At 37.5% G+C, this 144,179-nt stretch overlaps 2 protein-coding genes across 7 annotated transcripts in view; one reads left to right on the top strand and one right to left on the bottom strand.

Annotated features, from left to right (window-relative positions):
* GJA1 (gap junction protein alpha 1) overlaps positions 1-2,277 on the bottom strand; it is a 9,333-nt gene extending 7,056 nt beyond the window's left edge. The window contains exon 1 of the mRNA XM_075087537.1: positions 2,040-2,277. The gene's annotated coding sequence lies outside the window, so the exon portion shown is untranslated. The remainder of the gene's footprint in view (positions 1-2,039) is intronic.
* Positions 2,278-47,995: 45,718 nt separating this feature from the next.
* Positions 47,996-141,269, top strand: TBC1D32 (TBC1 domain family member 32). 6 transcript variants are annotated; one of them, XM_075087530.1, is made up of 34 exons: positions 48,003-48,421; positions 50,612-50,766; positions 53,945-54,106; positions 56,952-57,129; positions 57,762-57,833; positions 59,003-59,128; positions 60,039-60,117; positions 60,258-60,358; positions 60,443-60,504; positions 60,985-61,129; positions 61,732-61,791; positions 63,211-63,307; positions 63,583-63,720; positions 65,047-65,139; positions 65,394-65,536; positions 69,768-69,895; positions 71,012-71,213; positions 74,685-74,767; positions 76,453-76,591; positions 77,296-77,383; positions 78,949-79,067; positions 79,691-79,807; positions 83,208-83,296; positions 95,815-95,937; positions 97,168-97,276; positions 98,089-98,206; positions 107,847-107,972; positions 116,538-116,621; positions 125,879-125,948; positions 126,748-126,863; positions 127,820-127,974; positions 129,664-129,804; positions 131,425-131,613; positions 134,860-141,268. In XM_075087530.1, the coding sequence occupies exons 1-34, from the start codon at positions 48,311-48,313 to the stop codon at positions 134,977-134,979; spliced, it is 4,038 nt and encodes a 1,345-aa protein (XP_074943631.1). In that variant the 5' UTR covers positions 48,003-48,310; the 3' UTR covers positions 134,980-141,268. The 6 variants fall into 6 exon arrangements, with proteins under 6 accessions (XP_074943636.1, XP_074943637.1, XP_074943631.1 ...); XM_075087531.1 differs by having other exon boundaries at positions 48,005-48,421; positions 98,089-98,182; XM_075087534.1 differs by lacking the exon at positions 48,003-48,421 and adding an exon at positions 48,456-48,670 and having other exon boundaries at positions 134,860-141,269.
* The last annotated feature ends 2,910 nt before the right edge of the window (positions 141,270-144,179 follow it).

The raw sequence follows: 144,179 nt of genomic DNA, 5'->3' as shown, positions 1-144,179 counted from the left end.
TAGCTGCAAAAGCAACCGTAAGCACTTTCTTAGACTTTCCCTACTACAAGTCAGGTGTACGCTCTGTGTTACAGCCCAGATTCATTCCCTTCCTGACTCACTTCGGAATCAAGAGAAGAAACGCTGAACTCCCTGAGGGGACCTTGGGCCTTCTGATCCTCCTGCTTACAGGTTTTGAAATCTGTGTTTCTAAAACATACGTGTGGCATAAACAACAGACCAGATGCCTCCACATGAGATAAATTCATTGGGGAACATGGGGAGGAGATACCGGAGACAGGGGAAAGACAGCAACGTATCTGATGAAACAGATATGTTGCTTAATTCCATCTAACCTTCCTCATGCCCAGAGGAATCCTTGGCCTAAACCAACATTCGTTTCAGAGACAAATAAAATTAATCTTTTGAGCTTGCATAATATGAGAGCTGAGATAACTTTACAGTGTTGAATCTGTTTGTACTCCTGAGTGTACAAGCATTCAGATTTATGTTGCAAATCAAATCCCTTGTGTCCTTCTCTTTCCTCTCCTGAACCCAGCCTGCTGCTCACCCTTCTCCCATTTGTATACTCGTTAGGTATCATGGGTGAGTGCCAGTGTTTGGCTTTGAAGTTTCTGAAGGAAACACTTCAGTAAACATCCCAAAGACTAGACGCTTCAATTCTGCAGTGTAGTGTGCTGTCCAGATGTTAAAAATGGCAAGAGGAAAGCTCCACGCAAGTCCTCCAACTTGCTCCCTGTGCGCGCACGCACACACACTTAGAAGTCGGGCACAAGGTGTCCGTAGCCTGTTTTTGCCCCCATTACCAGGGCTTTTCGTCATAAATCTCACACACAAAAGTCAAAAGGAACTCCTCAGACAAAATATGCAACTTCACGAGGCTCACTGGTTATCTCAAGGCAAAACGTGAGGACACACATAAGCACACAATATTCTTGTTTAGGAGGAGAACGCGTTACTCGATAAGATAGGCTCTGTGCTTCGTCTGTCTTTCAGCTGAAGGCTTTTTTCCCTGCCTCCTCGTGTTGCTCTGTAACCACTGGCAAGCAGCAGGCAACAATTGCTATAAGGAATCACTCCGAGCTTTACAACGTAAAAAGCTTTTTAGTTCTCCAAGAGATGCTGCTCAAGCATTTTTTTTCCTCTGCGTTTTGGTATTTAAGCCTTCAAGGTAACATAAAGGGAATGTGTCATAGTGGGATTATGACACATATTGTGGATATTCTTGCACAGTTCTTCCTAGTCAACTTTCATTTATATCTACCCAAGACTTTCACAGACATTGCCAACGTGGTAAGGCATATCATGATATCTCACATTCCTTCTCTAAAATCCCTCACCGAGGTTGCTAAAACAGAGTAACTATATACAAACCAGGTTAAAAATCCATAACCCACGCCTGGATTTTATCACATGTATTTTAAGAGAAAAAGGGAAGACTTATCAGGAAGACCACGTGAAAGTCACCACTTTAGTAGCTGCAGCTTTTAACAAAGCACCTAATTAAGAACCTTGCTCTGCACAAGCCATGAGCCATCAGTCAGCGTTTCCATATGGAAGGAAAACGTGTGGGGCAGAAGGGGGACGCACTGGGGACAAGGTCTCCCTGTTACTAACTTCTGATGCAATTTCGCTACAAGAGAGGAGACTAAAGCGCATCTCGTTTTTTTCTTTAAAGGAGCCGATTTAGTCCGAGACCAATACACAGAGGAGCGATTTCACCCAAACACTAGCAACAAGTCCGCAACTTAGCCCAGCAGTTACAACCTCACCGCAGTTTCTCTCTCAGTGAAACAAGGTTAAAAGTTGTAAAAGTGTAATATCTGAAGAAATGTATAGAAATACGACCAAAGAAAGCAAAGAATTCCTGCAAGTTTGAACTTGGCACTTTAAGAGAACTTACGCTTTTACAGATGTGTATTTTTAAACAAGTTCAACCACCAGCGCAACAACACAAAAGTCTTAGGGTGAAAAAAAAAAAAGTGTTTTCAGAAAAAGTGATACACAAAAAGATGAAAAAAGGAAAACTTTCAACTTACCCTTGCTGATCAGCAGTGAAACGGGATCAGAATACTTCTTTGGAGGGTTAAAGAAAAATGGAAGAGCACGTTCAGGCACTCAGACCTGTCTATTTAAACTTTAAAAGTCTACTGCTGGTTTGTATTTTTCATCCTTCCTTCCCCACTAATGAAAGAAAAGTGCTGATACCTCGTAAAAGTTTTTTCTAAGTTGGAACACTGGGAGAGCTTTTAACAAGTTTTCAAGCCTCCGACTGTGAAAGAGGAGGGGAAAAGGAGGGGTAGTAGCCCAGGAGGAGGGGCGCTCTGCAAATGGAGAGGAGGAAGGTGGGGGAGGAGGGAAAGAACTGAAGGCACAGCAAAAACCAGCCCGGGGAAAAGGAGAGAGCGAAGGCATGAAAGTCCACTCTTGCTGATGTAACAAAACAAATACAAGGGCAGTCAGCAGCAGCCCCGCACCCCACCCCCACCCCCTCCCCTCCCCCGGTCACTGAGGGCACCTGGGTGGCACTTCATCCAGATCTAGGCTTGCCCTGGACAGATGAAACAACTTAGCTCTCTGGTGTGCACTAGGAGTTTCGCTACAGGGACAGGGAAAAGTGTGTGAAATGGATTAATGGGTAACCAGCATCAACCTCCTGGATGCTGGGGCTGGACCGCACAGGTGCTGTCTCCATCCCCTCCTTGCCACTTCACAGGAGAGGAAGCCCTCTCAAGCCCTCTCTACTTTTTGTCCTGAACACAGCTTTGTTTACTGAGGTCTATTTCCTTTACGTGCACACATTAAAGTACACACCAGGAGCAGTGTGTTTGTTTCTACAGGAGATATCCATCACACATTTTTTTATTATTATTTGTGTGTGTGTTTGTGTGTGTGTGTGTTCATCCCATGGGAGAAATGAAGAAATGATCTCACATTCCAGGAAACTCTTTCCAGGGAACTTCAGAAATCAAAGCATAGTACAGCGAATCAGTCCTCAATAGTGAGAAGAAATGCTCCTGATGATTTTTGAGCACATTTTACAGAATAAAAGCATGCTCCAAAACAGAATGAAACTAGTTTGGCTTTGCTCCTGACCAGTCCCTGCTTAAATACTCCTTGAAAAATGCCTCCTCTGTAGAACAGAGGTTAATTTATTTCGCTGCCTGTGTTAAGCTCCTCACACATGGAGTCCAGACCGCATTAGGAATTGGTCTTGTACTTGTTCGTGTCATGGAGTATTAGCTCCTCTGTGGGACTCCTTAAGAGCTTCTTTAGAAGTGTTTGTGGTTAGATAGTTCTCAATGAAGTTTCACATTTTGGGTTGTACCAGACTCGTTTGGGTTTCAACCCATGTTATTCTCGTAGGCTATTTCTGGGCTTAGTAGCACGGACCAGCATTTTTTGCTCTTTAAAGGCTATAGAGAGGGGAAAAGTCCAGTAATGGCCATTGAGAGGTTCCCAAATAAAGGGCTTCTTTAAAGTTTCTTCTTGAAATAATGAATGTTACACTCTACAACACAACCTAGATATTGCTACTTAGTTTTCACAGCCTTTATCCACTGCTTTTCACCCAGAAGTCTCTGGAGAAGAGAACTAAGACTGTAGACTAAGACTGTAGAAAGATACTCAGCAGGGAGCTTTGAAGCTGGGAAAGAAACACACGCTCCTGGTTCTTGCTCTGGAGCTGTTTGTAGCAGACCACACTGCCTCCTGTTTGAGAAAAAGAGCTAGTACACTACATCCGAATACCTTCCATTCCTCTTCCTCTGGCTGTAGGCAGGGGTGGCTGGTTTCCCTAGCTTGCCCCCTTTTCTTTGATACTGCTGTTAATTTTGACAAGCTATTTTTAGAGTTGTCCAAGCCATGTGGCAAAAAGAAACCTTTTCTTCATATTCTCTGAGTGTTGTTTTAAGGTTGTTTTTTCTCTTTACAGTAAGGGAGAAATGAAGCTTTGTGCTAATGGGCTGTGGGCCCTTCTTCTTGAGAATTAAAAAGTTGTGATATATAAACCATACTGTTTCACTGCCCTCATGATACATGCTACAGATAGTGAGTGGAGTAGGCATAAAGTTCCTGGTGGTGCCCCATAAAACACTGGTTATTCTAGAGCAAAGTACAAAATACCAACAACATGGCTACATGCGTGCCAATGCTGAGAAAATAAAGAGATTTGGGATATCATATGTTTTGGTGCTGAAAAAGCTGCCCCTTAGGAAAGCAGCTTTATGCCAGGAAAAAAACCTTAAATTATAGCATGCTAGCATACAATGCTATCATTTGCTGTCAAAGCCAGCATGATCACAGGGTCCAGCTTGCCCGATCTTGCATTTTTCCATGCATCTCCCTGTATAGGCTTTGCAATTTTCCCAACATTCTGTTTTTAAAAGAAGGACTGAGAAATATTTCTCCACTCAAATAAACAAAGAGTATTTGTGAGGAGCCCAACACTCTTAGAATCCACTTTGGAAAACTAAAATGTGTCTGTTAGTAACAAGGGAAGAATAATTTTGCAGCAATAATAAGCATAACACTTGGTTTTGCTAGGGCATTATCCACACAAAAAGGGAAAATATTTCAAGTCTCCACCATGATACTGTGTAGAATTAGGAAGAATTATTATTAGTCCTGATAAAAATACCTTGGAAATGTCTCTTAGAGTTAGGAAATATGTCTCCACGATCACGTTTCACAGCCTATTACCAGAACATATTCAGCTTCAGATGATGCAATGATCTACCATTTCACAAGGTTACCAGAAAGTCTCACACACATTTGCATTGCAATGGAAATAAGCTTTTCAGATTGAACAAACGTCTTCATACACAACCTCTCTTTAGCTGAAGCTATCTTCAACAGGAAAGCACGGGGATGTCAGATCTGAGATATTTGCAAGTCCGTTCTTAATTATGGACTAAGAGATGGATAAGAAGATCACAGTTAGATTCGAAGCCTCTTTTAACACCATGGAATTGAAGGTTTTGGGGCCCAGAGCCCCCTGGGACCAATATTGCCATCCACTGACATTTTGCCTCGTGGAGCAGACTGTGCCGTATTGTGAAGCAATCTTTCAGCGTGGCAATGCTGGGACTGCAGAACCTGTTTGTCTTTGGTTTGGCTGGCTGCAGTGCGATCCGTAAGAGCACGTTCACACTGTGACCAGATGCAGGGCTGGAGCCCGGGCTCCATCAAGTGCATCTCTGGGACTGAACCTCAGGGTGACTTCTACAGGATTTCTGTCCACTCTCTACTGAATCCTTGGCTGAATCAATTAAATAATTCAGAGCCCATAGTACTGCTGCTGCTTTTCTACACAGACTTACCAAAGGGAACCATAAATTTGGATTACTTAGTATTTCCAGCCTTTGACACAGATTCATAGTTAATACAGAACTCAGTCCGCTGTTTTCTTCCTGTTTATTACCTGAACACAATTAGAGAATTCTATACAGAAACTTTTTCTTCATACCGCCTCCCAATATGTCCTCAAAAATATTTTAGTAACCTGATTCACCAGGAAAGCCCTAGTGGATGTTTCATTTGGAAGGCTCTCCAGTCCTTTGACTATTACAAAATTTCCCATTGACACAAGTGGGGTTCATGGGCTACTCCCAGTTAAGGATGTCTGTGATTTATGGAGCTCTTAAGACAAACAGCATGCCTTAACTTGTTTCCAATTTGTTTGCAAAATTCACTTTCCAGCACTCCCACGCACAGCACTGTCCTCGTCCTGTGCAATTTGGGAGAGGAGTCCATGGACCAAGTAAACTAAGCTGAGTAAACTGAGATGAATATACATATTCAATACAGATTTTCTTGGGTGCCTTTCAAGGCAGCTGTGCAGTCAGCCACGTCCCTGGATGGCACGTAAGCTTCGGCACGTTTTCACCGATACCTCTTCTCTCACGTTTGGCTTTAAAGACAGACTTGTGAATAATGCGTGGCCCTGTTTCATACCCTATTGAGGTAAAGCTTCTCAGAATGTCCAAGGAACAATAATGTGGTATTTCTTCATGACCTAAGCACATAAATGTGCAGACTAATGATTTTTTTTTTAAAGCAGCCAGTGGTTTTCGCTTGTTTAAGGAATTTACATCACATAGAAATATAACACAGCTTTGAAGTCGCTGGCCACAGCCCTTGTGCGTTCTGTCAGCCAGGGCTGACTGGGCTGGAGCCCACTGGAAGCTGCTGTGCCCAGCCTGGTCGGGTCTTCGAAACACAGCCTCCGCCACCCCTCAGTTTCAAAGCGTCATCACTTGTTCAAAGCAAAGGCAATTGTCGTCCCTCAAGGCGGTAGCTGTTCCCACTTGGGTGGCACAGCACATAGCATATAAGAGAACATTTTCTGATCACCATAAGGATAGTAATAAAAAAAAAAGTAGGAAAACCACAAGACTGTCTCTTAGTGAGCATGCTTCCTGCGCCGTGTTGAAACTGGTCTCAGATTCATTTGCTACAGGGCTATTAAAGCTAGATATTTCCCAGGGGAATAGGTGGCTTAGTCAGTGCAAGATAGATCTGCCTGCAAAAGAAAAAAGCTGATATTTAAAAAGAGACCCTGCTGGAAACACATCAAGACTGAAGCACCTCAGAGGAAAGTGTGGAGAAGTTCTCAGTGACAGATGCCATCGGTTCAGAGCAAATGGTCACTGTTCTCTGGAAATATTTTGCACTGTTGCACATTCATATGTCTAAAATCCCAGAGTGCTTTATAAATATTAACATAAAAAAAAGTTGCATTATATTAACCTGCTTTACAGAGACAGGAATTTTGTCATGGAGAATATCAGCAGCTCTTCTGAGTCATAGGCAGCTCATGACACAACCAGGATTAGGAACAAAATTTTTTAATATTTGGCTCTATCCTTTAAGCCAAAATTATGCTATCCTACTCCCTAATTGCTTTTTAAAATATCAGATAGCAGTGAAAACAGCTAAATGGATTATTCTCTTTTAAATTTTTGAGGATCGCAGAGAAGGGAAATATAGTGTTCAATGTTTGGGGTGATTTTCTCCTTTCCATTCTTTATGGTGGTCGGTGCCTACCACTTCATACCACTAAGATCTCACCACAGCTTCCTCATGGTGGTACTCAAATTGCTCACTTTCCCATGCAAAGTTTAGAAATATCGATTTGTTAGTGTTTCGCTAGTGGACAGAAAGGGAGACGTAACGCATGGAGGCTCAGATCCTCTTCAGCTGCACCAAGTACCTTCTAAAGCTCATTATAGATGGCTTAAACACCAGAAAAGTTGGTCTTAAAAGGACTTATCCCAACATTATAACTGATTCCAATCAGTATCTCCTCAGAGCAAGCTGTCCCTCCAGAAAGACATTAGAAAACCATTCAAAGAAAGAATGAAGTATGAGTTCAGAGATCCTTATGAATTTGGCTCCACCTTCTGTACACAGTGAAAATAAACATGAATTATATTGGACCTTGACTGTCAGTTAAGCTTTTTGTTTATTTTATTTTCCATTTCACTTTCAAAAGTCCTGCACTGAGATGGTCTGGTGGTGTTTTGTCAGCTTTTATTCCTCTGTATTGGTGGTGAGTTTTCCAGTCATTCTGCTCCAAAGGATAGGAGTTTTTTAAAACAAATATGGCCATTTCAGGTTTTCAAACCATAGAGTAACACAGTGTGAAAGTAACACACGCTTTCGCAAAACAGTCTCTAAATTTCTTCAGGAGGCCTGCAATGACCTAATACATTAGCACTGAAATAAAAGAAAATTTCGGAATGTGTATTGACACTGTCTGCTCCTTACTCTGAAGGGTAATCTCACTGAATCCAATAAAACTGCACACATTAAGTACTACACAGCAATGTAAATAAAGGCTATACAGGCAAACTACAAAACAGAAACCTACACAAATAAAAGGAAACCAGAGTAGGTAACTCCTCCCAATCCCTACCCAAGCAAAGACAATTTTGCACCTTTATTGATGGAAAACATTTTCCTTATTACCAAACAGAAAATCAGCTGTGCACTAATCATTGTGCTTTGGATGTTTAGAAAAAAATTAGTGGTTTTGACATAAATTCTAACACTTTTTAATCCAGGCTTTCCAAATTGCAACTGCCTTTCTGTGTTCTTTGAAATCTTGTAGAGATTGATGAGTTTTCCACATGTGGCTGAACTGAGGGACAGAAAGTTTGGCTACTTTGGCCATGTCAGAAGAGCAAAGGGGAAATGGGTGAGCTCCCTTCCCCTCAAGAAATCTCACCTTTTCCATCCTGTCCTCAGAATAGCCTCAGGCTTTATTTCATTTTGATTTTTGATCTTTTAATTTGAATAATTCTGGAGTTTCACTCGGCATTTGACTGAATTTGGTAATGGGAAGCACTGTGTTTTAGTCACAGATGAATGTATTTATGTTCAGTTAGGCAATATCATTGGTTATGGTGAATTAAATGGAGTTGTTTCAATACTTAAATACGAACTGAGGTCTAACCAAAAGTACTTCTTACCCAGAAGATCAAAATGAACATTTTATTTATGTTGTTCTACAGATTGTTTAATATTTGGAAATAAGTCCCTTTTTTCTAACACTTTCTACACAGGAACAGAACTAGAATAAATTATTTATTGGCTCTCATTTATTATTCCATACATTTGATAAGATTTGTTAAGCACATTATAAATTTATTTTTTTTTTATTCATCACACGATTAGAAAATGTTTGTGGGCAGCCTTTTTCCTGTAGATAGAATAATTTTTAGATTGACCAGTTCATTCACATTTAGCTGAGTGACTGTGTTCACTCACCTGCAGAAAGCCTATGCTGCTCATTTTAAAGTCTTCTCCCCTCAAAACTGCCACGGAAACAAAGAGGATCCACTGTCCTCTTACTTTAAGTTTTTTGGGCTGCAGACAGGAATAATTTAATGTTACCTAAGAGAATGGGCCTGAAATAAACTATTTCAAAAGATTTTGAAAACAATCTGAAAGGCAGAGGCAGGGTGCGTGAGATGTTCCTGGCTGAAAGGCAGAAGCATGCTCGCTGGGTTTCTTGATAGCATCACAGGGGTGTTGGAGGACATGAACATTTCAAGCTTCCCCCTCATTTTCCCTACACCACTGTTTTCATTTTCTGTACAGCTGCATATATGTTGGCCAGAACCATCTGAGAAGCATAACTGCGCCTTTCGTCTGGCAGTCTGCAGGATTAACTGTGTTGTAGACATTAAAAGGTCTGCAAAGAACTGAACATCAAGATGTTTTATATAAAAGCAAATAAAAATTATTAATAGGGTTGACTGCTGGTAAAAACACAAATTGATTTAAAATATACTACTAATTAAGGGGTTCCCATAAGAACAGTTTTGGAAAAAGAACTGGAAAATTAATCTACTGGAATTAGCAGTTTCTGTTGTAAGATTTTTCCAGAAAGGAATTTCCCAGTATAATGCATGAACCCTTTTCCCAGGCAGTAAAGAACATCAAATCCAGTAGTCTGCTTTGAATTTAAATGTATGTACATGCATTAATTTAATTTCTGAGAAATTTTAAAATTAACTGAACTAAAAAAAAAAAAAAAAAAGTATTTGAGTTACATAGTGTATCGGTAATTTAATGACAGGTACAAGCAAGGCATAAAGAACATAAAAATCCCTGACCCCACAATTCAGGCTGGGAACTCCTCGTTAGCTATTGTTAACACTGTTCAGCAAAGGTGAATGGTGCATAAGGGAGAATACCACATAAGAGATAACAATATATAAAATATATTGTATCTATTTGTAGATCTATATTGTATCTATATTGTATCTCTATATCTATACAATATATATAATATCAGCTATTAAAATTTAATACAAACTACTTTATATCAAGGGCATTCTAAAACCATACAACATAAAATCAATACAGTAAAGTGAGAAAAAATAATTGTAATGTATTGAGCATTAAAACCAAGGATTAACTTTTACATGTCAACTTTGAATAAGGAAACCTGGCAGCTTTAGAACTTTCTGAGGCTGCATTCAAAAGAAACAACTTTCCTGCCTTTCAAAAGAAAAAAATTACCAGTCCTTAAAACTAACATTGGCATATTATCCACAAGCATAGTTCTTGTAAGCTTAGAATCGCCAAATCATAAAATCATTTAGGTTGGAAAAGATGCTTAAGATCATCAAATCCAACAGTTAACCTACCATTGACAAGTCCACCACTAAACCATGCCCTGAAGTGCCACATCTACATGTCTTTTAAATACCTCCAGGGATGGTGACTCTACCACTTCCCTGATTAAATTTCACTTGATTACAATAAAAACCAAAACAGGTACCAATAATCTCAGACTATTCTGTATTTACAGAATATTTTCAGAAGATAGGAGTGTAAGAATTAATTCATTGTTCTCACAGTCAATCAAAGTTATAACTTGCAAATTATCCTGTCTAAAATCTAAGTAAAAATTTGTAGGCAAAGCCAGTACGGTGTTATCTCCTATGAAAAAAAAAAGTGTCCTTATGTGAGTGCTTTTTAAGAGTGATTTAGCATAAGCATTGAGGACGAGAATGAATACAGAATTTAGATCCTACTACAGACACGTGGAACTGAGGCACAGAGGTCCTAATTTCTGGCCCAGCAGCCTTCCCCCAGTGATTACCAAGCCTGGAAAAGATGAACTCCTGCAAAGCTTAGGCAGCACATGAGCTGCTGAACAGTGAATGCCACAGAGTTCAGCATGCCCAGAACCACCCCATGCTGTGCTGCCCAGAGACCACCTTCCATTCTTGCTCTGGCCAGAAACCCTGAGAAAACAGAGGTACCCTCATCTCTCTCCCTGCAGAAACCCTGTTTTGTCATGTTTTTTTCAGAAGCAGCCCAGGACAGGCGGCCACGTGGAGCTTCCCACTCGATGCACTTCTTCCCAGCTCAGGCCACTTGTCATTCTGCTCCTGCCACTGCTGATGTTTTTGCTAATTATTTAGTGATCAGAACACTTGCCCCCAAAGTGGCAAACTTGCTTGAAAGCCCTGTTGGGACAGTGAACTTCAAAATGGTATCTTTAACTTTCCAAACCACTGCTTTAACTATCAGGACAGAAGACAACTGAAGGAAAATGGATGCATCTTCTATTCCTGTTGAGGAAGCTGCATTATTTTGCAGAAATAATTGAAAACTTCATTAACCTGAGAAATAATTCAGAAAAAAAAAAAGTGATAATATTTACAGAATACTAACAGGCTTCTGTTTGAACCAGCACTAGAGCCCTATACGGTGTAGCTAAACCTCCCCATTTTATTCCAGTTTTCTTTGAGCATGCCCAGAAACTCCAGGAGCAGAATGACATCTCTCCTGGGACAACCTGAGCTCCCTCCTTCCTGCAGAGAATGACAAGCCAAAGAAACTCTGTCTAATGGCTGAGGGATGGTATTGTATTAGTGCTACTAGCAGTTTAATGCCACACATAGAAACAATGCCTCTGGAATAAACAAGATTCTGACTTCTTTTCATCCTGGCGACCGCTCAGACCACTAAGGCAGAAAGTGAGGTTTTCATTATGCAAGTGTCCTTTTTTCCCACTGTTTTCATTAAGTCTCAATTTCATTGCAGAAGCTTACACTTTCAGGAAGTAAAGATGATGTACATATATTTATATATAATCTTTGATACATATTTATATATCTTTGAGATATGTATATATACACCTATTGACACTCTATGTCAGGAATTGTGTCATCAATACAATATTCACATCCCCCAAAACTGCCAATGTAGTTTTATGATCCTGTGAAAATATTGATATTTTTGAATTTTATATTTTTTGTAACATATTAAAAAAAAAAAAGACTTGTGAAACAGAAAGTTTGGAAGAGAAGAGCTGACTGCCAATCCGTCCACTTATACAGAAGAACATAAAAATTTTCTAAACAGTAAGCAAGAAGTTGGAAGCAAGAACTGTCTGTCTTCATGTACTGAATTATCAAAAGGTCATTGTTTCCACTCAATTAAAAATAAAAATATTAATAATACTTCAAAAATGAAATTTGAGGAAATTTATATCATCAGTGTAGTATACCTTCTTTTTTTTTTTTTTTTTTTAATAAGTTTCACTAACTGCAAGATACAAGGCAGAAATCCAAAGACTTTCACAACATGCTTTGTGAGAAAGCTGCTTTCACATTTTTGGAAACTTAGAATCCAGAACACTGTTAACATGTGTTTCTTGACACCTTTTCCAAAAATACTCTTCAAGATGGGGTAAGTATTCATGCCATGGTGTTGAAGAAAGTATATTTATTTCTGACCGTTTCAGATGGGCACAGCACAAACTGATACAATCTACATGAGCCTGAAAACTCCTTTTGCCAACCATTGCGCACTGGTTTATGGAAATTGTGAGTGATTACTACATTTCGGCTTAAATTCTTTAGTCGCGGTTTATACTCCTCTCTGCAAATTCCTTTTCTGAACCCTGGAAAGTAGTCACAGGTACGAAGCCAGTTAAGCTGATAAGTGTAGAAGAAACTGCCGAAAATGTTTACTGATAAAGATAGATCATGGTGATTAGCCAAATGAGGCAGAAAATAAGGGCTAATCTTAGGTACAGGAAAGAGAAACACACACTATAAACTGCATGTAAAATGCTAAAACCAAGGTAAAATCTCTTTGGATTACTTCCTGAAACTGCTATATAAAGCCCAGATCATTTTACGAATTCACGTAGAATCAAGTGATACAGCTGCACCTGCAGCATTTTTTTTCCATGGCACATAAATAGATCTTTGTTACTTATTCAACTTTTGTTCCCTGCCTTCAATGCCATTTGATTTCAAGTAGGAATTCTACATCAAGAACAAACACAGTCTCTACCAGCCTTTGAAATGGAAATGTAGGAGTCTCAGTGTGAAATTGTAGAAGTCCTTCACGTGCAATCCGCTTGACCCGCAGACTACATCTGGAAAGTGCTGGCATATGTTTTGGAAGCCCTGGTGTTATCGTAAAACAGCTCACTCCTACCACTGGCCTCTGCTGTAAAACTCACCGTGAGTTTTTAAAAAAGCGGTTTGCTCTGGTGGTGGGTATGCGTAGACATATCCTCAATGTGGATTGAGTACATATTGCATATAATTATTCTGAATATTCATGAAATCTAGGGAAACACACTTAAGGCAATACTGCGCACTTAAAAGCGTGTGAAACTTCTTTTGGCTCCCTTGCAAACTCCCCAGTGCAGCACTGGTAGGCAAAAGCATATTGCTTCTTTTATTCTATAAATTGTCGTGAGGAAGGTTCATTCCCCTATACCTACAGTTGATTGCCAGTGTTTTCAACTTAGGGGTAACATCAAAAGCAATGAAAGAATGAACGAAAAATATAGCAACAATGCTTGTCTTATTCTTGAAGATACTAAAAATATCCAGGAAAGGATAACAACGAGCTTTGCGTATCAAATCCGCACAAGGATCCCAACACTGCAGTGCTGATGATCACCGCAAAAACAACCTATTCAAATTCCCGTCCTAGTTCGGAGAGATGCTTTCCTTACACAGACTCCACAGGCTGAGGCACCAAGCAGCTTCATGCTCTCAAGACCAGCATGCTCCTATGCAGTCACAGCAGGAAGCAATTAAGGGATTTCTCAGAAAATTAGGTGCCTCCAGACATGGCAATTGCTGACTTGGAGTTTCCAGGGTATTCCAGCAGTACAGAAAGACCTAAAACATAATTCAGCACCAGAAACACTGTGTGTCTTTAAGCCAAAATCTTTATCTTAATTCTAAATGTTATGCTGAAATGTAATCTTTCTGTCACTATTAATTACTGGTTTTACTACAAGCTCACATTTCTATGTAGCTCTGCAAACCAAGGTTGCGGATAGATATTAGACACACTTTTCAGATTGTGCCAAGAAGAATAACTGCTACTGGGCAAAATGCCTGATGGATTGTTTAACATCCCAATCCTAACCAGGGTTTGAAGTTTTGGTGGGTAGGAAAAAGCATCATCTGCAAAGATAGCAAATTAACCTGGAAGACACGACCTATGAATCTCCATATTGTCCTTATTCAGATTCGCACCACGTTTAAATATAAAAGCAGCTGTACACTGAGAAAAAAAAATACATAAGAGCACAACAAAACGTTAAAAAAATAATCCTTTTCATTTTAAACAAAAAGTTTTGTTGGTGGCTATGTTATTATTCTAAATAATTTAAGGATTACCGAACATAATTTTGATTTTATTCGAGGCTAAGGTTTAACAAGAAAAGCTTTGGCAGAAGCCAGGCGCTCGGAGAGGCCGGTGGGGACGCGGCGGGGGTGGGGGGATGTCAGGCAGGAGGTCCGCGTTTCGGCCACCTCCCACTAGGGGGGGATGTGAAATAGGGGAGCCCTTGGGCCACCGCGGCGCTGCTGCGGGGAGGCTTGCCGAGCCGCGGCGGGGGCGGAGGGCGCGGAGCCGTGCCCCCGCGGCGGCTGCGGCCGGGAGACCGCGGGGTGGGGGCGCGGCGCCCCGCAGCCCTTCCGTTCCTTTGGCGCCTCACGCCTCCATCGGCCTATACATACACGCACAAACACAAGTGAACGCTTTTTATAAGATCTATTAAAAACGATATACATTTTTGTATAAAAAAAGAAGGTCATGAATGTGAGAGCTAACTATAAATGTTTAAAAAAAGGTAACTTGCGCATCAAGATTTTTTGTTTGTTATGGCCATTCTTCTCTTACTTCAGAAAGGAATATCTGAGAATTTGAAACTAGTGACTTTTGAAGGGTTTCCACCTGAAACAGTAATGCTTCTTGAATTATATTTCAAGATCTTTTGTATCATCATCTGTAACATATACGTGCCATAACATTTTCAGAATTGACAAACTGATCAACAATTTTGGTTTGGTTTTAGTTTTCCGGTGAAAGCCAAGATAAGTTGCAGGAATGTTTACTTCACTACCTGTCAGCTTGGAACAGCTGCAAAATCCATCAGCTTTCACCAAAGGCAAGTACATCGCAGAAGGTCAGTCCTTATTTTTCATCCTGTACCAGGATTTCTGCATTACGTACGAGGTACAAAATGTACATAGCGTGGCAATTTGGCCAGGACCCCAGAGTTTTCAAGGTCTATTAGTATAGCTAGTTAATTGTCATTAATTGTCTTCCAGGTTCTTTACTATGATTCATATTACTCTACTAAAATGTGCCAGCTCTTCTGGGAGCAATATGTTGTATCCTTTTGTCAATATACCTAAAACAGAGACACTTTTCATTAAAGGTGCCAGTCAGCTGTATATGAAATGAGTGATTACTTATAATTGATTTGGTCAGCTCCTTCTGGGCAGTATGATAGAGCAATTATCTTAGCAACAATTTCCACTTCAGACAATGTATGTAAAGCCTTAATGTTTTCATCTGGAGATTGTGTTCACCTGCAGTAAAACCAGTTACTTAGATCACTTGAGTTCTAATTATCTCTGGAAGCATTGAAATGCCTTTACAATAAATTAATTTTTTAAAGTATCAATTAATAATGATACCTAAAGACATGCTGCCACTTGATGTCACTTTCAGAAAAGACACTGTATGTGTTTGGGACATAAAAAAAAATATTGTGTAAGGTAAGTAACCATAGGTAATTTGGAATCACTGGCAGATGCAAGTAGCAGGAATTTAAACCCTTTCTTATTCCTATTTATAATATAATCAAATCACAGGCATCTCTCCACTTGTACTGTAGGTACAAGGTAATGTTAAGGGAAACAAATTAGCAAAAAGTCAGGAGTATTAACACTTCCATCAGTCTTCAGTTGGAGCACTCATGCAATGTTGACTTCAATAGCCATAGTAAATAGTATATCTAATGAATTTAGACACTTTCCATCTTTACATTATATTTCCAGGCACAGCTTGATGATTACAAACATACTCGTTGTTCAAAATTATCCATTTAAATGTTTAAGTTAATGTATTTCAAGAATGCTCCTGATATTCATCATTCCAACCCTTGTTTCCAGCATGAGTTATTTGTAGGCTACAGTTTGTGCTGTTATTTTTACTACTGCTTGATTGATTTTATCCTAAACCCACAAGGGACCCACCAGAAGATCACATCCCATGTGTACTCCTCTAGTTCACCCCTAATAAAAAGACACATACAAAACCACATTAATTTGTTCCTAATATTTGATTTTCAGCAAAAATCCCTGACAAGGCTTATCCTGTACTTAAGGAAGTGTAGAGTACAGTGGATGTGTTCTACCAAAATCTTGAGTTATTTGGCTCAGTTCAAAGCTAAAGGATAAAAAAAAGCATAATAGGTACAGTATTCAGGAGGTCAAAATAATCTAATCTTCTCTCTTGGCCATAAGCTTTATGACTCCATTGATGATAATGAGGCAGATATGAATTTTAATTAGAAAACACAATTTCACAGAATTTGTCCTGCAGAAGGTTTTTGTGTCTATGACAAATCTTGCAATGCTGGCTGCATCTGAATTACATACAGACAAATCAAGGCAGTAGACAGAACAGTATAATTTATAATCCAAACCAGTAATGCAAATTCAAGCAAAGGAAAATGGCAAAGTTTGGGATATTCCTGTTTGTCTGATTTTTTGGTTTTCTGCAGGAAAGGTGAGAAAATACAAGAATTGAAATTAGGAGACAGACTACTAAAGATGCTCTCAAATGAAGGAAGGTCTTTTCCAACTATCAGGGAATTGAAACTAAAAATTCATTGCTTTTGTTCCCAGTCTTTGTAAGGCCTGAGTTGTTTATAACTAACTTGGACAAAAGCCCTGGAAAGACAGCAATTATGAAACGGCAAAACCATAGATGAGAGGACCAAATGAAAGCTATTTCCAGCTCTAAATCTTCTGATTTTGTGTTTCAGCAATTGAGGTCTACTCCGTCATTGTAGTCGGGAGGAGAGTGAAATATAGTCATAGGAAAATCGGAGGTGTCTGCTTCTTGTGTCCTCTCTGAAGGCTGTGGAGATTAATCTCCATGAGTTGAACAGTATAAAGATATTGCCAAAGTCGTGCATGATTTTTAAACATCAAATGAAAGAAGGTGAAACAATCGGAAAAAGAAATGTGTCACATAAAGATGAAAACCTCTTATTGAAAGCCACGCACTGATGATGACTGTGCACAAATTTATTCAAAGCACACTTTGCCATGGCTATTTCTAGTAAACTGTTATCTTTTTAGAAAAGACGCTGTGATATTTTAGAATTTCCAGTAGCCGGAAAGACCTGTCAACACAGAATTGCACTTAATAGTGGTGCATCCTACAGGAGTGTGAGAGATTTTCATGGAAGAAAAATGCATGTAGGTCTGCATGAAATATTAATGGCACAAAATAGACAGTGATATGATTAATGCTTCAATATGGATTATACTTCTGTAAATGTAATCTGATTTGTTCTCAAAACAACCAGATTGAAGTATTTGTTTCATTGTGAGCATCACACTGACTTAGATTTTCAGTTTGCCTTTTTGGTTTGGGTTTATTTTGTTTGTCTTTTTACCTTCTTCTCTAGTTGGTTTCATAATGAGCAGTGTTCCCTGCTCAGTATTAAGAACCTTGCTGGATTAACATAGTTCTCAAAATCAGATAGAGTATCCAAAAAATTTGGACTTTGAATCATGGCTCAGGGTAGAGCAGCAGATAAACATAGGAAACAGAAATTATCTCAGCTGTAAAGCCTTACTTTGAAAGATAATTCCTAAAAGTAACTTGTTAATGTAAGATTCAGTGGTTGGATGTAATCAGTACAAAGCGTAGCTCCATTACAAATTTTATACAAAGTCATGGAGTGTGTGTATGCAGTGCCGTGCCATTAATGGCTTGGGTAGATCTTGCTCTTGCTCATTTGGTTGCCTCTTTTATCCAGCTTTTGGAAATGATCTTTTTTTGTCAAGCATGGTTTTATTGTATGTGTACCACCTTTGGCAACATATGGAAGGAAGATACAGCTATGAAAATGGTTGGCTTAAATGACAGATTCTACTTTTTTCAACATAAAATTTCTGTGGCACCAATTGTATCTACTGTATCTGGGGCAGATAGCCTCCCTTAAAACTCACAACTAGAAAAACAGAATAATTAGTATCTGGTAAGCAGGTGCAAACTTTTATCTGGAGGTGAAAAGAGAAAAAGAAAACCATTTGGGAATTGTGATAACTAAACAGGGAAGGATATTCAGGTCTGTGGAGACCCTACAGATCTCGGTGTCTTCTTCCAAAGCTGAAAGTCCACCAGTCTTCCAGTTAACCCCTGATCTAATTTCTCCTGTAGATTAGACCTTCCCATGCTCCAGATTGTTACCCAGTAATTGCTTCCAAGGCTGTGCTTTTGCACAGGTGAATGCACTAATGTGATCTGCCAAATGCTCAACAGGTCCATATCTTAGTACCAATAGTTTTAAATAAAAACTTTTTCGCTTTCCGAGAGCAACTGCAAGTAAAATTCTATTTTCATGAAGATAGGGATTTTCCTAGCAGGGATTCTCTATGTGATTCTAGGAGCTGGTTGCCTTACTCCCAACTTTTCCTCCAGCTGTAAACAGAAATGGTGGCATATGAATTCATCTCATATGGTTTTCAAAATAACAGCTATTGAAGGATTAACCTTCAATTTCTGTTCCTTCATGTTCTTCTCTCCAAAGCATAATAAGACTGTTGAATTTTCTTTCTACCTTGAATTGGGGCATGAGAAAACAGCTCAGCTTGCTTAACCTTTGGAGTTTAATTACTAAAATTCTTAAGATTGCTATGTATTTGAATTTGCTGAATTATTAAATAATGCTGCAGGGTAATGCAGTTGTTCATAGTCTGCCCATTTAAAAATGTGATGGCAATTCTATCAACATTTTTAAAAGAAATTCATATTGAGACCCAAGTAGCTGGCTATTAATCTGAACAATTTCTGTCATACTGAGGCAAGAATATTGATGGCTGTGTATTTGTCAGAATGCAGAACACACAATATGAAACCACTTTAATAAAAGGCAGTTTCCCCTTCAGCAGGATTTTAGTTGACGTTTACTTCATGATTTATTTGAATCATTTAATAATCTGTTACAGTCCAATTAAAAAGACAGATTGGACTGAACCCATATTTGGAAGAACAGGGCATATCACTTCCTCCTGTTGTCAAAATTCTGTTTAATTGGCACTGAAATTTGCACATCTACCTTTCTACCTAAATTATTGTTGCCAGCTAAAATGCAACATGTTCCCATGCCTGTAAAATGCTCAAAATAATCGGAAAAAAAAGCAACCTGTGCCTTAGCTCAGAGTTTTCAGATTCTCCTACATACCTAGCTGAATGCACTCACAAAGAAAACCTTTACCAGTATCAAAGAAGCAGATCACAGACCTGGCAATACATTCAGATTTGTTCCAAGGCAATGAAGCTATTCAATAATTACGGTGAGTTGAATCCATACTATCTTGTTCTGAAAGCAAATCTATTATATGGATGATCAGTGTGTTCACTAGAGCCAGGCTGGGGTGCGTGTGTGTATACAAAAGAAAATGCAAGAGGAAGAATTGCTATCTACAGAAACATTAAGGCCCATATGTTCCCAACAGCTGCACAAGCTGGAAAACTATCAGAAGCCGGGCAGTGTCAGTCTAACACCACCACCTGCCTGCGCACGCAGGGTGCGTGGTTTTAATGTTGCAGTCAAACTGCTGCGTATGCTGCTGTCTCAATAATAGTTGTGGAGACATGGCCTATTCCACAAGTACCCTTCATCTTCTAGATGATTTTAGTGAAATGAATAGTATCTTTCTGCCCAGGAACTCCTCCTGAGTTTCAGTGGGACAACTTCCAGGACAAGAGACTGCTCTGCTGAGGAAGGTTGGCAGACTGTGGTATGGAGAATTAATCAGGAGCAAAAAAAGTGAGAAAAACTGAGGGATAAGATAATCTTACTTTACAAAGAATAGTTTGTCTTTTCGATAACTTGCCATCATGAGGAGTTAGAACTTCCATCTGGGCACCAGGAATTTTAGTAAGGGGGGCCTGCATTGAAGCAGTTTTCCACCTGAGCACTACAGGCTCATGTCAGAGACACCCGTCTCCTTGTCTGGTCCTTCTAGCCACCACTAACTCTCCCTGTTGCCCCTGCCTCTTCTGGGGTGGCAGCTGCAGGGCATGGGTTTCTTCTTACTGAACACCTCTTGTGGCCCACCCATGACACAGCTCAGGGACCTCAGTGGGAGCCGTACGGTGCCTAATCTTCAAGCACCAGTCACTGTACACTGTGAACACCATGTAAATTTAACTGTTACTGTGAACTGTTGTTCATCAGTACAAGATGGAACAAAATGAGTTCATAATTTGCTGCTAGAATATTGCCAAATTGTTTCCATTGATGCATCCTGAAGCTCTTGCCCAGGTTTGTCCTTGAGAAGATTCAACTAAGTTCTGTGTTTCTGCTATGAAATTCCCACCATTTTAATGCGCATTGAACCAGAGCTCTTCCTAGAGATGGGTAAAGAGTTCTTCAAGGTGAGTTGAACTGTGCTGCTTTGAAATACGTTTTGTATTAGGAGCCTGACAAGTATCACATTTCTACCTTTTTCATTCATTCTTTGAAATACATCTACAGTCAGCTTCTAATATGCCAAACACTTATGCCTCTTTTTCCTGTCATCTATGAAGGAGTATTTTCTTGATACAGAAAACTAGCTGTCTAATTTTTTCTTTATTTTGGCTTCCCTGGAAAACAAAAACTACGGATTCTAATCTGAGTGATGACATCACTTCAGAACCATGAATTGTCACTCCACCTGGGAAAATTCAAAACTGCTAAGAATAACAGACTCTAATAGGGATGTGACAGTAGGTTTTTTATGTGCTAGAAAGCACATTAAATAAGATATTGCTGAGGCTATATTGATCCTCCCATAAGAAATCATAATCTCTTGCATTTTATTTAACACACAAAGGAGGTGATTGTCTTTAATTTTAATTTGTTTAACTTCTGTGTTCACAGCTCTGCTCCCACACTGTAACTCATTTCCCCATGAAGTGCCTCAAAGTTAAGGGGCACGAGCGTATTAGTGAAAAGCAAATAGACTGAACTAACATGTTAGACTTAAATGACTGATACCACTTCATACGCAGGATGTAGGAGCCTAAACAGGAACTAAATAGATATTAAGGATGAAATTTAGTTGCATGAATTGCAGGCAGTGAAACTGCCTATATTTACAGGTGGCTAGTGCCATTTGGTGTACTTAGGATATCCAAGATATATCCATGGGACTGGGAGAAAATCATAGAAGTATATGAGACGCTCAGCTCTCTGGCAAGACTTTAAGTTCACCTTAAGTTAGTTCATCTTAAACCCACCTGCAGTTTAAACTCACCTGAAAGAAACACAGATGGACTAAAACAGGCATCTAGTGCCATTTGAGGTGCCCTAGGGCATTTGAGACACGCACATGTCTTTGGCAGATGTGATTCAGGACAAACAGGATGCCTGCACTGTTCTGGAGCAGCTGGATACCACACACTGTGGCCGAGGACATCTCAAATGACATTAAATGCCATTTTTAGACAACTGAATTTGCCACTTACTGCCCCCCAAAAACTTTCCAAACCATTAGCCACAATAATGTATTGTAATGTAGCAAAAGAAGGCCACACTTAACTGAGGAATTTTCAAGTGAATTGCTCCAGAATAAAAACTGGATTTTGTTAACAGATGGATTATTTTCCCATTGTTACCTTAATGTTGGTCCAAAGCATGTTCAGCACATCTGCAAAGTACTTTATAGTCCTCACGGCCAATGACAACTGACAAATACCAAGCAAGATGGTTTCGCATTGCCCAGTTCTGCACAGCAGTGTGTTTCACATAGCCAACAGATTAACACTTGCCCATACTCCATTGCTAAGAGCCCAGGTGGCACTGAAAACAATTTTATGAGATGCCTTTGAGTTGATGAAACAGAATGTTTTCATTAAATGTTAATTGTACTTTCATTCTCAGCACTGATGATGTGGAAATTAATGACCCAGATGTAGACAGAGATGAAGCAAAGGCTACTGATTCCTGCAAGAGCCTCTGAGAACCTGCACACTTCTGTCACTGACAGTCTGTCAGGGGAAAGGGCTAAGCAGTTACACACCAAAAGAGGTCTCGCAGAAAAGCTATTTAACATGAAGGCTATGAATCCATCTCTTAACATAGACCATACCCTAGGTGATTCAGTTTGTCTTTTCTTTTGGTTCCTGGTTATATAATTCATACTTATGGAGATTTTGAAAGTTTATTTCAGCCAGCTTCTCCCATCAGTTAAAATATAAATGAAGGCTGCAAATAATTTTAGATTGCATACATGCCTTCTATCCATTTACCAGTGTGCCAGCAACTCCTCAATTAAAGAATGTAATTTTGCCTGGTTTGTTGTTCTTAGACCCCTAGAATAATCTAAAAGAGCTGACTTCAGTATTTTATAAACTCGCTGGTTTATATTTCACTTCCACTGAGCAGTTTTCATTAATGTAAATACTTTATTTACTTAATGTAAATACTTAGTAAATAGAGGTTCTGCCTTTATCAGGTTTGAGATTTACAGTTCTAAATGCCTTCAGATTTGCCTAGCAGGATACTCAATAGTAATACAAGAAGGATGCAAATCAGTGAGTTTACAGAGTTAAAACAGGTAAATTAAAGTACCTTGAAGGTTGAGAAAGTAATGGCAAAATATTAAACTGAAAAAGCTCAATACAGGTCGTGTGATCCTTTTGAAGAGAGGTGCTAAGGGTATGCAAACATTTAAAGGCTAAAATATCTGCTATGGAGAAAGCTGTTTTATAGCAGTGCCAAGCTGAAAAGCACAGGACAAAGCCTGTGAGACTATGGGGACAAAGCATTCCTCATAGAAGGGATCCAGCTATGGTAAAGGAAAAAAAATCAGAAGAGATTACAATATGACTTTCTTTAGGAAGCACATCAAAACCTTAAACAGATGAGACTTTCTGCTCCATCTAAGAACCATCCTATATTGTAGTGAGAAATATTAATTCCCCCTGCCTCCAACCTGAATTGAAGGAATCTGAAAAAAAACCAGCAAACCAAAGTTGTAGAATCTCAAAAGTTTAAAATCACACAGCCCAAGCAAAGACCTACAACAGAAAAGGAACATGAAAAAAAAATATGCCAGGGACTCTTTGAATTCCTTTAGTAACTTCTTTGTTGTTATTGTTTAGTGTGAAAGATGATCAGATACTATGATCATGAATTTGAGTATAAACCTATATTGGGAGTTATTTTCAAGATAGGAGCAGTGAGACTAGCTAAACAAAATATAAATCTAATTATCTGGACTCTCCCAAAGGTTGTTGTTTCTGCCGCATCAAAAAGAAAACAAAACAAGACAAGCATACACTAGAAAAACCTCCTGGAGTATCTTGTAGGGGAAAAATCCCTGACAGACATGAAGACAGAGGATATGACCTTAAGGGCCAACTTTCAAAGGGCTTTCAGCTTTGGCTGTGAATTGAGTATGCTGCCTTCAGGCACAAACAGGATCTATGCTTGCACATAAGATTTTGCAATATTCTCAGATCACTGCTAGGTCAGTCACTTTGCTGCATGCAGCAGATGTGAGAGAGGCCGTTAAGGACCTTTGTAAAGTTCCTACGACAGGTCATTTCCTTCTCTAATTCAAGTGCTTCTGTGACAGCATATGCTAATCTATGACCAGTTTATAGCATGAACGTATTCAGGAAAGTTCCACGCTCTACATCCAGCACAACAGAGTTTCCATCAGCAAGTGCAGATGGCACAAAGCAATGAGTTTACTCCATCAGCAGGCTCACAGCTTTGCACTACCAGGAAAATTATGCAATTATTTATTTATAATGCCATCTTTAATCTCATTGTGGTCCTGTCTTCAACTTACCTCTTTCTTTGTAGCTCCCCCAAACCTTTTCCTCTTTTTCTCCTGGTCTTTCATGCTGGTCCTTCTCTCTCTTTCTGCCCTCCTACTCAAGCCAAAAGCATCTGTTCTGAGTCTGCAAGAGGCTGCAGGTTTTACTGTGCTTTCTGGCATCCCTAAACTGTGGCTTTACTTTCAAAAATAGTTAAACTGGAAGAATGCAAACTCTTTATTCAGCTTCCTTAAATAGAATTTTCAGCTTTCAATTTCCTGCTGTTATGGACAAGCACCACAGGATATACTGGCACACTCACAGAACAGATGCCATTAGTTGGAGCGGAGGGGTGTACGAACAGAAGTTGGAGCATTTTATTCACAAAACATGTTTTTTCATGTGATGCTGCAATGGCTCTTTTAATTAGTTAGTTTTGGGAGGCTTCCCTCGTCACCCAGAGCTGATGCCAGTATTAGTGAGAAACAGGACTGCAAGTAGGAGGCCTGAGATTTTCAGCAGTGGTTGGTGGCGATGTGTGCAAAGGAGACAGCCAGGGAGCTGCAGGGCATGGATATACAGTGCTTCTTAAAAAGCAGCCCCACCAAAGCTTCCTGAAAAATGCTAATGCACCCCAAAAGTCAACTATCTGTTTGGAAAACCCTGGTCTTAGCACTTTATTGTCCTCACACTGTGTCACACTGAAAGAGCACTCAGAAGGATCTCTGAAGGACTCTTTCCCTTCTCGTGCTAGTGGAACCTTCTCCCATACATGCCTCACTGAAGTTAGTCAAGTGATTAACTGTCCTCCTTGGCGGGAGAAGTGGGGGCTCTATGGCTGGCTCACATGCTCAGTCTCTCTGATCTGGCAGAGGTTCCTATAGCTCACTGTGTCCTGTACAGCTGCCTGCTTGTTTTCTTCGATGGACTATGGTTTTCTATTCTTTATACCAGTCAGGCACAAGCTGTTTCGTGGCAGGGAAGGTTATATTACTGTACATTAATGGCGTAAGCATTGTATCTGATACACATAATGGAAATTAAAATGTTTGCATTAAAATGTGACTAGAAATATGGGGCAGTATGGTGCCATAATGGAGGAAAATCCTAAAGCAATGGAAACACCTATTTCTTCCTAAGTATTTCTGCCACCATCACATCATTATACCACCAGATAGAGCAGCTGCTGTTGCCCTCAGTGCATACATAGTCAGTGTGGGTCTGATGAATACTGTCTGCACCCAGATCAGTGGCCACAGGCATTCGCATCAGTATAGATGACTGTATGATGTTTGCTGTACTGTGCCCGTTGTTAGGCAATGCTCACCACTACCAAAGGAGAAACCCTTCAGTCCTGCTGGGTATGCAGGGATCCTGCCCCAGTTTCCTGGGACCGCATTTCCATTGCAGGTACCTTGCGCCAAGAGAACACAGGATTTAGATTGTGAACAGCTTCATTTCTATGAATAACCTTCCTTATCCTTTGGGTAAAGTTTAGCAGCTTAAGATAGATTCACATTGCTGAATCCTTGGGTTTTTACCCACAGAAAAAAAAAAATAGCAAGGAAAGGAAGCCACTGTGTTCAGAGCTGTTGAATGTACTGAAATGCAGCTCAGCTATCACTGCAGCACCATCTCCCCAGGCCCATTAGACTTGCTAAGTTCTATCTGCAGGTCTACTCAGGACCACTGAGAGTGGAAGCTTTTATTGCTATGTGGTCCCACTGAAAATAACTGAAAAAGATTTAGCAACCTAGAAAAAGTTGTAGGAATATGAAGGAAATCAACTCTGTCTTGTATAGTAATCATTTAGTGATTTTTAAGAGTAAGATTTCTCTCAGGATTCTCCTCCACTGTCCTCTCAAAATCTGAATCAAATATTCATTAGCTAAATAACTGGTTTATATTTACTGTTTTGTCCTGAAGGTCTAGGCAAATTTAGGCTTTGTTGATTTTCATTTCCACACACACCCCCCCACTACTTTGTACAGCCAGATTCAGTTCATATGGGGACAATATGACCACCAACTCTACCTTCAAAATATATTAAATAACTGTTAATTCACCACACACTAAGTTGTATTTTCATGTAAAATTAGTTTCATTTTCTGAATTTTCCTTATTGTTAATAAAGCCATTTAAAGCATCCTTCAGTAACATAGTGAAAACAGGACTATAGAATGACTCCTCCCATAACACAAGTTATCTCTTGTCACACATGCGGAGAGGGAAAAAAAATGCAGTGGAGCAAAATGCTTCTTCAGGAGGAGTACATGTATGATTCAACAAGTAGGGTATCACTTTTACAAAGCACACCCATCATTCATTTTTTAAATTACTGTAAAGAATTAATAAACTTTTTTTTTCAGTGCAGTTTCAGCTTTTTAAGAAAGAGTTACAGTGAGTGTGGCGCCTTGCCACTACACTGCAATCCTCTTGCTGTTTGGTGCCTGCAGATACATCTGTCTGGCTGATTTCATGCTCCTCTCTTCTCCCTCACTTCAGCAGACCACCAGACCACAACCACAGGCACAGTGGGGAAATATTCCTGTAATGTGGTTTCTGAAATTTGGCTTAGTTTTCCTTCGCTTGGCAAAGGCTTATTCATTTCCGTGCTCTGAGCCAATCCTGTTCCCAGTCAATGATAGCTGTGTGAATGCATTCGAGTGCTGAATTTGGCTTTTTGTTTTCAGCTGGTTTCACAATGACTTTTTCTGACGCAGCGCTCATTCTGGCAAGTAAATACATTTTCTTAGTAAGTAGACTTGCCACTTAGCAGGTTTTCTATTTGTATATAGATCTATTGCTACTTCACTTTGATTTTGCCTACTTTTATTCTTAAACTAAAAAAATCAAAACCTCATATCTAAGAAGCATTCAAAGTCCCCACTAGATTCAATTTTTCAGGTGTAACTTGTTTAGCTTTAATAGATCTTGGTGATGTCTGGTGCCTTCTGTAAGTAGCTTAAAAGTTACTTACATGATAAGAACAGGCTCTCAAAAGCAAAAACCTAGCATAATTTCTAAACATATACTTTCCAGAATGCAGACATTGTCAGGCATACAAAAGCAGTACCATAAAAATGCTCTGGAGGTCCCTAGTCCAGCCCCGCCGCAGCAGGCTCAGCGCTGAGGTCAGACTGGGCTGCTCCACTGATGTTAAACAGAAAGGGTCCCAAGGCAAACCCCTGTGGTACTCCACTGTCATCAGTCTCCAGATAAGCACGATCCATTAATCACTGTCCTTTGAGCCCAACAATCCAACTGCTTTTTAAACAACTAGTTGTCCACCCATCCACACTGTAATGTCCCAACATAGCCACAAGAATATTGTAGGAGACAAAGTTGAAAGCCTTGCTAAAGTCAACGTAAATGACATCCACTGCTCTCCCCTGGTCCACAAAACTAGTCGTTTTAACATAGAAGTCAATCAGGTTGGTCAGGTGTAAGTATTCCCTGGAAAATCCTTTCTGGTTGTTACCAGTCACTTCCTTCTCTTTCACATGCTGAGAAATGTCTTTCAGAAGGACTTGCTCCATGGTTTTTCCAGGTATCAGAGTGTCCTGGAGACTACTCTGCTTGTAGAAATTGTTCCAACTTCCATGTAAAATGGAATCATCATAGAATCATAGAATGTCCTGAGTTGGAAGGGACCCACAAGGATCATCAAGCCAGACTCCTGGCCCTGCACAGGACAACCCCAAATTCACACCAAATCTCTGAGGGCGTTGTCCAAGTGCTTCTTGAATAGCATCAGGCTCGGTGCCACAGCTGCCTCCCGGGGGAGCCTGTTCCAGGGCTCCACCACCCTCTGGGTGAAGAACCTTTTCCTAATACCCAACCTAACCCCCCCGGCACATCTTCCTGCCATTCCCTCGGGTCCTGTCATCGGTCACCAGAGAGATGAGATCAGCGCCTGCCCCTCCTCTTCCCTTGTGAGGAAGACCACAATGAGATCTCCCCTCACTCTCCTCTTCTCCAGGCTGAATAAAACAAGTTACTTTAGCCTCTCCTCATACGGTTCCTCACCTAAACCCTTCACCAACTTCGTGGCCCTTCTCTGGACACTCTCTAGTAGCTTTATCCTTTTCTTCTATGCTACTAGATGGATTTGAAATCTTCAGAGTGGATACAACATTTGATTAATCACCCAGATTCATTTTAACTTGGTGTCTTCAGGAATCCCATTCATTAAATTCCATTTCTTTCACAAGATCTTTTGTCCATTGCTGGACAGTGGACTTTAAGGCTTGGGCTATAAAATCCCACCAAAGGTGCTGAAAACTGTGAATATAGCTGAGGGAAGCATTTTTTCCAGAAGACAATTGGTGACCATAATTAATTCATTTGAATTTATTATCAAAACAGTCCCTTTAGTTTCATTTATTATTAGAATTGTACATATACATTTATTTGCATACTTTTAACACTGTCTGTGTTAAAGAAACCTGAGTTATGGTTTGAAATGTTAAACATTAAAAAGTTAGGAAATGCTACCTTTAACACTGCTTTGTGTATTAAACCTGTGTTTGGGCTATATGCCAAATCCTACCTGAGTGCTTACTGAGATGTCTGAAAGCTGGTTTTGCAGAAGTTCACTTGACATTTCCAAACTTCAACTCAAAAAATACATGGTTTTTTTTAAGCATACGGCTTCTTGCTTGCTCCCGGTATTTTTATGCTGTGATTGTAAACTGTGTCAGGGACTGTTTTTTTCTGTTCTGCGTTTAGACAGCACCTGGGGCAATGCAGTCCTGGTGAATGACTGAGGCTCCTAGCAATAGTGAAGGGAAAGGATATGCAACAGAGAAACATAGCTGCTAGGTTTTGAGACACTTCTAGGTTATGTGTCACTGGCCAAACTGATTTTGCTATAACTTTCTTTTCTTTCTTCCCTTCTCCATACACATATAGCTTCATATGATGAAATGGGGGTTGTAATTACCTGGTCTGCCCATACATGGGCCTAGGAGATAGTTAAGAACTTGGATTTTACTCTCTTTTCCTCCCTGTCTGTATCATACTGCAGGGAAATACATGGATTTTGTTGGGGTCCTACAGCAGATTTAAAGATAGATCTCACTCCACTGTTTTAACAGTGGTTTTTGGCATCACACATGGATTGCATTAGAAAGAAAACTGTTTTCTGCTTTGGCTTCTGAATGAGCCCAGCCACATAGCTTTATGGTTTGTGAGTATTTCAGCTTGCTGTCATAGTTTTTTTCTTGTGGTGCATGGGTGAAAGAAGGGAAATGGCACTATCAAGCATTTATCAGCAGAAGCTCACCAGAATTTAACAGAACAAGGAAATATTTCATTAACTGTAAGTGCTCCTTCTCCTCAAAATCCTCCTGCAAATAGTATGAAAAGAAAAATGTCTTACAGAAAAAACTGCAAGAATATTAATAATGGAAAGAGTTAAAAAGCCAAGATACATCATCCCTGCTTCCCTGGGTCTCCTTCTAGTGATAAGGGTAGGCAGCATCCTAATACTTTGTAGTTAGGAAAATTTAGTTGAGTTTCAATAGAGTAAAAGGAGAGTAACTCTTAAATACCTCTCTGAAGGCTACCTGCAACTGTGCCATAAGTAAACACAAATAAGGATGTGCTTCAGCAATATTCAACATTGCATTCATTAAAGAACAGCCTTTATTTACAACAGGAATTTGATAAAAGATGGGTTATGAGCCAACAGATTAAATTCAATGCCTGGAATAATCTTACTGAATCAAATTCAATGGTGTGGTCTCCAAAGGTGAATTTGCTTAACAGCTTTTGAAACAAAATGGACAAAACTGCAAAAGATGCTGTTTTATAACATTTTGTTTAAAGTCAGTAGGGAATTCCATGAACACCAACAACCTCTGGAGCACCAAGTACAATCAGCAAACATCTCTGCAGAAAATATACTTTTTTAAAACTCCGGACAGTAACTTTTTATTTTCCATTCAGATCACACCTCCATGCCTCCATTTTTTTCCCCATGCAATCTGTTCATTTTTCAAGAAGATGGTTATAAACAGGACATAGACAAAAAAAAAAAAATCTTGCGTATCCCTTTACCTTCTGCCTATGGATAAACCACCTGGTCTGATAATTCAGGTTGTTTAGTTCTTGAAAATCTCCTGGCTTTCATAGCCTTGAAATAATTTTTTTTTGTTTCATCTGCCTTGCAAGTTTCAGTGGTGTCTCCTTTTCTCCTTTATAAAAACTGCTGCAGGCCACTCCACACATATTGTCAGAACACTTGGACACCAAGGAAAACATCAATTTTGCTTCCCAGTTTTAAAGCCTTATATTTAGTAGGGACCTTTCCTCCAAATGTTGGTTTTCAGAGCCATGTCCAAACCCAAGGCTAGTACTGAAAGGATATCCAGCAGGGATCTTGATGAGCAGATTAAATAAACAAACAAAACTCCTCATTAAAATAATGAGAGACTGCTATGTAGGCTCCTTACTCTCAAACAAATTTCATAAATTAAGTTACCCTAAATTAAGGAGGGCAAATTGCTGATGAGGAAAGGAAAGAAGGATCCTTCCTCTACCTTCATAAGGCAAGATCTAGCACTTCATGTTCTACCCACTATTCTTATGAAGTTATCACAGAAAACTAAGAGACACAGCAAAAAATATATCAAAGAAAAATCAGAGACCTAAAAAATTTTAAGCCAGTAATAGATGAGAATGACAAAGATTTTAGGGAATTTGTTCTTACTCCAATAATCTGATGATCAATGAATAATCTGGTGATCAATGGTTTTTACTCGGCTGGCAGCCTGCCACAAGTGGGATCTGCCAGGAATCAATACTGGGTCTCACACTGTTCAATACCTTCATAAATGGGATTGAAAACACCCTTATCAAGTTTGCTGATGACACTAAACTGGGTGGTGAGGTGGACATGCCAGAAGGGTGAGCCGTCTTATAGAGAGACCTGGACAGGCTGGAAGAGTGAACAAACAAGAACTGTACGGAGGTTAACAGAGACAAGTGCAAGGTCCTGCACCTGGGACAACATAACCAAAGAGCCCAGTACCGGCTAGGATCTGTGTGGCTGTGCAGCAGCCTTGCTGAAAGGGACCTGGTGGTCCTGGTGGACAACAAGCTGGACATGAGTCAGAAGTGCATTGCTGCAAGAAAGGGGAATCAGATCCTGGGCTGCATCCACAAGGACATTACTAGCAGAGATAGGGATGTGATCATCGCATTCAGCACCTGTCAGGCCACACCTGGCATACTGTGTCATTTTGGTCTCCACAATTCAATAAAGATACACACAGACTGGAGAGGGTCCAAAGGAGGGCCACAAAGATGAATCAAAGGCTGGAGAACCTGCCCTATGAGGAAAGGCTGAAGGAATTAGATCTTTCCTTCTTTGAGAAAAGGAGGCTCAGGGTAGACCTCATCACAGTTTTCCAGTACTTAAAGGGTGGCTACAAAGAGGATGGAGGCTCTCTTTTCACAGTGAGCCACATGGAGAGGACGAGGGGGAATGGACACAAGTTGTACCGTGAGAGGTTTCATCTTGGTATAAGAAAGACATTTTTTTCAGTAAGAACAATCATTCACTAGAACAACCTCCCCACGGAACTGGTGGGGTACCCACTACTGGAGGTTTTCAAGACATGACAGGAGAGGGTGCTAGATAATCCCATCTAGGCTCCCTTTGCTATGAAAGGTTGGACCAAATGATCTTTTGAGGTCTCTTCCAACATGGGCTGTTATATTATTCTATGATCCAAAAGACAAACTGTTGGTTTTTGCTAACATTTGCACGTGCATTTTTGATTAAGAAAATGTCCATGCAGTCTTGTTATTAACATCCAGCATCCTCCAGAGAGCATCACATTAGCAGCTGCTCCTCATGAGAATAAGAAAAGGCCAAGTTCATCCCCAGACAAACCTATATGGAAATAGTGGGCCAAGTGTTCTCCTTTCTATTAGGCTCCATAGTGTTGCTTTCTTACCCAGTGTAAGGCAACAATGGCAGAGGTTGGTTGTGTCATTTTTCAACTTCCAATGATATAGGTCTCAGTATGTCTTAAAGAAAGAGAGGTGGTGGGATTTTATTTCTTTGTTTCTTTCTCCTTCTAAAATACAAGACCCGCAGGAATCCCATCCAAGCCTGAAACTGAGAAGCAGATGGGACAGTTCACCATTTGCTTGCCTGAATGAGATAACATCACAGATCTCCCCAAAATGTTTATGTCCTTTGTGTCATCCTCTTTACAATTCTCTTGGAATCTAAATCAGATATGACAAATTATTTGAGGATTTGGTTTTGATATGAATGTGTCTTCTGTCCTGGTTCCAATTCATAGTCAGCACTGAACAAACAGCTTATCTGCCACACATTACCATCCTTTGACTGTGTGACTTCTGGCTGTCTAAAGTCACAAAATTATCGTTGTTGCAGCCACCCCTTTCTTCTTGATGAAGGATCATGCTGATTTCTTTCTAAACTAAATTACTTTGAACATATAAGCTGTCAGAGATACAGAAGGAAAATTCCATAGTTGAGAAATCATAATAAAATGGAAAGAAAGGATTATAAATAGTAACCAGCAAAACATAATTTGTGGGTCAACTTTCATAGATTTTGTACTATCTTTATTTGATATAGCTTTAAAGCATAGATCCAGCACAAGACACACAAATATTTAAAACCATATGAGATTCTAGTTATTAGGAAGAAATAAAAGACCCTAGAGGATATTCTGATTTAGTCTTAAAGGCTGGAAAAATTGCAAAATTGCATCTTGAGGTCAGAAGTAACTCCCAAAAAACATTTACAGAGGAAACATCTTGTTGTGAAAGTTAAGCCAAGAACTCATGAATACCCAGGTGTGCATAGTTAGGAAGTACATGCCAAGAAGAAAATTAGGAGCTCCAAGCTTTGCAAAGTAATTTCTTCAATAGTTCATTAAAAACATTAATGTAAGTTGTCCACCTCGTTGCACTGATTTACCAGTCAAATGTTGAAATTTGAATGGGACAACTTGGCTAATAGGTTGAGAGTTTTAAAATTAATTTCAATACACAGAAAAAAATTACTAAGTGAGAAGAGGTTCAGTGAAGAGTAACAGAAATGGTCGGAAGGCTGGAACTAATTATAAACTACAATTAAAAGTGCTAAATACATCAAACTTAGCAAAGGATTGACTGCAGGGTAATGCAACCATAGTCACAGGTATTTTAAAAAAAATGTTAGCCTCAATATGATATGGATAAAGTAATGCTGTAAAAATTTGGCTACATATCAGTAAAAAGTGAGAATGAGTTTTTTCTGGTTTTCTTTATGAAAAATAAAGGAAGTGGTATAGGCTGGGAATATTTGGTACATGACGCATCATTGTAAAAGTATAGATGGATCATATGAATCAGTTGGCCATCGCCTTTATGAAAAAAAGGAAAGTTGTGTTTGGTTTTGGTTTTTTTTTTTTTCATAAAAAGGGAGTGGAAACTCTTAGTATTACCATCACTGAAAGGCAATTACATTTCAAATAGCTCAAGACATGAGCTAAGAAAGAGCTCCTCACTGTTGCTGTAGTTACCACTGACTATAACAGCAAGCAAGTGTTCTGCGGAACTAGGGTGAGCCATGGCATTCCCCTGGCTTGCTGGATAGGGTTGCTACAGAAAGAATTTCTGACCAACACAACCCGTCCTGTGGTCTCACGGCCATTATCCAAACCTCTCCTAAACCATCAGGAGTCTTTCCACTGACTTAAATAGACTCTGACGTTCTGTCATAGTGAAATGAACTTTTGGTTACCACCCAAAGTTCAGGAAAGTTCAGAGGACAAGGTCCTCACCTTTCTGTGCCTAACAAAGGGAGGGGGGGGAAGAAAATAGTAAGGGAGGAGGCCAGGCAGGCCTTGTAAAGAAGAATAGCAACTTTGGGGCTTTCTTCCCTGAGGCGTGTCTAAGGTAATGATACATGCTGGGGCTTTGTTCCAAACTGACAGGGAAGGGAAGAGGGATTGTAGGGAGCTGGCTTAAGGAAAAGGGAGGAAAAAGAGCCTGGCACAGCAGAGGGGAATGAAGAATGCAGCTGGCAGCCCTTCTACAGGGCTCTGATAAGAGCTGCAGGGATTTAAGATCCTCCAAGTACCATATGAATGTCTCCCACTTCCTTTCCATTACAAATTCAAGCAAAACTGAAAGCAAAAGAAGTAGAGGAGAAAGAGAGGAAAGGTTTTGCTTTGGTGGCAAGAGGAAGGAAGTAGGCAAATTATGAGGGGGAAAAAATGCAAGTCACATAAAATGCAGTGTCTTGTATTCTGCTACTATAGCAGCATATACTACAATACTGTGAACTTCAAAGCTGTTAGTAACCCAAAGCTTCTCTGAACTACACAGAGACTGGAAAGACCAGGAAATGTGTATAACATAATAAGTGAGGGGGAAGAAAGATATGTTCTCATGTTTAATCTTTTTCAGTAGATAATGACATTTGATTCTTTTTCTCGTCCAAGCACTGAAAGCAGTAACCACTAGGTGTCAGAGAGAGATGTATTTCTGAATCTGGTATAATAAGATATAATACTGAATCAGAACACGGAGAATGAGAAATGGTGTGGTGGCAAGTGGCGTACACCAGGTGGGCGGTGAAAAGGAGGACAATCCCATCCCTTCCTTTGTCACTATCTTGGGTGACATGCTCAGCAGCTCACAACCAACCACCCAGGACTCAGACTGGCTTCAAGTGGTGGAAATGAAAATTTGGAGCATGTCACACATTCTGTCCTCCTATTCAGTTTTAGGGACTTTAATGTCACTCCCTGTCATGTGGCTTATGCCTCACAGAGGGGGAGATACAAGCCTGCAACTGATTGTGCCACTGAAAAATTGCATATGACACGCCTCAGGCCCTCAGACATATTGTACTACTGAAGGCTCAGAGCAGCCGCAGTCTATAAGCATTTCCAGTTATGTCAGTAATATTAATTCTTCCTCTTCAGTGCATTACAGAGTTTTAAGTTAAATTTCTTTTTCCCAGACATATCTAACTACCTACCTACCTTATTAGATGAGAGACACAGCTAAACAGAGGGACAATTTCTATCCCTAAACAAAGCAAATAAATCAAATGGAAAGTGAAAAGCAGAAAAGTAACCTGAATTATTAATGAAGGCCAATGTTGTTAATTTGATGAAATCAGGAAATATGTTAAAATTATGAATAGATATTCTACACAGGCATAGGTACACCTATATATATTGACAAATTAACACTAAAGAGAAGGTTTTTAACCGGAAAGTTTTTTCTGAGCAATGTGAAGGATCCATAATCAAAAAAAGAAGATTAAATATGGGCATGGAATAAATGGTCCTATTTTACTCAGGAGATTCCACCTGCATGGATGAAGCAGAGTGGATGGCCTTAGAAAGGGAATATGAGAAGAGATGGGAAGAAACAGAACACCCACATCAGAAAACTGGTGACATCCATGATAATAATATGCTTGCACTAACTATGTTTTAACCTAAGACTACACAGAAAGAGCCTTAAAATTTGTCTTCCTGGGAGGTGGTGAGCCTCAGCAGTCACAGATCAACTCTGTAACTACTGCTGAGGGGACAGTCCCTCAGCTGGGCATGTGCCATGTTCCATATGGCAGGTGCTGCTCAGGGCTTTCACCAGCAGTGACTTCAGTGGAAGGGGTTTGCCTCCCTCCCCCTGCCAGCCAGTCCAAGTGCAAATATTTATTCAAATGGTATAAACAGCAGAAACAATTTTTGGAAAAAAATAGAAATTCAGTTTATTGGGACTGTAGAAACACAGTGCCAGACATTTAAAAGTATAATCAAGCCGCTTAAGTCCAGCCATAACATTTAGATTCTATTTAATCCTAATGTATTTTTGTAACTGATTTCTGATGAGTCAGCCTTTTAAAGATCTTTACATAAACTGTTCTTTGGATTTATATGCAAATACAACCCTTTGTAAATCTAAATGTCGGCATATATTCCTACCACAGTTTACAAGTAGCCTAACTATTTACCTTTCAGATTATTCCTAGATCTTTTGATAGTAAATAGCATCCAAAGAAAGGAAAGTGCTACCTTTTGGTACATCATTAAAATAAACAGGCTTGGGGACCACAAGAGTCCCTCTGCTAACATGCTGGCAAGAAGGCTAATCTTAACAAGATAGGTTAGCTTGATTTTGTTCAGATTATTTACTTAGCATATACAGGAAGAACAGTTTGGGAAATTATCTTCATTATAAATGAGCAACTTCCAAGACTGCTAGAGAGTATCAAGAGTCATTTCACCTTTCAATGTTCCTAGTGGACCAAAATGGTACTCTTGACTGGATTGGGGGTGAGATCCCTCACTAGCACCAAATTCAGAACAAGCAACAAAGCAATCTTTTAAGGACCTGCTAAACTACCCTACAAGGTCAAGTACATTCAGGAAGAGGTAAGACTCGGAAGGTGACCATGGACATCCTTCTGCTTGCAAGAGAAGGATTTCCTATTCTCTTCTGTTCTACAAAAATGGAAAGAACCTTTCATTTTCTTATTAGCCATATGTTGCTCCTACAGTTATGGATGCTTCTTAAATTCTGGTCAATTTTGAGACCTGCTTCCATGTACTGTCATGGAAGTTTCCACACTTACATAATTTCTCTTGCACTACAGATATCTTCATCCCTGTCCAGTAGCCTGGAATGATCAAAAAAGTAACATTACAGAGAATAAGAGTCACAGTCTGAGTTAACAGAGTGAGCAATGAGAGAAAGATTGGGCATAGCTATAGCCTTACACACTGTAAAGGGCCCAGAGATGGCCAGTTAGCACAAGAAGCCCCTAACCTCGCCTTTTAAAAAGAGCAAAGATTCTAACTTCACCTTGTGTCACCTCAGATTTCTAGATCTTTCCACACCCTGCATTGCAGGTGACAATCAAAGCTGTAATTTCACTGAAATGTATGTAATACTCATACTGCGTTTTGGTGCAGTATATAATTAAGTGCTCATATGGAGGCTGTCAGGTACCATAAACTTCATCTATGTGTTTCTCATTGTAGAGATTCACAAAGCAGTCCCTCTGAGAAAAACCTTCTGCTTAACATACAGAAACATATAAAACCCCTCCAACAACACACAGCTACATTAAGCACAGTACTGCAGCCCTAATATCAACTCACACCATTTTCAGTTAATACATCCTATATAAACAGCCTCAAACAATAGATTTGAAGTGCAAACATGCAGTATAAGACATAATAAAATAATACACTATAATACACTACATATCTATATAGTACAATATAACACAAAGACAGAGCACTATTTTCTCTTTCTCATCAGCAAATTAAGTCTTGTTTAAATAGGCACTAAAAATATTTAGGATTTAAGGAGCCAGACATTTTTAAAAGTTAAGACAAATCTCTGTACGATACTAAAAAAGCTAGCAAACGTAATAAGGTTTACCTGGGGAGACTCTTAGCCTGTTCCCACATATGTTCTTTAAATCTACTTTGTCCCTTGGTGGTGCAGAAGCAAATTAGCAACATGGGAAAAGTACTAGGGAAAACAGAAAGTGTACGTTAATTTCACACCTAATTATTAATTAATTTGCTCAGGCTCTGCTGGATAATCAGCACTTGAACAGCTTCACTTGTTCCCAATGACCTGCTGCAGTGTCTCTGTTTAAAATTCCAGGGGGGTCACAGTTGCAGCAAGCTGAATAGTAATGATTGCAGAGAGCATGGGTCTGGGCCACGGCACCTGTGTCACCTGCTGTTACAGTACAAATCATGACTAGGTCACTAATATTAGGGCAGATAGGTGTAATGTCTTTCTTATAGATGAGTTATACTAGCATAAAACTGAAGAGAAGGAGGATTCAGGTGAAGTAGCTCAACGGATCTTGTGCTGCTGTAAAATTGTAAGACTGTTAAGACAAAGCCAGTGTTATTGACATTGGAAAAATTATCTAGGACAAATTAATCTGCATAATGTATCATGAACCAAGGCTTTGGTGCTCTGACAAAAGTAATATGTAGTGCTGTGAGATGGCAGGTTCTGCTAACTTATTAAATAACACACAAATAATCTTAGATAGATGATGGGAAAGGCTGGCTGAAATTTTCCTACATGCTGCCACTCTTTCAGATCAAACTTCTAAAATGTAGCATATAAGCATTTCCTTATACATTTGGTCCAGATTGCCTTTCACTCCCTTCTGTACCCCATGTAAGTTGTAGTTTGCTATAACATCTGTCTGATAAAAAGCCTTTTATTTATACAAAATAAGTGACAATTTTAAAAAGACCATTATGCTTATATAAAGATACCCCACATCTTCTACATCCTATCCTTATTATGTTACCCTAGGTATCAGAAATTGGTGTAAGAACTGTCATTGACCTAGACAGAATTGAGTAGAGAAAGAGGCACATGTGAAAAATGGAAAACATTTAGGACCAGATTCAGATGGAACTCTGGTGTAAACAGGACTTAGTAAACTTTATATCCCAAATTGAAAATTAGGATGCAGCCTCCTGTTCGGCTCTGAAGATCCCAAATGCTTGCATACCTCTTCCCACTTCAGTCTTGTAGTGCTCACTGATGCTATCCAGCTCACTGAGGAGCTAGGTATCTATAGATAGATATAGGTAATGAATCTCTTGTTCCTGAGAAACTGGGATTTCAACACAAACCCACTCCTAGGATAGTTTTATAGTTGGTGAGGAGTAGGCTAGGCTGAGCAGGACTTTTCTGCTGAGGATTTGCAAGGGAGGTCAGAATCTGCCAAGGAGGGAGGGAAAGCCAACGAGGGGGAGCTTGGCTTTGCAGAGCCACTAGGACGCTTGGGTAGGAGTGAGATGATGGGACCATCTTCACTGTCAGGCTTGATCATGCATTTTATATTAAACAGTTACTGGACTTAAGAGTAATAAAAGGAAAAGTACCAAGACTCCCACATCAGTACTTAACCACAATGCTACAGTTAGGCTCCATCCCTGTATGTGCTTTTCAGCTCCAGGAATTTAGCGTTGCTTTGGGAAACTTCCTTCCCCTCCCTGCAGCACTCACTTTACAGACTGCTGATACGGACTTTGCTGACAGAAGAAAGTTTGGGGTCCCTCAGGCTGGAGGATGCCTGATATGCAGGTCTACCACTGCTAATCTCTACTCAGTCAGAGCTAGGGCAAAATCTGAAAAGGCACCAGGAGCTTTGCCTAGCTTTTACAGGCAGTCTTGATGGGCACTTACTCTCAGGAAAGAATACAGACTCTGGATACCAAAAGTAGAGAGAGACACGGACCTGCAGCCCTGAATAAGGCACCTAAGCTCCAGAGCAGGATTTGAGGGACAGTCCCTCATTTTATATTTTCTACCTGCATCTTCCTTGGTCAGTATGTTGGGGAAAGGCAAAAAAACAAGGAGTAAGAATGAGCTGAGGGCCTTGGATCACTGAACCTTCCCATGCATTGCCTAAAAAATGCTATTTCAATGGTCCCCTTTAGATATCAGGTCCCATTCTGGAATCAAGTCCACAAAATGAGAGCCATGCAGTATATTTCTGTAAGTAATCACAGTCATCTGCAGAGGACAGCTCATCTCAGTAGGCTTAGCTAAGTATTTCAGTCTCTGATGGATATGAATTGGAGTGTCTGTTTAAAATGCAAAAAAATTCTACAGATGGGTAAATAAGAGAGAGAATAAATGGTTCTGGTCTGCAAAGTGAGATTCTTGGCATCCACTGCCTTCAGAAACAGCTGAGAATGTGCAGTAACCCTCAGGACTGATCTTCATGTAACCTCTGAGGCGAAGCATTACAAACATAAGCTAATTTTAAAAATCAGGTGTAAAACCCATAAAATTCTAGCAGAGCTTATTTACTGTTTTATACCAAGATCTATGTTTGTATAAAATTCCATGAAAATTGCACCTAATTTACCATGAGTTATTTCTTGAATAAAAAGTAGGAAGAAAGGGAATAATAATTTCCCTATATTTTTACATTATTTTCATCACAGTAGGTAACCTACCTGTAATAAAAAAAATGCAGCAACTCTGTTTTGTAATGCTATGTTTATTGTATTGAGTTATAAGCAATATAACACACATCAATACCATATGGTGCATAAGCAGTAAAATAGAGAGTATGAAACACAATGGCATTACACCTATTTAGTGCTATAAACACTATAAAGCATCAGTGTAGCTAGCAAAATTATGCTGAAAACTAAGCAGGAATGTATTTTTGAAGTTTTTTGAGAACTTTGCCAAGAACTACTCAGCCTTGAGCATGTCCTCCTTGGAACTGGGGCTGAATCCTCCGCTGGTGTAATGTAACATAGAGCCATCAGCATAAATCAAGTTAATCAACACACACCATCTTAAAGTCTGCATCCACATGAATTCTTCCCATCAGCTATCGTATTATTCTCCAGTGTGAGCCCAGGAACCCGAATCAAGCAGGAAGAGCGTACCAAAAGGGAAACAGACATTAAAATAGTAATTAACACATTGTTAGCATACTTTGCATTGCTACAGGAGCACTCCATGGATTCCAAGCAGAAAAATCACTCTTCAATCAAGTCATTACAGGTTCAGAAAATCAATTTTACTGATGAGATACTCATTACGTGAAAGGACTGGAGATTACGCTCCCAACCCCCACCATTAGCTGACTTCTCCCACCCCAGAAGCACAGCCCTTTTCCCCCTCAGCAGCACTGACTTGTACGCTGCAGGTCTGCTGCGGTAAACGAGACTGCTCCCAAGACTGGAAAAAAGGTACCTCCTGAATCAAGGGACCTGAGTCCCACCTTGTGGATTTAAATAAACTTCTGACTCAGGAGAACAGGGAGTCGGTGTATGTTTTTTCCGGTGGTTGCCCCAAACAGAGACGCATATGTACAATTGCCTGGATGGAGGAGGTGGTCCCCTTAAAAAGATTTGAAGAGATGAGTTCTGAACTGAAGAAGAGGGGGGATATTTTTTTTTTTGCAGGCTGTCAAATTTTCTTCTGAGTTTACAGATAGAGATAAAAAAAACAGGACATTTCATGTCAAACAGGCTGTAATATTAAAAGTCCTGGCTGGTGGGAGGAAAGACCTGTCCAGCTGAATGTAGCCTTGCACTTTTACATCCTAAAGCACTGGCAGAGAGCCCTAATAATTTCTTTTATGCCTTGCCTGCGGATAGATATCTTCATTTTGCTGCAAGCCATATGGCTTTCATGAAAATTACTTTTATTTCTCAAAATACTAAAATAAAGTAATATATGGCTAATATTTTATTTACTTGCCAGTGTCTTTTGAGGACAATGATTTAGTCTGGGATAAAATATGGATTACAAAAGTTGTAACATTTATCGTGGAGGTGTATCAAGATACAGAAATATTTGTCTTATTCCTTGCTGAAATGAGTTTGACTGATAAAACCATGACTCTATTGGAATTTCACTCACTCCAGGAGAGCACTAAAATAAATGTCAATGAAAATATTAAGTATTCTGTTTGTTACTTAGAGATTATTATTCATGTCAGAGAAATGTATTTGCAGACTTACGGAATTAAATTAATCCTTAACACTAAAATCACAGGAATTATACCAGAGATGAATGTGGCATATTGACTTCAATAATACAAAACTATAACACATACTTTTTTACTTCTCCAAAGAAATGAGATTCATTATCTTAAGGGATATCTGTGTGTTACCAGTGAGATTCCATTGCACAACAGATTCGGTTATACAATCATCTTAAAATCAGTTTTCTTTTTTTGTGTGTGTGAAGAATTTCAGGACTGGTGTTTTTCTTCACCCATCTTTCTTTACTCCAGACACAGTATGTGTTCAGAGAAGCTCCAAAAACTTTTCTCAGATGTAAAATTACGTTAGGATCCCAGACATTATCTAACTGAAATAGAAGAAAAAGTTTAAAAAGTGCTTTCTGGAATTTAAATGCACAGCGTTGTTACCGAGCAATGCTTTTACTATTTCTTTAAAACATCACTTTCGTGTTTGAGGAGGTCACAGTTTGCTAGGACACAAAATATTTGAAAAGCAAAGCACACATCTCATGTTGCCGAAAGTACACAGAGGAATAAAGCATGGCAAGGTACAGGCCAAGTTCTGTCCTCCAAGGCAAGTCTTACAAAAGAGTATAGCTTCAGATAAGTCACAAAGAACATGACTTGCTTACTTCTCAAGCATTTTACCACATTCCAAAACTGAAAGGAAAAAAGCTTTCTGTGCGTCATATCTGGCTAGAGTAATCTGTACTTCTAGAAGAAACCCTTAAAAACAAGACTATAACTTATATTAACAAAAGAATATAAAACAACAGCTTACATAGCAAATGTCTCAAGTATTTGACTTCCTGCAAATATTATGATTACAGAAAGCACTTGGTGTGACGGTACAGGGAGGAAATTGTATTGCGTTTGTCAGTGGTTTTCAGAACTAGAACAAGATAAATCGTTGGGTAAGGAGAGCTGTGGTTTATCAGGATGGATACAATTTTCAGAAGACAGATGGAAAACAGAGGATAGAGGAGATGTGGTAGCTCAACAGAAGACCACTTATGCAAGCTTTATAGTACAGATGGTATAATAAAGGAAGTGATAGCAATGACACATTTTAGGGAAATCAAAGACAGAAATCCAAAAAGGAACAGCAGCCGGTGTCTGCACCAGAATACCACATCAGCAGCTCAGAAGAGCTGGTAAATGAATTCTGAAACGTCAGTGTGACGGATACAGGAATTAATGCTATTCTTGGGAGGAAAGCTGATGGAAGTTACTTCAGCAATACTGCACAAAAGATGAGCATAAAATCAAGCAATTATAAAAATGTTCAACTTCAGGGTAACAAAATACAGTTTTGCAAGGTAGCACAGAGAGTAACTGGGGAGAACAAGGAGAAAGGCAATTCTAAGGCACAGCAATCCTCGTGTACAACTACAAAAAAGGCCTCCGGGTTTGCTGAGCAGACTTCTTAGGAAGCACAGTGTAATAAACTCTGTTAGCATAACTTAAAATTGTAGCTTTTGTGTTCCATGCACATTTAGGTGGGGAGATCACATTTAAAACAAATGCAGTTTCTTCCTTACTTTTCTTTCAGGACAAGACATCCAGCTCTCAAAGTGTAAGAGGATTTGGGGAAGTCTATTTGAACCGGTGAAGACTCACAGGGAAGCCTCTGCTTCCATTTTGCACCTCCTTTGGCGGCACGACCGTCGGCAGCTGTGCAATTCCTTTCCTCAAAAGTGGCCTTTCTGGGACAGCAGTACCAGAACTTGGGCTCCTGTCCTGGATGCATTGTGAGAGCAGACCTGGAGGTGACAGAAGACTTGCAGGCATAAGAATCCCCCAACATTATGCAGTCCTGGGGTGAAAGACAAAGGGTGGGAGAGCCCTGCTGCAGAGATGTGTTTGCTGGCTTCCATAATTCTCCACTCAGACTGCAGCTGGGATCTGCAAGTCCCTGACCAGGCAACTGCCAGCAAAATGGAAGCAGAGGAGAGTTCTCTAAATTGTTTCCTATTTCTAATGTCGATGTTACTTTCTGCCTCTCCTCAGTAGCAAAAACATTTCACAATAATGAAAAGCGTATTGAGTCTAAGGCAAAAGGAGAAGTGTTAAAGATTTTTTTTTTTAATTAAAACCCTCCGATGCTGGTGTGAGATAGAGTTGGCCTGAGTGACTCTAGCAGTGATTATAAATAATTAAGATCAAATGGAAGAATGGAACTGAAGGGAACCCTATGGACAGGCTATAATCTTCCCTCAGTAATCACATATAATATTTATACTGCTTTGAAGTGCTAATGTGGTGCACACAAATGAGCACTTCAAAAAACAGACATGATCTAGACTTCACTGAAGTCAATGAAAGGGATAACTTTAACTGCAAGCAACAGTAAAATGTTAAAGAAAAATATTTAATACTTTAGGAATAGTCTTTTAGCTTTTGAATTTTTACCAGACAAAAGAATGAGCAATCCCATTACCCCAGGTCAACATATTTTCTTCATATTCTGTGGTGATATTGTACACCGTATGCCCACAACTACAATATCTATGCCATTAAAGTTTGATTTGAGCATATTATAAATGGCCATAAATACAAATACATTTGCATTGAAAGAAATGCTGTATTCCAGGTCAATAGGTTCAAAAGTCAGACATCCATGCAACTCTTGAATATTGCTGCCACCTTCAGGAAACACGGGATAAAAAAAGAGACCAAAATATTAATTAGAAAAGAAATGGCAAATAAATCAGACATTTATTATGCCGTTTGGTTATTATATTGGACTTCTGTGAAATTAGTTTTCATAATGGCATATAAAGATAATTTTATTGTCCTCAATTTCCAATAAAGAAGTCCAATGTTAAGAGATTTGCCTAAGGCCAATCAGAGCCAGTGACACATATCCTTATCAGAGAGTCCTGAGCTCCTTGAAGTTTCACCAAGAAAGATTTGTAGATCAGAAAATCATTTTATTGGGATTTGGATATTTATGTTGTCATTAAAGCTTATTTTGTCTTTGATTCATTGAGGCAGTTACTTAGCGCTGCAGTGTAGATTTTACTGCCAGTACTAAACCTCAGTTCCAGTAGTTACTTTCGCAGCCACACGCAGAGTATCTATTGAAAACTGCGTCATAAAAACAGATGGAAAAATCAGAGTCTATATATTCACTAAGTTAAATTTTTAATCAATATCATTCCTGATTATTATCGAGCAGGATGGTTCCGAGTTGGTGCTTTCCAATGTTATGCGAGGGACCTATTGATTTCCTGACGGTTTCTCACTTGTTTTTCTCAGATGAAAGAGATCAGGAATAGCAGTGTAAGAATTTCAGACTTTATGAAATATTAGCATAGCTGAAGTGTAGTTACCAATTGAGTAAATGGACCCAATTTTATTTTTTGATTCTTCTAAGAGCTTACACATGGTTTATATCAGCTTAGCTCTCAGTAGTAAGATACAAACTCATCTGATGTAACTTTAGACTGAAGTCATGACAGTTTACTTCCTTTTATTTTTTTTTTCTTAATTGAACCAATGCAAATCCTGTATAGGTATGTTTTAACACTGGCCTTCCAAGTGGAGCTGATAGTATGAAGTGATCCAGCCCATGACCCTCGTGCTCATTTACCCACCGATTCCTTATTGTTTGCTTTAATGGAAACATCTAGGAACGGGTTAGTATTTCCCCAGAGTCCACAGGGAGGAAAGGACAGATGGTCTCCAAAATAGAAAATTTCCTTTGGAGATTGTTTAACAAGACTTTCCCATCAGCAGTAATATTTTAAGCAGTTTCCTTTTTTGTATTTATGATTAGATTATGATCTAATGAACTCTCAAAACACGCTCATTGTTCCTCCAAATTTGGAGAACTCCCATGAGTAGTGATGTGAGAGGGCAACCAAAGCCACAGTGGTCATAAAAGGGTTGATGAAGTGCCTTCATCTTTTATTTGGGGGCTCAAGAATGGCTTACGGGGTGTCAGAAAGGCAGGGTAGGCTTCCTGTGTTATCTCCAGAGCCAGATTTCACACTTATTTCTCCTTTCCTGACATGTCTCTTAGTCCTAGTCTGAGAAACTATAAAGTGGGGATATCCTGGCTCCTCCTGGTCTTGATTTAGCTCTGGAATGGAGTACAGAAACTTGGTTTTGTTCCATTTTTTATCAAGTGTTGTTTCCCCTCCCGTTTAGTTCTTTGGTATGTACTCCTTTGAAAACTGTACCAGACAAGGAAAAGCATGGAGTGAGATTTCAGTACATATAGGTATGGCAAGTTATTCTATCAGATACTAAAAACCAACTCCTTTAGTTTGCTAAAACAAAGGTCCTACCTACTGAGTTGTTGAAAGTCTTAGTTAAACATTCTTGGAAGCACTAATGCTGTGTATCAACTATGTAAAATCAAAATCCAGACCTTTCTGTGCCATCCACAGAAGGGTGGTCTTGTGGACAGTTACAATGAAGGCAGAGAAGAGAGCAGGGCAGAGCAGAGCAGAAATGGAAGAGTGAAATTATATCTCTTGTTGCCCATGGTTTCCTCCTTTCTGAACTGCCACTTTGGAGACACTGCAGGAACATTTTAAATTTACAGTAATATGGAATACACTAGAAATTCAAATTTTGGGACATGTCTAAGGTATGGGGAGAGAATCTTCTTAATCATCAGGATTGAAAATTAAACTTCTCTGTAATACTTAAATGATTCACATCTCTGTAATATTTCACAGTTTGAAACTTTGCTTGCCTCACATGCTGCACATTCTAAGAACTGGTGCATCTGCTCTTTCCTCTAAGTTTCTGAAATTATAGAAGTCAGCACTGTGTCTTTCTATGAGCACTGAAATCATAAAAAGACTTGTTTGTATCCCGTGTCTTCCTGATCTAGGGTTAGGAGCCAGGGGCTTTCCAGTTTGTACAACTGGGAGACAACATCTGGAATATTTTTGCTGTTGGAAAGGATGCCTTTGTCTAAGAGATAGTGGAATGTCACCAATGTGAAATCCGCATGAGCAATTTCACAGTGATTGCAACCTCTCTCATGTGACTGACATCCATCCATGTAAACAGAATGTGTTTCAGAATAGTGTTGCTCACTCCAGAGTATCACCGTCAGAAGGTATCTGCCTGGATGCACCCTAACGATCACGCCAAACGGCACCCGAGGTCTGCCAGCTTGGCTCAGAAGAGAGGACTCCGGGCTCCAATTGCTCCAAAACACACGGCAAAAGAAGCTGGATGAAACACAGAAGGTGAAAGAGAGTAGAAAGGAATGGTAGGATTTCAGAAGCACCAAAGGTACCATGAGAACATCTTCCTGCAATGCCACTACGAATGCAATTTGTCTTGTAAGGTGTTTTATAAGATAAAGAAAGGTATGCTAAAATGGAGTCTTTTTCAGTAAGGACTAGGAATGCTGAATGTTATGTATATTGGATTTCTTTATTTCATACCAGCCATGAAATTGAGGTGCTGACACTTGAATCAGCGCTTGTGAAGTCATGGAGGAGTTAGAAGTGTTGTACCACAGCACAACACTTCTCAGTTGGTATGGGGACAGAAAAGAAGCAAACCCCTCTACTGCCCGTGAAAGAGGAGCCTGGCTTGGATCAAGAAGTGCTGTCACTTGTAGCCCAATCCAAACAGTGCACTTAGAAGATGTGGAGAGTGCACAGCTGAGCTAACAGGACTCTAGTGAGCCTCCTCAGGATCCTTTGCAAGCAGCAACCAGCAGATTTTTCCAGCTTTTGTTTTGTGGGTACCTCAGGGCACTGGCCCCTTCATAGCATTGAAGAGAACCACATTGAATGTTCTACAGACTCCATTGCTACTAATCAAAATCTTGTTTCTGAGGAACCAACAGTAAGATGGATTTATTCGATTTTTCATTTTTCAATAGAAATACTGTATTTTATATGCTTGGCCCCAACATGCTAGTAGTTATACTGTGAGAGAGTGGATCCCCAGCCTTAGAGCTCTATTAACTGAAGAGGCTACAGATCCACTTACAGGAACATTTTGTCATGGAAGATTAGAATTACTGGCATTAAGGATAAAAACATACAATGGGCCACCTTACATTCCAGCACTGTCAGACATCATTAAGTGTTTATTATAACTAATTTCTGCTTGTTATATCTAAGCTAATGGAAAGTTTTCAAACCAAAATGTTTTCACTGATTTCTGTTATGCCTTTGTTGAAAAGAATCTTATTTGCTCTTTTTATAATATTTCCTCTATCCCAGGAGGGGATGGAGAGTTAAAAAACACTGGAAAATATCTTGCCATTCATATTTTAATTATTGAGACAATCTGTTCCCTTGTTGCTGATGTAAATTGGGAGTAATGGCATGAGCGTATCCCTTTGATTGAAGTGGAAACCCCACACCAGGCGGAAGGCTGGGTGCCACGGGGGGCCGGACAGCCGTGAGCCCTGACATGCCAACCTGAAGACTGGGAGAGCCAAGTCAGCTGCGGCTGAACGATTCATGAGTTTTGCTGGGGTCGATCCTCATTAATAAACCTGCCCCAGTCACCCAAGCCATGGGATTTCCCTTGCTGTCACCTGGGTGCAGGGTACTTCCGAAGAGCTGAAAAAGAGGGGAAAGATCAACCTTTTCCTAGGGCAGCGCTATTCCTCGGCACCTTCGTTTTACATAATTTTGCCGACGAAGCAGAGACCACCCAGACGCGCTCTAAAGAAGGGCCGCAACAGCCAGACAGCCTCCGGACGGCAAAGGAGGCCGCTTCACGCTTCAGACCGTCGCCCGAGCGCCCCCAGGGCCGCCGGCCTCCCGCCCGCCCTTCCCGCCTCCGCGGCCGCGGAAGCCTGGGGCCCGGAGCCAGCGGGGGCCCAGACCCCCACCTCGGAGCGGGCAGCGACAGCGGCTACCCCGGCGGGGCAGGGCTGGCCGGCGGCGGACTGCGGCGGCCCGGTCCCCCCGCCGGCCTCTCGCGATGTTGCTAAGGGCCCTGCGAGACTCGGCGGCGGGCGCCGGCGGTTGCTACGGGCCGCCGCCCGGCGAGACGCGCGGCCGCCGCAGCGGGGAGGGCAGCTGCCGCCTCAAGGTGATTCCCGCCGGCCCGGGGGGCGCGGGGCGGGGCGGGGCGGGGGAGCCGGCGGGGACCGCGGATGGCGACGCCTCTCCACGCAACCCTCGGGGCCCGGCCGGGGCTCCGGAGCCTGGTGCTGGGCGGAACTGGGGGTGCGGGGCCCCGGGGCCGGGCCGGGCCGGTGCCGGGGGCGAGCGCGTCCAAGGTCCCCTGGGAAAGCCCGTCTCTGCTCTTAGCGATGGCGTGAGACAAGGACCCAGCCAGGTTTAGCCTCTTGTCCTGACGCTTCTAAACATAATCTGCTTCCATACATGAGTTGTCATTAGAAATCTGGTTACTGCGAAAAACTGATACACGGTTGAATGACTGACGATAAAAGTGGAGAGGGGATAGGAATTCTCGTACTACACGTATTTCTGTTAACTGCTGTCGTTGGATTGTTGCTAAAATTATAACTTCTTCTTGTTGTTGTTCAAAGCCTTGTGTAAAGGATAAGTGCTGGCTACAGCAGGCCGCTTCGGCATCATCCCGCGGGTTTGGGGGCAGGCTGTGCAGCTGTGGGACGGTGCCGGGAAAATGAATTTGAACACAAAAAGACTGCACAAACTGGGCTGCGGGTAAAGTTGTTTAGAGAGAAAACGATCGTTTATAAATTTTGTCCAGAAACTGAATGGGGGGGTGTGCCTGCTGGGGGAAAAAACCCCAACACCAAGACAGCAAGCACAATAAACCATAAACATTTACAAATTAATTTTAAGATAAGTATCTCAGTGATTACATAAATCAAGTAAGACTTCTCAAGGCAAACGGGGGACGAAACAGGAATGTTCTCATGATTTATCTTTACAAATAATTTGCACTGATTGCTAAACAATATCCAGATACAGACACTTTAAAAAATGCCTAGTTATACCAAAATACTAAGTGAAGTTTTTTTGCAGGGGATTAGGATATTGTCCAATGTTAAAGTCAAAATAAAACGGTTATGAGAATGGTATTTAAGACTATTACAAGGGATTTGCATTTGTTGGGGTGGTTTTTTGTTTGTTTTATTTTAGTGTTATTTCTGGGAAGACAATTGAGTTAATGTCGACTTACGTTTGATCAAAATAAAACGTTCAGCAACTGCTATGTACTACAGAGAACTGCTAACTCAGGGAACTGTTACCTTTCATAAAGGGTAAACCCTCCAGCTGGTGCTACATGACTTATTTTTTCGTTAGTTAGTAGTGTTTAAGTCTGAAGAAGTGATTTATTATATTGTCTCTTCCAAGTGTGCATGCTGTTTATTCACAGGTGCTTAGAGAGTCTGTGATTGACTTTTTCTTTTGGTAATAAAAAAAAAGTCAAAGGTTTCTAAATCATTCTTCCTCAAATAGTGTAGAAATATACAAGCCAGAACTGCTGCAGGGGGGGTGCAAGTGTTCCTTAGCATGTAGAGAAGTTTAAGCCATGAGTTTAGGTTAATTAATTATTCAAGATAGAAATGGAGCTTTTGGGGGTTTTTTGCAACCCTTGAAAATTAAACTGATAAGATGTTGTCTTTTGGACCTGGCAGAAGCTTCCAGTTTGTCACTGCTGCTGCCTCTCCCAGTTTTTCCCAGTAGCTGTAGGGTCAAATTGACAGGACTCTGTCAGGTCACTGCAGTTGATTACTGCAGGGAAATTAAACAGTTCTGATAATTCCACCTGGTCCTTGCCAAAGCTGCCAGCACCTTTGATCATGGGCAGAGCAACAGCTCGGCATAGAGGGGTCCAAAAATCAGAACTGGGTAGTAATAGTGGATGAGAAGCAGCTGAGAGACTTGTAGAGGTTTCTCATCAAGCTACAGACATGACATCTGTAAACCCCCCTTTTTTAAAGTTACGGTGTAGTCTTGTGCCTATTAGATGGGCAAGTCCTCAAGAAACTACGAACAGGAATACTCACGGTTTTTCTTAATGCAATATGTTGTTTAAGAATATTGTACTAGGATAACAGGAGGTTTATTAAAACTGGATTGATTATTTTGTTTCCAGTTTGTCTGAAGATACGCTATATCAAATATGTCCTGTCTGTGGTCATGTCTTGGTAGAAAAATCTCATGTTGTGGGTAACAGGAAAAAAGTGGCAATTTAAGGGATATATGCTTTTCTTAGTTTTGGGGTTTTTCCTCCCCTCAAGATGCTATGAGAGCTTTTTATTCTTATATTTGCTTTGTACAGATGTCTCACTTTACAAGTGAAGATGAAGCTCACTTACAGTCTATGCTGAGGCAGTTGTTGCAGAGTGTGAAGGAAAAAATCACTGGAGCCCCATCAGTAGAATGTGCAGAAGAGATTCTCTTGCATTTGGAGGAAACAGATGAGAATTTTCACAAGTAAAAATATTTTTGCTATTATTAATATTTTGAAGGAGGTGAAATGTGTTGAACTATATTATTCCTGGGAAATGTTTACAGCTTATATTGCTATGTGAATGTGTGTGTATTTATAGATAGTCCTGTTACTAATCAACTCTCAAAAGATCCTAATTTGGAGAATAAAAATAATTTTGCCATTTTTCTGGTTTGGTATTTTTTCCTTTTTTTTTTTCTTCATTCTTGGTATTATATTTTTACTCTAGTAGTAATTGATGAGCTGTTTATGAGAGAGAAATTTACAAAAACTGCATAACTTATCCAACTATGATACACGTGTACATGTAATGTACTAAATGCACACATGCTCACTGAAGGCTGTCAGGCAGTATTATTGACACCTGCTAGACGATGTAATTTTGTTTTTCAAAATAAGGGAAGTTTTCAGAAGGCTGCTTGGCTTCCATATTTGATTGTTCTATCTGGCTTATACTACTGAACTCTTGTATATCTTATCAGGTAGTCATTCTTCTAATTCATGTTTTGGTTAAGGCAGAAATGTATGCCCATCACACTTCTGTTAAATCGGACTTGATGGTGTGACCTCACTTATATGTGATCTAGATTTCTGGAGCCCATGCTCCTCTTCCCTTTCCACTGTGTTCTAACTTGTATATATTTTCACTACATGGGAGATTTTTAGTATGCATGTATGATGCCAAGAGAATATCAAGCTGAAATGAATTTTGAGCCCCAGGTGACACACATGAGAGTAAAAAAGTTGTTTATAAACATATCAAAGTTGAAAATTACATATAATTTTGAAAGAAAAGCGTTTTTATTTAAAGGAAGATATATACATTAAAAAACCAAAACAACCAAAAACCTATGAAATTACTTCTGTCAATATTTCTTTTGAGGACTTATTAGGAGAATAAGCAGGCTGAGGGAATAAGGTCTACAACTGGTGGAAACATAACTTTCCCCTTTAAAACAGTCAAACCATGGCATCCAGTTCTCCTTCTGGTATCTTAAAAAACTGGTGATCCTGAAGATACTTTCTTTTCATAAGAAAAGTTTTAACTTAAATTTAATGGAAAAAGTGGTGCCTTAAATGCAGAATGTGAGCATTACTCTCTGGTGCTGCAGTGTTTCTGGAGGTATTCTAGTCTTGTTCATGACCCAAGTCAGTATAAGTTGTTTTTCATGGAGGGTCAGAGGGGTCATATGGTGATTAATTAGTGAGACCATTAAGAAACTGCCTCTTTGACCCTTACTCTATCCATCCAGTCGGCAAGCTCTGTGATGAGTAGTGGGTGCTTCTGGACTGTCCGACACGCTAGTTCAGCTCAGCATTTTGATCAGCACTGTTTCTGCCTCATGGTTATTTTGCCTCAGAAATTTGATCAGATTTTGAGGCCTTACTTTGTCCTTTGTACCCACATTGTTGTAGAGAAGACAGAAACACAGGATCGTCAGAAAGCTAATAAAAAGGAAAATTGAATCAAGTTCAATATTTATGTGCAGTATTAGAAATCAGGACTTTTAACTGTAGGAATAACATATTTTCTGTTGTATTTTTTCCTTCCATCTGTCCTAGAACGTCCTAGAGTTTTTTTATCACTTTTTTTTTCCCTGGTGCTTCCTTTGTAAGACCAATCAGATCAGTCTGACTTGATTCTGCTTGTGAAGAAGTAGTTCTGTCATTGCTGAAACGCTTACTTGTCACAAAACGTTTTTAAGGTGGAAGAATGATGCAGATGATCAAGGCGAGGACATCAAGCAGATATCAACTTAGAGTCATGAATAATGATGTGATTGCTGTGTATTTCAGAGCGAAGCAGACACTGCAAAAATGTGTACGCTGGGAACGTTACTGTCATAAAACAAATGGGAGAAAGTTTTATGAAAGCTTTCATTCAGTGGAGAGTTGTATGCAATTTTGTTATTGCAGAAGTAAAAAGCCAGCCTTGAAGACAAATGGAAATGCAAATAAATGCCTGCATCTTTCTTGAGATGTATTTCTTTTACTTTCATTGAGAACAGAAGTGATGTAGGAATGGAAATAAGGACTGTTATACCTGATGGAACTTGAGATAGGCAATCCAGTGAGGAAGCATGTATCATGATACAAGATGCAATTTTCTGTGCTTATTTTATGTATGTTAAATTACTTTTTTTTTTTTAAATATCCAAGAAGGGGAAAAGCTGCTGCCTGTTGTAACAGTTGCTTTTATTTATGTTTGCATTTTGTAGCCTCTGTACCTACATGGTGAACTGACTTTAATTTGAGTTTTTCTCACTCTGTATGTATCCAAATTAACACAAAGTAGTTGCAAATCTGCACTTGATATGATGAAAATGTAATGATGCACCTACTGTTTATGTATTTTTTCTTTTTTGTGTGTTTCTGTTTGCCTTGTCCTTTAAACAAATAAGAGCAACAAAAAAAAAGCTTATATATTCTGAGCACTACTTTTTAGCAATTTCTTTAGCTAATACAGAGTCTGAGGACACAGTGAGAGCCTTTCATTTGAAATCCCCCTCTGATTATTCTTTGGTTTAAACAAGTTTCTGTGAATATCTAATAAGAGTGCAAAGTGCCAATTTCCTTAGGTTTAACACATACATGTAATTGCAGGCACCTAGTTTGTGAGTTTGACTGAGATCTGCAGGCTGTCATGACACACAGACTTTCATAAGCCTTAGACGTGCTCATATGCTAGAGTTTATAAATTGTATTATCTGTGTTTCTTCTCATTTTGTATGTATATTGCATAAATAATAATACTAGATGAATATACTGTAAGACAGAGATATGTTCAGGATGCTCCAAGTAATGGTGCTTTTGGAATTTTAAATTTGAGATTTCTTGACATTCTGTGATTTTTGTCTACAAAACCCTAACTTTTTGTCTGAGTAGATTTTTACTTTTAGAAGAAGCATAAAAGGAAATTAGAAACAATTTGGTATTGTTTCTTCCTGGAATATGCTGATAATGAACATATTGGACAAAAATCAAACTTTATTGCGGTTTTTTTTACACCGTTGAAGTTTATTTCTCTGCAGGTCACAAAACCTCACCTTAAAGCAACAGTTCTGCTGGGAGAGAAGATAACAAATGTTAATATAATATTGAAAATGTTTGATGGTGCATTCAAGGCAATTATTACATTTTAATTTTGTGTATATGTTGCAGCTATGAGTTTGTGAAATACCTTAGGCAATATATAAACAATACTGTGGGATCTGTGATTGAAGAAGAAACAGAAAAGTGTACTTCTGCTCAAAATCAGGGTGAAGTATCTGGCTATGACACACTTGTCCAACATGTTACTAAGAAGACCCGTGAATCGAAAGAGTGAGTATACACGTAATTTTGGTTTTTTCTTGGTCTTTGTCTTCCTTTCTTCTTTCCAGAACTTGTTTTGTTAACATAAATTCTGAACCAATGGGTAACAGAAGTGATTCTTTGCTTTCAAAAATGAGTCTAAGCTATTCAGATATTCCCACCCTACATTGTAATTTGTCATGCTTCGTCTCACTCTGGTTTTAAGATTATGAACTATTGTATCAAAAGATCGGTAGCAGTTCTATGAAGGTTTTGAGATATCTAGGACCAGAGTTGGGCAGCAGACAGATTTGAGAGAAGAATCACTACTTCATGGTACTTCACTAGCTGCAAATTAAATTCGGTAGTGGTACAGAAGTTGGCCTAAAGGAAAAATTGGTTTTATTATTGGGTATTAAAGTTTGTTAATTTCCTTAGATATAAATGGAGAGTCTGCATGACAATGTTGTGTTTTTTTTTTTTTTTAAAAAAAGAAAAATTAGAATACATGTGTGTTTTTTCTAAGATTGCTTCCTTGGGCTCTAGCCAGGTGTCCTGTGAGAGTAGTATGTTCAGTCAGATCTGCTTTCACTGACTAGTTTAAAAACTGAAGTTCGAACCATCTTGCTTTGTATTTTAGTGTACATGCAGAGGTACTTCTGCAGTGCTGACCGTGTAATGTAGAACTGGTATGTAGACCAACTGTGTATAATTTTCCAAGATTTTTTGACTCAGACTGTCAGATGGCCAGAAAGCAGTAGGCATGCAAAACCATATATCAGAATATTACAAGGTCCATGGTCCAGATTAATTGCCTTTGAACAGCATATTTAGTGAAGAAACCTTAAATAGAATATGAGTACCAGTTAAATTATTTTCTTAGTCATCTCTTCCCTTCTGATTTTATTCATCTTCCTATGGGCATTAAAATAACTTTTCCTTGGAACACAGAGGCTGGTAGCTGTCTTACTGAATTTTCATGCTTTGGATTTCGAAGTTGCATAGGCAGGTAATTGCTGTGGCTCTTTAAAGCAGTGGTCAGTAGTACTTATAAAATGGATTTTTGTATATACAGCTGTTATTTCCAGAAAATATGTAAAACTTCAAAAGTTTAGTCTATGCATCACATTGGTTTGGGAATTCTTGTACAAAGTCTAACTATACCACAAAGCTTAAAGCAGATCTAAAAATAAAAATATTGTTTCTTTAATTAAAACAGACTGTATACTTTTGTCATCATAGTGAATCAGGTCCTTGCCTCCCTATTTTTAATTGTCACAGAGAGCCATGATGAGAGCTTCACTGAGGTTGAACCATTACAATGTGAAAACAATGAAATTAAATTGAGAAACAGAAATGGTGACTATTGAAAATGAAAAACAACCAACCAACTCCCCACTATTTTAGCATTCGTGGTCATTTTTGTGTGTTGCAGAAAGAAGAAAACAAAAAAGACAATTTTTGGTGCTCATATATTTTAGCCGCTAAAATGACTTTATTCACTATTTCAGCAGAACTATTTTTTCATTCATTTTTATTGCATAATCTTAATTTAATCTCCATTTCTCTTTTTAGTGGAACTAGGATTTTACTGTGATGCCTATTGTTTACTTTGTGTCCTCACTAAGAAAGGAATTAAAAAATAGTGTATCTTTCTGTTCTAGAAGATTTTATTTTCTGTTTGTTTCAGAAGGTTTCTCATCTAGAAGTACACAGAAATGTTTTATGACCGTGCTTTTATAGGGTCCTTTTCTTGACAGCTGTCTGCAGGCATTCTGAACTCTAGTGGTGCATTATTGGGTCTCACTGTGATGGTCTTTGTACCATTTCAGGATCATTCAAGGTTTCAGTTTTGTTCATTGCAATTACTCATTTTCTATGGTAGGTTGTATGCTTAAAGGTATTTATGGAGGAAAAACGTATTAAGGGATGTAACATCTCAGTGATACAGTCTGTATTTTCATAGTACAGTCATTTATGTTAGAAAGCAGTTCTTAGTCAACCACACTTGGCTTTTATTTTCACCTAGAAAATGGATGTTAGGGTGACTGTATTGCAAACAGTGTAAATTGAGTCTTTTTGTTTCAAGAATCAGGGCCTTAGGGTTCTTGTGCTTGTTAAAGAGGTAGAATAAGCTCCGATGAACTACACATGTCTGTATCTCAAAAATATGAGAGGTAGGAGGATATTGAACCACAGTATGGTAATTTATATGTTTGGTGACTGTAAAATAAGTAATAGTAGCCTTAAAGTAAAAAATAACTTGAAGTAAAATATCAGCATTTTACAATAGGGTATTTTTCTGAAGCAGCTTCTATTTTGGATTGCTTCTTTGTGGGTATTATTATTCAATTTATGTAACTTAGACCCTAGTTTTGTTAAAAGAAAATTATTTAGTGTGCATGACCTGTACTCAAGATCTTGAATCAGGATGATGTGTTCTCTTCTGTTGGTTCTGCTCGAGGCTTATAGCAGAAGAAAGATTGGATGCTGACCTTGAAGAAACATAAACAGTAACCAGGAGGAGAACTGGCCTGTTTTCTCAGGGACAGATTCTCCCTTTTGGGAGATTCACATTGTTCTTTCTTAAGAACCTCCCAGAACAGGATTATGTTAGTGGTATTTCGTTGAATGGTTTTAGGAGAGCAAAAAGGAATTTTATTATCATTTGAAAATATAGTTACCTGACACATTTAAGGTACATACATATTTTGTTGCTCATTTTACATTTGTGTTTGGTTTTCATTAATTTCTGTAAATTCAGTGAGTTCAAGTCTAAGTAGCGTTATGCCCTATTCAGTTATTAATGACTTCGCAATTTTATTAATTGGTGATTTTTATGCTCTTTAATATTAAAATCACCTTTACTTTGAAGGTACAGGGAAATGATGCTTGCCTTGAAGAATGTCATGATGGTTGTGGTAGAATCTTTGATAAACAAGTTTGAAGAAGATCAGATACATCATAAGGAGCTGGATAGTAAAACAAAGAGAGAACGTCAGAGCGGCTATTACACAGACAACTGTTCTGACAGTGACTCGTCGTTCAACCAAGTACAATGTATTTCCTCTCTATGTTATGAAATAAGCAAGAAACTGCAAAATTGTTAAGTTTCAGTCAGTGGAGACTGAGAAGCATTCCGGAGAAAAAGATTCCTGTGTTTGATATATTCTAAACCAAATTAATTAGCTTTCTTTTACTCCGAAGTACTAAGCTTATACTAGCTGTCTAACCTTAAGACAGTGTATGTTAGATGAGATGAATATGAGGCCCGTACGTAAATACCTATGCAGGTACTGCATAGAAAAAGATAAAATAATGGTAAAAGCAATCTAACTTATTTTGATTTTACTTTACGAGCTAAATAATGTGCAGTTCATTTCCAGACTACTGCACTATGCTATATTACTTACTGAATTAATTATTATAAGGGATTTAATGAAGATACAGGAAACTTTTAAGTAAAGCAAAGCAAAATATCAAATGAGAATTTTGTTGCTGTAAATTTACCTTTGGGCAAATGGCAGAAAACATTTAGAATGTTGACTTTAATATTAAATTAGTATAAATGTTGAAGTCCTAATTATTAAAAGTAAGTTAGATATCCGAAAGAGTGATGATTTTAATCTTCTGCTTTTCAGTTTAATAAGGTATTCTAATGATGGTTTTATAATGTGAATTACAGAGTTACACATTCATGAGTCAAGAACAGTTGCAGCTGCTTGTTGAAAGGCTTGACCCTATTCAGCCTAAGGAAGTAAGTTTCAAAGAAGAAATCAAATGTTAAAACAAATGAATGTTTATGGCTTACTGGAAAACAGACTATACGTATGTAAGAGTTCATATGTTCCTAAGTGGAATCTTGTCTTTGATGGTTCATCTATCTTGGCTTCAGTGCAGCAACTGCTCTGCAGTGCAGTATTTCATTGTTTGTAGCCATCTGGTTCAAAAACCGGTGTTGCAGCAAGTATCTTTTTTTTTGTTGTTGTTAGTTTATGTGCTATAGATGGGCATTTTGAGTTTGCAAAAAGTTTTTCTGTGAGAAATGAAGTTATTGAAGCTTATTTCCCTGTACACATGCCCCTTGCCCTTCTTGGTAACTTCCATGTTGTCCTTTGTGTTACCCCCATCAGAATAGAGAGATGCCTGCTGATTTGCCAACAAGTTGTGGCTAGATGGAATAGATAAAGTCCAAGTTAGGTTTGCCATCCTGTCAGTGGCAGTACTAATTTGGGTCTCTAACCACTAACCAGCAGCAGCTGCTGATATTTTTGAAGCTTGGAGAAACATAATTTTGAGAGTGCTGTCTCAGTAAGATTTGTTTAGGATTGTCTTGCAGTTAAAAAAGGCATGGTAGATGGGAACTGGTATAAACATTGTGATCAAGTTTTCTTAGAAAACCAGATAAAAAGTCTGATGCTATTAAATATTGTTAAAATTTCCTACAGTTTGTTTCATTAATATGAAATAAATTATTAGGGATCACAGTTGTCTACAAATAGAAAAAAAACATGAAATTGTTTAGCTTATAATGCTGATGAAAATTCAGCAGTAATACATAGTGTCTGGTAGCTCTGTTTCTACTTTTCCTTAGTGACTTTTTAGAGAGGAATATGGTTTCCTATATTCCCTGAAAAAAAAAAATTGATTACAAGAAGAAAGTAGAACATGATCCTTGCATCCAGTATTGAAAACCTATATTAAATGGTTTTGTTACTTCTTAAATATGTTTGGGTTTTTTTTCTCAGTGGTGTAGTGTTTTGTCCAAATCACCATAAAAGCAGAGCAGAAGATAAGTATTCGGGAATTCCTTATCTGTTCTACAGCCAGGTCCTGTTCCTTCCTTCCCCAGATTATATTGTAAATTATGTATTTGAGAGGTTGCTGTGAACAGATTTGTGGTGTTTATCTTCTTTACCACTGTAGGTTCGCCAAGAAGCTTTGCAGACACTGTGCTGTGCCCCTCCCTCTGATATCCTGAACTCTGAGAGTTGGCCAAATCTGCGTAAGCATCTCACGACGTCTCTGTCAGATCCTGATGCCACATTCAGTGTAAGCTAATGTACTGTATTTAGTTATCAGATGTGTAGCCTTAGTAAAGAGTACTGAAGAGGAATAAGAAGTTACATATGTATTATGAGTAGTCCAGCAGGATCCCAAGACGTTTTATTGTTTGTGTGTGTGTCAGATAAACTCTTTTTGAAGTAAAAGAGCTATGTGATACCAGTACATCTTGATTTAAAGGATTACAACAGGATTTCAATAGGATTTTTAGAAGCTGGAGTACTCATTTACGTGTCTTTTCATGGGAATGAAGAGGTTTGAATGTCTTTTAGCAAACACATAAAAAATTTGACAAAATTCTTCTTTAAAACATGTCACATTAATATTTCCTTTTGAAATCAGGTATGTGCTCCGTGATGATAAGATGATAATAGTAATATTACACAGGCACTGGTAAGGGGGGAAAAATGACAGCTGCCTAAACTGCTTTTAGATTATTTATTATGCCAATTAAGTCTTTTTTTTTTCTTTTAAATTAAAGTGATTATCAAATAAATGTGAAAGTTGCCCCAGCTGCTGTCATGTATTTTTCTCTTTCAGCTTGAAAGGTCTACAATTTCCTTTCAAACAGTGCTAGTTACAAGTCATTGGTACATTTAATAACATAAAAACATTAATGTTAATGGGAAAGTACAGTAATATTCCTTGATCTGCTTCCTTCTACCTCAGTGAGGCTTTGCATTGGTGCTGTCAGTTAAAGTATTTGAGTAAAATTTCCTTCAGACTGTAGGTTTCTGTGGTCCCAAACTGTGTATTTTTATAAAATATGCTTCACATCTGTAGAGATATCGGAGCAATAAGTAATATTAAGAATAATGCCACTACATATTGAGTATTGTGCAATAATAATACACAGTTACATGAATATTTAATACCTTGCTTGCTTTTCCTCCCTTAGGAGAAAATTCTTAGGTTCTATGCAAAAACCTTTTCTTCTTCTCCATTTAATATGACAAGAGAAGTTTATACAAGTTTAGGTATGTGCATTTAATTACTTTTAAGACTTCATGAGTCATGTACTCCCTGAAAATCAGTTAACTTTTATAATGAAGCTGTATAGTAGTCTGTTTTGCCACTGTTGTCATGGAGGTGAGGTTATTTTTTCCTTCTTTTTTAGCAAGACACTTGGAGTTGTACTTTCTTTCTGGAGAATATTCTCTTCGTATTTCAGCTGGTCTGGATGTATCTAACACAGACATAAATCGTTTACTTAAAAAGGTATAAATGAACTTTCCATATCTTCTTTGTCATTACTGAAACATCATGCATTACTTTTAAATGTTAATAATTTTATGTTTTCAGGTTCGCCTTTTAAATGAGTACCAAAAGGAAGCTCCCTCTTCCTGGATTCGTCATCCAGAAAAGTATGCCACCTCCCAAAAAAACTGCCACTGGTTCTTATTTAATGATTTTTGATGTATAATTAGATGCTTATAATTTTGGCAAAAGGTTGATTAGAAGATGCACAGATGACTGGTCAGTGATAAGGGGGAAATATAAATAGAGGGTGGAAAAAGTGAAATAGGGAAGTTGCATATCATGGGTCATTTTAAGCTGCTTACTTAGCTTTTGAAGTGTTCTAAGTGCTTTTTAACAAAAATAATTTGGATGTTTTATGAAGTAACAAATGTAATAAAGTAATCAGAAGAATATACATGTATGTTGTTATTAGATTTATTCAGAGTAATACAAAGAGTTAATGTACTTACAAGATCAAGTTAATATTGTTATTTATGATTTATCTGAACAATGAGGTTTTACCGGAAATTTGTTCCTGAGTATTACTGGTGAAAGTTCTAAGTGATTTTTGTTTTCTGTTAATTTTTTCCTATTTGTGTCATAAGGTACATGGAAGAAGTAGTGGAGAGTACCTTATCACTTTTGTCAGTAAAACATGAGCCTAATCATCCTGCCTCTCCAGATTTTTTGAGTCCAGTCTACTTCTTGGCTTTGTTAGATATCAAAGCAGTATGGTTTAAAAAGTGGACGGTAAGCAAAAAAAACGTAACCCAACAACCTGTAACTTGTTCATGTCTGACAGGTATTTTGAAAAGTGTGATTTATGACTGTTATTATCACAGACCTATTGTAACCTGATAACAACCTATAATGAGTACTGTAATTAAGGAAGTCTGGGATTTTTTTAGTCATTTATGTCATTTGCCCTTTAACACTACTCTCTCCCTCGATTCCTATTCAGTTACTAGTTTTCATTAAATTTCTGAGAACTTACTGCACTTCAGGGCTTTGTCATAACTGACTGACAGCCATCAGAAGATTTACATGGCAGTGTCAAAACACATAGTGTAACATTTCAGCATCGTTATTGTTTTTCTGTTTATTTCATATCCTGCTACACATTTTTCTAATGACATAACTTCTATTTTCATCTTAAATCTACTTCAAACAAAAGGCTTAGTTGAGTATAATACTGGTTTACACAAGCTTAAGTTCAATACATTGAATTTGTACTTATATCCCTAATATAATACTATTCCCTAATAGAACAGAATCAGATAATTTCTACTTTTTAATTAAAAAATAAAACTTACACCTTTGAAGTTGACATTAGGTCTTCTTTGTCATTTTAGCATGCATATTACAGCAGAGCAGTGGTATTTAGGCTTTTGGAAAAGAAATATAAATCTTTGGTAAGTATTTCCCAAGGCAAATTTATTTAGAACTTTTTCTTGCTTTGCACATTGTGGTTTGAGCATTTTTTTTCATTTTTTCCTTTTTGTCAGAGCTGTTATGTGTCATTTAGCTAGATGAGCCATTTTGATTTTATTTTTTTTTTTTTTACAATTTCACTTTGCTTAAATGAATAATTGGTAAATGCAAAGAAGGGAACGTGACCACTTCTGAGGAGGGGGAAATGTGGATGTTTTATAGCATGTATTTAATTAGGATTATTATTTATTAATTCCTTATGTTGCATTCATATTTAGAATTATTTCTGACAATGCATAAAAGTAGCAAATGGTGCATGAAAAAATACCATTAAAACTATGCCTAATTTGGAGTTTTGATGGAAAGAGACTAAAAAACCACTGTTGTGTTCTTCAAGTTGTGATACGAAGCATTAAGTATTCAAAATGCCAGCAAAATAAATCTGGGAAAACACCTTTAGTAATGTTTACTTCACTGGGGTGGAAGTTTAATTGTTTTCAGTAAGACCAATATGGGTATGCGATCCATTCATATAGACAGGCCTTTGGCTATGTTTTGTAAGATCTTGTAAGACAAATGAAATATAATGTAAAATATATGTGACTGATAAAATCTTAAGATGGGAGACAGGAATATAGACAACTAAAAAAGACATTTGTCTTGTTTATCTGTATGCACAGGACGGAGCACAGAATAAAGCATGTTCCATGCAACAAAAAGTTTATAATTGGAAGTCCATGAGCAGGATAGTCTAAACTAATTTACAAGCATGGAGTAAACATCTGATTAAGTATTCTTTTTATTCTGTATGTCCATATATTTTACTTACACTTGTGAAAAACTCTTAGCAGCTCAAACTGTAATAAATCTAAATATACTTCTTTGTTCATGTGCTGTATTTGTGATTCATTTCTAAATCCATGCTGGTAGTTTTTAAACTTTTATATACATTGATTAGATGATAATGCTGTGATAATGATACGACACTTCTGCAAAGAACAGTGATAGCACTGACAGTATCCAACAACCAAACTTAGAGTTTAGTAAGTGTATTCAAGGCAAAGCTTTTAACATGTGAAAAATTAAAATCTTCCATAGTAATGACAAGATGGCGATCACAGATTGACATTAACTTCTCAAAATACTTGCATGCTCTGATTGTCTTTGTGCTTATAGAGCTGGTAGTGTGATTCTATAATAATAATGGCAATGTATTTTAATAGCCCTGTAAAATTTTGCCTCCTCTTAATTAACCCATCCAAAGCACTGAAACATGAGGCAATTGCAGAGAAGTGGATATTTAGGTTGTTTTGTTAAATGACAGTACCTGGATACAAGAGAGAATGACTTTATTGTAAAATACCAGGTATCTTACTATTTTGTGCCTTTTTTTCCCACAGATTATTGCAGCTGTCCAGAAATGTCTTGATTATTTTGAATTTTGCAAGGCAGCAGTTAAAAATTCCAGAGTCAATGACTTCTCCCAGCAGCATTGTAGTGAGTATCTTTGCATGTCTTGCATTATATGCACATACATCCACGTGCTCTAGGTCTTTGGACATGCTACCTCAAGAGGAAGACATTCTGTCTGTTCTTTTTCTTCCCAAAATACTGTATGTGTATCTTTTGTGAGAACGCCAGTAGCAGTGGTTAGTTACTTAAGATGTCTGTCTTTATACAAAAAATGATCCACGTATGTTGCAGGTAGTAGCTAGGTACTGTAGAGTAAACTAAAAAAGTCAAGTTCTCATTTTTTGGTTTTATTGTTGAAGGTGATAAGCCGAACTTTTCTTACACTGGACCAGAATTGCAGTTCATCTATTTTGTTCATTCGCTATGCCTTTTAGGAAGATTGTTGATCTATAAGCAAGGCCGAAATCTCTTTCCAGTACAGCTGAAAAATAAAAAAGGTAAGGGGATGGCTGAGGAAAATGGAACCTGTTGAGCAACACTTTACCCATACCTGATATATGTTTCCTCTTTCTTAAAAGATGGTATAGGTAATTTTGAGTATCAACACAGTTTTTAATCTTTGATGGATGTGGTTGAAGAGATCACTTTTATTCTTACTTTTAATATAATAATTTCATGTTGAAGGAGAGTTGGATCAATGTGTAAGTCATTCGGTCTTTCTAGGTATCAGTAATACCTTTTGTCAAGGCAATTGATATAATCATCTGGAAGACACACATGTCCAAGGACCAAAACTCCTTTTCAGGTGTGAAACAAAACCAGTATTTCAACCTAATTGCAAATTGAAAACAATTGTTCTGAGCTTAACCTGTTAATGTAATTAAGGTAAGACAGTGGTAGAGGAAAAGGTTGGTACCCGTGGAGCAGAGGTGTGAATATGGATAGAAGATATGAGATGGAAAAGCCCTTGGGCATCCAGAGAAACCTGCATACAGTCATAGATTGTGCAGAGTTGGCAAATGCAAACGTGTGAGAACAATTGTAGTGTTACGTTAATTAATATCTTTATTAACTCAGTGTCGAATTCAAAATATTACTGGATACTCATTCTGAGACTTGCCTTTTGAAGGTATTTGGGCCCTCTGGTTTGAGGATCAGGGCTAAATAGATCCAAAGTAGAGCAGTTGTGAGGAAGGAACATCTACTAATCAAGTGCTTTTGTTGTTTATGAATTATCTGTGTAACGCCATTCAAGCAGTGATCCATTGGTGATGGTTGCTTTTTTCTCTCCCCTAAAAAAGTACCAATCTCACCATCTGTCTCCTTAATAGTGTTCTTCACAGCTTCATAGATAGCAACCCTTTCCCCAGAAATTGTCTGATTTATTAACATAATTACATAAAACTCGGAGCAATAGTTCCCAGCCTGCGTTAGCTACATGTTGGTTGTTTTTGTGTCAGACCTGAGGAAGAGTTGTCTTATAGCTTGTCTCTTTTCCCGTTGTTTCACTTAATCTAATAGCAAGGTAATGGTTTATCCTACAGCCATGTATATTCAGCTTTCTCAAACTTTGATTGCCATTTGTTTCAACTGAAGACATGGTAAAATTGCAATTGCCTAAATTGGGAGCAAGATCAAGCCTTAGAAGTTGATCATGAAATACCTTGGCAGAGTCCCAGGGATGTGCATGTCCTTTGCTTTATCAGTTGTACATACGTTGATTTCCTCAATAAAGCAAAGTGTTCATATATATTTAGTAAATCTGATTAATTTGTAAAATTAAAGTTGCACCTTAATTTGCAGAGTATTTTTTTTTTAAATAGGTAGTGTATCCATAACTGATCTGTTGGTATTATTTATTCGGCTTATTTATTACTCTCCAAGTTACCCAAAGACAGCTTTGGCAGCACATACAGGTAAATATTTGTTTTTGATATATGCTAATATAGGTAATTATAATTAGGCATGTGGTAACTTTTGCAATTTTTAATTTGGGTCTGTTATTTGTGCAGATTTTTCTCTTGCATTCCTCCTTTACCTTTCTGTCTTCCTTCAAACTTGTTACTTCAATCAGTGCTTAACAAAATTATAATTCAGAAGCATCTACATAAGCCATGTAGATATGTTTGTGTAAGCTAAAATATAAACAAATACTTCTTGTGTTCACTAGACAATTATTCTCCAGCAAGTCTTGTTATGGAGATTCTGCAAGTTTTTTGTGATCAAACAGGATGTGCTGCTGAATGTTTATATACGGATGCAGTGATAGATGCCCTGCTTCATCCTGTTCAAAGTTTACTGAGTGGCACAGAGGTTTGTAGTAATCTTACAAATAATTTTTAAATCTATAGAATATTATAATTTTTCTGTCTTTTCTTTAGAAGAAGATTTAGAAGAATCTTCTGTAGAAGATTTATTTAGTCACATGGTAACTTCTGTAGTATTTTCTGTATTAGCTATTATAGTATGCCTTTAATAGCATAGGCTGTCATTATGGTTGGTCTGATAAACTTGGTTTTCTTGAAATCTTGCAAATAGTAGAAAAATTGTGCCGCAGTGAGACTGTTCCCTTGGGAAGATCACATTACTTTTTTTTTTTCTTCTAATGTTTTTGTGTGTCTTTTGGATATTTCTTGGATGCTTATTTGTTCTACCTGCTGTTTAAAAGGCAACCTACTTTTATTCCTTTTTAAATTCAGCTGGCAACTTGGAGTTAAGTGTTCTCAAGAATTAGTATGGTAAAATATGTAATTCCTCATGGAAAATTATTATTTTCTGAACTGGTAAAAGGAAGTTTGCTTTTTTTTTTTAAACATTTCTGTAAGAATTTTAAAAACCTTGGGAAACATTATCTACCTCTAGGAACTGGAAAGTCTAGTTATAGTTTCAGCATGTCCTATTGGTTTTGTTTTGACCGAGATGGCTTAATTGGGCTGGGTGACTAAGTCTCAAGACAGAGAGGCTGAGGGCCTGAAATGCCCATGGAGGAGGCTGAGCTGTCTTACATAAAAAGTCTTTGAGAGAAACTAATGTCTGAGTAGTTTTGAATTTACTTTCTGAGGCTCATGCTTGCAAAGTCAGTCTAGGTTCCTAACTTAAATATGTCATCTAGGTTCTTAAAGTTGAATTTTGTCAGTATCCTTCTGATTATTTTTTCAGTTCAGTTTGTTTATTTTCCAGAAAAGACTCTTCATCTTCATGCCTGAAAAATTTTTACCTATACAAAAATATTCCAATGCTATTTCAAAAGTGTAAACAATCCGTTTCCAAGTAAATATTTTAAAGTATGTATTTCTGTACACCTTAAAACCATAGTCCTGCAAAAACTTGATCATGTCAATAACTTAGCTCTTCTGTGGGTATCTGTACTGAGTAAGGTAGCATTACTTATACTTTACATTATAAGGCTATCTATGGATGCTTTCGCAAGATTTAACACTTTGTCTTGTTTTTACTGTACGTTGCAAAAATTTAGTACAAATTTTTTCAAGTACAAAAAGTGACTGAGCCTGCATATGCTTTGAACACTGATAGTCAAATTTAAAAACAGTACTAAGGCAATACTTCATTGATTTGCTGTGATGGAGGCCTGTGTAATCCCCCAGGCAATCTCTATGGTCACAAGGTATTCTAAAGCACATACAACCATCTCTCTTATTATTATACATTAGTAGTTAAAAAAGTAATTATCTCAACATTTAACAGTTGTTCTCTTTCTTTTGTTTCTGCCATGCTCAGCTGTCTTTCATAGGTAGCTGAAATCTTAACAAATTGTAAGTTCTCTTGTGACTTAATAATTGGTCTGTTTGAAAAAACAGGTCATGTTCAGGAATACTTAATGCACAGTAGCTGTAGTATGTTGGTTATGTGTTGTGAATTTGGAATGTGTCATATTTGTCCTAACAAAGGTGCAAATTGTTTTGTATTGCATCTGGCAATCCAATAGCTAGAAAAGGTACACCGAGTCACGGTGACTCTCTTCCTCTTTTACAAGAATTTGGACTGGTTTTACTTCCCACGCAAATCACTGGGACTTCTTAGACACCCAGGAATCCTAATACTAGACCATGTCTATCTCAAACGGAAGGCTGTGGCCACACATGCATCTTTCTTCAGCTGGGGTTGGTGGGTGGGTAGCACTGGAGCTGCATATGGTGCTCCTTGGGTGTACAGCTGGCCTAATGAGCAAATACAATGCAGTTACTTTACATCTGAGCTCTGAATCCACTCAGATAAGTGCAAGCCTCACTTGCCTTTTAAGCAGAGCAGTATTGTGTATCCGTAGTAGAGGGGGAAGGAGGAACTCGGTGACTATAAGCAGGAGTTCTCAGAAGGATCAGTTTGTGGGGAGCAGTATTGGCCTTTTGTGCTCTGTAGCCTCTGAGTTCCTGCTGAAGCATAGCTAGTGCAGAACATTGCATTCACATTTTAAATAAACAAAATACCGTGTTTTGGGTTGGGTTTTTTTTTTGGTGTTGCACAGGGAAAGCAAAATATTGACGCTGTTGAAGAAACAGTGACAGCACAGCGTGTTCCTTTCTTAGAATCCTGAAAAATGATGCCCAGTAACCTAAAAATAACAAGTCAGAGAGATTTTTGACCCTCTGTATCACTGAAAATTTTAATTAAAAAAACAAAGTTGAAAAGGTATTTTTCTCTTGGGTTACTTTGACCACCAGCATTAATAGTAAATTCCTTAAATTTTAAAGAAGGAATACTATTTATTTCGAGCTACCTGTAAGAGAAGCAGGAGCTGTATTGCACAGCATTTTAAAAATAGTTTCTCTTGTGAATCCAGCTGTCCTTGATGAATAACAGAAGAGTAGAAAAGATTTAAGCAGTGGAACTTGGCTTTGGGAGAGTGGTGCTTTATTCCCTGTTGTGATATACTAGATATTTAACAAGTGTTACTGGGAACAGTAATTCCCCTTAGCTCATCTCACTGTTGAGTCCACTCTGTTGTCCTGGGTGTGGGTAGGGGGAAGCTACCAAAGAGGACTTCTGACTTTGAAGACTGTCCTTCTCTGTACATACATTTGTGTGTAAGTCCTAGGAATCTGAAGTGTTTCTCGGTCCCTGGGTGAGAAGGTCCACTCTGGTTATCTCATGACCAACTTATTGAGGCATATGGACAGGAGCAGAATTTTGGTGAGCACCTTTAGGACACTGCGTAAGTCCTGCAGAATTATACTTGCTGTCTACTGTCAGACCTTCGGCACATCTCCCCATTACTTCCTCTCCCCTGGGCTTGGCAGCCTGGGCTCAGGGCCAACACAGGTAATAGTGTGGGTGTCCAGCCTTGAATAGAGCTTGTTTGAGAAAGCTGTGCTAAAAGGCCTAAGCAGAGATCCCCCCAGCAATGACTCTGCTAATAAGCCTCAGTGTGGACTCACTCCACCTTCCGCTTAGGAGTGTTTTTTAAGCTAAGATTCCTGTCCTCATTCCCTGCTTGCACTGTATTGTAGCAGCATGGAAGACTAGTGTCCCACCGATCGGAACAGGCATGACTTCTTTGCTTGCTTTGCCTCATTGGGCTGTGTCTGACCCTGTTTACTGTGTCTGGAGCTGACCCTGACTCACTGACTCAGCTTCTTGCCTTAACCTCAGACCTCCCTCATCACTTGGCTGTTGGCTGAACGTGGTTACTATCGCTGGACCTGTCTGCTCACCTTGCTTGGGTATGGGGGTGGGTTTGCCCACCCATCCGATGGCAAGCCATTGCCGCTGCCTCTACCTGCCTTCTTATTATGCTTAGTTCCTGGTTTCTTATCCCTTGTAGAGCATCCTGCCTTTGCTGCTCCCTGACAGGTTCTTCATGGAGCACCCATGTTCTGCTTGTCTACTATTGGAATATTGACTTCACTTATTAATGAGCAATGGCCAGTTTAGCATTAATTTGGGTATTGCATTCATTAGTGATGGTACCAAACTGAACAGTCTGAATCCCAGTGTTAAATATTCATCTGCTTGATTACAGCCTAGTTGTGCCTATACAGTGCTCTGAAGTGAATAAGGAATTGGCAGATGACTTTTGCTTTGCTCCAGTGGGGAAAAGACCTTCATCATGATTCCAAAGCTGTTTGGGCCTACCACAGCCTAGAAGTGAGGTAGACACAGAAGACCATCTTGGGAGCTAGAATTCTATTTCTAGCCAAAGAGTTGCCAACGCATATGCAGCATTGAGGGAGTTAGCATGTTTCTCACCTTGATTCAGGTATTGCTCTTACACCCCTAGATGGCATATTAAGAGCCTTTCCATATTCATGGTGGGAACAGTGAAAAAGGAATTTAGAAATGTCTGTTCTCTATATCTGTGCAGTCACTGAACTTCTGCCATAGTAATTAAAAGAACAATTATTGCCATTTGTGGTGAAGATTTCTCTGTGACTGCATTTGAACATAAGCTGCTTACTTATTTTGTTTAAGCCATTAAGCAATCATCAGAAGGGTGACCTTCAGCTTCTGCATACATAAGCCAGACTGGAATAAACAGCTTTCACAAAAGCATTGAATTGAAAATTTTATTTTTTGTTCTTCCAAATAGGTGTATATAAATTGTCTTGAAACCACTTTAATTGATGTAGCTGATATTTTGGCAAGGATTGCTGCTGTAGATGATGGTCTTTCTCTTCTTCTTTATGGAGAAAATGAAAAAACTGCCAAAGATGATAGGTAAGAGTGCATTAATGAATAGCATTAGTGAGTACTTTAATGAATTACATTAGTCTTATGAGACTTATCTTCTCTTTTTTCATTTATCTAAATGTGATTTGTTTATGTTTGGAGTCAAATATCTGATTATCAAGTAAAATAGTAAGTGTTTTAGAAGATGTATTAGGGAGACATTTATGTGTAAAACCAGGTGAAATGACAATTTAAATAACTACTTTTATTAAGGAAGATTTCCACGGTTTACTTGTTTTTCTTATTCATGTGAGAGCTTTCATTTCTCTGAATGTAGTTCCATTATATTCATAGTGCTGCTGTTCAGGCCAAAGGCCTTTCTTCTCTGTTTTTTATTTGTTTGTTTTTAGAATAAGTATTAAAGATCAACCTAATTTATTCAAAGAATAGATTTAATGTAGCATTCACTTTTCAGTACATGTAGTAAGAGACAGATCTTGTATCAGAAGCTGACATTCATAACACTGTACCTAACTTAGGATCTGTGGGATCCTGTGGATAGTATATTGTTAGCTGGTGCTAGAACTTGAAACAGCGCAGTAAAACTGAGACTAGCCTTTAAAAATATCTAAGCTGCAGGTCATGAAAACATATGGAATATATGTCTTCTAAGTGGAGGAATCTTAGAAGTTGCATATGTTTTTAAGGGGGGTTGGAAGAAGAAGGTAGGACTTTGGAGTTGTCCTTTGCATTGCAAGCCTAGAAGATTTCAGAGGAGGTCTCATATAGGAAAAAGGAAAAAACAAGGACAAATTTTGCCTTGTAGTGATATCTTCACACTGATTAAGCAGAAGCTACAATGATTGTCGTATTACATTTCCCAGCTGGAGTCTTATAAAATACGTAGTCTGTGTAGTTCATGGCTATGTGGGCTGGATGCAAGACAATGAATGCATTTTCACTTTATGTAGACCTGTAGCCAAAGTAAAATCACTTGTACATTTCTTCTGACTGGTGTTACAAGTTACAATATAGTTGGCCCCCTGCATAATGGGTCATCGTTTCTTTTCCCCTAGAAAAATTTAAATAAGTTTAGTCAGAGGATTTGTTTCAAGGCTTAATGATGACAACAAAGCAACATTTTAAGTGTTGTTTTATTTCCAGTCCTACAGCTGTTCAAGTAATCATTCAGTTTACAAAGAAACTTCTTCATGACGACATTTCTCTTTTATCTGGATCCAAGATTTTTCCAGTTGTTAAAGGAGCTTTCATTTTTGTATGTCGTCAGATGTACAGAACTTGTGAAGGCCTGCAGATGCTAATTCCTTATGGCTTGCATGAATCTATCGGAGAGGCCTGGAAAAAGGTAAATCTAGTTTTTGATTGGGAAGATTGGGAAAAAATCTTACTGTAAAAGGTCCAGCTAGTGAAATAGTTGTTCTTTGCTTCAGGTTGCTTGTATTTAAGTAGTGAGATAATGCATGGAATTGTTCTAAAAGTGAAGTTCTACTTTTCAAATTTTTCTTCTGCAGGTGAACCTAGCAGAAGCTTAGTTTGAGACTTCTGTGCCTTAAGATTAAACCAGGACCTCTCAAGATGCATTGATAGACCTATCATTCATAGATCAACCCCTTCCTAACATTGTCCTTGATGCTAGAGGTCGCCTGATGTCATGATAACCAGTGTCCACCATAGATCTGGTGTTTGGGATATTTTGGAAGCAAGAGACTCCTGAGATGTGGTCTTAGTAATTTTTAGTTTAAACTAGTTAGTTTCAGTAGGAGATGTGGACAAGAAAAGGAAATTCCAAATATTTTGCTTAAATAGTTAGATGCCATTTAAATATTCTTAAGAGACCAAAATGAGAAATGCCAGGCAGGAGTTCTTGTCTTACCTGTGTACTTGGATACCTTATGAAGTGTAGAGTCTGTACTTCAGTTTGATTGCTAGGCTAATGCTTTTTCTGCAGGAAAGAGCTTGGGTCCAACAGTTCTGCATCTTTCTGTTTTAAATGTACTGAAAAATGTATATGGATCTCTGCTTTATTCACTAAACTTTTTTATTTTCATTGTTTGATAGCCATATGCAGTGTGAAAAATCTTATCTATTACTATAAAACTTCAGGTAAGATGGAAAAGTGACAGCAGAAGCTGTAAGAGCAGTTTTCAGAAAGTTCACAGTGAAGTAAAATTTAAACAAATATTGGAATAATTAAAAAAAAACATTGGCGGCGTTTAAGTAAGGGTAGTATACAAAGCTTCAACTTCGGCTTACAGCTAAACTGAAAGCATATTTAAACTATAGGTATTAGAACTCCTAGTGGAAAACCAAAATTTAGCTGGGTTGTTTCACTTTTTAGTGAAAAATGGAACCATCTTTTTTTTTTTTCCTCCGGTGATTGTAAAATATATTCTTAGAAAAGGGTCAGGCCAAGCTGGAAGGAAAAATTGGCTAAAAACCTAAAGATTCTTTTTGGAGGTGGGGAACCAGTAGAGAGATTGAATGCAAGGGGAAGAGAACAGAACAGCTATTCTTCCTGTCAGATGCTTTATGCTTTTATTATGATTAGAAAGAGAAGGAAAACACAGGCCCACCGTTAAACAGAAGAGGAGAGTCAGTCACCAACGATGCTGCAAAGGCAGAGGTCCTCAACACTTTCTTTACCTCTGTCTTTACCAACGCTGTCGGGTCCCAGGCTTTGGGAATGAAATTCCCGATTGATCCGAACACCGACCCACCATCAGTGAGGGAAGAGTTAGTTAAGAGTTAGGATGCTGGGTTGCATCAAAAAGGGCATCACCAGCAGAGATAAAGAAGTCATTATCCCACTCTTCTCAGCGCTGGTCAGGCCACACCTGGAGTACTGTGCACAGTTCTGGTCCCTGCTATACAAAAAGGATGTGGACAGGCTGGAAGGGGTCCAGAGAAGGGCCACCAAGATGCTCAGAGGACTGGGAAGCTGCCATATGAGGATAGGCTGGGAGAGCTGGGTTTGTTCAGCCTTGAGAAAAGGAGGCTCAGGGGGGATCTCATCACCATGTACCAGTACTTAAGGGGCAGCTACGAAGAAGATGGAGATTCCCTTTCTACAAGGAGTCCCATGGAGAGGACAAGGGGGAATGGACACAAGTTGCTCTTGGGGAGATTCCGATTGGACACCAGAGGGAAATTTTCCACAGTGAGGACAGTCAACTAGTATTTCTCACTGCTTTTATATATGAATATTATTATGAAAGCACACATTGTGATTGAAAATACAATGTATTGATTACAATCATAATTATATCACAGGAAACTCCGTTTCCCATCAAAGAATGTTGGTTTTGAAACATATGTTCTTCATTGCATTGAGAACTTTAGGATTTTATTGAATTAAAGGGTTTAGTTCACTTGAATTGTGCTGTAATTTACATAACAATCTGTCATTTTGTGCTTTCCTATTGTGTAACTAGTCAGTCTTGAACTAACCTGTTACTCTATTTATTTTTTGTCACAGGCAGACTGTTATATGCTTTTGATGGGCATTTCCAGTTATTTGCTCTAAAGCACCACAGCATTTGCTCATTGCACAAAAGACTTATTTGCACATTAAAATCCTTTATTATCATATAGAACATCATTTAGACAAATTGTTTTGACACATACAAGATAAGTAGGCTGAATGTGTCAAATTTAAAAGAATTCATGAAACATTTAGCTGACAAAATGCCATTTTTTCACATCACATTGGAGGTCAAATTGAGACTGAAGTGGAATCTACATGTTCAGGACTTCAGGAATCAACAAGTTAGTATAGGAGAGTCACATTTTCAACTCTGCCATCTTGATTACTTTTTAAATTGTTTTCTGTCATTCAATTTTCAAACATCTGCAGTTTAGAAAATATTCTACCATTTATAGTGTAGCAAAAATGGTGGAATCTGGTGGACTCTATCCAAGAAGTAGGGATAATTTTTTAATGGATAGACTTGTAATTTGTTTCCTCCTATTTTACAAGTCTGGAGTTTTAAGACTGATGGAGAAACAATTTTTTTTCTTGGCAAATTCTGCTGGAATTCTGGGACAGAATTTGTACAGGTGATAATAAAAGGGGAACCTAACAGATCCAGGAAAACTGACTAGTTTAACAGAGGAAGTGTTTTGTGGATTTATTAGATCACATTTATAAGAGAGTAAATTAATGACTGCTTACTTTCATTTGAATAGTGCAATATGTTTTTATCCCTAGAAACGTAAACCAGCTTAAATTATTCACTGTAAATATACCGTGGTTTTCACACCAATTATTTTCAAGTATCATTTAAGGTAGAAGCTCCATCAAATATAAAAATATGTATATGTATGTATCTATGTCTGTAGCCCTAATTATATCCACACTGAGATACATGCATTTATATAGTTTATAAGTAAATAAAATAAAATTCAGCAGAATTACTTAATAGATTTCATACTGAGTTGTTGACTCCAGAGGCTGTTTATTTCCATACCTGTGACAGAAGTAAAGAGTTACTTTCTGATTTTTTTTTTAAATGCCAATTTTTCGGTTTGGAAGTCTCCAGTTAAAAAGTAAAAATAAAGAGGTTTTTATTTTAAGGATTTTAATAAAAATTTTAAAAATATACTAGCTTTAAAATGCTAGTATTTTTCCCAACGGGGCGGGGGGGAAGCTTTTCTGGAATAAAAAAATATAGTGGTATAGTTTATTCTGTGCCAAAGACTAGATTACAGCCTGGTCACTGTTATTTTTTTAATATATAATAAGAGAATGAGCAAGATCTGGAGTTTAAAAATGGTGTAAATAAGCAGTAAGGAAGTATTTATTTTTTTTATTTCACAGGCAAGTTTGCTTTCAGAAAGAGTACCCACTCCTGTAACTGGTGCAGACTCAACTTCACGAATAAGTCTAGAGTCAAAAAACGTGTAAGTTGGTGTTTAATTTGTGCACATGCAAAAGTATGAACACACACTGCTACTTCATCCACAGTTGAGGTAGCTTACAGCCCTGTGCTTTTTTTGCCAAAAGCAAAGGGGTAGGAAGAGGGAGCAAAGTGGTCCTAGCATAGGTATCAGTAGAGTTACAAAGTTGCTTGTGACCTTTCAGGACTTTCTTGACTTACAGAGTTTTGTCTGATTTAGGGAAAATTGACTTAGAGCTGATTCTCTGTGACTACAGAAATTGGTTTGAGGAAAATGTGAATTAGAAAGCATGAAACAAAATAGCTGTCAAAGTTTATCTTATGGCTTTGATGTGGTGTTAATTTAAAATGCTGTTCTGCTGAATGGTATCCACACCTTCAAAATATTATGTAGCAGGATTGGCAGCATTCTGGCTGAAAGCCTGATTCATATTAAGTAAAGGCATCCTTCCTTTTATACTAAAACTTAACATCACTTTATAGATGTTTGTATGCATTAAGGTGAGAAATATACAATTATTTGTGAGCCTGAAAATTCAGGGTGATTTGGTGTTAGTGCCGAGCCTAGTTAATTAAGTAGATTGTTGTTTATACTTTACCGTAGATTTCACATATAATTTGCAAAGATACCACAACAGTTTCCTCTAGTCTCTAGTGATGGCATGTGAACTGGTTGTAACAATTCAAATCTAGTGTTAAAAAAGAAATCTGGGGATGCAGAGCTCTGACTGAGGCGGCTGTCACTAACCACTGCCATTGACATAAGCTACAGTTTCCTCCTAGCATTTAGATTTTTCATTTAACTATGGAACAAGGCAAGCTGATATTTTTCTGGGTGAAATTTTTGCTTCTGAACATGACACGGCAGGGGTTCTGCAGAAGTGATTAAAGATTGGGGTAATGGTTGACTGCTACGAGAACAGCTGCCTGCTGCTTCCTGGTGATAGGAGTCAGACATGGGAAATGAGGACTAGAGATGAGAATCCAGTAAGGAAATGCTTTTAGAGAAACAGAATCACAAGAGCCTAGTGATACCTGCAGGGATAGTATCTAGTCAAAGGTGATGTAATTGCTTCACTTTTCTTTTTAGGACGTGGAATATTTTGTAGGGAAGAGTGTATGATCATACTTTACCCTTGTAATTGCTGTTCTTCCTGCCATGTCTGTAGAAAATATTTTTCATTTACTGCTGTTAGTACATGAAGCTGGTATGTGTATATATAGCACCTTATTTTCATAATTCGGTACTGATTTCTAGCGGGAGCCTTAATCTCCTCAAACGTGAGTTTTTATTAGTTCCACATAGCGATTTTACATCGGTGACAAATTCTGTGCCTGCTTTGCCAATTTGTAACTGCCACTTTTATACCTTGGCTTGTCTAGGGTCAGATAGTAAGTTGTAAGAACATTTAAGGATTGCATGGGTCTTTTGGGTTCCCCATTACATCATCTTTATGTTATGTGTTCCTACCTAGCCTTAGTTTTGCCAGGATCAGTTTGAATGTTTGTACACAGTACAGTCTAATACAGTTTATAACTTTCCCAAATGCTTTTTTTAAACTATCATAGAGTAAACATAGAGTCCAGTGAATGAAGTGGTGGTGTTTTTGAGTTAGAAATTGCAGTTTTTCTTTTTTTCCCATGCTTTTGTACTTATCTTTTTAAATTACTATTTTGCTACTCTTGCAGTTTGTTATGGGAAGAGACTTTGTTAGATGCCTTGCTAAATTTTTCTGCCACACCCAAAGGACTATTTCTGCTTCATAGTACAGGTGCCATGAATGACTGTGTGAACTTTATGTTCAGCAGTTTATCAAAAAAGCTCCAGGTAAGCATTAAAGAATCTGTACGTTTGGTTTTTTTCTTTTCATGATTATGGTGAAACGAAGAAAGAAAATAGTAAGGAAATAAATCCAGAAACAATTTTGTCACTTAATTTTTGCAAAAATGAATTAAAAATGTAGCTTATCATCCTTGGTATTGGTGCCATGCTGATTTAAGTTTGTTGGATGTTACCCATCTTCACAATGTCAGACATGTATTTAGTTTTTTTTACTTTTTACTGTAAAGCTTGAAATGCTAAGCAAAATATCATTTCTTCTTCTCTTCTAAGTGCAAACTTTTGTAGTCCGAGTTGGTAGGTGGTGTTGAAGTCTAGATATGCAAGACAATAATTGCAATGTAACCAAAAATCAGCTAATGTCTGTTTTAGGAAAAAAAAAAAACCACGTTACTGACTTCCTACTGAATGTGTGCAAAAACCATTGTAATACTAACATTTTTATTCTTTGCTGATGTTGCAGGTCTCAACCATAGTATTTTGCATTTAAATTTTGATAAGATACTTGTTAAAGATGTTTGGTTTGAAATCTGACCCTGGCAAGCCTGTAGAGGATAATATCCACAAACTGTTCAAGTCTAACTGTACAGTGGATTAAATTCTGTAAACCGGTGTAGGAAAGATCAATATTCAAGAAATCACTTCAGATTTCTGAATAACTAACTCTGTGCTTTTGTATTTGTTACTAACAGACAAATGATTATGAAGAATTTGGTAATAGGGTGATTGTTACACAAATGGCAACAACACCAACAGGTGCAGTAGCTCTACAGAGTTCAGGTAAATTGAAGAATGATGTTATTACAAATAGTTACATGCTGTAGTCTTGCATATTAGAAAAAGAGAGTGAGAAAGGTGTTAAAAAGATTAACTGAGTGGAATAATTACACAGTACTAGCAAAGACTGGTTAAATGTCTATTGATTTCTTCTTGATGGAAATGTATTCTTTCCAGCTTTTAAGTAATTCACTTACCTTGATGCAGGGTTGTTTTTGTGGTGTTGGTTTGGTTGCCCCCCCCCCCCCCCCATTTTATGCAAAATCTTTACTTCATTGGTTTGGGTTTCCAGAAATTTCCTCTGTGTGCATGAAGACATTTATATCTGTTGAAAACTAAGTTGCTAACAATTTGCAAGTGCCTCTTATTGATCTACAGATCAGAATTAATAACTGTTGATTTCTGTAATTTGTATATAATTTTCCATGGTTACTGGCTGCTCAAAGAGTGAGAAACTGCAAAGACCTGAATGTCATTGGCACTCTTAAAGTGTGCTGAGATGGAATTGAGATTGTTTGAACTGATGATTCTTCTTATATGTCAACCCATACCACAAAGTCCCTTCAGATTCATTCTCAGATAACTCAACTGTTGCCATACCGCCCAGCAGTCTAGGTAGTCGTCATGCTAAAATTAGAATCTTATCAGTAAAGTAAAGCTACCGTCTTAAGTTGCTGAGGAAGTCCATGAGGTACAAAAGTTATGAATATTCTCTCTCTGAGTATCGTGAAGTAGCTGGTGTGTAATGAAAATTACTTGACTGGAAGACTGTCAGAAAGGCAGGCAAATTCTGCCAGTCAAGGAAACTGGTGGTTAGTTGCTTACTAATGCCTCTGGGATCTTTCAGAAAAGAGAGAGCAAATCTACTTGAGGAGAAACCCATCTGTCCTGTTTAAGGTTCTCAGCCAAGTTGCTTCTTATGGCCCTTGGCATCAAAGACAAATGGTAGAGCAAAAATAATCAGCATTGATTTTTCAACCCTGAGAGGAGGTTGCATAATGTATGTTAAGTTTGTAGTGAGCCTGTAACTTAAATTTGGAGATTTCAGAATTAGATGGCTGTCTTTCCTCTTCTATTTTAGTATGTAACATTTTATATTCAGCTAGTGGTGTTTCCATTAAAAGAGATTTTTTCAGTCCTTTACTTTTCATTGTGGTATGTTTTCATTTATTAATGAGTTATAGTAAATCTGTATTTTTAAAATTCCTGAACCAGTACTAGCTAAGCCTTGATCTGTAGCAGATAACTTGTTAAAGAAGGTCAGCAGCTCATTTACATGGAAGGTACATAAATATCCTTCTGCTCTAGTGTAATAGTCTTTGCAAATTGTTGCTGTAGATTTTAGATTGAATATAAGCAGACCGCTGTAGAAAGGTAGTTTAACTAAAGGATTGAGAATAGCAGGGAGAGTAACCCTCAGGTAGTCTGTCTTGTGAAATTTTAGTCCACGATGTAGAGAATTTCAAATATCTGAGTTAGAACTGTGGTGTAAAACTCTTTTTTAATATGAAGATTTTTTTTCTGGTATTCTTGCCGTTCTCATGATTAGAACAAAAAATTTGTTTTAGGTTTTATAAAGGCACTTGTAACTGAATTATGGGCTCTTCTGGAGTGTGGAAAAGATGATGTGAGGATAACCCAGCCCAAATGTACTCCAGTTGACCCTATTGACCAAAGCTGTCAGAAGGTGAGAAATTACTGAATCTTCTGTATTGGCATGGAAAACACAGTGCTGCATTTCAGATAGGATGATACATACATTTCTGTAAATTTTTATATACGACTATACCTGCTTCTTGTCATGTGGGGCAAAATTAGTATAATACACTAGTCAAATAATGACTGACTGAAAGGATTCTTGTGTTGCATGGCAGGTCACAATGCCAAGGATCCATTAAAGTCCATACAAAATAATAAATAACAATCATGACAAAAGTGAAAGTCTTAAAATGCTGGTCATCATTTCATGTCTCTGATTACTGCAGTAAGATCAGGGAGAGTGGCATGTTTTAGCATATGCTGTGTCTCTAGACTTTAGAATTATGTGATAACAAAGATATCTTTTTCAAAACTACTTGTACAATTTGATAGATAATACATATTTTGCAGACACTACTGCCCTTTTATATTATATAGACACCTGCCAGGGTTTGCAGTCTTATTTTGGGCATCTCTATTTATGTCAAGCTCAGCCTACAAAGAAGGATAAGAAAACACTTAAAGTAAATGTCAAATAGTTGTTAACTTTTAGTTGGTTGTACTTAAACGATTAACATTCCCTTTTGTCCCCTGCTTTTTTTCTTTCTCTAGTCTTTTCTGTCTCTGACAAACTTTCTCACATACCCTGCAGTTTTTGAGCTCCTGAGTAAACAAGACTTACCAAATAAACCAATTTATTCACTCCGTGAAGTACCTACAGATATTACTGTAAGTATAATTTTTATTTTGAAAGAAAAATGAATACTTCTGTGAAGACATTTTTCCTGAGAAGATATTACCGTACTAATTGAATAATTTTTTCCTTCTTACTGGAATATTTTTAAATTTTCTGCATTTTGTATTATATACAGCATGAGGGCAGTATATGCACATATCACTTCATGTTAACCTAAATTTTCATTTTTACATCCTAAAGATAATATAAAATTTGATGCCTAATTTAAAGATCAGCTTTCCTGGCTTGTGTTAGAATTGTGTTTTTTCATGAAAAAAGAAAGTGACATATAAACCTCTGTATGTGCATGCAGTTACATGCCGGAAAATACCTGTACTTGTATTCTATATAATATTGCTCTATCACACTATCTGTGGTTTAAACAAAAATGTAAAAAAAGGACAAAAAAAACCCCAACCCTCAGGCTTTCTTAATAGCACAGATGAATCACACACAGAAAAAATCACTAATTGGAAAGTTGCTGATTAGGGCATATTTCAGTCCTAAAATAGTATTATCAGTTCTGTATTTAGTATTTTGTATTAGTTCATCCAACTGTGATCCACTAGTTTTTTTTCTCATCTACAAAGCACAGGAAAATTTAATCTGTGACCTCGAGTGGCAGTCAAAGTCAGATTTTCTTCTAATGAGCTAGCACTTGGAATTGCTGTTAAAGTGTTTGTTTAGCACAGGCTCTGGATTGGTGGTACTTTACGTTGTTTAGACAGAGTATATCATAATAGTGTATGTTATGTTTGGAAGGGTTTTTTGTAGTTCCCTTTTGTAATACTGATTTGATTATTTCAGGAGGGAATGGGATGATAAACTTCATTTTTCCAATCTACTCATTGTTGGTGTGTGTCCACCAATGAACAGTTCTATTCAGTCATCAAGTTTTGTGAAGCACTGGGAGCTGGGGAGATAGATGTATGGAAGGTGATACATATTTGAGAGCTTTCAGGTTGGGGTAGATCTCAAGTAATGATTTTTGTGACTTTTGAAAGCCTATATTGGCTTTTGAGGGAATTCTCTAGGTTTCCAGAAATAACAATACTGATAAAATTGTTCAAAGTTCCCTGAACAGTTACAGGTGGTTTGGATGGGATTTGTCTCACTTAACTACTGTGCAAGAGTGCCTAAAGAGTGCCTAAACTAGACATCCAAGATTATGTAGTTAACAGAAGGGAAACAGTCAGTTCATCTAACATTTAATTTAACATATAATGGCTAAGTCTAAGTGTTCAGAAAACTTCTGGGATTAAGCAGACATACAGATTTGTTATTTTTGGGCAGTGATTGCAGAAAGCTAACGATAAAAGATTTGACCAGATCTAACTATGGTTAGAAAGAAATGTAAAAGCAGTTTTGATGCCACAAGAAGATTTGGTTAGAAGACCTAATTGCTTTGTGTGCTTCGTTTTTCTATATTTCTGAATCATGTCACATTGCCACAGAATCTCACTTAAAATATTTATGCTGAACTATATTTGATAATGCACCAAACTTAATCATCTTTTTATGACCTTTATTTCTTAAATACACAGGATTTAAACATTTTTTTCCTCCTTTGTATTTTTGGCTGACTGGTTGTGTCATTGACTGAACAGATTATCAGTTGGGCTTTTATTACTTTTAACTGCTGACTAATCAGGTTTTTATTTTGTGCCTGTAGGAAAACTTTTCTTCATACATGCCAGACTTTTTTTTAATCTGTTTGTCATGTAAAAATATTTTAGAAAATGGAGCAGATGAATCAAGGTCCTTCTGCCTGTCTCCACTTTTCCTTTGAGAGGTTCTACAGTACACACATGCAAGGGAATATAGCTTGGAAGGTAGCCTCCAGATCTGTAGCTTTGAAAGATATGTCAAAGCAGATTAATATTTTTTTCAGTGATTATGGAGAATCTTATATTTAGATGGTGTATCTTATGTATTCAGGGTAGATGTCATCCTACCTGTAATATTTAAGACATGCTCTGTAGTTGAGCTGTGCAGATCTATCTGTACATTTTTCTGATTGGATCTTGTGTTGGACCTTGTTCATTATTTTTCTTCCTAATATCCCAAATCAGACCTTGGTCCGCTTTCTCAATAGTGCTTTCTTTGTGCCTGCTCTTTCTGCTCTCTTGCAGGCTCCAAGCTTTGATGTTTAGATGAGAGGAGGAGGTTGTTGCCAGAGAAATATCCTGTGGCATTTAACTCTTTAGGTGTGCAAGTATCTAAAAAGCCTTAAACCCTGAACAAATCAATTGCTTGTGTTACTGATTTTATGAACAGCCTTGAGGTCTGAGTTGAATTATCTTATTGTGAATTTTACTGTGAACATACCATGTGGAAAAAGTGCATTCTTCACAGTCCTCTTCCCTACTGCCCCCAAAAATCTAATAGGGAAAATACGGTTTTACTGTATTTTAGATAAGAATGCATTTTATGAAGACAGTTTAATTTGACTAGTTCTAGATTTTTTTTGCTATTACTGGGAGTTTTACTTGTGGTGTTTGCTTCTCTCTCTGTTGAAAACCAGAGCTTTGGTTGATTTTATGAAGGCATGGATCTTAACTTTTCTCTGGTATCATGTTGAAATAACTCACTGTTCTAACCAGTTGAATAATAACTTTCTGCTGTCTCTGAGGCTATACTTCTTAAACATGGAGAAAATAAAAGTTTGGGTTTAATCCAGATTAAATAAAGCCTATAAGGACTTTGTAGTTTGTTTCTTCTGACCATAGTACAGCAGTCTGTCTCTGAGACGATAACATCAGTGGATATTTTTATGCATTTATTAGTCTTTTAATTAAATTCTTTCTTCAGAAGGAGTTTGGATATTCAGTGAACCAGAGGGGAAGATAATTAGGTTGGGTCTGTGGAAGAAGTGGGAAGCAGCCCACTAGCCCGTTTCCTAGTACATGAGATGCTGTAGGATGAAACATGTAAGCCTCAACATCCAAGCCAAGCCTTGCTACACTGAGAATAAATGGACGTGGATTGAAGCCTGTAGTACTAATAAGTATTAGAGTATTATACTAAAGGATTTGCTCTTCTTTTCATTAAAATAGGTGTATACACATTTCAAACATACAAAAAACTTAAACATTTTTGGTGTAGTTTAATACTAACTAAGAACTAGGATACTTGATACACTAGGATCTTGTATGTATACTGATTTTTTTATTTTTAACTGAATTCACACACCCCCCCCCCCCCCCCCCACCTTCTGTATGGTTTCTTTTTGCCATTGACTTTTATGGCAGAAGAAACCTCTTCTTACAGAAATAATTTCAATGTGTGTCTTAGTAATAGGTTTCATTTTATAGTAAACATCACTATGAAACTACTATGTGCATAAAATATAAAATCACACATGAGTTTTTTATATTTGTCTTCCTTTGGCAGGATATCATTGACAGGCTTATAATTTTGAATTCAGAAGCTAAAATTCATTCCTTATTCAGTTATGAACAATCACATATCTTTGGTCTGAGGTAAGATGTTCATTTTTTATTCTCTGGTCACATTAACTAAATAGGATATAACATGCTTGGATGTGTTGCTTCTGATAAGATAATATTGTTTATTTTTTATTATGCATGAAGGTGAAATTCCCCCTTTTTTCATATAGGAAGATTAAATGAAAAATGGCCTACAAAATGAGAATAGCAATGGATCTAATCTTATTACCTGTAAATGGATATATTGTAATAAGATAAGCAGTAATAGAAATTGCATGTTGTTATTTTGCCTAGTTGATTGAAAAGAACATGTGGTACATCCACTGTAGTGCATCAAACAAAAAACATACTGAAATACTAAAATAAACAAATATTTTTTGCCATGTTTGTATCAGTTTGGTTCATCTAGTCTCCTTGTACTTAAAATAATTTTTTTTAATGTATTGGTTTAATTATCACCCATCTCACCAAAACTAACTTTGAGAAGGGGAGTACCGTGTGATCTGAAATACTTCTAGAATCTGCAGGAATGCTTAAGATACAGGCACACTGTCATGCTCATGTTTTGTAACGTTAAGTGCTTTATAATATTTTAACATAGAAATTAGTTTCTGCATTTTTTTCTGTTTTCCAAAGATGAATATATAAATCCTTGAATTCACATTTTTGTTATGAACATATTTTGTGCAATTGTAATAAAAAATTTGCTGGATTGTACTTCACGGTATGGAAAACTTTGATAACCTTGCTTGGGCAAGGTATAGCCCAATTGATTAAGTACTGCAACATTAGCTTTCTGCACTTTTATTTGTACTTCGATATCACAGTAGAATTATTCATACTATGTTTGAATAACCATAAAATACAGTATAATTTGCTGATAAGGATGAGCATGGAGGAGGTGAACAGTGGCAGAATTTGGAGTTGGGAGATACATGATTTTGTTGTGTAAATCAGAAGTTAAGTGCTGTTTTGGAGGAAATCACTGGTTGGATAGGAAGGAGAAGTCCTAAAATGAAATTTGAAAAGTTAATATATTATTCTTCTTTTAGGATTATACTGACTTCATAAAAAATTTGACAGAACTCCCATTGATTTAATTAGGGTTAAGGGAAAGTGAGGTGTTTCACAGGTTAAAATAGTAGTTTGCTTTTGTATTGTGTTCTACCTTTATAAGGTAAAAACCCAGATTTCTCCTACAGTGATATTAGGAGGCCTTGTAAGGTATAGGCAGAAATGAACTATTCAGTCTGATTGCACAAGTAGTTGACTCCCATGCTGTAAGACTGAGGCTGGTATACAAATACATGGATCATGTGCTGAAGTTGTTAAAAATATTGTAAGCGTTCAACACAAGGCCTATATCCTGTGAAGCAGCAGAACTACCTGTAACTACATATATGAGCAGTGTAACAAGCTCATCTGTAATCACATAAAAGAAGCTGTATCATTGCACAGATAAGATGATCTTCAGAGTTCACTGTGGTAATGACATTTTCTGCTGGACACAAACAAAGTCAAAAAACAAGTGAAAATCCTGTCAAACTGCCAGATTTCAATAGATTAAATGGTGTTTTCAGTGCAGAAACCTACTCATAAAAGTGGTGGGTATCTTAATTATTAAGTAGTAATCAGGTAAAGGAAAAATTTTTAACACATTTAAATATAATTTTCAGTAGAGGCTTTGTGTTCTGCAGGGACTTTTGGAATCTCAGTGATACCTAGGACTTAAATTTTTAACAGATTTAATCTTTTTTGTTTATTTGTTTTTTTTTTTTTTATTGTTCAAAAGCCCTCTTCCCTTCTCCCCTGCCTTTCACTACCTTTTGTATAAAAGAAAGGAAGATACAACTCTAGGGATTTTAATATGGGCCTGTGTGTACCGCAGATAATGTACGACTGTGTTTTCTTATTGATTAAATGGCTTTTCATGAGCATGTGGGGCTTGCTGCACAAATGTTTTTTACAAATAATAGAGAATAGGCCCATATAAGCCTTTTATTATGACTAATTCAACTGCCTGCACAAAAAGAATTTTTATTATTGCATAGTTATTCAAAGTTTGCTATTAAAATGATACCAGAATTCTGGATCATTCTGGAATTTGTCATGCATACCCTATTGTTTACAGTATTAAGGCTTGCAAGAAACCATAGGCTATATTATCTGAATATGAGAGGTATACAGTTCATTTTAAATACCTTTTGAAACCAAGTTCCTTGAGCTTTTCTGTGAGAGCTGCTGGACATCTGTGTTACGTAAAGTGAACCTTGCCATGTGTAGCTGGTTTGCTCCTTACCAAATTCCATCAAGAATACCGAGCTCAGCAGCAGTTAGATCAAATAATACCAGATGCTTAACAGATCTGAAATTTTAGAAAGTTGAATAGAAAGAGCAAAAGATCTATATTTCTCTTTGCTGCTGTGTAGAAATAAAATATGCAACGTTTATGATAATTGCAACATTGAAACACCAAACAGTTGTGTGACCAAATGATTTTGGTGAGATGTTTGTCTATAAACATTTGTTTCTGCTAGACTTAATACCCATAGTAGAGCCAAACCCACATTCTTTAGTTGTTCACAGAGCTACCCAGCCATGTACTTTGTTATTTGGTCAGGTATTGTACACGTGGCTGACCCACAGCTGAGTGCTGAACTTCAGATCTGTTTAACATATAGGTTATACTCTGAGGTCCTGTAACCCACTCTTATTGTTCAGAAGAGTTACAAATTTGCTTACTTGAATGTTAAGCAGCTTCTGCAATTTAAAACATTTTTCTTCATGTGTATGCTGTGCTTCACTAACTTAAAATTATTTTGGTTACTAGCTGTGCAACTGTATAAGAAACTTAAAATATATAGGTATTTCTACAGTTTCTTTAATCCAGAAAGCACAGGTCTATCTGTTTGGTTTTAATGTTAATATTGCATTTTCTGGTGGATGATTATTTTCATTTTGAGTCTGAGCTATTATTTTGAAGGACAGACCTGCAGAGGCTCTGCTGTCAACTTTCCTTCTCGAGCTTGCCTGCTCTGAAAAGCAGTGTGCACGTGGTAGAAATCAAAGGGAAAACATAGGGAAGCTAGTTGTGGTTTTGCATAAACAATATTTCTCAGTCTATAAAGAATGCTCCCTAGAGTGCGCTCATACAGACTAGGTCCTGTGTGATCAAGGTAAAATACTCAGTTCCACAGCAAGCTATAGCCTAGTCCGAATCTGTTTTTTTGTAATTCTTAACTGGGAAATATCTTGGCATAGGATTCTTCTTTAGCAGTTTCACAGACACTGATCTTGTATTCCCTTAACTGCAGCTATTGCGTGTTTCTAGGACAAGATTTATTCACTTGAAGGTCCATTTCAACTCATTTTAAAAAAATTATTGTTATTAGGGAAACTTTAAGCAAGAAGTTGGAGATAAGACTAGAAAAGTGGACGTACGTAAACAGTTCCTAACTTGCATATAGGAAGATTTTTCAAACTGTCAGTTCGACTTTCAACTTCAAAGCAAATTTTTACTTATTTACAAGCAGGAAGTCTCTCAATTGGCGAATATTGGTTGATAAAAGAAGACTGGAGGCTGTCTCAGCCACTCTTTGTTACAGCCTGAAAATCTGGGTGCACAAGAACTAATGCAAAAATTCTCAATAGTCTTTCTATTTTAGAAGATTCTGAATTCAAATTGCTGTCAGAGCACAAATCCTAGAGAAAGGGAATTCACAGCAGTAATCAAAGTAATAAATTTTTAACATACTAAACACATAGAATTTCCTTATTTTAATGATCAGCTTTATTTCTGTTACAAGTGTACTCGATCTTATAAGCTATTGGATGTGAGAAAGACCAGTTTTCATAAAGGTGTGACACTGGGGATGTTAACCACCTGCCTTTCAAGGCCAAGCTCTTTGTATCTCTGTACCTTATATTAACAAAGGAATTAAGTAAACAGTGGTAACATACTTTTTTTATCTCAGACTGATGAATTATATGGCATCAAGGCAATTTCTCTAGTATTTCAGTACAGTGAATACATCTACAAGTTGTGAGTTTTTACAGCCTGCCAAGAAAATATATGCATAATATATATTTTTCAAAGCCTCTGCCTAAAGGGTTATTCAGGCTTTTACATATTGCTGTTCTCTCTATTCAGGAACTGAGTTTTCTGTGAATGTTAGTGACACTGTGTTGTTAGCTGGATTAAAGTGTGGCAAAATACCAAATTTTTACCTTCAGTAATGAAACCCTCATCCCTAAAAAGTATCAGTGCTCCAAAATAAATTCAAAGATACTCAGTCAGTGTTGTCTTCCATTAAAAAAAAAGAAAAAAAGGAGAAACTGTGTTACTGGGAATAGGCATGGGCTGTGGGCAGTGGGAGGTGATCAGATTTGGTCTAAAGGCAGCTTTGCAAAAATTACCCTCAATTTGACAGAGTTCAAGAGTTCATTTATAACATATACTGTTCCTGGAAACTTTTTTTCTTTTGTGTGTATGTATGATAATGTGGCAGTAATAAGCATCTGAATACTTCAAAGAGGAAGAAAAAACCCCTTTGTTTCTCTCACTATTCTATATAAATAGCCACTATTAGATTTTTATTTTCTTCCCCAGTGGCTTATTTTGGCCAAAAGTCAATAAAACTCCTAAATATTTTGAGGTCAAAAGATCTTTTGTATGTACATTCTCAGTCAGAAGAATCTTTGTTAGACCCACACTTGTTCACTGAAACGCTTCATGCTAGTGGGCATTAAGCAACAAGGACAGCACTCCGTTCAAGAGTTTGTCTTTTTGCAGAAAAATACCTGGAAAACTCTGAAAGTAAAATACTTTTCCTTCGGATATGTAAACTGGGACTGTTTAATTTTAAAGACAGAATGTGCTTGTTTAGCATTAGAGATATCTGAAGATAACCTGTTTTCTAGGATCTCCATTTGAACTACACTGAAAAATAGATTTATTTTAGGCCTGTGTAAAGTAAGGCTGAGAAAGGAGTATTTATGATAGTGCTCTCTGTGAATCCTCTAAATGCATTTATGTTTCTGTGGAGTTATAGAAAATTGTAAATACTAGTCTTAAGTCACATGTTCATCAATATCAGCCTCAGGATTGTAGAGCTACAGAGCCTGCTACAGGTAGAAAAAGAATATTGGCTTCTTATTTTCAGATTTGTATAATAAATATTTTGACATTGTGAAGTCACATTTTTTGTCATATAAAATATCATGGTGAATATAATTTTTATTATAATACCCATTTTCTTCCTTGCTGAATGGGTGCAAAAGATGTTAAAAAAGCATTGTATCTATTTCTGTTGGCCTACAAAACCAGTAAGAAAAAGATTTAGGAAAGATAATTTTAATGGCTTATATTATATTGACATCAAAAGTAATCAGCATCTCGAAATTTGCCTCGAAGCAATATGTGTTAGTCAAAATTTCATCTAGTGCACTCCAGTGAAATCCAGGTGAATTAATTAAATCCTACAGGAGCTGGGAGATGAACATGTCATAGACAAGAGACAACTTTGTGGATTTAAGAAATACAGATAATAAACACCCTGCATTCTTTTCCATTGTGTTTTCATCTGCATTGTAAATACAGTCTCTTATATATCATTGTATTTTAATAATGATGTAGCTTCAGCATATGAAATAATTTGTTCCCTTAATTGTACTTACATTATGTGTGTTGTTAAGAAAACATGTGATTTCAATGATCGCAACACAATGGAAGGAGCATTAATTATGTTGTTTTCTAAAGGTAGAAGATAGGAATCCTGATTATTCACAGAATCACAGAATGGTAGGGGTTCGAAGGGACCTCTGGAAATCATCCCATCCAACCCCCCTGCTTGAGTAGGTGTACCTAGAGCAGGGTACACAGGACCACATCCAGGCAGATTTTGAATATTTCCAGAGAAGAAGACTCCACAACTTTCAGGTATTTAGAAGCATTGCTAAGATCCCCCCTCAGTCTTTTCTTCTCCAGGCTAAACAAGCTCAGATCTCTCAGCCTTTCCTCATAAGGGAGATGCTCCAGTCCCCTGATCATCTTGGTAGTTCTCCACTGGACTCTGTCCAGTAGTTCCCTGTCTTTCTTAAACTGGGAGGCCCAAAACTGGACACAGTACTCCAGATGTGGCCTCACTAGGGCAGAGTAGAGGGGACCTGCTGGCCACACTCCTTTTTCTACAGCCCAGGATACCATTGGCCTTCTTGGCCACAAGGGCACAGTGCTGGCTCAGGGTCAGCTTGCTGCCCACCAGCACTCCCAGGTCCTTCTCAGTGGAGCTGCTTTCCAGCAGGTCAGCCCCCAGCCTGTACTGGTGCATGAGGTTGTTCCTCTCCAGGTGCAGGACCCTACACTTGCTTTTCTTGAAATTCATGAGGTTCTCCTCAGCCCAGCTCTCCAGCCTGTCCAGGTCTTGCTGAATGGCAGCACAGCCTTCTGGTGTATATTTTTCCTTAAGCCAACATCATGTTTAGATTTATCCCCTTTCTCCTTATTAAAAAGCATTATTAGTAGCAGAGGCTTCTTGAAAATGTTTGTATATAATTCTTTAAAATCTCATTCCTTATAAACTGAAGCAAGACTTTTTATTTAAAATGAGTTTTAAACAAATTCAATTTCCCCTTTAGAAGACGTGGCATTCTTTTACTAGTTTCATGTTTTCTTTTCCAGCTTCCTTGCAGAATGAGAAACAAGGCTGTACCTCTTGCTTTCCAGACATCTTTGTTTCAAATATACTGTCATAGCCCATGAACACTGTTGTCAAGTATTATTGATGAATGTTTTTGATCACTAACATTTGAATGACCAGCTGGTACATCTACTCTTACAACAATATTTATGGTCCTATTAGCTGGATGTACTGAAGAAATCCTTTTTGTGCCACATCCTGTGCATTCAGCAGCCTTATGTCTTTGTGAATGGAAGAAAGGCATGTTCATAGAGTTCCTCCTCTTGAGGGTAGGGAGGAGTACAGTGAGAAAGGGGAGGAATTGAGCCTGGCAGTATTTATTTTTCCCTCCAAATCCACCAGATTTGAATTCCTACGATGGAAGCATGAAGGACTATGTAGTCCTCCAGTTATTTCCAACCAAACCTTTTTCAGTTAAATAAGGAGAATTGATTGAGCTCGTAATGAACTAAAGACTAATTTTCTATTTTTTTAAGTGTGTTTTCTATTTAGTAAGTGATATACAGTTCTTTGGAAATGAACCTCTTCCTTCCAAGTGTGTATGCTGGATGTGTGTGAGAGACAGGACTTCTGCGGTAGAGATCACTGGCGAGTGCATGTGTCTTGCAAATCTTTGACCCGTGTTTAATAATCCAAGGGTAAAAGAGGACATAGTCTACATTAGTAGTGATCAGGATTTGAAACAGGATTATGTTGGCATGCTTCCACATCATGTAGTTGTACAGTTAATTCATTTTTTTGTTAGTTTATATGTTAATAGAAGCTTGTTATATTTATTTAAAAGAATTTATAATTAATAAAATAGGAAGCGCAGATTCTGTGATAGGATCTTGTCATTCATTTGTTGAATTTTTTTTTTCTTTACTTCACTGAGAGAAATTAAAGCACTTCACTTTCTACAATTTGAAATGTGCTTCACTTCTGAGTCCTTTAGGCTGGCAAGTGATCCTCATGAAAAGCGTTTTATTTAGCTAGGGAAACTCTTTTACCAGTAGCAATCACATTACATGTGATTTGTAAGTACATTGGGTAGCTAAAGTGCTGTAGGTGCTCTTTTGAAAATCTTTTCATGTGGAAGACATCGTAAGGAATACATCAGTCCCTGAGTTTTCTTGCTGGAAGAGGCATGACTGCCCTGAGGTAGTAGCTTCCAGTGCCCCAGGCATCGGGGGTGTGTAACTCGGGGTATTGATAAATTCTCTGTATCCAGAAGATCTTGTGTTTTTCAAAACCACTGAGCATTTCCTTCAGTCGGACAATTAAAAGCCTTGATTCTTTAGCAAGACCACAAGCAGGGGCATGTTCACTCTGTCTATTACTAATGCCCTTTGTTCAGTCTGCAAAGGCAGCATGCAAAGCTTTGCATGGCTGAAGCTTTCAAGTGCTCCTTGTGTTCTAACACAGACTAGGTAGCTTTTGGCTTTTTTTTTGTTTTGTTTTGTGTGGGGTGGTTTGGTTTTTTTGTTTTTGTTTGTTTGTTTTTTTGCTGGCCATTTTCTTTTGTCTACTGGTCTGACACACTTGATAGTAATTGCCACTCACTGTTCAGATCAGTGTTCTCACTGGAGCTCAGGCTGTTACTCAAAGCATATTAAAGAATAAATCAAATTGATAACGTAGGCTCTGCTGTTAAATGTTTTGAGGCTGTCCCCCATGATGACGACACTGGAATTATTTAATGAAAATTTTGCTTTGGGTTTCTCTGTTGGTATACATACTCACTTAACATGAAGGAGGTCCTGCTACTGCAAAGAGTTCCCAGTCCTCATTTTTTTCCCACTTATGCTTTTAATACTGATTCCTGGGAGAGAAGGAAAGACCTTACCTTGTCCCATAGCTGAGCTCTCTACAAATGTCATGCTGTATATTTGCACTGGTCTGAATCAGCCATGCCTATATCTATAGAAGGCAGTAATTGCAAGCCAAAAGAAAACCTTTTACTAAAGACCAGTTTAATCCACCATTTTGGGGTCACATCACTGGAATACCTTATAGACAGCATAGGCACAAGCGTTTTGGGTTTGGTTAGGCATTACATGCTGCCTGAACACATATGTTGCAGTATAGGTTACTTTGTATCTGCTGGTTTCTTTTTTTCTCTATGGTGGATAGGGTTCTGCTTATGGCATGAAATTTTTTGTGTTCCTAGGACACTGTGCTGGCTGGGATGGAGTTAATTTTCTTCCTAGCAGCCCACATGGTGCTGTGTTTTGAATTTGTGACTAAAACAGTATTGATAACACACCTATGTTTTGGCTGACACTGTGCAAGCACCACTCAGCATCAGCACTCTCTTCCCAGCAAGTAGGCTAGGGACGTGCAAGAAGCTGGGAATGGAGATGGGACAGCTGACCTGAATTGACCAGAGAGATGTTCCATACCATATAATGTCATGCTCAGCAATAAAAAGTGGGGAGGGGGTGGGGGTTGGTCGTGCAGGTAGCCACTGCTCAGAGACACGCTAGGCATTGGTGTGCTGGTGGGAGGTGGGGAGTGAGTGAGCAACTGGGTGAGTGCTTAGTTACTGGCTGGTGTCAGTGCGCCACGGACAGTTACAACTACTGTATCCAAGAAAGGTATCTTGTGTCTTTCCCTGCCAGTTGTGCATTTGCAGGCATCCCTGAAGCGAGGACAGAGCATCAGATTGGCTTTGGAAAGAACATATGTTATGAAAGTAAGGAAGACTAGTCTATGGGAGTGTAGTGGGAACTGCAGAAAACTAGAATTGGGTTTACACTTATAAAGGTGGTGTTTGAGAGAGGTGTGATTTGAAGTTGGGGAAAGAAAAAGACAACTGAGAAAATGGGAGTACAGGGAACATCATATTATTTTGTGTTCTTACAAGAAACTCAGAAAAAATACTGAGAAATAAGATGATAAGCTGTCCTCACAATAGGTGTTTTTAGCAACTTGGAGAAATTAATCGGTGGTTTAATTATATTATTTTCAGGTGAAACAATTTAGAGAGGCAATGTAAAAATAACAAGATTTTTTTTAGCAGCTGGAATAATTTACTAGCTGTTTTATATCCCATGAAGGACCTTCTGTTCTGCCGTAATTAAAGAAGTCATGATGATTCCACCTACCAAAACCAAGGAGGTAGTCAGTTCACATAGGTACACAAGTACTAGCTAGCATGCCTTCTTTCAGTCTAGAGATTTCTACAGGGGAGTATTAGTTGTTAAATTACAGTTGAAGGGGAGAATCCAGGGAGCACCCACCAAGAAACACAGGGATGACATAGGACAGGAAATATGGAATTCAGAAACAAAATTACTTACTAGTACCATATTTTCACAACTATGATATGTATTTTGATTTTTCTGAATTCTTTAAAATTACTGTTCTGTAAAAGACTGCCTTCAGATAACCTTTATTTTATCTGTATTGAAGTTTGTTCCTGGGAGTATGGTGTATCTTATTAGTAGTTTTCACAGAATTATTGAATTAGGATTGAAAGGGAGATTGAAGATTGTGTAGTCCAACTACTCTGCTCAAAGTGGGTTCGACTAGAGAGCATTGCTCAGGGCTGTGTCCAGTCTGGTTTAGAACGTCTCCAAGGCTGGCAAGCCTGCAACATCTCTGGGCAACCTGTTCCACTGATTCACCACTGTCACAGTATTTTAAAATGGAATTTCCTGTGTTTCAATTCATGCCCATTGCTGTTTGTCCTTTCACTGGGTACCACTAAGAAGAGATTGGCTTCATCTTCTTCAAACCCTCCTGCCAGGTATTTCTCATGGTGACAGGATCTCCCTTGAGCCTTCTTTTCTCCAGGCTAGGCAGTCCCAGCTCTCTCAGCTTCTTTCCCTGTGTCAGATGGCCCAAGATTTTAATCATCTTTGTGGCCTTTTGTTGAACCTGCTCCAGTGCATTCATGTCTGTCTTTTACTGGGGAGCCCAGAACTGGACCCAGCACTCCGGGTATGACCTCACCAGTACTGATAGAGTGGAAGGGTCACCTGCCTCACGTGACCTCCTGGCAGTGCTCTTCCTTACACAGCCCAGGATGCTGTGGCCTTCAAGGGCACGTTGCTGTCTAATGTTCAACCCACGGGTCATTGTCTGCAAAGCTGCTTTCTAACTTGTCAGTCCCCAGTCCGTACTGTCGCATAGGGTTATTCTTTCTCAGGTACAAGACCTTGCATCAAACTTATCTTCCAGTTTTCAGCAACATTTAGATTGAGAATTCTATCTTCTCCTTTAAAAAGAAAATTTTTAAATATATCTCAAAAAGATATGCTTTGATTTTATTGTATTATATCTGTCAGGTTTTTATACCTGTTCATAATTGTGCACTCCTTACAGGTAGGATATCGAGCTGGATGGTCTGTTCCAATTCTTATGTTCCAAACGCAATTAAAAGCAAACAAAAAAGAAAAACTCGACAGCCATATTCAAGCATGCTCACAAATATACACTACAAAATGTGATATTTTTTCTTTTAGTTTCAAACTTTATACATTTATGACTTTGGAAGGTAAAGCAATGGAATATTACCTTTAACCAAATATCTGTACTTCAGTGATGGTATTTTTAAGTGGATTTTTCCATGTAGATGAAAATTTTGCTTGAATCACGAAATCACAGAATGGTAGGGGTTGGAAGGGACCTCTGGAGGTCATCTTGTCCAGCGCCCCAGCAGAGGCTGCTCGTGTAAGATTTCATGTATTTTGTCATTTATCCTACCTAATTTTATTTGCTTATGGTTTGTTTTATTTTTTTGTTCTGCCTTGTGTACTAGAAGAGATGGTATAAGCATTCTCAGCCATCAGTCTTCTCCCAAGTGGCTATTAACTACTGGAAACAGGTTCTTTTGCCATTTAAAGTCATCACACTTCCAGAACAAATGCCCGTCTTCATAATGGTTTCACTGCTTTTTTTGTGGATTTTTCTTCTGTATAATAATAAAAAAATTTATAGTTCAACTGTCATTTCTTCTTCTGTGACTTAAAAAAGTACTGAGGACAAATCAATGTCAGGAAATATTTAACAGAAAATAGATAAAACTGGAACTGAACAGATGAAGTTATATTAAAAAAGCAACAGCAAAAAAATTTAAAAAAGAAAAAGACATGTTATCATCTTGACTATTTAATCCTTGGCCACAATTGTGTGAATTTGCAGGTGTTAAATTATCCAGAGAACTGCTTGCAGATTTTTGCTATTGTCAGTAGAAGTGTATTGGGAATTACATGGAAGAAAATAAGCATTGAATAACAGGCTACAAATTTCAAATAGTATTCTCTAGTTCATATCAGGTCTTAATTGAATGCAAAATACAATGCTGATCAGACTTAATTTGTTGGTTTTGTTACATGTTAAATCTTTTATTGCTTTTGAACTATGTTAAATTTGATTGTACAGAAGTGCTTAAAAACCTGTTTTCTAAAGGACAGATGTATTTTCATCTCCCTTCCTCCCCCCCACTTTTCGACAATCTGATTCTGAGTTGCCTTACCAGACAATTGTATAATTTCTTCACATTTCACATGGAAAGTCTTGTTAAGTGTGTGTCACTTTTGGTATTCTGTGATATAAACTCAAAAGCACACTGAGTTGACCAGTGAATATTTTCTCTGATTGTTCAGTCCACATGAAAAATCTATTGGGAACCATTCCCTGTTTGCTCAAGGCTGTGCCACTTGAGTGGCTAAAAAGAATATAAGAGAGTATTCCTGACCCAGTTCTGTCCAGGTATTTTTCAGACACTTCAAGTTTGGGTTTGGTAGGTTTGGTTTTGTTTTTTTTTTTAATTCCATTTGTGATCTCATAAACGTATTCACCTTTATCTTACTCTGCACTACTGCGTTCCTGACCGATGTGCTATCATTTCAATGTGTCCTTCTGCAGGTTGTTAAATGTGCTATGCTGTGAGCTGAATACCCTTTTACTCTTGGAGACTCAGTATAAGGTGTCACAAGTTTTACTAACTGCACAGGGGGAAAATGTCACGGAAACTCTAGAAGGACCAGGGTAAGAAGTGCCTGATGTAAATATCATTTTAACTATCAAACTTTTCTGCTGAGAACAAATGCATGAATACCTTAATGGCTTTAAATATACAAATGCTCTCACTCAAGTTGGCTTCTAATGTGCAGAAGTTTACTTACGTGCGGGTTTTTCATCAATCTTAAGTTACGAAAAGATACAACAGTCTTGTTCATTCTCCCATGTCCACCTCAGGAGTGTAAGAAATAATAAAGCAAATATTTTTCTCATTTTTATTTGTGTTAAGATCAAGTTATTTCTTTAAAAATAGAGTGCAAAATTTGTGGATGAAACTATGCCTTTTAATTTTTATTTTATATTATTCTTTGATGTTATGTATGTAATATAAAAGTAGGTTGTAGTTTTAACATTTATAATTAAAGGCATAATCAGTACTCTGGATTTTGGTTTGGTTTGGGTTTTTATTTAATGTATTTATAACTCAGTTGACTCTCCAACTTCTGTGACTTTCCATTATGACTTCTAAATAAAATTGCACAATGCATTCTTTCAAAAGGAGAAGTGTATTTTTGGGGACAGAGTGGACAGTCAATTAGTCACAGACATTTTGTCCTTTCTACCAGCATGCTGAATTTTGAGACCTTTCATCTTACTGTTTATTATATGGGACCAGTACAGAGGTGAAGTCTCAGCAGATATAGATGATTGTTTTATACAATTTGAGGATGAGACCTGCTATTCCTTTACTAAGGAAAAAGTTGTAAGATACTTGGTGTATAGAAACTGATTTTTATTCCTTTTAAAAAATTTTGTACCTTCAGACAGCAAGTTGGCTGTGTGTTAAGTTACGGATCGCTCTGCTGATTTATGACAGCAGAAATTTGCTGGTAGGCCAAATAAGGAGCAAATTTTGATGGTCCATTAACTGTCTCTGCCCTAATTACTGAGCATATGGGCATAACAAACCTTGCAAAGTTTTCTACTCTTTTGTGTCCAGTAATTGCTCAGATGTTTTCAATCAGCAGTAGGTAAGGAAGTATGAAGTTAGGATAATGCTTGCAGACATCTTAAAATACTTCATGTTTCTGTTTATTTCTTTGTGCCTATGTGTTCTCCTGGTTGTTTTAATTCCAGTATGTCTCTCAATGTATCCTTGCTCATTAAAGTTTTCTGAATTAAACAGTCGGTAAATCAAAGCGGTTCTGATTTTTGGATTTTTTTTGTTGTTTGTTTGTTTTGGGTTTTTTTTCCCAGAGATTTTATAATTGATGGTCTATCAGTGGAGAGAAACCATGTTCTTGTAAGGATAAACCTGATTGGAGGACCACAGGAAAGGATTTTGCCTTTGAGAGTACTAGATAAGGTTAGAATCTAACACTTAACAGTTTCTCTTTCCATAACTCCTGCCTTCATTAATTGAACATTTTTCTTGCTAATTCAGCATGTAAAAAATTATTTAATATTAAGAAATATCATTCCACCTTTAGCAATAAAAGGGCAAAAAATTTTAAGAAATGATACATTGGAAAAATACATTGTCCCCGGTATCTGGGGATTGGCATGTGCCTTGGATATGTCACATTCAGCTGAAATGTTTATATTGCTCCATTTTAATGTTACGTTTCCTACTATAACGGTGAATACAATCTGTATATTTTTCACTTGTATATTTCTGTGTTTTCTTTATTAGCTTACCATTTGTTATATCTTCCTTTTATTTGATATTTTTTCCATGCTTGGGTTTTCATCTGCAGTGTCTAATAGCTGGAGCTTTCATTGATGTTCTAACCATACAGTGTTTGTTAAGCAGCTCCTTTAAATGTTCTGCTTCTCACTGGCTGTCAGCACAGCAAAGACAGCTAGATCAATGTAGAAAACGGGAAACACAGTTTTGTGTTTTTTTTGTTTTTGCTTTTTCTTTCTATAAAAACTGCACTTTCCTTTTTGGTTAAAAAAAGAACTGTAAAATCAAAACTGTTAGTGGTATATACTGGAAAAAGTTCTGGCTCAAATATTTTAACTTCCTTTTTAAAGTTACAGAGTATGTCATAGCAAATTGTATTATTAAGCGTAATTTTGGTGCATAGGCAATAATTCTGCTAACTTTACCTGTGTGTTAATCGAGCAGATGCTATTAATTCTCCTGAATGAATTTATTTCTGGTCCTGTTCCTAGGGCAGTGATCCGTATCCTTGGCCAATGTTTTCATCGTTACCTTTGCCGAAGTGCTATATTGCAGAAATTCCTAGGAAAGCTGAATTCAGACAAGGTACATACAAAGCATGCAAACAGAGTAGGTGTCAAACAGGCATTTCTGTTGATTTTTAAAATATTTTTTCCTTCCTGCCCACCCTCCACCCCCCATCCTCCAGATTATAATCTCATAAGTAATTTATGAGGTTTTATTGTTGGCTGCATTTGTAGGTAAATAAGTTCATTTGGTTTTGCTTGTCTGGCTTTGTGCAACTGTCAATCTGCAAAGCTCTGTTTAGTAATCTAATTCCTATGCATACCCGAAGATTAACCTTTTGGCTTGTCTCAGGTGGGTGACTCGAGATGTATTTATAGCATCCCTCTAGTAACTGAAGCAAGACAGTATGGTTAAGCTACATGTTTTTTGTACACTACTTCCGTGATTCAGATCCCTGTGTTTACAAAGCTTGGTGGTGTGTGAAATAGACAGCGTTTAGGATAGTTGGTTTCCACACTGAACATCAATTTGGAATGTGGGCAGACTGAAGAATCCTTTGAAGAATTGTCTAGGCAAAGCAGTTTAATTCATACAGATAAACCATTTTAAGGTTTTAATTTGCATAGACAGTGCAAAAGGAACTGATGAATGGTATATAGTAAATAAATAATTCTTTGTATTTGTTCATGTTTACTGTATCCTTGAGAGGTACTTATTAGAAATTATTTGTGACTTTCCTTAACAGATACAGATTTTCAAAAGTGATAGAAATTCTACATTAACTGTAGAATACAAAATAGTCTGTTTATAAGTACCTAGAAAAACCTGAAAAAAAAAAAGTGATTCCCTTCTGACAAGAAGAAAGGCCGTGTCGTTATAAAAGGAGTTTTCTCTAAACTTTGGCAATACTGTTCCAGGCTTCCCAAGGAAATTTTCCTAAGACTACAATCAAAGCACCGTAAAGTGGGTGCCCAGTAGCTTTATATATGTCTTCAAGGAGGCTGGTGGTATTGCTCTTGGACAGAAAAGCATGTGTTATTGTATCCCACAGAACCTCTCGGTTCTCTTTTTCAGAGCAGTTCTGCCGCTCATCATTAACAAGTGTGATAATGGAATGGAGATTGTAGTTGTCACTTTTGTGGATGACAACCAGCTAGGAAAGCTAGGGTAAAACTTTTTGACTAGCAGTAAATTTGCTGAAATTAATATGTGCTGAAATGAAGATTTGCAGGCATGTTTGATGAAGTATTGGAATATTTTTATTTGAAATGGCATTTTTGACATTAGAGGTAACTGAAATAAAAGACTATATAACTGAAAAATAAACAGAATGTTTAGTTTCATTGCCAAACAAAATATTTTGTTTGCTGATTGAAAAAAGGGGAAAACAAAACATTGAAAGTGTTCAACTTCGCTTCTAATTAAAACAAACAAACAAAAAAAGATTCTTCCACCAAGCTGTGAATATCTGATTTGCCAGACTGAAGCTTGCAGGATGTGTAAGTCATTTTGAAAGAAAGTATCAGAGTAAATAGGTCAAAAAATGAAAGAATGAAATTCACAAATTACTGTTCCCAGTGCTTGGAAAAAATAAACCAAGAACATAAGTAGAAGATGGGGAGTATCTGAACCGTATTCGTCAGTAGCACGGTATGGCAGTGATAGGAATGCTCTTCACAAAGGAGGTTAGAAGTATGATTATGAAAAAGATCTACAAGTTACATTTATACAAGACAAAAGATGATCTTTTTCACTTGAAGGTGGCAAGTCCTTGGGCGGAGTACCTCTGGCACTGTCACTGCAGTCTAAGGAAAATAGATATATTTGAGAGATTCTAGAGCACAGCTATAGATCGTGACTTTGCAATGTGATACGTGAGTACAGACTGAAATAATTGGAACTGGCTGATGCTGAAAAGACAGAGGTCATGCAAGTATTTTAGTATGCTAAAAGCAGTTATAAGGAGGGCAGCTTGATCATTTCTATGTCCCTGTGCAGAAGAAGGAACAGTTGGCTTACTTGGCAACAAAGATCTTTTTACAAATTAAGTAAAAAATAAAAAATCTAGTCGGATACATCTGGAAGATGGGGGGGAATATTTTTAGTTTGGCTAGATCTTAGTGGTGTGGCTGTGTTTTATTCATATGGGGTGGGAATGTTTGTGGTGGCAGGGTGGGGTGGTTGTTGACTTTGTTGTCTTGTTGACTTTGTTGTCTTGTTGACTTTGTTGTCTTGGAGCTTGCAGTTTAGAGGGTTTGGGGGAGAAGTCAGAGAATAGTTTAATGTAAAATACCAGCTTTGGCGTTGGAGAGGGAGGGTTTTTGGAGATGGAAGGATGGTTCCAAACATCATGGGAGATTTTAAGAACATCTTCTCTGGTGTTGTGAATATTCAGAATTCATGTCATGTGTTACTTATGCAACTTGCTCAGAGGTTTTAAAAACAGTTTAGACTTGTTAAATTTTAATTTTGCTTCAGTGCAAGGAGATGGACAAGGTTCACACAGACTTCTGAGTGGCAAGAGTGAATTAAGACTACGAAATTCTTAGCCCTGTTAAAGAATGTATAGTTTCTTTGGCTGAAAAGGCTGTAACTGTAGGTTTTATTCTGTCTGTCCTGGCCTCTTATTTACCTCCTCTCTTCTGTCTTCCTGGACACCTGAAGAGGAACTTACTTTTTCTTTCTCCTTTGAAAATTGGTTCTGTCCCTGTCATGTAATTGTGATGTCAGCTGTAAAAACAAAGCCTGAGTTGATTTTTTGGTTGTTGTTGTTTTAAATATATCTATAGAACGGATACTGGAGATGGCTGGGGGAAGACAGGGGAGGCATTACAGATGTACACTCAGATATGACATTGCTGTCTCTGAACATGTTTTTTCCTTCTGACCCCACCCCTTTACATGGAGTTGAAGGACAGATGCAATAACAGAACCTTTGTCTCCCAGGGGTGTCTCTCAGCTAATAGAAGTTGCCTTTCTGAGTGCAAGCTGAAATCACAGACTGAATGTTTTGGAACTAGTGTGGCTGTTTTTCACCGAAAAGTATATGTACTACTGAGGTCAGGGAACAGGAAGCTTTGTTCCCACAGCCCTAGACCTGTGAGCCTATGAATGTATCTAGTGTAGTGGAAACCTTAGATAAAATATGGTATTTTATATGATACAATATGAGGGGTGGTCACTGAAAAGGACTTATTCACACTAAGTTTTCTATTAAGATAACCCAAGAAATAGTTTCGGGGTTTTTTTTCCTTCCTTCTCTCAATTTTTCTGAAGGACAATGGTAAACATGCAGCACTGGTATCTTTTTGGTTGTTCGGTTTGGCGGGGAAAGGGGAGAGGACTAATTAGCTGTAAGAAAAAGCAGAGCAGTGCTAACTCTGCAGAGTGTCTGGAACATGTGTTTCCCAGCACCAAGGCCTGAAGGCTGCATCTTAGAGAACTTTTTTAACACTCTTGCTGTTATTCTGTGCTAATGTAGCGCTCACAAACACTGGCAACTGCATATTTTGCATCACTGGGTTGAAAACGAAGCTATCATAATTTATGCTGGTAAAATTAGTAACTAAATTGGAGTAGTGGAGTAATTCCTCCATTTCATGATGACACTTTGAATGGGTGGATTCACCCAAAAAAGTATATTTGTATTTGAGGAAAATCTGTAGTGCATCACTCTTTATCAGCCCTGGTTTTGCAGATATAAGGCATTTGCCTGTGTGGAAAGGATATACAGAAGAAAAACTTGCTGGGTTGTGTATTAATGTGCATTAATTATTTCAGCCAGTATTTAGACTTGGAAAACTATCAGATAGCAGTATATTAGTGGTTCACTTCTGTCAATGATAATTTATAGCAAAGCTTCAAATGATTTAGGCGGATCATTATTTACATGTGTAACTTAATTATGCCATTTCCACCTGTTTACACTGCAGCAAGATACCCTGTGGCTTTTCTTTTGTCTTAATTATTCAATTATTTCAGTAAGATAATTCGAGGAAGAACTAATAAGTGATTTTCTAAGAGTGATATAGCACTTTGTATTCAGTATACAACTATTAAAAATAATGATTTTTTTTTTACTTGTAATGTTAAACTACACTATAGGTTATTAAAAGTTAAACTTTTTAGAACTGTATTAAACTGTAATATTCACTTGTCTGTTTGCACAGAATATTTGCCTTTTCATCTCCTAGCTCTGCAGTTGTGACAGTTGGTGATGAGCGTTACTGAAGAGTAGTATCCGTAATTGTCCTGCAACGACGCATTCACTGCTTAGCATTTCCATATACATAAGCACCCCATCACTCATTAATCTTACTCTCTTCCTGACTTCTACAGTCCAGAATTGCTACCAAAATCCTCTGTGATAATGTTCTTAAAGTTTTATGTTGTTTTATCTCAGCCACTGTTCTCTGAGTTCTTTACTTTATACTCTTAACTTGACTGGAGACATGCTGTCATTTTTCTGTTTTGTAGAGTGGTTTGTTTTGTTTTTATCAGATTTCTTTTCAGCTATGTATTTTTTATATCTGCCTAAAACTAGCAGTTTCTCTTTTTAATTTTTTTAAACTTTCTCTGTCAAAGAACTGACGGTATTAGCTTTCCTGTTATCCCTTACAATTTCAAGTAAATGTCTTCATCACCTGCACTTCTTTGACTTGTCCTCCTTTTCATTTGTAGCTCAGTATTCATGTATGAGCCTGTTGTCTTCCATTCTTTAAGAAGTTCACTCAATTAATGAAATATGAAAGAGAAATAAGTGTACAGGTCTATCAGAAATGTACCTGGGCTTTCCTAAAATACATAACCTTATATGGATTTGTTTTCATGCAGTAGTCGAATACAATGTAGTCAGGTTATTCATTATCTCTAAATTTAGATTTTGAATAAGATACACATGGATTTACAGATCTTAGTTTCTTAGTCACAGAAAAACACTTTTATCACAAAACACATCAGATGAGAAAGGGCATGTGGCATTTCTGACATTTTCTAAAATATTTATAAATTTTTCAAGCTTACTCACTTTAGACACAAAAGCTAGCTGAAGAATTCTTTGAAGAATTATAAAGCAGCATCTTTTGGGGAATCAGACCAGTTTAAACTTGCAGAAAGTTATGGTGTGGTGGTTCAGATTTTATACATGCAGGTAGCTGTAAGTTATTTATAGTGCAGTTCCATAGCTTCATAAGCTAGTAAGTGTGTTTGGGTTTTTTTGTTTGGTTGGTTGTTGGGTTTTTTTTGGCAAGGCTATAAAAAGCAACCAGTGCTAGCACAAAGGAAGGGATGGGCTGGCAAAATATAACCACATATAAGGAGGAAGACAGGACTGCAGCAGACTTTTTTTTTTTCTTCCTCTGTTCCCTCACCTTCCATCCTTCACCTTCTTCAGCAGAAAAGGTCGTCTTCCCTTCTGAAAGGAAAAAAAAAAGATTATTCCAGAAAAAAAACCAATTCAGGTCATTAATCTAGGATAACTAGTGAACCCATTTAGTAACATACCAGAAAAGAGAAGAAAGAAGAGCAGGACTTTTCTCTTTTGGCATTGGGGTGTGCTTAGAACACCTCTAGTGGTAGTGTGAAAGCCCACCCTCAGAAACAAGCAATATGCATAGCCCAGGACTGTGTGGTAGCTGGAGTTCCAGCTACATGGTAATACTGTTGGGCAAGTTGTAGTTGCCTACTAACTGGTGAAAGTAAGCTGCCATTTATTTGGTATCATGAGATTTTTGGAAGATATTTTGATTCAAACCCCGCCCCAAGTTCTCTTTTTTTTTTGTACTGTGATGACCTGCTGGAGAAACTGATAGTTTCTTCCAGCTAAACCATTTACTTCTCTGAACAGCTTGTCATTAAATATGGACTAAGAAACTGTGAGTTGCCACAATATGATACCAGTTACATTATGTAAGGGATATATTAAGTACTTGATTATGCTATAGTATCTTGGTTGCAAGAATCTTAAGCTTGTTTCTCTGTCATTTGAGTTTGAACATTCCTGTGAACTCTCTGAGGATCCTAAGTCTTGTATCCTCCTTGACTGGGGAAAAAAAAATAATCCACTGGTTATATAAAAACGACTTCTTGTTTTCAGTAGGTTTCTTGTCTGTCTCTAGTCTGATGACAGAAATGGAAATTAAGTGTTTACTTGCCAGTTGTGATAAGTAGGTAGTTCATATTTTACTGAGAATATTTATTCTTGGATTTTGTCTCTCTCTAGACTTTTTGCAGAGTTGCATACACATATCTGCATTTGTTATACTTGGTACATTTTTGAAGCTGCTTAGGTTCCTTTTTTTGTTAAAGACTACCTTCCCAGAGGAAACTTACGGCAAATACAATGGTCCATGGTCTTCAGCAAAATTTCAGAAAAGAATGTGGTACCATAATCTTTATTTCCTTGTCCTATTATTGGAGCATAAATTAACATTGTAAAAGATTACATGTTTAATCAGTACAAGTTTGGATGTATTGATGCTGCTTGATACTAACGTGCACATTTCAGCAATCACAGAATAAAAATTTAGTTTTGTAAAGCCTGCAGGAGAGGGAGAATATTAGAGAGACAAACTGCAAAGAAAAATAGAGGTGAAATCAAGAAGCCAGGAGGAGGCAGCAGAGATGGATGGGCCATCACCCTGAAGTCCTACTTTCTTGAAATTATTGGGGGATATTTTTTAGTAGTTTTATTTCCTTCAGAGGAATCAAAATTTCACCCTGGTCTCTGTTTGGTAAATTGACTGATTAAATCTCAGCTTGTAGTCTCTGATCCTTATCTGCCAAACTGAAATACTACGATCCTTTAGGAAAGTAATACAACTATTTAACTTGTATAGGAGAGTTGCTTTGCAATTCTAAGATTTTCTTCAACCTTCACCTGTTACAGAAATAGCAGAAAAGGGCAGAGAAAGAACTAGAAATCCTGCTGATAATACTATCAGTATTTACTAAGAGTAAATCCTTCTTCACATTAAATTTTCATACTCACGTAAGCTGTTCTAAGCATCAGTGCATGTTATTTGGAAAGATTCTAACTGAGGATTTAGTTATTTGAGGATGACAAAGGAATTTCATGCTAATTAATTTGGAATAATTATTAATTATAATGATTAAGTTACTATAATCAGCTCTTTTTTTTTTTTTAAATACTATGTATCATGTATTAAATTCCAGTGACGGGGATACAATTTACTGATTATAAATCATTAAGGTCTTTAGACCAGCTTAAAATAAATTATATGCAATATCGTAATTGTCTTGAAAATATTCTAATCATCTTAAAATAATAAGGTAATTTGAAAATAGTATTTTGTTTGTGGAAACAATTAAGTTTTATTGGAAAATGGAATGCTGAAATACTCTAAAGAAGTAAAAGTGACAGCAGTTATTCTAAATAGCTGTAGACTGGCTGAATCTGTAATCAGAAGTCTCATTTCATGAGATAATTCATTTCAATATTGGGGTTTTTTTGTGTTTTGTTTTTTTTTTTTTTCACAAAATGTAGAAAAACAACAAAGGAGAGTTTGCAAGGTATGAAGAACCTCCATCACCTTAGTGAATAGTTAGTGGTACTAGTATAGGCTACGATCCGTTCCTAATGATAGGAACTGCATAGTCCCATCGCAAAAGATTGCACACAGCTGTAGTGAGGGCACGTGCCTTTACCTTATCACAGATACCACCACTATTTTTCCCCTGAAGTTGACTAGAAAATATTTCATAGCAGCATCAAGTACTCTGGGAACCAAGTTGCCTGAGAAGAGGCAGTCTAACTGATTGTTTCCACTTTGTAGGGTCCATTTTCTGTTAGAAAACTGAGTTTGATCAGTTTCATCTTACATAACATTACTTTATAAAGTGTCTTGGCATTTGAACTTGAAGCTTGTTCTGCCTTCAGAAAAATAGAATTTGAACAGTCAGCCCTTCTCAATATGTTAGCACTTTTTAACTAACTTGCATATGGGAAGAAATTATTTCCTTTTTGGTTTGCCAAAGCATATGTACACATTCTTTTAATTGCTACCTTGCATATATTATTCCATGTGCTGTGTCATCATGTGTCATGGTAGCTTGCTAATATTCATTATTCAGTGTGAATTCCAAAATAGACATTTTGATTGCAGAAGATGTTTGATTTAAAGAAAAAAATTCTTAAGGCTTTAAGTACAGACATTATATTGTTGAAAGCAGCTTAATATTTTCATGTATGGTTCTACATTTGTCGCTATGGTGGTTCTGTCTTCAAACCTCTGTGAGACTCAGCTAATTGTGTTATTTACTGCCTCAGCCTGTGATATTTTACTCTAGAAAGTTGGTAAAGTATGTGTAATTTCCTCTAACTTAGTAGAAAACAGAGGAAAAAACAACCACTTCAGCCAAGAAGAGAACATACTTACTGTCCTTCTGTCACTGCATGAATGGCAATTTTAATTTTGAAGGCATGTCTCCCTATTGTAAAGAGAGAATGCGTGTTTAATAACAAGGTAAAAGTAACAATAAGGAGCAATCTTTGAAATTCTTTCTTTGCATTTAAATGGAATCTTTCATAAAGATCTTTTTGTAAACTGTTCTGCAAATTTGTTTTATAAGCAAGCTGAACATATAATAAAAAATGTTATCTGATACATTTGTGCTTCATGTATAATAATTGTACCAAAAGACTATGTTTTAATAGTGCTTGGGTAAAAAGTCAAGTATTCAGAAGTTAGTAAATGCCAGAATTATATTGTTGCAGCCTCTGACAGCACCAACAAAGAGCCTGTGGCCCTGGGCTGAAGCATGTTGGACGCACCTAGATTCTTCAGAAAACTCAATTTAGAACTCTAAGTTTCTCTAAATATTAATGCAAAACTTAGAAGGTGACATTTCAGTGACAGCAAAAGTATACTTTTAGTGTAACCTTTTGTCCCAATTGTAAGTCCTTGGGCTAAAGTTGGGAAATGCTGGAGATCATCAGCAAAACTATTATAAGAATCCTCAGAGCATGGGCATCCCAATGTATTTTCACAAAATTTACTTGATACCTAGCAACCGGAAGGCATACACATATGTACCGTAATATCTGTCCATAGTAGAAGCATCTGAAGGAAACCTGCTTACAGAAAGAAGGAGAAATTTTCTATGGAACAATGTTACAGTGCTGTCTTACCATCCTTTATTTTATGCTTTAAAAAAATAGTGCTGCCACCTTATGGTTTTATTATTAAACCAGTGATATTTGGTGGAGGATTTTTGCCTATCTTTTCTATTGTAGATTCTCCGAGTGGTGAAATTACATGGAAATGCCAAACTACTTTCTTTAAAATGTCTTTCCAATTCTTATAATTTCAGGACAGGGGAGTAATAACTTTAGGGGAGTTATAAAATGTGCTACAGTAATGTCTTAAATGTTCAAAACCCAGCAATAAGTAGATTGAATATTTCTGTTCTGCATAAATCAGAATGTCATCAGCTTTAGGACCGCTTTTCCAGTTTAATTGTCATACGATAAGGGATATTTATTTAGTCTTTTCTTCCTAAGGTATGATGTCTGCCAAAAATACCCGGCAATGAGCTCTCGGCTGGGTCTGACTTTCCTGTTCTTTGTTGAAATGGTTTCTAGTTCTGAATGCATCTACTTGTCTCTGTGGTAGTCTGTAGCTAATAGTTTCTTATTACTTACGCAGTAAGTTTAAAAGAAAGAAAGAAAAAAAAGAGCCAAGATTATAATTACAGAGTAAAACTAATTTTTATTTTCTTCTAGATAAAGATCTTGACAAGCTCTTGTCACTGTTAAAAAGTCCAGAGAAGCAAACTGGATGGATGGAAATTTGTAGAAAACAGTTCTGCAAAGTCATGAAAGCCAGACCGGATATCATCAGTGGAACAGGTGAGTATGACTTACTGAGTTAAACAAAGCAAGGAAACAGAAGGACACTAGTAAGCAACCGTTCTTTGAAATTTCATTGAGGATTACATTATCCATACAAGTAGTCAATAATTTTGTGTTGATTATGAAAACTATTTCACTAGGATTCTCCTGAGAAAACAAGGCTTATGCCTCATGTCCTGTTTTTGTCTTTATGGCCATCATCCCTCTGTGTTGGCTGTTTTCAGTGAAATTTGCACAGAAATAGGGCTTAAATGTAAGTCTTTGTTTCAGATCTCTAAAGGGTCCATTATTGAGATGCTGAGAAAATGGAAAAGAGAGCCTGAGAGAAAGCAGACATTTCCCAGATACCAGTGAATGACTTTAAGCTGGGTTGGGAAATTATATTAATAGCGAATGTCCGTAAAAATTTTCAGAATTAAGCCATACTAAACATCAAAGAATCCACTCATTCAGGTTTTAATTTGTTTTCATATGTGTTTTCTAGTGAAGAGTGTGCTGATGCAGAAGCATTGGTGTAATCAGTTAAAACAACAAACCAGCCAAAACAAAACCAGCAGTCACCCATATGACATAAGTCATCAGAAATCAGATGTAATAATTCACTTGTAGTATCATATAAACTTGAGTAGCTATAAAGAAGCTAGGTGTTTTCAGAAATTACTGGCTTTCATTTCATGTAAGAATTCTGATAATGGTCAGATGCTCAGTACATAGTCAAACGTTTTGTTTGCTGATGCCAAAGGTTTCCCCTTCAAATTCAAATTCCCTTAAACTACATAAGCAATTAATACAGCTGACAGTGAAGACAGATGAAATATCTTCTATATGGGGTCAGAGTAACCCAGCCTGTGTGTTTTACCTAAGAGATCTGAATTTCATGATAAAATGTATAGCGATATAAAAGTTATAGGGCGGTTTCAGAAGTCTTGAGGAAGTCATTTATACAGGAACTGATATAATACTAAATAGTTAATAAGGAATTTGTAGTTTGTATAATGTAGTTAAAGTCAATATTTATTGACTGTTTCTAAATTCTCAGAGCTTCCTGTTTTTATTGCTTGTTTGAAACAAGCTTGAGTCTATAGTCTTCACTGACTGTAAAGCAGTCAGAGCTTTCACCTTCTATTTGGAAGAATGTGTGTGTAGACAGAGTACATATGTATTTGTATATAAGACATATATGCACTTATACATTATATTTTACATATCCACAAATGCATGTATTCAGCTTTGTGAAACAGGTGAACAGAGATTAATAACCATTCAGAAACAACGGACTGTATTTTATATGAGCTTCTGCTAGTATAAAAAAAATAAATTTAAGAGCAGCAATTAAAAAAACTAGATTTTTTTTAGCAAAATGCTATGTTTACTTTTCTTGCATGACTCTGATGTAGTAGTTCAGTGAGGGTTTTTTTTTTGATACTATATATTGAGAAGCACAAATCATTTAGTGTTTGTAAAATAGATTTTATTTGAATGCAGCATATTTTCTAGACTGACCTCTTTGTGGATTATGTGAAATTTTTGTTGAAAACTGTTTGTCTTCCTGCATCTAAAAGGAATTAGTTGTTGAAAAAAACATATTTTCACAAAACCCAGAACATATAGTTAAATTAGGTGGCTTACAAAGAAAATGAAAAGTCTTTCCTTTTGTGCTTTCAAGTTATCCATACACACCCTCAAAACCTGTGTAGGTTTTTTTCCTTTGTTGGAGGTGCCAGAAGCTAGAATGAGGAATTACAGAGAGTCATTAAGATTTCTTAACCCAAAGCAAAAAATTATTCTTGCTTCTGGGTAACTGTTTCCAGCTGAAATTGAACTGGGAGTAGAAGTCAGCAAGAAAGTATCCATGGAACTGTTGTTAAGCCTCACAGTAGCTTCTGCAAGTGCTTTCATAAACCACCAAAAAAAAAGAGTATAAAAATAGAAACAGAATAGCATAATGAAACACTAAATAAATAAATAAAAACATCCTGCAAAAGAATAATAATATTGCAAACTAATTGTAGGTACTGGTAATTTAAGGTGGATGCAAAGCTGTTCAAATGATGCGTATCTGCTTGGAGATATTTCAGAAGCAGCAAAATATCTGCTATCTGCGTGGTTTAAGACAACATCATGTTCACTGAAACTGTTTTACAAGAGACAGCTGTGCTGCTATGTATCTTTTGCAGCGTGTGAAGCTCTCACAAATTTCAGAGGACTGAGAGGCTTCAGTCCAGATCCCAAGAAATCAAAACTTTCTCTTTAGTTACAGATGGAGCAAACTCCAAGGATTACAGAACAAAGATGCATACTTTTGCTTCTTGTACTGGGCCCTTTCTAAGGGCTGACATTAAAAGCCGTTGAACCAGAACATAATTGGCAAAGATGACATTGGATTTAATGACTGTATAGTGTAGCGTGTATTGATTTTTAAAGTAATTTGTGATCTGGTGTCAGGATTACCAGATGCTGATCTATAGATCCTGCTTGAACTCCATTAGAAAAATTTTTGAGCAAACTGTATAGTCTTAATATCTCTAATTCACTCTTCTGGGGTTGATTACCATCCCATTGACTTGGTCAATTTTTTTGTGCCAAATGCTATGGTATCACATTACTTTTGGGAATGTCCATCTTCATGCCTAGATTGGCATTTTGTCTACTGAAGCATCACCTCTGACTGTAGCTTTTAAGTCATTTCCGTGGTCGAACATCAAGATCAAGTTTTGAATGGCTTTATTAAACCACTAAAAGGAGATACAAACCTTCCTCAGGCTTGTATGTCTTTTAGTGTGTCAGGACTGAAAGTGTGGGATTTTTATTGGTCATCTAAAAGCAAATCATACTGTAGACAACCAGCTTCTACATTCTATTGTTCTAAGCACAATAAGCTAAGACAAATGTATTCTTCTAGTTATTCCTTCTGTAAAGGTGCCACAGAATTGTCGATGCTGGGGATATAGCTGCTTCTTGTTGAGCGTCTTTGTACATGTCTTTGGGTCACTTAGATCAGCTAGCGAACCACAGATAGAGCCCTTGGTCAGGTTAAGTCTTGGCCTCTTTTGGACTGCTCTTTGCAATTTTTATGGCATCCCTGAAGCATCTTTAGTATATCTAGATAAGAGCTTTCAGTGTTTTGGCATCTGGGCTTTGGCAGGAAGAGAAATGGGGAAATCAGCTCATCTGAGAAATAGCTTAGATTTGTATAGAAAGTTACTGGGCTTTGTGAATCCAGGCTCAGTATATTCCATGTTGAAATCATTCACATGATTGGGAGGTATTTTTTTGTTGAACCAGTGATCTTGGCCCATCTGTTTCAGTTCACCCTTTTCAGTTGTCTCTCCCTTCTTATCCTTCAGGTTTTACAGAAGGCATTTCTGTTGTTTTCAGCCCCAGCAACTCCTTTTTGTATCTGTTCCTAGTTAGTGTTGTCTCAGCAGCTTCTTTCTCTCCTGTCTGGGCAGATTCAATGTCTTTAATCCTCTCCTCTTTTAGGAGACTTTAAGTAACAGAAATTGAGGGTATTGCAGGGATCATATAATTATATGCTAACATTCTTCCCTTCTGAATGGAGAGGTAACCAGTCCCCAAATTCTAATCGTTCTCCTCAAGCTTGATATCCATGTGTGGATATGGACAGGGATATAGTAAACTCAGCTAAAGTGACTAGCTCCATGGAGTCATTCAGAGTTTTCATGGCATATCTCCCTCAGGAATCTGGACTTCGATTACCAATATTCTTTAGGGCCTATTAATTTACCTCCAAAATGTTCTCTCTTAAACAAACACACAAATACATGTCAGAGGCACATTTCTTTTTTAAGGTAATTTTCATCCTCAGGCAGTTATTCTTTGAGTCTTAGCAACTATTGATAACTTTAAAGATATGAAATACGTAGCAGCTCTTGAAATTGTGTGTGAGATCTTACTGGAAAACACAGGATTTTTCTTCATTTTTTTACAAGTGGAATGGTTGATGAAAGCAGCGTGGTTACAATCAACACTGTGTGTTCTGCAATCCATTAATTCCTTGTGAGCTTTGCATCATCTGAGGTAGCTCTGTCAAACATGCTGACAAAAAAAACCTATGATCATTCGAGGATCATTGTATTGTCATTGTTTGTGACATTTGGGTGCTACAGCCTTTAGCAATTGCTGCAAAAAGTTGAAAGCAGAACTTTTCCCATGGAATGAAGAAAAACAAAGATGGATATTTTGAGTAGGTATGACTGTTGTGTGTGGTAGTGGTTTTTTTTATTCAGGATAACAAAATGCTAAACTTTTGGCACTTTATCAAAATAGCCTAATCAGGCATTGTAAATGTAGCTTCTATGAAGGTATACTTCGCAGCTCCTAGAATCTCAACAAGGAGGGTATCTCAATTGTCACCACTCTGCCTTTATATAGAAGTAAAGATAAAGGGGACTTCAGTTTTTACTGATAAGGATCTTCTGGATTTAAAGACAACGACATACTGCATTTTTAGGGCTGTTACTGGCCTGTTGTTCCTTCTGTTAAGGAGAAAACTATTTAAATTTCAGTCTTCATTAGGTCCAGCTAAAGGAGATTTTGCTAACTTTAGTCTTGCATAGTAGTCTTCCATAGGCTCTGTTGTTAAGTGTGTGAGAGAGAATCCTCTAGGCTGTGATTTCAAAAAGACAAATCAGGGTAACTGCGTTAGTTTTTCATTCTGAATTGACCCCCAGAGGAGCCTGTTCTCTGCAAGAAGAACGTAGATTCTCTAAGCTCAATTTGATCTTTTTAAATATGGGCCAAATCTTCTGCCTCAAAGATCATTCAATTAGATGTAGATTCTGCATGTGGTCTGCTCTCATTTTTTAGTATGAGCAATTTTAAAATACTGCATTTGCAAAAGAGCTTTTTAGAATAATACAAAAAAAAAAAAGATGTTTACCTTTTTATGTCGTTGATTTTTCAAGGAGGCTTGTTTCAGGATTAGAGTGGAACAGTGTTTCTTTGATGTTACGCAGGAAGAACAATTGCAGATCAAAACTTCTTTATCTGTCCCCCAAACCAGTTTGGAGCAATTCCCAAAGGAATATTCTGTAAGCAGTGTGAGTATGTGAGAATGTGCATGCATGTGTGTGAAGGTTATGACATTTGATTAGGATTTGAAAGGCATTAATAAAAAAAGATACTTGTATATTGGTATAAGATACACATCCTTCATCTCCAATGGAAACACTGTCAGAATTTTCATTGCCTTGTTTTCTTCCGTTCAAAGAAAATGCAGGTTCTTCCATTGCCATTTCAATGTATGACAATTGAAAGTCTCTCCCATTATCTTAGGAATTCAAAAAAGTGCTCCTTAGTGCTGCCATTAAGAAGGGAATTGCCAACTGTGATTTTCATAGATTTATTAAACTGAAGTATGGTGGATGGAGTTGAAAATTTCTGACACTACTGTTACAAAGAAGTCAGCTGTCCAAGGTTTTCACTCTTGAATTTTTTAGCTTCTAACAGAAGTCAAGCAGGACTACTGTTAACTCTTAGGGAAGTTATTTTTCTTTTAAACTCCTCTGAAGCATCTGTGAGTTGGTATAGAATATGATCCAGTAACACTCGTTACTGCAATCGTTCAGGGAATTTTAAAACCCTTTCATTTATTTTGTGTATGATTACACACTCCTAAATTAAAATTATCTTTATTTTGGATGTGTGGATTAAATATGCATGAGGTAATTGCCAGTCTCTTAAAAACTTCAATGTTAATACAGCCAAGCTACCATAATTTAAGAAAAATCAATATTTTCACTGAGTTGGTAGGCCACAAACACTAATCTCTGTCTCTGAACATAACCTCTGCATGAGAATGTGGGCTTTTACAACAGTATCAGCTGTACTATGCAGTGAATTTTCCTAAATTCCTTTTGTCTGCTTTTCCAGTTAAATGAAAAATCACTGAGCCAATTTCCACCTTTACAAAGATTTTCAGGGAGTGTCCACATGACAGATAAATGATTTAGTATTAAAAGTCAAAAATTAAAATAATTACTTGTCATTTGACATGGACATTATTTTGGAAGAGAAAATGTGCTGTGAAAACCCCCTATTTGTGTATTGGCCAAATTTGTTTTGATAAACTCTTATGTGTGTCTTCCTCCCCGATCAAAAGCTTTTCAAAGTTTCTGATAGGCACTTAGATAAATACTTTCAAATGGTGGACATCAATTTAGTGCTTGAGTTTCAAAAAATTGTTTAGCAGTTGAGCTGTCACTTCTCCCATTACCTCAAGCACTGAACTGAAATATTTGACTGCTAGGTCAAGCGTGTGGGTGCCTTCCAAGAGAAAGGGAAGAAATATAGGATGTTATGACTTGCCTTTAAATTTTCTGAGTTATGTTGTATTTTAGTCTTTTTAACATAGTTCCTGTTTGTTATTATAGTATGGCATATTTCAGTAATCACAGTACTAATAGTCATACAGTATACATCTAGCTAGTTACACGATTTACGTTTAATTTCTGCTTTTTACTATCTATAGCTCCAGGTATAGACACCTTTTCTGATTTTAGACAAATATTTTTTATATTGTTTGTGGACCAAATTCCACTAAGCATATTAGTGAAGATTAGTGGGATTGTTTATTCTGTGTATTATCAGAAAATGCATAAACTGTTACTCTTCTATAAAATAAATTGCTTTTTGCTAGCCCCATGTGGTTTATTAACCATGATTAAAAATAGCTATATTACATTTAATTAGCAGTTTCTTCTCTCCATAAAAATGCATAAGAATATAAATTACACATGCAGTTTTTTTTTTTATTTAGTAGTCCTCTGCAATGCAAAATTAATTTTGTAACTGTTGGAGTTGGCTACTCTAACTGTAAATTTCTGTTTAGCTGTTGTAGTGAAACTTTTTTTGCCCTTTGCCCTACCCATCAACATAGTACTATCAAAGCTAAGCTTTTTAAAAACTTGTTCTGGACTCATTCAGTGTAAATGAATTCCTGTAAATGTTTTAGACAACTAATGAAGAAAAAAAAATCATGATTTAATGTCAGTATGTCAGCTTAAAATGGTTGGAAGAAGGGTTAATTGTCTTTATAACTTTTTCTTCATTATTTTTCTGGCATAACAAGCATCAGGTTTGGACGGAGGTTCTGTCGTCTTCCTACTCCTCACGCACGAAAGAGCTTGCACTGCCGTCTCCTGTGTTAGTTTTCCTGTGAGCAAGGCCAGTTCGAGTTCTCTAGCTTTCCCCATTGCCACCTCCACCGCAGATCGTTTTGCCTTACTTGTGCTGCTACAACTGTTTGTGCAGCTATCGGCTAAAATGGTGTAGTGGAATTCTTCAGTTTAAAACCAGCAAAACCACCTGCGGGTGCATGGAGTTCTGTGCAGAAATGGGGGACCAGGGCCTGAAGCTTCAGTGCTATTAAACTTAGGTGCTGCCAAGGAAATGGTAACCTACAGTCTTGAAACAGGAAATCCCACAAGTAGCAGCGCTTGTTACTCTCTAAATACACTTCCTTGCTTTGCATTATTGTGAAAAGAAGGTTATATTGCTATTCTTTAAATCCTGTACATCATGACAACAGCAGCTGTTTTAGCATAGCATTTACTTGCAAAAGTATTCATTGTTGCTGTCTTAAATTCTTAATGTGGCTTATCTCCATGCAGTATGCGTAAAGGCTTCCTTGCATCCTTTGTTTAATCCTCTAAGGTGGCTGTGTGCTCAGTTGCAGTAACCTCAAACCTGCAGAACTGAGGAATCAGGATCAGTTTTTGCTAATGATTTGTCATTGAGAGTTCTCGCTAACTTCCTGGCTAACATCCTGTTAAGGTGGGAGGTAATGATTTCCTACATAGTGACCAGGTGTCAGCATCTGCCTTACCTATACAGTGCCTGCAGACTCAAAGTTCCAAGGCAAAGAGCTGAAAAAGAACATTATGGTCATGATAAAATACAGTATTTCACAAAGGGGAAATGCTCCCAATCATAAAATACAGACAAAATTTCCCAAAGGAAATGATCCTGTTGCTTAATTTTTAGTGAACAGTTTTTATCTTGTGATGGTGAAATAAATGGTGCTTTGTTATTGGTTTTTCTTTTGGAAACAGTCCTTAAAACTTCATCTAGTTTTGCTAGCATCATGTTGGGTGGTGTGGGTTTTTTGTTGAGTGTGGGTTGTTGGGGGTTTTGGTTTGTCTGTTTGGTTGGCATTTTTTTTTCCCTTTCCTGTCTGCATACACAGACAAATGTGGTAAGATATTGTAGTTTAATTATAGTTAATTTTCATTTCATATTGAAACCGTGTAACAAATTCTGAAGTAATCCTTGGAAGATATAAAGATAATATGGGATTCTCTTTCCATTTACACTGAATATATTATCAGTAAAGCTATTAAAATTTAATTTAAGTTAGGAGTGGTGTTAGGAATGTAAAAGCTCAATGCATGCTTTGAATTGTTCCCCCATAAAAACATGAATAAGCATGCAGGAATTCAAATAGCTTTATATTCTCACATGTTGTCATTTTGGTAGGTAATGTAGTTCCACGTTTTGTTCATTGCTTCTAATGTTTTAATGGGTTTTTACTTTTTGCAGTTTTGGCAGAATTAATCGAAAAGTTTGTGTCACATCTTTCTGAGAGCCAATTGGATTGTTATTTCAGCACAGGAAACTATAAAGGTCAGTTTCCTAATACTTTATTGCCGTGCAGCCTCTTCATATTTAAATTACTTCCCTTTTAGTTGTGTCTGTAGCATTTTGGGGGTTGTTTAAATTGTTCTTTAACTGCTCAGAAATTCATTACTTAACTGGTGGGAAACACCTCACCTTGGAGCAAAAGATGATGTGCTTGAGTAAACAGCACAGATAATTATTAGTGGTGGGCTGTCACATTTATGTATGTGTAATGGAAGGATGGAGATACAGGACAGGTGAGGGTGTGATTCAAAGTATTTGTTGACACCTATTATAGAATGATTTGCAAAGTTGGTGGCATAAACATTTAAGATGGTGTAAGCAATCTGGCTCACATTTTGGAAGCCCCATAATATATGATCAACCCAAAGGCATGCAATTTATATTGCATTAAAAGGTATGTATTAAAGAACTGCTATTGTTGGCAGAGTAATCTGAATGTTAGTTTTGTGCAGATGTCGTGCTTACAGCCAAGAATAAAAGATGAATGATGAAGTGAATTTATTCCGAGTGTAAAGGAATAAATTTCAATATTTTAAAGCACTTGCAAAATTAGAAGATTTAGAAACATTGTTAATATCTGCCAGAAAATGCACTTTCATTCTTTACTATCTGTCCAGGACTTTTCTCTTAAGTTGTAGTTCAGTCATTTAGAGTACTTACTCTGCCACTAACTCTGGGAAACCAAGATTTTCCTTGCATTGGGGAGAGTCTGTTATTTATACTGCTATTTTATTCTCACATCCATAGGATGCAAATATACTGTCCTTGGAGACTAAAGACTTGCCTTTGAAGTTTCAAAGCATAAAACCCCTTTAGTAATTTAGAGGATCTCTTTCTTTTATGTAGTGGCCTTTACCTTCTGAAAGCTTGCTAACAGAATACTCTTAATTTTATTTGAGAATCTCTCCCTCTGCTTAATGAAGAGAGTTGCTGAAGTGACAGTTCTTTCTGTCACTATTTTTTTTCCTTAAAAGATCCTTAAAGGGTTTTTTGTTATCCTGCATTAGTTTGTCATTTACTTTTCAACTTCTCAGGAGGCAAAATGAGCAATAAAAATCTTTTCGTGGACTCATAGGACTTGCTCTTTACATATTTCTGGCACTTCTCAATTCAAATTATGATTCTGATATTTCCTTTAAAAGACTACATAATGCCTTCATGACATAAATGATTTATTTGACACCTAGACTGCCCCTCTCACTCCTCTCTGTACATCTCTCTTCTTAGGTCACAGTTCAAAGTTTCACACATTCTCCAGTGACGTGGGAGGCCCAGGTCCTATTAGAAAAACAGGAAAACCTGCTTGGTTTGAATAAGGCAAAAACTAAATAGAGGAGGAACAGACATCTAACTGTGCAACCTCTAACCTGTGGATGCCTTGCCCAGCAAAGACAGCATCCTGCTGTTTCTTAATCATAACAGCTAAGTGCTTCCATCCAGTGTGGAAGAACTCTAATAAAGGGGAAGCCATAGTCCATACTCGGTTCACTTAGATGTCGAGTACCTTAGTTTAAGTCCACTTTTTTCAACCTTTTGTTCAAAGCTAGGATTTAAAACACGTTCAGGAAGGCTGAACCTGGATATTCTACTGCTTTATTGATTTCACCATCAAACATTGATTAGGTGGAAGCGACAACAACACTACATTATTTATCTAAAATTTAATGCCAACTTTGAAGAAACACCAGGTTTGACAATCCTGTGACAATTGCATACATTAAATTAATTCTTTAGAATGGAAAATCCCAAAGAATAGGTAAAGAAACAAACCAAAGATAACATAGTAGAAGCCTCAATTCGTGGTTTTATTGAGCTTGACAGATTTACTTTCCATGATAAGCCAACCCAGTATGTATGACATTCCGTTTTGTATTTTCTGAATATTTTTTTCATACGATCTCATGCTGGCACCACTGGACATTAATTCTGGTTAAGTTAGCCTGTTCATTTCTCAAATAAAAGCTGCAAAATTTAAAATTTTCATTTGCAAAAGCTTTTGGTATTCCATGTGCTTTAATGAAGGCAAGCTTGGAAACGGGAGAGTGAGAAGCCTTCTCAAGGATAGTCAGTTGTCTGCTAGTAAGAAGCTGATGTGAAAGGTAGGCAAAGGGCTGGTGGTGTCTTAATGTTTTCTTTCCCTATCAGCAAAACCATTACCACAGACTCTTTTTGTGAAGAGCTCTCCAGTAGATAATTCTTTATTTTTATAAAAATATAGTTATAATATTATATATTCAGTATATACATGTTTAAATATAATATAAATATGTGATCATATTTTACAATTTGTATAATAAATATATTTATAATAATAATTCGTTTGTTAATAATAGTTTATAATTAATGTCTTTTATTAATATATAATTTTATAATAATTATAGCTAAATAATATCATTATTATATCGTATATTATATGATATAAAATGTAATAATATACATTTTAAAAGTTTCTCTTTTGCCTCCAGCAACAGAAAGACTGTTGCTCAGGCAAACAGCATATGTGTCATCAAGGGTTTCTTTTAGGTTTTATAGGCAAATAGTTACTAAAATTTCATAGCACCTTTTTCAGACAGGTGTCGCAATGAGTGTTGTCTGAGGAAACAAGTTTAGACCAATAAATTCATGCTGATTGACATGAAAGGGAAACAAAAATCTGGCTCTAAAATTGAATCCATGACCATATTCCACCCTGGAACAGTAAAAGGGCTTGATTGTAAGAATCAGTTGCATAGCTAAATTTACACTCGTTTCAGGTTCTTTTTTACATCATAAAACGTAGTGTGGCATTCCTGTGAAGACAGGGAATGAGCTTTGAGAACTCAAGTCTGTGTTACACTTCCTGTGTTTGTACAGAAAGAAAAAACAAAACATGCTTAAATCTTTATCAGACTCTATTTACTTAAAATTAGGTTTCTCAGTGACAGAATAATGATTGATCAGATTTGTATACATTTGGAGACATTTCCCAGGGTTTTCTGCTAATGTGTATTAACGGTTGGAATTTCTCCAAGGAGAAAAATTAATTATTGAATGCCATGTTATTTCACAGTATCTTTTCCATATACATGTGTGCAAGTGCTATCTAAGCTAAATCCGAGAACTGCTGTTACATTAGAGACAGTTTTCTGAATTAGGTAAAGCTAGTGAGTTGTTAACGTGAACTATGTTCCAGATGCGTCTTTCTAGCTGCACGTCTAAGTAAGCCAAACATGCACTTCTATTGCATACGTCCACCATTTTCTTGAATAAATTTGGGTCTGAGAAACTGAAAAGGAGTTTCTAATAGTTAATTTTAGTGAAGAGAAGCCACAATTTTAATGAAAGCAGATTCAGTGCAATTCATAGATATTCAGTGTTTATCATGTCTCTTGAAATGAGAAATTGATTATCTTAAAAAATTACAGCTTTCTAAACCCATAGGTAGTTGTATTTAGAATAATACAGTCATCCATCTGCTGCAGAATCCCTCAGGATTTCAGTCTATTACAAAATTTGCAAATATGGAAAAATCAAATTAGTTTGGGTTGTTATCATTTTCAAGATGAGAGAGAAGGCAAAGTATCTGCTAAACCACTATGCAGTTGCAATGTTTAATTATGAACAGTAACACAACTCTCACTTGAAGTTTACTTTCTGCTAGCAGCAATGATACTGCTGTGATGTGGATTCAGATGAGTAAAATAACATACGATATGTATGTTAAATGTTAATGAACTCTGTCTATCCCCTTTCCCAGAATTAATACTTTCTAGTTTGCTTTTTCTTTCTTCTCAAAAACCCCAAAACATTGAAAACCAAATCACTGATGTCTAGCTGTAACAGGCAATAGGATGGCAAGAAACTGAAATTTGCTGTAGTGGTAAAATAGGCATCACGCATTAGTGATATGAAGCGCCTAAAATGGCCACTTGCTCTTCCCGTTTGCAAATTTCAGTTCATTGCAACATAAATGCTTTGTGGAAATGTATTAGTTTTCTCAAGGTTCCAAAAATCCATTTCTTAAAGAATTCCACTTGCAGAGTCATCTAATATGTTGGTGTCTATACTTCTTAATTGATCTCTGCCGTGTGTCGCAGACTGCCCAAACTTAGGAATGCTACGACCTTTCAGGATCAACTGGTTTTTTTGGTAGCTCTGGTTGTACAAGTGACCTTGCAGTTCAGTTCTCCACTTCCACTGGACTTTGTCTCTGAAGCAGCTCTGCCACAGGGACAGAACCTCAGGGATTTCAGGTCTTGGCCGTAAAACACAAATGTGTTCCTTCTCTAGATGAGGCTTAGTTCTCTGGCTGAACAAAATCTCATAGGAACTTTCTACTATTTAATGAGCTCTTAATCTTCTAAGGGTCAGGTGGATTGGATAATGAACTGAGACATTTTAAAAACACCAATGGGTAGCTATCAGCATAGAGCTGATCAGAAGGAGTAGCAAATGAGAAATACAGGACTACAACCCCAAATTGGGCTGAAAGGGAAGGAGAAGGAAGGGCATTCTTCTCTTCTTGCTGCATCATTTGATGAGTGCAGTTCTTTAAAGATGGGTGCCCTCTTTAAAGATGCTGTTAGCAAATAGCATTTTGCCCTCTGCCAGTTTAGATGTAACTGGACTGAAAATGTGGTTCATTCTTAACGATGTTGCTGCCAAAAATAGCTTGACTATTTGTGATGACCAATACATAAAGAAGTTCTAGATATGAATATTTTGATCTTGGATTGTTACGACAAGTGTACTGATGACATAACAGATACTTTCAGTAGTCAAGGTGGAATTGCACATGGGATTACCTAGCTCTGATGTGAAGCCAACAACATTCTCCAGCATTTATTCTTGGATCTTGTTTACGTTGTCTCCATTCACAGCTCAAATCCAACAGTAGTAATACTTTTCTTTGAAATGGTTTTTTTTACAGACAATTCTAACAATGAATATGAGCTTCAGACTGTTGGAAGTGCTCTAGATGAATGGCCTGGTGGATGAGACAACACAATCAAAAAATGGTAGCAAAATGGCAGAAGAGAATATAGTGAGAAACGTATGACTTCTGCTTTGCCTCAGCCCCAAATGATGTTTTAAAATAGAAAACTTTCATTACGATATCAGAAGGAGAGAGGGTAGGTGCTGACAAATCATAAAGTTCTATACTTGACTGCTTGGGCACCTGCCCACTCACCATGTCAATGTTTAGATACCTCTTGATGAGTAAGTAAAAAACCCTGCTTTTTTCTTTAAAAAAACAAAATTAAAAATTTGTGAGTTCCACAATTTCCATTTGTATAGACAAAGCCAACGACTAGAGATCTGAAAGCGAACATAACTACATACTTTAAAGATTTTTGAGGGATCTGCAGGAATTATGCAAGTGGCTTTGACCATCATGGGGTTTTTCAGCTGTTTGCAGTATTGTTACTGACATGGTTACTTTGAATCAGAAGTATTTTCCATCCATACAACAAATACTAATCTTTCTTACCATCACTGATGTTAAAATTCACCATTCCTTAACGTTTTGCAAAGATTATTTATATAGCCATAAAAACATTTGGCTAAGTCAGTAACGTGGGCAACAGTTTTAATAATTTTCTTCACTTAACACGAAAGGAAAGCCATTCGCTTCTTTAGGGTAACAGCAGTTACAGAGGGAAATAAATTAATTATTACCTGAAGACCATACAAGTTGTATGTGATATGCCGTAAAGCTGTTTTAGCTTGGTCTCCTGTTGTTCAGTACGAACGTGATGTAGCCCATTTTCTGAATTGAACACATAAAAGCTTCTTCAATGTAAGAGGGAAAATGAATAAAAAACCAATCTTTCATATGAGTTGTAAAGTTGACTGAGGTCTAGTCTGATCAGGAAGAATACTACTGGACTGTGTGCATGTTGTGGTTTAACCTATCAGGCAGCTAAACATCACACAGCCACTCGCTCACCCTCCCCCCATCCCAGTAGGATGGGTGAGAGAATCGGAAGGGCAAAACTAAGAAAGCTTGTGGGTTGAGGTAAAGACAGTTTAATAATTAAATAATAATAATAATAGTAATAATAATAATGAAGATGAAATGGAAAATGAGAGAGAGATAAACAAACCCCAGGATAAACAAGAGATGCAGTTGCTCACCACCCACTGACCGGCACCAGCTGGTCCCCACGCAGCGATCGCTGGCCCCCAGGCAATTCCCCACAGTTTATATGCTGAGCATGACGTCATATGGTATGGAATATCCCTTCGACCAGTTTGGGTCAGCTGTCCCGGCTGTGCCCCTTCCCAAATTCTTGTGCACCCAGCAGAGCATGGGAAGCTGAAAAGTCCTTGACTTAGTGTAAGCACTGCTCAGCAACAACTAAAACACCAGTGTGTTATCAACATTACTCTCATACTGAAGCCAAAATACAGCACTATGCCAGCTACTAGGAAGAAAATTTAACTCTATCCCAGCTGAAATCAGGACAGTGTGCCAGTTAACTTATTCTGAAATGTTTGTAGCTATAGATTGACTTTAATAATAATATGTAATTGCCTTTGCAAGTCATGCCTTATGGGACATCCATCTTTGTGCTCCTGAATGCTACAAAACATTTTGAGAAGTACTGCCCTTGAGATGCCTGAAATGAACAGAGTCACTATTAGTGCAAGTGATCAGTCAGGACCTTGAAGCAAGGAAACACTAAGATTCCTTAAAGAATTCCTCCCAGTCTTCCCTTCATCCTGTTCTTCCCATTCCCCCTAATACTTTTTGACATTTATGATTACTCAGAGTTTTGCAGGAAGACCTGGAAGATAAAAACCACCGAAGACACTCAGCCCATCTTTTCCTATTGACACAAGATGCGTTAATAACAAATTTCTAAGCTTAATGGAACATTTATGGTTTCTCAGTCCAATTTTTAATCAGTAGGAAGTGTTCCTTCATGTATTCTAAATGACTGCATAGTTTTCTAAAGCGTAGTCTTCCCAGTCTATTAATTGGTAAATAAAATGGAAAATCAAAACTTTTGACCCAGGACAAAGAACCACAGTTCGTGCGTTCCCCTTGTGAGCTGTGGATTGGCAGCAACTTGACTGCCTAGTGTACAGAGCTGTGATTATATCAAATACACTGGTGTACAAAAGCAAGGGTTTTTGCCATGATGAGGTACTTTGTAATATAGAATTATTATTCAATCCAAACTCTATTGTGAAAGAAGATAAAATTAACATATAGGGGGAAATATCAAAAGGAAAACTGATAAGGAGAAAACCCTTTTTGGCAACTAAGAAATTGTTACAACAGAGAGGAAAGGTGATGAGAAACAATGAAATCAGTTGTGTTCTTTTGACGCTAATAGGAAATAAGCATTCAGTACTTGCTGTAAACTGTTACAGAATGGAAAGTGGGCTCAGACTGTGGGTTGTGATACAGCTGTTCCTCATTACATCCTTGCTGGACTTGGATACCAGCTCCTGCGTTGCCACCCGCAGGACGATCCACCTCAAAATGGAAGCAGGGCTTTCCGGTGGCTTAGAGGTGGTTAATACTGCTTGCCTCTCTCCTGCCATTAAATATGGTCATGTCAGGACTGAATTAGCCATTATTCATAGCCACCTCATTGAAACACCCCCTGGTTTCTAGGATATAAGGACGCCTCTTGCCTTCACAGTTGCACACAGGAACCTGAAAATGAATTGACTTAGTATGGTAGCCACAGCCTGAGTAAACAGGTAACTTGGAACAGGAGCTGTAAAAGGTTATGAACTATTTCACTCATCTCTGTGCGTGTTTAGCTGAAATGCCCTGTGATTTTATACATATTCTTCCAACTACTGTGTTGTGGGTATGCTATGCAAAAGAGATTTGAACTTGTTCTTTGGGTAAAAAACCCACTCTGATGTGAGTTTGCTATTTCAGTCCCATCAGATTTTCCAATAAATTTGTTTTACTCAAAGACCAGTTGATTTTTCTTATGTATAAGTATATTTGTCAAAAGCACAAGGTTAATTTCTCATAACCCTAACACTTAGATCATTGTCCTCTATTACAGTTACAACACAGAGCGGGATTTTTTTTTTCTTATGATACTGCCTCTGCTGAATTTTATTGCTTCATTGTTGAGTGTAATTTTGCTGTGTTGTTCTCTTCATGGAAACTGCAGCCCACTTCATCTCATCAGAGCAGGGTGCTTCCTCATGTTTTTTGTTTAACTTTTCTTCCTAACCAGAGGCATTTGGTCCCTTAACCTGTACATATTTCATACCTTAGTCCCTGGTTGCTTACCATGAACAGAGAGTGTTTACCTGAATGGGTAGCCAGGGAATCCTTCAGCTTGATTTCTCTACCTGTCTGAGAAGGATGTAGAAAAAAATACATATCAAGTTACTGTGCGGTCGGCTTAATCAGATCTTTACATTTATCACTTACATAAATGTATTTTAACTTCTGCTGCCATATGGTATTTAAATTTTTACAAAAATTATGTCAGTTCTTATGTGTTTTTTTCTTATATGTTTTATTTGTTGTTTTTGAAGTAGCACTTTGAAAGAAGTATACTAAAGGTTTAAGCCCTCAGCTTTGTAACTCATTATTGGACTGTGATTTTTTTCTGAGGTATAGTTATCTTAGATGATATATGTACATGAGAGAAACAATGCCCCATTTTTAATTGCATTTAGAATTTAAAATTTTGAGAAAATATTACAACAGAGGTTCCTTTAATTAATGATTTATTCGTTTTTTTAATTTAAACAAATGCAGAAAATTGGGTATATATTATTGTGTGAAAGAACAACGCATAGAAGTATAAGATTTTTTAAATCCATCAGTTATAAAGTTTTCTGTGATTCATATAGAAATAGAATTTTTGTTAATTAAGTTGGTTTTACAGCTAGGGGACTTAAGACCACTGGAATGGAAGAAAGTAGATCAGAAAATGCCGCTTTGTCTAATTTCCTGGCCAGAAAGAATAAAGCTCTACTAAGAATTGGGACTGAAAGAGATGTTGTTTGTTTACATCATGCTGTAAAGCTAATGACAACCATACTAACAGTGAAGTCTTCCCTATAAAGAAGGTGATTTTAATCAAAAAACCAAAGATATATGAAGAATGAAGGTTCTTGATGCATCTTTACAAACACTAATAAACTCTTTTCAAATAAGAAACAGTTCTCCAGAATTGGTATTCATACATAAAAGAAGCTTTACATTAGTATTCAGTTAGAATTGTATTTATCATAATACTTTATTATATTATTTTATTTTGTTTTAGCCGTGGATGCAGATGTGAAGAATGAAAGCCTTTCATCTGTGCAGCAGCTTGGTGTTGAAATGACAGTCAGGTACATCGTATTAAAATATTTCCCTAGTGTATTTCTGGGATTTTCATGGAATGACTTTAATGATATTTAATCCACCAACTCAATGCTTTATACCATTTAAATCTAAAGATCATCTTTAAGAAAATTAATTCTAACTTTGAAAATGAAAAAGCTATTAGTACATAATTAACTTTACAGATTATGTAGGTTATTATCCTTTATTGTTGTAAAGGCTAATTGTAACTTGTTAGTAAGATTTACCATAAAAATACATTATCCTGAGTTATTTGGCTTTTTTTTTCCCCTAATATTACTTCTCTAAATTATTCTATTTAGCTAAGCTTAGTTAGATGCCATTTAAACAGTTTATTTGGCTAGTAATTTGCAAAGCGGTGATGAAGGAAAAGCTAATGTGTCTATACTTACACAGTTTGTTATCTTTAGCATAATATTTGAAATCTGATGCTAATAATTACACATACAATATACTTAGGTGGAATTCTAAATAGGGTATGTGAAGAAAATGAGTCATATGTGTTAGGGTACTTGTTCCTCCCCACCACAGTCTCTAAAACTGAACTAGAAGGAATATAGGTGAGAAATTGTAATACTGAGTAGCAGATGTATAGCGTATCCTTCCTAGATTAAGCATAATAGGTTTTATTAAACCATTTATGTGTATATCTACAACAGTGTTTGTGATGAATAATGCTATGACAGCTTAACTTTCTCAGGCCTATTAAATATGAGTGCTTGCTTTTTAGCAATTTAGAAAATACTTAACCTTTAAACAGTTTTGGATTTTAACTTTCTGTGCTAGATATGGAAAATACCTAAACTTGCTAAAAGAACATGCCGAAAACGGGCTGTGCTTCGTGTTAGTGAATTGTGAGAAATTTCTGAAACAACAGCAAAGAACTGTGGTATCCTCACTTTGTATCCTTTTGATGGCATAAATTATATTGCCTAAAAATGTCAGTGGAATTTGAACTCTCATTTTGGGCTTTAGATGGTGGTGGAGATGTGTAACATGTACGGAAAGAAAGGAAAAAAAAAAGGAGCACTTTTACTTTGAAATTTTGTTAAAATGCACGCCCAATGCACTCAAGAAGATCTTTGCCCTTTTGTTCCCATACTTTGTTAAAATTGTTTTAGTCATTTTTTGTCACAAACTCTTTCGGAGCAGGATCACATCTTTCTGTATGTGGTAAAGAATCTGCAGCAATGCACCTTTGAGCATTAATGAGTATTTGTGGTACTCCCACAATACCGACAGTGTTAATGGCATTGCCTGTGTAATGATATGTGGCTGTAATCTGATCAACAGGAATGTTTTGACTTCTGGCTTTTTTAGATCTACTGTGGAACTTTTTTTAAAAAAATAGATACCCCTTTCCAACAAGCTTCGTTATGTTCTTCAGGTGTTAGACTGATGACCATTAAAATACACTTCAGGTATATTAGTCAGAATATTCTTAATCTCTTCATTAAAGCTTTTTTTTAACTTACTTTTTTCCCCATAATCTTCGCAACTCCTATTTTCCTCCTCCACCATTGTCCTTTCTAGTACTATAAGCACACTTGTTTTCATGTGGGGTTTTTTGCATTGACTTGGGATTTGTTTACTTTTGTTCATTTGGCTTGGCTGCTCATGGACTGGAAAAAAAAAGCAGCATGTAGGGAAAATAGCTTAAATTGTCTCTCTTAATTCAGTTTGAGAGGCAGTCGTGCCTCAAGAAGCTGCCTTCTGTGCAGCTCTGTTCCCCTTGTCCCATGTCTAGCAGAGCAGCTCCTGCCTCTGCGTGCGTGGGCCTGGGGAGGAGGAGGGCTGCGGTTCCTGCAGGGCAGCGAGGAGGAGATCTCTGCCCGAGTTCCTTAACCTTCTCACGCAGGCTGCTTGCGGGAGCGCTGTGCTGGCTACGACTGGTTTGCATCTTCTGTCTTCCTCATCATGTCAGGGGACGGGGAGAAAACACTGAGGTTTCTTCAGCGATTTTCATGTCTTCTTGTTTCAGCATTTCTCTGGCTACCGAGACTGCATTTATCTGTAAGAATTTACAAGCTGTTTCTTTCTGAAAGGCAACATTGAAAGTTTCTAACGGATATTTCATCTATTTCCTTAGTTTTGGGCAGGTTTTTTTAATGCATTAAGTTTTCATTAAGGCACTCTGACTGAATACGTGACCCTGAAAAATTCTCTCAGAAAAATAGAGATTTGACGTTTGCTCAAATGGTTGTTTAAAAGTAGTGAAATAACAGGTGGATTGATAGCAAAGGCAGTGTTATTGAATTTTAAAGCTGTCAGTGAAGTAAACTTTGTCAGTGGCATTAAAGTCTGTGTGAAGTCTGTGATACTGTTGATTGCTTTATCAGTATTATTATTATTATTATTATTATTACAGTGTGCAAGTCCATCCTTTTGATTTTTTTAGTAAAACTATCTACTAAATAGATAAAACTAGATGCACATTCAAGTGTATTTAGTACCTTTTAAAACTTATTACTGCCCAAATACTGAACGCTTGACAATTTTAAATTATTAGTATTTTGCATCAAGGTTGTAACATTATTTCCGTGTTTCATTAGGGGTGATTCCATCTATTTAAAGTAAAATCCTTCCAGTTTGAGATTGTACATTGTCAAGTTGTCTTGAATTTTTTGAACATAAACTGTAAAACAGCTTAGTCTGTACGAGAGGACTCTGGGGTATGAGAGGCACAGATTAGATTCCCTACCTCTTCTGCATGCAAGCTTTTGTATTAATACAAAGTGGTCTCGTCACTGGAAGTGACCGTATTGGTCCACTCGCAATGCTGAGTCCAGCCCTAAGGTTGTTCCAGTGCAATGAAGTTTTGCTCCATGTGTGAATTTAATTGTGCTGAACACCATCAGTGCTGAGACTTCTTCCATACAAGAACTAGCCAGCATTGCAGGCAGGTTGCTGCAGTGCTAACATTCATTCTCAATATCTAAATGATTTCTTTTTCATAATATATCTTGAAAACACAAAGAGAAAATTCAATAATTAATCTGTTTGCGTAACTACCACCATGTAAACTAAGATAATATGGCAAATCATGAGTGAGGACTTATCCAGCCGTGGGATTGTGATGCTGCCTACCTCAGGAAGGAGGAAAATTCCAAAGGATGTACCTTGACCTTCTAGCATGAAGCTAAAGATTCATTACCTAGAAACCAGGCACTGATATCCAGAGCTTTCCATACTGATAAAGCCTCTTTGCTGCACAAAATAGCACTTCACTCATAGCAGCCACACATACTGCAAAGTAAAGGGCACACAGAAGGCATCTTCAAATACCATAAAAGTTCCACTCTATCCACCAGTAAAGGGGGGAGAAAAAAAAATCCAACAGATATTAGTCTTTTCACAGAATCACAGAATCACAGGTTGGAAGGGTCCCTTCTATTGTTTTGTTCAAAAGATAACAACGGCTTCTCTATCCCTGCTAAATTAAATTAAATCAGGGTAGATTTAATAACAGTTTCTAACTTTTTCTTTAGTGTAACTACATGTTTTTCCTGATGGTAGTACCAGCTTTTTTGTTTATTCTAGTTCCTGTCTCTGAAATAACTGGGATGACTTATTTTACAAGTAAATGTGTATATTTTTATATATTGTTCTCAGCAAGGTATTAACACATTTTTGTAATCTTTAATCCTTTTCCTCAATTTTGTTGTTGTAGTTGATGATGTTGTTGTTGTTGTTGTTAATCAGATGCACCTGCCTATTACCACAGTGGAATCTGGCATCCATCCAGTCTATTTTTGCAGTGCTCACCACATTGAAATGTTGCTGAAAGCTGAGTTGCCACTTGTCTTTTCAGCCTTCCACATGTCTGGTTTCACTCCCTCCCAGGTAACTGATGAAAGCATATCTCACCAACTTTTTCACTTAAATCCATGAAATCAAGGATGTTCAGGAGCTACCGGGGTTTTTCTATAGCGCACTTTTGTGCAGGTTTTGAAACTGGGGGTAAGATAGTATTGAATGCATAGTGACTTAGAGCGTCTGAAAACAGAAAGCAACTGACTTTGGTGGAATACCGGCAGTGTACTGCATCTGATGACTTTCCATTACATGTTCATGCAGAAAACTTGATAAAAATAATATATACTAAGACCTCAGATTTATCGTTAAAAATAAATAGAATATCTTATTCCCTGGCATAATTTTCTAAATTTTTCATAGGAGGGAAATGGAGTAATATGGAATAGATGCATGATAGGAAGCAGTTCAGGTGATATTAAAGCAAAATTAATTTTATATGAGCTACCATAATGGTTACAATCATGTAACACACTAATCTATATAAGAGAGATGTTACTAAAGAAGAACATTTATCCATAATGTTAGCTTTCATTTTACCTACTTACTACAATTCTTTGGTAACACGGAATGCCATGTATGGAGCATTACTTGCAAAAACAACAGTCATGAGGAAGTGTAAACAGCTTTATGCAATGATAAGTTAGATTGCCGATGCAAAGGACCTCTTACCGCAGGAAGAAAGCTTATTGCTGTTCCAAGGCAAGATAAACATTTTTCATCTTATACCTTCAAAATTCCTTCTTGCCACAAGATTTGCAGCTTAAGAGACTTCTTAATGGGGGAAGATGCCAGTATGGTACAGATATTGCTTAAAATAGTCAGCCTGGGATTTGGTCTTCGAGAAGATTGGCAGATGAGGGACATCATCTCAGCATAGGAATGAGGTGCTTATAATAAGGTTCCTGTTTCAGGGTAGGAGAACACCCAGGGACAGTCACTCCTTCCTCAGCTATTCTTGTGTAAGCCGTGCTGTATGCTTTTTTTATGGTTTGCAGTAAATTAATAACAGGCTAGTTATTGTTCTAAACTGCTGACAAGGTTTTTTATTTGGGTATTTTTTTTATTTTATTTAACATGTTACTGAAATGCCACTGGTGGGTGCCACTGCATCTTCTGCGTGATGTCACAGTTCTACTGCAGGATTGAAAACACGGAACTGTGAGAACAACTCTGATATATTTAAGTGCTTGTGTACATCAATAAATACCTGAAAACAGATTTAATGGCAGAGTATGGCTGCTGTCATCTAATTAGAATCTTGGTACTTCTGCTGCTGCATATTTTTAAACACTTTAAGGACTGATTAGCAGAAGATTTGTGGTCCAGAACTAAACGAAATGTGCTGTACACTTCTTATACACTTTGACTCAGAACTGGGAAAAGGAGTTGCAAAGTGTGCTCCAGACCCACTTCATTAAATGAAAATGTGTCTTAGGGAAGGGCCTAATATTCGTTTATAAGGCAAAGACTACTTTAAAGGAAAATCCACATTAAACATACTTTCATCAGCTTCATTACCCTTTTTATAAGCAGGGTAATGTTACAGGAAAAAGGGTCTGTAGCATAGAAAAGTTAGGAGATAAAGCTGATCAATTATGACTGAATGTCTACAGCAATTTAATTATATATCTTGTTATTCTCATCTAGATTTGTCTGCAGTGGATAACTCAGTGTTTCTGGAATTACATGGACTGGAGCGAGATCTGTCACTACATTGCTATGTGTATTTTCCTTGGTCCTGATTATCAAATATATATGTGTATTTCTGTGTTCAGACACCTACAGCAAGACATCCTGAAGCACACTGAAGCCCAAGACCTCCAGGTTTTTCTTAAAGTAAGGGTTTCTTTTTTATTTTTCAATTGCTGAAGGGAAGCAAAGCTCTCAATACTGAACATATACATGTTGCTTAATCTGAAGCTCTTACTGATTTTCACTTACTGATTTCAAGTGAGTGAAATAATACTTTAATTTTATTTACTTCCTGGTAGAAAACTGTGGTATAGTATTTTCCAGAGAATAGCTTTCCTGCATTTTGTCCCGATCAGTTCCCTTTGTAAGCAAAGTAAATAGCCACATTAAGTCATGAGGGTATTCAATTCAGATCTCTCTCTGTGGCCACAATCTCATTAAACTAGATGGTCTCCAGAAAGGTCTGCTACTGGAGCGTGAAGAGATGTGGCACAAACCTCAGTGAGCTGTTATTTTGAACAGATGCCAATTACTATACAACCAGCCTCACTATTTCATGGTCTGCCATATTATAAATTATGTTTGGTTATTGGATACTTTTTGCAGGACACTGCTTAGCTCTAGATGCAGTCATGAATAGATACAAATGTTTGACTCTTGTTCCCAGAGACATTTTTGCTTTTTTCTTTGGGTTTTTTTTTCTCTCTAGTCAAGATTCTTCTGAGAGATATATGTCTGCATCTTAATCTGTCCTAACAGTAATAGTTTTCTGACTAGTTTGCATCCAACTTGCATATACTTAAACATGAATGTCAGCTCAGTCATTTTCCTTGAAAATGTTTGGTACACAGTCTAATGAGTGAATTGTTTTCTTTGACCTGGTTTTGGTCAATGTGGCTTAAAAACTACTTCATCTTGATGGCATTATTGGGGTAGTTTATGTAAATTATAGAAGAAAGAATTTGCATGTTGTCACTTGCAGTAAAAACAGGCCAGATTTGTCATGGTCCTGTTAAATTAATGAGAAATACTGTATATTAATGCACTACTGTTGTATTTAAAATTCATTGAGTGACTACTGCAGAAAAAGAGGAGTTAATAGCATACTTAAAATGTACTCTTGCTTTTGATAGCTCTTAATTCATCTAAAGAAAAAAATTTATTCTGTCATTGTATTCATTCAGTTTCAGCTATATTACAGGCTTAATGTGAGGTTACTTGGGTTTAATACTTGCAAAGACATTAGTCAGCTGCCGTTTTATTGAAATAACCAAATTCAGTTTCAAGTTTTAGCCTATTTCTCAGCCCAACATTCACAAATTTGGATTACTGTAGTGGAGCAATTCTCTTAAAAGTGAAAGTATAAACTCTTCGGAGAACATAATCCAAGTTAAGATAAAATAAAAAAAAAACAACAAGCCTACAACCTTTGAATATTCGTTTTATTTTTTTTAACGTAATGCCACAACTTGAACTACATACCAGTAATGGTCATTTGCTATACGAACAAGTCCTGCTGCCTATTTTCCTTTCAAGAGCCGATAGTGATTTCTGTTTCTATGCTTCTAACATGCTTTGTATTTGTAATGAAAAAACGATGATTTGTCAGCATTGCACCTTTGTTGGTATTATCTAGTAAGGAGTTCCAGCTAGCTATTAAAATTAAAAACAAATATTTTCTCCTTAAGTATAAAGATACTTTCATTTGTGCGTGAAAAAAAGAAGTTAGAGACAACTTGGCTGTCAATTCAGATGATGTGCCTAGCACTTAAAGTAAAACAATCAGCCTTTCAGTGTGGCCTTCTAGTGATAAAAATCAGATGACCACTCGTGAAAAAGATAATTTTCTATTACTCTATAATTTGCCTTTCCTCTGTGCCAAGAAGAAAGTAGGAGTAATGAATTGTCCGTGAACAGTTTTTCCCCTTTTCTGGTACTTTCTGATGGCTGAGATGGGTTACCAACACAAGTGGCAACACTTCGAGGTATCTTCAAGTTTCAGCATTAACTGAATCTTAAATTTGTTGCTTGGTCTTTCATTAATCTTTTCATGGAAGGATGAAGGTGCATAGCTTTGTAATTTCCACATGTGAACCTGCCACCTCAGTAAACCTGTCTTGACTGTCTTCATTGGTTTCACCTGGATAAAATAGAGAAAATGGGGCTACAGGGTTTGTGGCTTGTAGTAGCACACATAGGCCAGTATGTCAGTCTCTTCCAGGAGTAATTTATCTACTCTGCACTTTATTTTCTGTGAGTATGAGTCATATTATCGACAACTGAACTGCTGATCAATGCTTTAATATGTGTGTGGGTTTAATCAATATAGGATTTGACTGCTTATTAAAAAAAAAAGGTTAAAATACCTACTACAGTCCTCTAGTTGGAGTCAGTTTTCTTTCCCACTGTAGTCAACCTTCTGACAGTACACGAAGAGCAATTTGGAAGGTAAAATCGTGCCTTTGCTTTCACTTCTGAGTAGGGGAGGAGAAATACAAAGACAATCTCAAGTTCCTGTTCAGATCCAGAGTGCAGCCTCCAAGGCTGAGATGTTCTCAGGAGAATTCTGTTTAGCAGAGATACGCAGTCAGTACACCAGCAGATAAAACATGTGTCCACAAGGACTGTCTGGCTCCAAAGGGCCTGTTGCAGCACATGCTGCCAGCAGAGGTAACACTGCTGAGTAGATGGTGGGCACACAAGTTGTTCCAGTTCAAAGCAGCAACAAATTCACCCATTTTAGCCAGACTGTTCTTCAAGATCCTGCTTTCTGCGGTGCATCCTCCCTCTCCCTCTAATATAGTAGCTAGGAGAAGGAACATGGCCTGTTTGTTTCTTTTTCCTGAGGGCACCTTTTTTTACTCTGTGTTTTGGAATTAGTAAGAATTAATAATTTGTGGCGATGCAGAAGTGTGTATTCTGTTTTTATTTCAGCACGTCATAAAGATCTTTCTTTATCATTGATTTTAAAAATAAGTATCTACTGTTACTCTCCTGGTTTTATTGAGAACCTAGTGTGATATAAAAGCCACATTAGGAAGCTTTTAGCATGCCACGTGCTGGTATAGAAATCTTTCAAAAGAATATTTTAGGACCTGGCTTTGCCATCTTAAAGCTTACTTTGTTTTCCTTAAAAGTCTTTATATGGCACATTCTCAGAAAATGAGATGAACAACATCCACCTGAAAAAACCTACTTGTTACCAAGACTGTAATTAGAAAGAACTGTCTGGAAGCAGGTGTATTACCAATTCTTTATTTCTAAGTGAAATGTAATAAAATGTGTGTATTTTAAACACCCGGGCTGTGACAAGCAGAACAAAATGAGCTATCTTTAGATGCTTGGGATTTTTTCCTAGCTAATAAATGTTTTCTGTGTGTATTTGTGCAGGAAGAAGCACTCCATGGATTTCGAGTGAGTGATTATTTAGAATACATGGAAAGCTTGGAGGCGATCTACAGACCTATGCTGCTGAAAGACATGAGGAACATAAGAGTGCAGAATACATAGATGAAGCAAACAAGCACTTTATTTTCCAGTTTTGGTTACATCTGTTAAAAGGATGCTGATTGATTGATATATCAATCTCACCTAAAATAAGTGAAGCTGTGTAAATGTACATACTGTAAAACTAATAAGGAGGGTTTTCAGGATATAGTTTTTGCAAAGGACTTAATCCAAGTTTGATGACCTAAAATACCACATTTTCCCAGACAGGCTAAATGCACAGCCTCATTTTCAGGTAGCAGAAGGCAGCTTCAGAACCCGCCTGTACGATGCTGAAGTGTCTTCTTTAGAACATAAGTCTTCCTTATAAAGCCTTAAACCCATTCCCAGCTCATTGCATTATTGTCATCTCCTTGTAGCACAGTCCTAAAACCTTCATATTTTTCTAGGGTCTGACAAAGTGATTTTTCTTAGAAACAACTGCTAGTGTGTATTCTCATATGCATGAAAAGTCAACAAATGAAAAACAAGTTCCCTGTACACAGCTGTTCTGACTTTGTGGATAAGGTTGAGAAAATGGGGTGTTCACATACGTGTAGTGAAAAAAGACTGATATTCCTGTCTTTTTTTTTTTAAATAAAATAAATAATTTTATGTCATAGAACATCTATTTGTAACGTACACTCTGCATAAGTGAATGAGAAGTACTTGAGCAGCCTGCTTTTTATATCTCTGGTAAATTATCACTTTTAAAGATTCTGGTTTCATTCAGACAGAAAAACTAATAAGTTTCATCTGTACTGGCCTTTCATCATCAATGAAAAGCTAGAATTAAGGCTGCATGATATTTTCTAACACCAGTGCAGTGTAGGTAAAATGTCAGCATTGTTGAAGTTGACTGATATTCCCAATTTCAAAAGAAACATGATTCTTTTGAGGAGCGCTGCCTCCCATTTGCTGTAAGGATAGGGTTTAGGCAGTGGTCAGTGGGTAGCTGAGGAAACATTCTTGTGGCTTTCTTTTCCATATTATATAGTTTTTAAATATTATTTATAAATCAATATGTATTTCTGCACCAATTAATAGATGTTTTTTGAATCCAAATTTCAAAGCACTAGGCATGATGTTGAGTCGATAAATAAGACTTGATTAAATGACAACATATTCCTAAAATTAATACTACAGTTGGCTTGGCAAGAATTAATAATTATATTTGTATTTGATTGAAATTATGGCCAATAAAATGATCGTTTTAGCAAACAGGAGGGCTTCCTTCAGTATTTGCAAGTAATCAAAGTACATAGGTGGAAAATGACAAGGTATTATCCTGAGGCCTTTTAATATTTTTCATACAGTCAATCAGATCTGCATAAAAGTTTCCAAAACAGAAAATGTCAGGTAGAATTCTAGCCTTTACAATGCCCACATGAGGTTAGATGAGAAGTACACATTTAAGATGATAGCTTACTAACTGCATAAATTCATAGTCACGTGGAAAGAAAATCTAAAATTAGAGCAGTTATTAAAATTTATTCTCAAATTTGTTACACTAAGTCTTTAAATGGAAGATGAGAAAAAGTGTGGTCTGTTTGGTACATCCTACCCATCACCAGCTAAGCTTCCTCTCCCATCTCCCTCATGCACCCCCATATTATTATTTGTAGATTGCTTGTTCTTTTCTTTTTGTAAGATCTTTTTTCCTCACTTCTGTGTTTTGTTGGCCTCTTCAGGGCTTTTCATGTGGGCTTGAAGGTATTCTCAGTAGAGGCACTACTGCCCATTTCTCACAACCTCTATTCTACCCTATTCTTTTCATTCTCTGCTACAAGAGGCATTATCTTTCATTTGATTTCAGTGTTCTGTTTCTGTGTCCATCTGGACTTTCATCTATTTCTTATGTACTACCGACCAGTAGAACTTTATGGTTTGAAGCTCTGTCTCATGAGTTGTTCAAGTTCACTGTCTGGGTATTGGGAAGGTTGAAGGGGTTCAGATAGTGGGGTTAACTCAGCCTACAAGGCTTAGAGACTAGCTTAGAGCAAAGCTTCTGGGAGCATTTCAGAGCAGTAGCATCCATCCATGAAGGGAGGCACCCTTGCCTGCTTTTTCTCCTGTGCTGCACTTGGTGCAGAACTGGTACTTGCTGCCTGCTGGCCCACAGCCTTCCCCGCAGAGTAACAGGACTGATGTTTTATAATATTCATTCATCCATGCAGGTAGTTTCAACTGATGATCTGTGAATTTGATCTGAAGGCTGGGTTTGTCTTTCTGTAATCATTTCACAGACGTTATCTTTTTCTAGATTATCTGTTAAGAATTTTAGGGTGCATGATAAAACTTAACATTAAAAGGCCCAAGGGACCTCTGGATAGGTTCTAAAACAGGTGCATAGCTCCTTTTGGGTGCTATGAAGAAACTCACCAAGAAATCCTACTCGTGTACTGTGAGTTGACCCACTAGCAGCTTGCTTAGGCAGTGACAGTCCTTTTCTCTTCCTTAGAGGTGGGAAACAGTCTATTTTCAGAAGTGTTGCAGTCAGTAGGCAAATCCTAGGCAAAAGTTGACTTAGTGGAAGAAAGGAAGTAATGACTTTAGTGGAGATAAAAAAATCATAGGAGGCTTAATCTCTAGGCCCTCTCCCCCCCCTCTTCTCTCCCCTACACATGCCCTTTATTAATGCATTTTTTTCAAACTCTGTTCTTTGGGGTGGCGGTGGGGAAGCTTTCAAAAACTCAGACGTAACACAACCACGCTCTCATCAAGAGTTACCAGTACCTGGATTTACAATATCTGTCCACGAAACTGCCTTAATTTTCATTTAAGGTCTTAAGATCCTGTGTTGGAACATGGTGTCACTCACTAAAGCATGTTCAGCTGTGGCTTCTAAACAGGCTTTGCCACTGGATGAAGCAAAAGCTCTGCTCCATAGAAAATGGCAAATAGTATGTTATTACTTACTTTGAGACGATAAGAGTTTCTCTAGTGTCATCAGTATCAAGTTCCTAAACAGCTTTTTGAATGCAAGATCATTTTTGTCTCAGTCATGGACAGTAAACCTGTTCTCAGCCTGAGATACTCTTTTCCCTGAGTAAATTTGCGTCAATAATTCTGAAGTTTCTTGAAATTCATGCTCCCTCCTTCAACCACCCAGAGTTTCTAAATGGCAAATACTGAATGTATCTTTTTATTAGGAGATCTGTCCTTTCTTAGGATTTCAGTTTCATTTCAGCCAAAGTAATAGTCACACTACTTCAATTTAGAGTGAAATGCCCTGTTGCTGCAGTTACATTTAAAGAGATTTTTGGTCTTGGTAATTATTTTGCATAGAAAGTCAGTAAATTGCCCTGTACCTTGTACTATCAGACCCATAGTACCTTGATGTTTCCAGTGACATTGCTTCTTTATCAAATGAAACAAGATTCAGCTTCTCTAGCAAAAAATTACTTGTCATCTCTGTTCTGACAGGAAGAAGTCTTTATCCTGTGAAGTGTAAGTAGCCAGCATAATTGGTCAAGTCACTGCTGTAGCTAGTTTAGTAATGAAGCAGTACACATTTCCCACGTGCATCCTACTTATGTAGGCAACATTACTAGATGATGTTACATAGTGAAAGTTAAGCACTAAGTAGTTCTTTATTTGGTTAAAGAACTGGGAAAATATGATGTTTTATCAACACCTGCAATAGCATTTTCTTAACAGAATGTCCGGTATCTCAAAATATTTTGATTAGAATTTGTTATATAATAAACGTTTTTAAAGTCCAACAGAAAACACAAATGTTGAATTTAGACTTATCCAATATCATTGCCATATTCCTGTGAGACAAACTTAAACATTACTGCAAAGTTCTTGAAGAACAACTTCACTAGGTAAAATGAACGTGTGAGCACATACACAGATTCAAATTATAAAATACATTAGAACCTGCAGTGAAATTTCTGTAATTATATGCAACCTAAGAGTGAACACTGACAAAGGTTTTGCCACTAATTTCTATTTTCCTGACTGTGCATTTCATAAGTTCATAGGTTTAGCTTTTTTTTGTGTCTAGAAAAAAAAAAAATGTTTTAAGTATTTTTGGACTTCTGTGAACTGTGTTGGCTCACCTACATTAATAAAACAGGCTGGCAAGCATGAGGAAAGAATTATGACAACAATTGATGGAACCAAGTATTTGTCTGACACCAAGGTCAAAGAATGCTGAGACTCCCATGAAATCTGTTCTTTTAACCTTAATAGCAGTCTCTTTTTTTTTAAGATAACTTTTTCAGCACATATCTCGAAATAACCAAATGACAAACATACAGATGGTGACTAACACTAGAACGCTAATGTGTATGTATTTCTAGAAATTCTATACATTTTTAAAGAGAACACGGTTGATTAAGCTACTAATTATGAAGTCATCAGTTCCTTTATAGGCAGCAGATATTTGTCAGGAAAATTAGCTCTTTTGCTAGGCATTTGAGTAACCCAGGGACTCTTGCCGTCTAAATAGCTGCCACTTTCTATCCCTCATCCCCCAACAAAGAAGAGAGAGGTGCTGCAGAGCTGACCCTTAATATCAGCGACTTTCATCAATATTGCATCAAATCAATGCAAAGAGATAGAGTACACAATAATCAGGAGGATGAGTCGAATACAAATACAAAGCAAACAGCCTAGGTACCAAGTGCTGCTTCTGACGAAAGCACTTTTTGCATTGCCTCCAGCAATTCCATCAGCTGCAGTTTCCCCATCTGCAAAACAGTTACATTCTGTACAGTCCATGTAGGTGCTGAGATGATTAATTAGAGAATATTTTAAAAACATGTAGTGCGTGAAAATTCTATGTAAATGCTAAATCTTAATACCTGATAGTAATTTGAAATTCCGTTGTGCCCTACAACAGACGCAGGACATTGGCACATGTTACAAGTAGACTGAAACAGAGCCTGAAGCGATGGTAGTCAGGGAAACCAGTGGCATCTTTGGATCAACAACAGTATAAAATCAAACGACCATTTTAGCAACAGATACCTGAAGTCATGGTCACATGCTGTATTACTTCTGGTTTGAAGGCTCCCTCATCCAGCTTTGCTGGCTTATATATAAATTTCTCCCTTCACTCAGCTCCCCGTTTTCTTTCAGGGAACTAAAGTCTACTGAGATGTAGACATTTTCTATCTCTATTCGTATTTTTCTGGTTGCCTCTTCCAGCTACTTTTCCCCTGCTTTCCATTTTGATTGTATTTACCTCTTTCGGGCTTTTTCTCATTTTCAGACGTCTCATTGTAAGTGTTTCCTTGCTTGTACCTAAAATGTGTAACTAAACTTGATTTAAAATAAACATAATGGAGACAGAAGGAAAAAAACCAAAGAAACACTACATGAACCCCCAACTTGGAAAAAAATGAGAAGCCACATGGCCCCCGAAGTAAGCTGTCAGCAGTCCTGACCCAGTCTCCTACTGGAGGGAGCTAAGCACTGCTGCCTCTGCCCATCTGTCGTGTCCCCTAACCATCAGCTGGGACTCTATGCTGAATAGAAGTGTCTGCGTTACCCCTAAAAGACATGCAGTTCCCAGGCCACCTCATTCGGCAGCTTCTGCAGCATGATTCAGCCTTTTAGGATAAAATCAATAATCTACAAAAATATTTTTCACCTGTTCCTGCCTGCCATGTCACCTTTTGCCAAGTTATTTTACTTCTGGTAAAGGACCTGCTTTTCATGAAGCCATGCTGGCTGGGCCAGTTTCCAATCATTTAAACCTAGTTCCCAATCATTTAAAATGTTATTTCCAGAATCACAGACCGTGTCCTTTCAGATTTCACTTTTGTTCAAAATCTAAGCTAAAGCAGAACAAATCTTTTAATTTCAGATCATGGATGAGGTACCAGTTTTATTACTAACAAGAACTGGTTCAAAAGTTTTGTATACTCGATAGAGTATCAGGGGAAAAAAAAAAACCACCTTCCCTGTTCCTCTGATACCAAACCACCAGTAAATTAAAAAAGCCCCACAGCGCCAGAGCATAATGCTGTTTGGTCCTGCTTCATCACAAAAAAAAAGAAAAAAGAAAAAGATGTTAAAGCTTAATGTACAAACACATTGGGGCATAGGGAGGTATCAACATGGTTTGAAAAATTAGTTTAGATGGGGTTAAATTGGGAACTGACACTTGACTAATATTTCATCAGGTCAGTTTCCTGCTCAGAAATAGAACGAGACAAGGAGAATACGTGAAATTCGCTTGGAATGATGAATGGGGAAAGCGGGCTTTTTTGTGGTAGATTTTTAAAGAAACAAGCTCAACAACAACAACAACAAAAACCTCCAAGGGAAATTAACCATTTTAAAGAAATCAGTGTTTACTCTCTCAAAAGATTTCATCTGTTCTTGGTATTTCCTGTGCTCTAACCCAAAGCCTATCACAGTATCAGATTCAACCATGATGTGGGAATTACCTGCTTTTAAACTGGGCTTAGCTTTTAAAATGTTGCTTTAAGTTAATACAGACATTCATAAGCCACCACAGGAATCCCTTTACACTGCAGCATTTCTTTGCACCACAGCTGCAGGTAAGGTCACTGCTGAAAGAAAGCAATATTCCTAATAAAACCAGGAGGCTGAGGGTCTCACCACGTTGGTAAAATGAACATTAATTGAAAGGAGGAGCCTAATAACAAAAGCCATTTGTCAGCTGTTCTCTGGAGTAGAAGATGAAACTGCAAGCAAAGCAGGAAAAGTGATGAAAAACAATCATTGTGCCCATTTCGTCATATTTGCATTAATCTATTTGAACTTCCCTCTCCTCCAAACTCTTGATGGTGTAGATAAGGTACATTTTCTGGAGTTATCAAGACTACCTCCCTGCAGCACAATTTTCACTTGGAAGGCAAATTACAAGTGTTTTTTTCTGATCAACTTTTTCTTGGCTTGTGAAACCCACTGTTGTGAGCAATGCTGTACACTGTCACAATTTGTGTCATGGACCTTCTAGGTAAAGCTTTCAGGTCCAAAAGAACTTAGTCCCCGTTTTGATTCAGGATGCTGTTTAGTTATAAAGTTACTCTTCTCCAGCTCTAACAACAAAAAAGCCTCCTGCTAGAAAATAGGAAACCAAGGTTTGGAACAAATACAATTTTGGCAAGGAATTCCTTCTGGGGGAAATTATAGACAGTGATGGCAGTTAGACCATCTGTCTAAATCACTCTGGAGTCATTCAGATACTTGTAGGAAATTCATTTTGTACAGGTCCTGGAGGTTTTGGGAAACCATGGCCTCTAGATAACCCAACCCTTTCACATCCCCATGACAATTAAATTTAATGAATTTTCAGCCAAATCACTTGGACCCGAACATCTCTCCCCCTTAGAGAAACTAGTTTTATATCCTGAATAAGTGCCTTCACCTTCAGCATGCAGTAGACTTGAAGCTTCCAAAACATCCTCAACTGCAGGAGTGGGAGAATGTCAGTGTAGTGCTTAACAGCCACGGTTCTGGATTTATTGTGCAATGCTGTCGCAGCCTACTATGGCTATTCTTAGTGCCAGCTGCTTTTCATCTCTGAGGCTAGAGCTTCAGCTGTTGACAACAGCATGCAATACTAACATACTACGCTGAGGAAGACAGTATCATCTTCCACCTGCAAGCTGCTAGCTCATTCTCTATTGTGAATAATAATGGAATTGTTTGCCTCAACAGGATTTTACATCAGATTTCATAAAATACTTTATAAAATCACAGTGATTCTTTTCAGAGAGGGAAACCCTCTTAAATGTCTTCTATAAAAATAACCTTCCTCTCCATCAGCACTGCCTCCCAAAATAACAAGGGATTATATAAAATATATTACTCCTTGCAGAAAGAGAGTAATAAAGAACTCCCAGGACATGCTCTTACACTGAGCTAAAACAACCTAACAACCTGCTACCTTCTATAACCCCTCCTCCTATGTTTAAATACTCCCACTGCCTGCACCACTTTGATTCTTACAAGATCCTTCCACTAGCTGGCTTATATCATTAAAGCAGCTGAAGGACATCTTCTTACTTTGTGGGTGTTGTTTTCCAGGTGCTTGGATGGGGGGGGGGGGGGGGGGGGTCCATCAGGGTTGCAAGCGGAACTTGTAACGTGAGTAATAGCGCACACACACATGGAAAAATCTCTCCTCCACTTTTGTCAAGCACAGTTAAATTGTCATTTGTTACAGTAGAGAAGATGAAACTGTCAAAAATCTGATGTAAGACTAGTTTGTTTTCCTCCCAAATGAACATATTCCTACTGTAAATGTTGGTTCTTGAAGAAGGAGTTTGAAAGATTTCAAGAAATACGTTAACATACTTTGTGGTATAGCATGGTATGGGTTATAAGCAGCCAGTTTGACTTGACTTTGAAGAGCAGAGGAGGTAAATGTCAGAACCTGGTCTTCCAAATGAGCCTTTCAGAAGATATGAACAGGCAATAAACTAGAAAAAGCCAAATGTTCTCTCCTATACTAATCAAGAAAACAAGCTCAGCACCTGCAACACAGCAAACGTTTTCCTTTGGGAAAATCCCAGCTGAGACCCACAGTAAATCTTCTTTGGCATGTATCTTTTACTTCAGCTTGATCGCTGAACTGTCCTTTTCCTCCGCTATCTACCGTTGCCAGTGTCTATCCCTAAGATCCTTGAAAACCTACCACTTTTTTACACTTTTTAAAAAAACAACAGCCAAGTTACACAATGACTGCAACAGTATAAGATCAGGAATGCATTTTAAAGGATTCATGATCTTCAAGCAGAAGGGTGCACTTGAACTGGTAACTGTAAAGGGGTACTTGAACCACTACTTGCAAATTCCAGGCTGATGACAATGCGGTCGACTCATGATGGTTTTGGGGTCTCACAATGTGTGCTGTGGATCAGCCAAGTTTGGCCTTTCTCCAGCTTCCCTGGCTGCAGCCCCAGGCTCCTTGCACAAGGCTTTGCTCAGCCTGCTACTGCTTAAAAGTTGTCACAGCTCTTAACAGAAGTCTGTTTGGAAGCTTGTCACAAACTGAATGCTCTAAATATAGTCTCTAACTGAGTGTTAGTTACTTAGAAGTATGAGCGATATGGGAAACTCCACATGTACATCATTAAAGGTCTTTTGTCACCAGACATTCAAGAGAAAGAGTTGCGTTTAGTTCCTGACTCCGCATCCCTCCTCAAGGGCAATGGTATACAAATCACAAGTTCTCCACACTGCAGATCCATAGCTGTACAACGTGAAGAATAATACTTGGCCCCTCTCCACCT

The sequence above is a fragment of the Phalacrocorax aristotelis genome, chromosome 3 (assembly GCF_949628215.1).
Source record: "Phalacrocorax aristotelis chromosome 3, bGulAri2.1, whole genome shotgun sequence".
Lineage (NCBI taxonomy): Eukaryota > Metazoa > Chordata > Aves > Suliformes > Phalacrocoracidae > Phalacrocorax > Phalacrocorax aristotelis.
This window is presented reverse-complemented; position numbering and strand designations above follow the sequence as displayed.

What these genes read in the sequence shown, in the direction of transcription:
- TBC1D32 (XM_075087530.1), top strand. Translation starts at nt 48,311, where the DNA reads ATGTTGCTAAGGGCCCTGCGAGACTCGGCGGCGGGCGCCGGCGGTTGC. An exon ending in AGAAGTTTATACAAGTTTAG is followed by an intron (nt 60,118 to 60,257) that starts GTATGTGCATTT and finishes CTTCTTTTTTAG; the next exon opens with CAAGACACTTGGAGTTGTAC. An exon ending in ACAGCTGAAAAATAAAAAAG is followed by an intron (nt 63,721 to 65,046) that starts GTAAGGGGATGG and finishes TTTTTTAAATAG; the next exon opens with GTAGTGTATCCATAACTGAT.